This window comes from Psittacula echo (assembly GCF_963264785.1).
Source record: "Psittacula echo genome assembly, chromosome: 10".
In the NCBI taxonomy this organism is placed as follows: domain Eukaryota; kingdom Metazoa; phylum Chordata; class Aves; order Psittaciformes; family Psittacidae; genus Psittacula; species Psittacula echo.
In genome coordinates, this window is record NC_137741.1 from 13,455,964 (window position 1) to 13,600,142 (window position 144,179).

The window sequence follows — 144,179 nt, forward strand, 5'->3', positions numbered from 1 at the left end:
AGGTATGGCAAAGAAAACTGTAACTGTTCATGATTCTATCAAAGAAAACCCTTTTTGGAGTGGAAAATGTGTGTCATGGTGGTGTGCGTTATTACAGTAACTAGAATTTCCTATATCGTTTAACTCTTTCAGTTCATTTTATATACATCCAAGAAGTTGTCCTGCCATGTATTTTTTACCTCCAGACTTTCAGTGCTTCTGTCTTGGTCATTTTATCTTTCTAGAGACTCAATTTTAATTTGAGTTGCAATTTCTTACTTGCAGCTATAGTGAGAAGTATTAGTCAGCCTTACCTGGAAGAGGAATTTATTATATAAATGTCCAAGTATAGGCTGTTAAAAAAAAAAAAAACAAAAAAAAAACAAAACAAAAAAAAAAAAAAAACAAAAAAAAAAAAAAAAAAGCACACAGAAAAATAAGACATTCCCACATTTCACATTTATAGAATTAGCACTGCAGAGTTAAGACCGCTTCTATTTCAAACACATTCCACCTGCTCAGGAAGTTGCAGATAGATTAGAAATGTCTATGAAATCTGTCCACCAAGAAATTCTGTTACAGTAACATTAGCTGATTTCCATTCGACCTGAAGAGGCACAATCATTTTCTGCCTGCATTTTCCTTGCGAGATACTCAAATGAAATCTAAACACCTGAAATCTGCATTACTATGAATATATTTTTTCATTAAGCTACAGAAACTAGTTGGCACTGAAATTAGATTTCACATACAATTCATGAAGTTGTCTTTTGAGGAATCAAAAACATAAAAAACACCCAACAAGCAACCCCAATCAAACAAAACCTGCTAGCAGTTTTACACAGAGATATCTACGGTTTTAGTAAATTAAAGAATGCTGCTTCTATGACTTCATTCTAGGCCACACTTCATTTCTTTTGTCTTTCTATTCAGTTAATAATTTGATTTCCAAAGTACTAATGCATTATGACAATAACCAGGTTTCAATTTAAATGCATTCCTTAGGGTATCAAGTCAAGCAGTTTTCCGTCCTTCCTTCCTTCCTGTGGCCTTTTTGGGGAAAGTGAGGGTAACATGACAGATTTTATTGGGGTTTTTTCTGTCTTTGTCATTGTTTATTCAATTAGGGACAGATTGCATATCTTTTACAGTCATTAGCATGATAAGTCTATTGGCATTGATTGGTCTTATGGTGTAAATTGGAGGAGAAAAGGGTCTCAGTATGACTTTTATAAGGAATTTGTAAGTGATGCAGCACAGATGAGTTCAGTGGACTGGGAAAGGGAGACATCTTGAAAATAATAAGCTAGAGGTAATTTCTTATGTTACATACTGCTATTTCAAGAGTTAGCAGTGGTCAGTTATTTAAAATAAAAGAAAGGAACAAAAATACTTATCTTGGTATTACAAGTTTCTTGTTCTTTTTGTTTTTATGACTAAAAATTCTGAGGCATACTAAGGATTGGCCGTTTAATAGCTGAACAGATGAGAAACTAGAGAAACAATCCAAGTAGCCTCTTGCTGGATTATCCCTTTCCATACAGTCATGTTCTATCTAAATCTCAAAAGTGATATTTTTCTTCTTCAAAAAGTTTGGGGAAGGGACAGGCGAGAAGTCTATAATATATACAGCACCTCTTCTGTCACATCTTCATCATTTCCAGCAAGGGAGGTGACTTTTGTGTTGTCAGTTGACATTAAGCAACAAGTAGCTCTCTGGACAGCAATGAGCCTTTCTTTCTAAGAAACATCTGCTGCATGAGCAAGGCATGCAGTGGAGAGTGTGTCATATGTGCTGCCTATATCCGGTAGGCTTAGTTAAAATAAATAGTGAGATAAGATTTCTTGCTTTGATTTCTAAGTCTGCTGTTACTTTGTTCCGTCACCTTGGTCAATTCAGTTCAGTTTACCCAGTTGTAAAATGTGTTCCATAATATTTACTTGATTTACTGTGATTAAATCTTCTGTTATTAGTTTAGGTCCCCTTTGTTCTAGTTATTGTATACATTTATAAGAAATCAAAGCCTCTGCTTCAAGGAAGGTATTACCTTCATAAATAATGTAGGCGGTGGTAGTAAGAAATTCTAGAATGAATTAGGGGAAGTTGGGCAGCTGAGAACACAGCTAAACATTGTCATTTTTGCAAAGAACATTGGGAGGTGTTAGGTATTGAACCGACATCTAATAACTCATGAATAAATATTATTTGCCGTTTCTTCAGGAGGGGCTAACTTAAATTTTTTGACAGTTTGTTAAAGGATTTTCTGAAATCCTTGTGAGTTTAGAAAAATAATTATATAAACCATATATGTGTTTTATGTGAACTGTAAAAAGTAAGCCATATAAAACCAATATCTGGTAGAAGCTTTTTTAAATGTGTATTTTATCAAACTGACAAATGGAGAACTTTCTATTATTTTAAATTAAAACAACAGCCAAGTTTTCATGAATTTTAACATTAACTTTTGTGCTTTCCTCCTTTCATGTCCTCACATAATTTCTGGATTTGGTTTTAGCAGCTATGTAGATTTATTTACATGCTGTATCTGGAGTCAAATACTTCTGATTTAGCTTTTAAGTTAAAAATACATATGTTCATGACTCGTACTTGAGTCAGCCTAACAAAGCTGAGCTTTATTGGTCAGTTCTTGTGAGACAGCACTATACCAATGTTATACATATATATTTATGTATATGTGTATATATATATATGTATATATATATACATATATAATGTTATACATATATAGTTATACATAGCTTGAAGTTAACTACTAGAAGGTATGCTGCATAGAGCACTCTCCTGGATTTTTAAAAACTGTTCTAGTGTCCTGACCCAATGTCTCTTTGATATAAAATGCTGCCAACAGTAAATATAAATCACGTGTGTCCCCTGTTTTGTGAAATTATGGCAATTTTGAAATTATGCCTATTTATGATACAAGCAAAAGTGCTGCTGGCTCTAGCTTGCTACTGTAACTGTAAAACATTAAAATGATGATTAATGAGAAACATGGAATTTAGTCCTGCCCGGGATTCAAAGACCTAACAGGGAAAGGAGGCAGGAATATGTATTATAGGCTGTAGGCCTGATTGTTTTCTTGAAACTTGAATCTCTTCTGCCTGAAAACAGGTAGAAGTTGGGGAAGATCAACAGCATTTGATTGTGTGCCCTAGGAAAGAAAGGATTGCTCTGGGTGGTGCTAACGAGTGATAATTTGGATTTGGCACTGGTTTTCCTCCCCTCTCTTTTATCATCTGCCAAATTCACTTTACTTTGGCATTGTTCGGTGTGTGACCTTTTTATCTAACTTGCTTCTGGTGTTTGTTAGTTATTTTCTTTCACTACCATCATCATCTAACCTGAGTAGTTGCCACTACTTACACAAACTTCTCCAAAGGTAGGGATCATTATCCAAATCTAGGAGAAAAACTTGGCCAGCATTAAGAGCTAAATATCAGCGAGAACATTAAATGTAGACTGCAGAGTTGGTCCAACACCAGCTTTTTTCCAGTTTTTGAGCATAGTTTAGTGGTGGCCTGGAGAGCCCTCATGTCACAGGGAGACATGAGAGAAAAGAAGGAAGGGAAGACTGTTGAGAGGTTTCACTTTACTGCTCATGTTTTCAAATTCCATTCAACACATAAAGTAAGAGGTACTATTACTTATCTGTTATTAATTCTCTATGATTATCCTAGCAAGATTCCACTCTAGGCATTAATTTTAATTGCTCAATATATTTATTATTTAACAATCCTCTCTCCCCTGTAGTTTGGAAATGCAGATGAATCTGAATGACACACAAGCAAAATCTGACTGCATTTATATGACAGGTGAAGTCAAAAGAAGAAAACAGTTATGTCACTTGTGCAGAAGACCATCCAAAAAAAGTCTTCAACACTGCTAGAAGTACTCATGCCTTCATTCTGATCACATCTAAGTAACTTAATACTTCTATAGCTGGTACTTTTTGTTTTCTGTTTGTGTTCTAGTTGTGCAACAAAACTGAAAAGAGGAAAGTAACATTTGGGATGAATTTCACATCATTAAGTTGAAGTGTATCATTTCCTTAAAAAAGTTAACATGGCAAGAGATTTAAAATGTGTGTTAATTAATAGATACAAATTACTGTAATCACATCGAGATATAAATTACTGTAATCATGTCCGCTTAAATCTTTCAGTGATTATAATGCCATCATTTCAGTGTCATGTTTCTAAAGATATTAATTCTTTGTTGAGAGTATTTTTTGAATTGGTGTAACTGTATATCTGAAAGCCCATTGCTCCTGAGAGACACAGATTTCACTTTCAGTGATGAAAAACATTCATAAAGCCAAATTGCTGTAGGTGGACATGAAAATCAGTTAACTCTGAGTCCGTACTGACTTAACTACGGTAGTGCCATGCCATTGCTACCTCTTTCTTGAAAACAGTTGTGGTGAGTGCACATGGAAATGAGAATCCGAGGAGGCATCCAGTGCTAACATTGACATCTCCCAGCTTAAAAGAAAAAAGGGTGGGGGCGAAGTGAAAAAATTCCAGCAAAGATCTGATGTGTATAATACCTAGAGAGCCCTGAGGCAGTGGTATTACAAGGGGTTTAAAATCACTGATTTTTCCACTGCTGTAAGAGAGTCCTGGAATTTACCAGGGTACTCGCACAACATTAGGACCTCCATAGAGAACCATATGCTACCGTGGTAACTTAGAGTGACTTGAGAAAATTGGTCTGACAGTGAAAAGGGCTGCTATTTTCTACAAAATTGAGGGTGAACTGCTATAGTATTTAGCTCCTGCTTTTATCAAAATTAATGTGGACTTTTAAAAGCAAAAACAAAGGAGCAGAGTCTGTTTTGTAACATATTTGAGTGTCACTTTTCCTGGTGTGAGTAAGCGAGAAGCAGCTGTGTTTTGTACTGGAAGTTTCTGCTCTGTAGTCAAAGAAGGGTGGTCACAAGATACAGGTGTTTACTGTATCTGCGATTTTTTTGCCCATCTCTTTTGGACATTTTTTTTTTTTTTTTTAAAAAGGGTGTTAAAAAAATTAGTACTTTCTACGTCTAAATGATTTACACACTTCTGATTTGCTTTTAGTCAACTCCTTGATTGACTGCATCGCTGACCATCTATACTTTTAATACTTGTAACAATGCATTCCTCAGATCTTTTCCTTGCTTCCTCTTAATGACTGACCCTATTCACTGAGAAAAGAGTTAATAGCCTTTAATGGCTTAAATTTTGTGAACAACCATGTCCATGAGGAACCTCTTACACAAATAGTCCTGGTAAATTCAGCAGGATTCTTCATGTGGTAAAATTGCTCATACAAGTAAGTGTTTGAGAGCAAACAGTCAATATTCCTCTCCCACATTCCTTCTATTCCTCCATGAAAGAAAGCCAGCATATGAACATCAGAAGGCATTTTTAATCTACTGTGTCGCAAAGAAGGATTTAATCTAGACTAAACAACTGGTTTGAATATTTGCTGTAACTATTAATTATTGAGAACGTTTTGAATTTTTCTATGCATTTCCTAGCTTTTAGTTCTTCATTTAAATCATCTGTAGTGTTCCTACTTAGTGTGTTCATTTGGTATTTAACGTTTATAGTATCTATTTATTATAATTTTAAAACCTCTAGTTAGCTGCATTTTATTTAAAGTGAATTTATTACTCTAAAAAGGTTCTGGAATGAGTGTTTTATCAAGGAAGCATAAATAGTTCAAACTTGTGTCTTTCTAACAAAGCACTGCATATTTGCTTAATTATAAATGCATATTCCAAACACATATAATAGGCTGTAGTATATTTATCAAAGACAAACTGCCTATATAAAGCTGTCACTTTTGCCTGAAATGAGGTTGCTTCAAAAGTCACAATTTGCACTGCAGGTACTGATGTTATCCAATTACACTTCTTATTTATTTTATTATAATTGGTGCATTCTTGATACAGCTGTTTCATGGATACATGTTTTAATAAATTGATTAAACCACCTATTTTTCTGAACCAGTTAGACAAACTGACCACAACAGACCTTTGAGTTTCTGGAAACAAGTCTGTAAATTTTCCCATAGTGTGTTCTGGGGGTTTTGGGATTTGGTTTTTTCTCTACCTACTGCATTGTCCTTGATTCTAATGGTAAAATGAAAACTAACTGCATTTAATTTAGGCTGCTTGTGAGTCAGCTGTGTATCTGATCTACAGGTGCTGAGAAAGCTAGCTGGTTCACCCTGTAAATAGGTCTCTGCAGCACCTTCTCCCTGCATAAATGGGCAGATGGATCCTTGGTTGTTTTCCTGTGGTCACCAATGCAACAGAGGGACCCATCCGAGTGACAGATACTTACATTCATTTGGAATTTTTAATCATGGCTTAACACTTGTCAACTTCAAAATATACACTGTTGGGAAATTAGTGTCACATCATGTGATACAGGGGTTGTAAGTCTGCAAAGAAAATAGATTGTTTGATTATTGTTTTTTTTTTCCATAGCTAAGGTTAACTGTCTGGACAGCTGTGAGTCAAGCCTTCAAGACATGCTGCTTTATCTGATTGGTCTCAGTCTTGATCTGGCACATGAAAGGAAATGTGAGGAAGTTTCAAGCAGAGATCATTTTGCAAGTCCAAAGATGAGGGTAAGGTCAAGTTTGCTTGCATTTTCACAGTATCTTGTTACACCCATAAAACAAAGTGCCACGCAGACAAGATGAGGTTTAGTGTAGCAGTGGTTTTCAGCTTCAGAAGATTTACATTGCTGGAGTATTTTTCATGTTCTGTTTCCCAGCATCAAAGACAAACAGCACAGCAAAGAAAGAGCAGTTATAATTTTTTAAAGGTGACTTTTCCTTCCAGGGGACAAGCATATGGTGACTTCATCTGAGTTTTGATGTTTAACTTGCACATGTGCTGCCACTATCTCGTCGACCTGCAGGGTAACTTTAGCATTTAGTTAAGGAATAAGTTGTCATGGTTCATGTTACATTAAGTTAGCCCATAATGTTACTGTAACTGCTTTCCTGCTGTAGGAAACTACCACTTCCTCCATGCATTCAGAACTCTGGACATTACTGCAGGAATTTATCGGGTGGGAAAATACAGCTTGCTTTCTTTCTGTTCTTTATGGCTATTGTGAGCTGTGTGTGAAACTTAAGCATTTTTGCCTGCAGGGTGGAAGGAGCTCTCTTTTCCCCCATGAGACTCACCAGAAATATTTCCTGAGCTATGGATGAGCATTGTCTTACAAAGCCAGCCCTACCAACTGCCTTCCGTCTGGAGAGACTGTTCTAGTCTTGAGGCTGGCTCCTCAGATTGTAAAAATCATCTTAATATTCCACAAAGTCTTGGTGATATTTCCTAACTACTCATTTTCTTGGAAGGTTTTAGATCTGAAATGTGTGCATTGTCATGCTGCAATGCTTTACAGCTCTACGGAATCACTTTTTCTTTCGGGAGGATTGTTGGTTAGCTGTATATTTCAGTAAAACCGCAATTTAAAATTTTGTTAGCTGTTGTAACATGCAGTAAATTCTGTGGTTAAAGGAAGGGGCATGTTGAGCAAGACTTCTCACTCTCCAGTGTATAAAATGCTATTTTGTGTGTGCTGTGCACGAGGAACAGGCCTGTGCACTAATCACTGTTTCAGTGGACATGTATTTCTCAACATCTACCACAGTGAAGTATGAGTTTGGAGGGCTTTTTCCTTCAAAAATGCAAACACAGAGGAGATAAGGAGCAGAGGTTGTCATTGGTACCTCTGAGCAACTCCCGTAGGGTCACTGGGTATCAGCATTTTTGTTCTTCACATGTTCAGCTATGTGGAGACCTTGCATGTGTAGTCATGGCCAATGCTTAATATGACACAAACTGTTGGAAAGCACTTTGTTTCCTTAAGTTTTTTTTCACACTTCAGCCTTATATTTACAGCTCCATTAAATGCCAGAAAATGTATGATGCAGCTGTATGGTGAAGAATCTTTTCTTCAGGTTTTCAGATCTCTTAACCTGATATTTTAAAAAGTAAAGCTATCATCCCCCAAACTAAAAATCTGTGCATTTAAATAAATCAGCCTTCTTGCATGAAGATGTTCATTATAAATGCCATGAAAATATAAGATTATAAATTGGCTGTAGAAAATAGCTGGCATGCAAATTGTTCTATCACAATAATCACATAAATAAGCACAACGAACATGTTATATAAAGGCCAAAACAATGAACACCTTTCTGAATCGTTTTGGGATCTCTGTTCAGAAAGGTAATTACAGTGGTGCAAACTATAATGTAATAGTGAAATTAAAGTGAATGATGTTTTGCTACACAAAACTTGAAAAGAGAGAGCACTGCTCTGTTAAAAATTAGCTATGGTTTTATTTTATTGTAAATTTGCAAATTCTCCAGGGTTTTAGTCTGTTTTGGATTTGGGATGGATGATGGTGGTTCTTTTGTCTTCAGAAAAACTCCTTTTAGAATCAAAAGGGCACAGTCCTAGGATGCTCTGGTCACTTGGATGGTTGTTAGGGAGAGCTGTGCACAAGCTGGCTCCACAAATCCCCACGGTGCTCTGAGGAGAGAATAATATAAAAGGGAGCATGGCATGTCCTCATGTCTCCTTTGCTTGCCTTAATAAGAACTGGGAGGATTTCATAGGGAATTTTAATATGTGCATGTTCAGCTGCCCTACAGCAATCCATATAGAAATGCTCTCCCATTAGGTGACAGAGTACATTAAAAAGGCTCAATGTTAGGTGTTAGGGTAATCCTGGCCTAATTTTTATCACTTCCTTTGAAAGTCCCTTCATTTACAAATGCTGAGTATCTCAAAATATTTCTCTGCTTTTTTGAGTTGTTTTCATCATTTTTTCATAATACCATGAAACTATGTTTAACTTCATGTAGCGCTTTTTTCCAGGAAGAGCTGATCTCCAAATGAATTTATCCTGATCAATCTGTGTCCAATCTGTTACTGGCTTGATCAGATAGAAAGGAATGATATCAGCAAAGCTGGCATATTGCTCCTAACCCTTCCTGATGGTATATTCAATACTTGAAAATATCAAAGGTCCAAATTTAAAGGAAGATCTGCAAAATCATTGTCCCCTTTCCAAGAGACAGGGGCAATTTCTGTAATATGTAACTTCTCTCTCTAAAAAAACAGCAAAAAGTGATTTCAAACTATGTGGTTTTTATTCCCATTTAACTTCTAGGGCATGCTGTATTCCCCCTAAATACACCCCTGGCTTTAAACTTTTCATCATTATTGTTCAGGTTTTTATACATACAAGTAAAGAGTGTTTGCCTTTAAGCAGACCTGGTTTTTCTTTTTAAAACAGTCTTTCATTATTAACTTTCAAAGAGCAAATCAATCCCTCTAAGCTGCCACACTTTTTATCCTAATTATTTTTCCATTTGCTGTGAGAGTTTCTTATTCCACATCTGCGTTAATATAACTTTGGTCTTCTCCCTTTTAAAAATAATATTAATACTCGTTTATGTTCCTTGACCTTCCAGTTTTATTAAGGCATTATTGACTATTGACTCTCACCTTTGTGAATGTTTGCCTTCGAAGTTTTTAACGTTTCTGATAAACATGCACTTTTGCTGCTATCACTAGCAGGCATTAGTCATAAATTAACTACTTCAGCTCGTATTCAGCTCCCAGTTCTCCTAAAGTACCATCAAGAATCCTTCTCTCTGAGCCAGCCTTGCACCAGAGGAGCAGGGAGACCAATTTCAACATTTTAAGAGCTGCACCTCAGTATAATAATGTTTATAGCCAAGAATATCTCCTCCTTAGGTATTTTCTTACTTCTTTTTGGCTAATGGAAATCGTTTGGATATTTCTGATGGTGTATGCCCCCTGCACTGTCTGTGCAAAAATATCCAGACATTCCAAGGCAATGGTGGCATGATCCTGAAGTGTAACTGTAGTAAATTTTTGTGGGTGTTACTGCCTTTTTAGTTCTTTGTGGCAGATCATATCTTTAATCATGCAGTCAGACTCTCCTCTGTGGTTATGTCTGTAACTTGCATGAAAAAAATAGCTGTCCAGTAACATTATACATTTCAGTGTTGTACCCTTGTGACTTTGCTAATTTTGAGGTGTGATTACTGACTACAAGAAGAATCTGGTAAGACACAGGTTCTTGTATTAGTCCTCAGCTAAAAATGACATGCCTTCTGTAAGCATGATGGACTATATGAAAGACAATACTTCTCGTGTTTGATAGCCTGCATTTTTAGCTTATTCAGTCAACTGTTTAAGTTTGAAAAGCAAAGACAAAACCAAAAGCAGATAGTTTTGGAGAGAAGTGATAGCCAGTCTGTGATAGTAGCAAAGAAAACTTCAATGGTGTCATTAGTCATTTGGGACAAGTTAAAAAAATTCTGACAAAGTCTTTCCTGATAACAAAGTTTAATATTTAGGAATTCTACATATTCTGTTGGTTTTTAATTTATATTTTACATACACATGCATTTTTACCAGCTGAACAACATAAAGCTGCTTAGGTCTCCTCTCAAAGCCCATTGTACAGCATGTTCAACAGGTTTACCTCACAACCTTTTCATTCCTTTTCTCACAAGTTCACATGGGTTCCTCATGTGCTGATATTGGTGCTAATGATGTGTACATTTTTCTGAGGTTTTAGGTTAGTATTGGCACCTTCTCACTGAAACAGAGGGAGATACCTGTCTGCGAGACAACAGGTTGCAAAGATGATCTAAAAGCTGCAGAATAAGATTTCAAAGTCTTGGTCCAAGGGAGATGCTAGAGCAGTCTTGAGTCATCTGACAGGATTTGGCAAATTCTACAGAAAGACATGTTAGACTCAAATACATTTGAAAACTGGATATTAATGAGCTTTTATAGGGTTACTCTGTGGGGAGGTGCTGTACTGTATAGGCTAGTACAATCTCTGAACACAGGCTGCCTCAGAAACACAATTGTTTTGTTCTCTGATTGTTAAATTATTTTTTTTTTAGTTCTACCCAATGTAGTAATCCTTTTGCTAAAGCTACTCCCTAATTTACACATGAATGTGCCAGTCCCTTTCTGTCTCTCTGTATGAGAACAGAATTAGAAAATTCAGGTTTGTTCACTTACTTTTCAGTAGAACACAATAACAATTATTTCTTGAAGTAGATAATAAATTCTTAAAGTAGAAATAAATGGTAGGAATACTGCATTTTGATATGCAACGTTTAAAAAACTGCAAAGACTGATGGTCTCTTGTACCAAAAACTCCTTGTTATAAAATGCAATTTGAATTACTTTGTTTGGAACATTTCTAGGTACAAAGCCCATTTTTTGCCCCCTCTAGCTTACAGAGAAGTATACACAAGATAATGTAATACTTGATGGATAATTTTTTCTTACTGTGAGATGCTTCCTAAATATAAACACTGTACACATGTACACATATCATAAGCTAACAGTAAGAAATCCTAATACAATCTATACTGGACAGTCCTGTAGATTATTCAGTTATTTTAGTGCATAGAATCAAATAATTATTTTATAATTAAAAATCGATGGAAAGCTGCGTCCTAAGAAATTTATCTTAGTTAATGCATTCTCCAGTATTTTGATATATGCTACAGTTAATTCAATTAGGAGAAGGGTACTATGATTCTACACTGGCTGTGGGATAGCTTGATGTCTGTGAAGTGAAGGCTGCTACATGTACATATGTATCCTGCTGGTTTTCTAACTAATGTTCCCCATTATTTGTGCTGTACCTGACTTTTCCATTTTAGTAAAATATAAATGTATTTTTAAACAGTGGTTGCACTTGAGGTGCTTCTTTAAAGAGTTTTCTCTTAAAGGGCTTTCTGGCATCTGATTTTGCCAAGTCGTGAAAAAGCTAAATGCTTCCATTAGGCTGGTTTAGGTGAACGTGGACTTTCAGGAGGGACATTCACATGTTTCATATTCAGCTGAAAGGAAGGAACATGATGAGTAGAGCAGCGTTATAGACAAAATGCTCAGCTTATGCGTCAAAGCCAGTTGTAGCCAATAGGTGCTTCTTCAGCAGCCTTGTGCAGGACTGACTTCTGTGCAGAGCAAGGGTGAATCTTGGGGTCAGTCTTCAGTGACAACATAAGTGAATGTCCAGAAAATTAATTCACTCTATTGGTCTCTAGGTTTTTGCTTCATCTCTAGAGGAAATCCATGCAGGAAAAATCCACCAAGGGATATTTAAAAAAAAGACAACATCTGACTTGAAGTCCCTGAGCCAGAAATTGCTGGAGGCTGGGAAAGGACACCTGGGAAAGTATCACTACTCCTGTTACAGTCCTCTGCACTTATCTTCTATCACACAGGGTGATTTGAATTAACCTAGTAGAGCTGTTCTTTCTTGCACTCAGATTTATATAGATTTATTGATGTATAGTAGATATTTACATGTCCATTTTAGCTAGTATTTGTTGTAGCTCTTCCTAAATCACCTATAGAACCAATGGGAAGCAAATTATTCCTGCAGAAGGCGTTTTGGAGAAACATAGCGTGAGTTCTCTTTCTCCAGGTAATCCTCTATCTACTGATAGCAGAGGGAGATACAAGAGCTGAGCTGGTTGATACAGCTGCATAGCATTGAATGGTTCCTCCTGTCCCCAGCCTGTCCGTCACCATGGAACGTACTCCATTTTTAACTCAGACATGCACAATCTGTAGTAAGTCTTGTGTGATGGAAATTTGTGTTGTGCTGTGTCAGAATACCACAATCAGATTTAACAGAGAATAACAATCATAACACAATTACTCTGTTTCATAGCTGCAAGAAGAACGAGACATGATGTGACTTTTTTTGGGGATGTGTGTGTGTGGTTTTATCACTATTTAGCTGCAGTGTGAAATTCACTGTATCTCTCAAGCCCCCAAGGGACACCTCTTGAGCCTTCTGACTGGTTGTCAGCATGGTGGATTTGGCAGCTCAGTGTCCCTGTGAATAGCTGTCATTCTGGTGACATACCCATTTGCTGCCAGCACAGTCACAGGCAGAGAGCCCAACAGATAAAAAACATACAAAGCTTTGCCCACGCAGGGTGGGACACAGGAGGAGGACTGTGGTAGCTGGGTGAGGCTACTGCAGTTTTGAAGCACTGGTGTAAATGCTGGTGGCTGAACATGCCCCTGGAGCTGCCATGGCCCCTGGTCCCATGGGCTTCCAGCCCTGCCTGTGTTTCCTCGTTCATTTGAGACAACCAGGAGAACAAAAGACTGTTTCTAACGCATTTAACTGGGGTTTTTCCCCCTCCTTGTCTGGGATTATGCAGAACATAGCTTAAACCCTAGTGCCCTCTTCTGATCTTGAAATAGGTGTCAGTTCTCAGCACACCTGCCCCTACAGCTTCAGCTCAGCAGACAGTGGCAGCAATTGTTTAAAGTTAGGGAAGCGTTTGGGGACACAGATATTTTAATTTGTAATCAGCTTTACAGCCTTCAACGTTTATTCTGATCAGAAACAGCAGCTTAGGCAGAAATCAGTTTTTCCTATTTATAAAAACCATTTTTTTTTCCTCAGGAGCTGAAGGCTTGATGTGAAGTCCACAGAAGCAAAGGGATAAACCCTTATCAGCTCTGGCACAGCCCTTAATGCAGCAAGTTCTTTGGCCAGTAGAGTCACTAGGCACACTATTGTAAGATCTGCAAGGGACAAATACTAATTAAGGATAATTTTGTATAAAATGTTACAAATGTTACCTTTTTGGACATATTCGATATGGGAAACACTGATCAGTGATAATTCTACAATGCCTTACTTTTGGGAGGCTTTTCAATGCTTACTAAACCAAATTTAGTTTCTGTGTACGTATCTCTAGACAGATGTATGTAATGCATATTAGGTATATCTCTTACACTCAGATAGCTGCCGACTGTATGAATAAGTTCATTCATCATTTCCAGGCTGTCGCCTCTGGGCTGGAAGGCAGCAGCTGTCAAGGAGCACACAGCAGTCGCTTGGTGTATTCAGAAACTCTGCATCCAGTTTGCGTTTTAGGGTGATTCCACATAAGGGAAAGTAGAAACTGCATTATAAAATGTGTGTTTGTTTTCTAAAATCATCTTGATATATTTTGCACTCATCACGATTTAAAAAAAATCTAATAAAACGTTTGCCCTTAAGGCACTTGATATGTCCAAGATTTAGCAACATTTAGCTTTACGCTGCTAAATCTTATCACCCTAAATTTACTGCAAAATAAGGTTATGAATTAATTTTCACAGTACTGGCTTTTCTAGACTGTGGCTGTTTGCTTATGTTTTAAGCAGCTAATATCCTGCAAACTGAGAGTTGTGCAACTGCAAATAAACATTCTCTACTGACAAAAGTATTTGTTGATAATTTTAGAAGGGAATTGTTGAGAGACTGATGGGCAGATTAACACTAGAGGCCTCTCTAGCAAGAGGTTTATCAACACATTAAGCAACAAAAGGGATATTTATAGTTCTTTCCTGCAATGCTTTTTCCAGCTCTCTATTGCCATCTTGAGTCTCTTGCTGCCTTTTACAGAAAATCCAAATTGGGGCGTAACACATTCAGAGACAAAGGGAAAATAAATTTCCAGTCCTGATGACTAGAGCCCTCTCCAGTCATGAAGTATAAGAGAAACAACATTACTTAGTTTAGTTGAGATTATGTGCATTGTGACAAACTATAGCAGGAGCTGAAGTGGAATGCTGGGGCGGTGTCAGTGGAAATTTGTTATAAGGGGTGGCACAATCAGGTTCTTGGAAAGGAGCTGAGTTCAGGCCCAGTGGGGAATTCTTGGATATGTGCATCATGTGGACATCCCTGGCAATGGCTGTCAGAGAAGGTAAGAAGAGTTTAGAGCATATTTGCAGGGAAGAGAGAAATTCTAACAGCAGTGTCCTATTTGTTATGCACATGTCTTGATATCCTTCTCTTTGTCCTATAATTGCCTTTCACAAAATTCTCACCTCCTTCCAAAAATAAATAAGACAGGAGAAATCAGATATTGTGGTTTGTATGATCCTAACTACATACTAAGTAACATCTATGGATTTCAAAGTTCCTTGGGATAGATAGATGCCATAAAAAGTAGAAGCCTGAGGTCTTCCTATGTGGGCGTTTCTCCAGCACCTTGTGCTTTCTACTTCAGACTTCTTTTTATAACCTTATAACTTGTAGGAGTATTTATTATTATTATTTCTTATTCTCTCCCATTATTTCACACTTTGTGACAGTGTGTATTTCATTCAGTATTCAGAACTCAGTATTTTATGAGTAACCAGTGTCCCAGGCAGCAGGAATATGATTGTGAGATCATTGCTACTAATGGAATACTTGGTGGGGGATCTCTTCCCCTCCACTGAATGCTTGACATATACTAAAAATAAGTTGCTAAAATTTGATTCTAAAAAAATCTACTGTCTATAGCCCATTTTAGAGTTGTGGGTGTATTTGGGCATAATATTAGCAAGTACTTTCCTCTTCCAAACAGAGGATACAGTTTTGAGGCACCATTTATGCTCCTTCCTAATAAATCTCTTAGAGGTAGCTGGCACTAATGCAGTTTAAACTGTGCTATCACAGGATTAAATTAAACCCTGATGGAAACAGCCTGAGCTGGATTTTCCACCTTGCTTTCTGCTGCTGCTCTACTGCAGCAGATATTGGTCCTCTGTCTTAGCTTGGGAAACCTGAGAGTTTCTGCAGTGTGTGCCAAGCCAGTACAACCAGCTTCTAGACCCTCCTAACTGGTGCAGGGTATATGCTGTGGTAAGATACAGAAGTGCCATTCATTAATTTCCAAATGCAAGTAAAACTTTGAAGATGTTAGGCCACAGGATTATTATTCTGCAGAATAACTGGCACAAAGGGAAAATACGTGTGCTTTGTACCTGCTAAGCTGAACACATGGGTGTCTCCCAGTTCTCTGGAAACCTAGATTATCTACTACTTCATGGTTTTATACTTAGTTCTGTACTTGTGTTGCCTCTCTAGGATTTGGGTCGTTCCTCAGATACAGGTTATGTATCAACCTTAGTGTTTCTTCAAAAGGTTGGCCTAATTTATCAGATGCTGCCTTCTGCAATCGGACTGCTGGCAATGGTCTTGCAGAGAGGTATTTTGGCACACCTATCTTAGGCTCTCAGAATCTATATTGCTGATTAGGTTTAGTTGTGTTCTTGGGAATAATCTTTGGATGCTGTGTATTTGTATTTCTATTGGTGTTACCACACTGCTTTGTAGTGCTGTCTTCAACACTCTTTTTCATGTATTTCCTGTAAGTGCCATGTTAAATGATGATGGAATTCTCGGAAAAACAACACGAAATGTTTTAGTGGTGCCCACAAGTTCTGTGTATCTATTTTTCCACAGACCTGCTAGTCTCTGAGCCTAAAAATTGTTAGTAAAACATACATGTTTGAGCATATTCTCTGTTGTTGATTCTTGTTTGTGTGTTAGAAGCCCTGACCTTTTTTATTTTGGGGGAAAAAAAAAGGATAAAGAGGAAAAGAACTAATTATAGCAATTATTGTGTATTTGATTGTAGGGATAGTTGTTTAATTTAGTTGTGTTATATTCCTAAAAACTATTAGCAGTAATTCATGTGGACAAACTCTTTTACCTGCAAGTATTGAGATGCAGGAGAAATGTCTGTATAATAGAATCATAGCTCTAGTATAAAATTTGTAGGACGTGGAATAAGTAATTGCCTTTTGAGTTCACCTCAGTACATTCAAAGCATAAAGGATAATGTATAAAAATGGAGGAAAGCTACAGGGAAAACTGTCTGTGGTATTGTTCCTTGGTGGCCTTAGAGGGGTCACGAGTTGTGGAGGACAAGACAAAGATTATAGTGGAAAATTATAAAAGATGACCTGATGCCAATGTCACAAAACCAGGAGTAGCTGGAAGGTCTGTGCTTCTGACCATGTCTAAGGAGATCTCAAAGTGCTTCTTAGATGATTTTGAATATTTATAGAGATTTATGTATAAGATTTATATATCAAAAATACTTATATTTTTGAATATTTTGAATATCTATAGAGAATTCAAAATCCTGAAAATAGCTTTGCTTTTGAAAATAGGATGACTCTTTCTGATTTATTGGGGTGCATTTACCAAATAACTTCTCCCTCTTATAACTTTAGTTTCCATTTGAAGGGATAATTTATCCCCTATAGATGCTAGCAATAAACAAGACATATTACATTGTTTAGAGCCTTCCGGGCTCATCTGGATAATTCCTTCAGTAAATTCCCTCTTCATCTGGATGATTCCTCAGTAAATTCCCATGACCAAGCTGGGTTTTCAGTACATTTCTTTAAAGTCTGATCACTGGATGAGTCCCAGTAGATGTCTTAGAACAGCAAAGTTTTGGGGTGGTGAAACTGTGCATTCTTGCCTGCCAGGCAAAGTGCTGACTCTTCATTTGTGCCATGCTGTTGACAATGGCTTGCCAGGAGCCTTCTGTGATGCTCCAACCTTATGCATTCATATATATGTGTTACTGTAGAATATATGAATACAGTTTTAAACTGATACTCACTAACCCAAGGAAATGAAAAGAGCAGTCTTCCTTCTCTGAATCCTGCAATAAAATCTTTCACTGTGTTAAAATAACTCTGGTACCAGGAAAAGTCTAATCTTACTAGGATGAGGTCAAAAAGTGCTATTTTACCCTAAAGCAGGATATTTTACTCAAGCAATAGATGAAATTACTATCTGCCAATCTCTCCATTGTGACTGCTGGATGGCTTCCAAGGCTCAAGCAGGCTTGTGTAGCATTAGCTTGAGTTCTTCAGGATTCCTGTGATCTGAATAAAAGACATAACCTATAAATGCTGCTTTAGTTCTTCATTCATGGCACTGGCAGCACTATAATGAAACAAATGACAGAACACAGTGGTGTTGCATTTGCTGAGCCTTTCAGAAGGACTCAAACCAAGTGCAGTTGCCCTGGTTATAGTTTATCAGTCCCAGACTTCATCCTCTCTAGAACAGAGACACTGACAGTTGTCCTAAGTCATTAAGTAGTCTCATGATAATTTTCAAAAACCCCAAATAATTAAAAAAAACCCCCACAACATCAAAAAGTGACCAACCTCCACCCACCCTAAAAAACTACCTGGGTTGTGACTACTTTGTACATTTTAATTCCACAGGCACAAGATTCTCAGGCCCACTGTGATTCCTGAGTTTCCTACTTCACAATTAATTGAAAAGGAATATGGATTTGTATTCTTTGAATGGGAACAGCACTTCTTCAGCATTTACTTTAAGACAGACAGCATGCAGCACAAATTCTGAATAAAACTGACATCAGCTCAATGTAGTAATACTGAACAGAAAGTTTATTGAAAAGTCCCTTTTTTCCCCTCCTCCAGCACAAACCCACTGTATTACTGTACTACACAAGCTATTTGCTTTCTACTGCTTGGAAGTTTGGGCTGTTTGGAGAGTTTACAAGTGAATCTTATCCCACAGAAAATTTTTATAGCCATGTTATACTACCAAAAGATTTGAATCAACTGAGAAGGTAAATGAGAATGAACGATTGAGAATGAATTAAAATGAAGCCTCTTTCCATTGTAAATACTTACATGCTGGGCAGTGCAAAAATTTGCTTTTGGATAAGTGTTTACAGTGGAAATACCGACCATTCTTTAAGTGGTCATAATGTTCTGAATGTTGTTGCTAAACCTTAGTTACTTTTTTTTCTCTGTTTTCTGTCACACTGTATGAAGCGTCAGGTAATACACTCACAGAACACAAACCATCAACCTGCTTTGTTTAACTCACTGTGAAAAGAATGATTCATTCACTGTCCAATCACATTTCTGACTATGCTCATTTTAATAGGCTAAGTATTGTCCTAATTTCTCTGCTAATCATGAGAAACACTTTCAGTCTCAGTTCAGAGACTGTTGCTAAATTTCAAGCTGGGATTAACACAGTGGTAAGAAATCAAAACAAGTCTAAGTAATGGATTTAGAGTATTTTGCATGCACTCAGGTGAGAACAAGTAGGGTTGGTTGTTTATATGCTTAGATTAATGTGTACTCATCTCTACTTGCACCTGTAAGGCCAGGATTTTCACTGGTTAATGCAACTTTCTCAGCAAGGTTTAATTACCAGAAATAAGCACAATGACAGAAAAGTCAGTTATTGTGTAACTAAATTGGTCTTGCACTAGTTTAGAGAGATGTTTTTATGCTGGGTGAATAATTGTATGTACTTCAATTGTAGTGGCTGTACTGTAAATGGACTCGTATCTTCACTGGAATGAATCTTGGTTTTCTGAAAGTTTCCCACTTGGCAGGAGTCAGGAAAGGTAAGATTAACTTCTAGTACTGTCGTAAATTTGTTCAGCACCAATTTGCAAATTTTATCTATAAATCAAGTATTAGGTTTTGTTAGGATAATTTCCCCACACCAAGCTAAATGCTGGGAAACATTGCTCATTTTCCTTATCTAACAGAAAGCAATCCTTACTATTTATTTATGGAATTATGGATATTATTGGTTTTGACTTATTAGAAAGAAGCCTGACTAATGAAATTATAGGGAATTTTTTAGATGTGGTTCTCAAATCTGGTCATGTTTTAATTTGGACCTCCCATGAAGATAGTACCAAGAAGAAGGTTTCTGATAAATCTCAGAGCATCCTGCTAAATAAGAATTTATCTCAAAAATAATCTGTTTTCAAATATGAATAGGTAATTTCATAAAACCTTGAGTCTTTATTTCACTACAAATGGCAGTGATTGGACATGATATGATGTTCAGTTTCCTGTTGGGCTATTATTAGATGGAGAAAACCAAGCTTCCCAGACCTCCCCAGAAATGGGCTTATTCCGAAAAAGAAAAGCTGACAACAAGAATTATTAATGTCCCTAAAAGCTAACTCCTACTCTGCAGGGTAAATAGAAATAGTTCAACCATCTGCAGTAGTGTCAGTAGAGTTAAATAACTTATATAATATCTGGAGTCAAGAAGAAAAGATAATGAAATAAGTCACCCTATAGGCAATACTTTGTGACAGCTACAATATTTAGGAAAGTACATATAGACTAAACACAATTTTGATATCACTCAAGGATACCTATGAGAGAAATTGTATAACAGTGCTCCTTTAACTGTGATGAAATGCCTGGTTTGATCCCTTCTTGAAGAACCACGTCTTCATATTCCAGGATGATGCACTTGTTGCTTTTAGCATTTTATGTTCCTAGTTATGCAGTGAGAGTAGACTGACAAACAGCAAATGTCATATTCCTCCTCCTCACCCTGTAACCATAAGGTTGGGGTTAAAAGTGGGAGAGAAAAACAGGAGAGGAATAAAATAGAGCACAAGAAATTTGGCAGCATCAGAAATCTGTATGTACGATGAAGTGCTGAATGACGCATTAAGGCAAACCACCTTAATTATACATTACATGTGGTAAATTACAAGATAAAAGTATTCTAGAAACTAAATCCATTCTATATCCCTATGTTGCATTATCCTGAAGTGACCCCGGGCAGCCAAATGTTCTTGCAGTCTGTCCTTGGCTCCTTTTGCATTATACAGGTTCCCAAGCCAAATTTGCTAAGTTAAACATCTGAGCTGCAAATAAAGATCCCCAAAGCCTACTGTGCTTTCCTTGTTCTAAGACTCCCTTCACAGTATGGCCTCAATTCAAATAAGTACTTAATATGTACTTAAATCCCACTTAAATCAATGGGATTTAAACATTTGCTTAAATGCTTTGCTAAATCATGGTCTATTAAACTGTCTATGTTGGAGATCAAATTATAATTTATATTGCTGTGATTTTTTTCTGGTGTTATATATGAGACCCCAAACTACATTTCACTGTAGTCTTGCTTGAACCAAAGCTGGAACTGTTTAAAGGGAATATGTCTAAGACCTCAATTCATCATATTCAAGAAACAGATTTTAATTATTTTGGACATCAAATATTGTTAAATTTGTGTTCCTGATACAGTGAAACCAAATAAGCTCACTTAAGAGACTCAATGCTTTTCAATCACCGGCATTCTGAAGATTAATAACATGAGATTTTCAGTAATGATTGCAACCCCTGGTAAATGTGGGAACATAATTTTTACAGAAGGCAGATACATGAAAATATTTGAGGAGGAAGGGAGATTCTTTTTTCTTCTTTCACTGATTTGTTGGCAGTCTTGGCTCTCTTTCTTTTTCCCCCACAAATGCAACTAGGATTGACAAGGAAATCAGTCTTTGTAGCAGAGGAGGCAGCAAGAAAAGAAGTTGCCAAAAGGGCCATCAAGAATCCCCAAGAAATATGATGTGTAGGGAAAATATGTTAAAAATATTGCAACTGTATATACTTTAAATTTTTTAGGAGAGAGTCACATGTCCTACTATGCCTGGGATGCCCAAAGTGATTCCTCTGGCCTTATCAGTGTGTTTTTGGAAAAGAGTGAAGATGGATGGTGGGAAAGCGAGGACTCTTCTTGACTTCTCCTGTAGTGCAAGTTCTCTGCTTGTAGTGGAAATCAGCCAAAAGACAGCTCATATGTCAAGAAAGCCCAAGTTAAAGGATGAGTGGAAAATACCAGATGCTTACATTTGTCTTTGATTTTCTCAAAGCTGCTAATACTGGTTTTCTGCTTAATTAGCTAAATAAGGGATGGACTGTCCTTCTCTTTCATGTACAGATATTTCTCAGATCATGTAAGATCTGAGTTAGCCACCACTAGGGCATTGCTGTTCATGAAAGAGGAAGACCTTGATGCTGCTTTCTTAAACAACATTAACAGGAGATAATTGCTGTACAGCACATCCGATACTTCTCTCTCACAGTTCAGCTATCCTATCAGAAATGCCCCAAGACAATAATTCCTGAGACAACTCGTTGTCTGACAGTTAGTTTACATTTCTGTCCTTGGAAAAAATTACTCTCATAGGGTACATTTTCCCAATTAGGCAAGATTTATTTCTAGTCAAAGTGTTGTCTTTTTTTCACTGCTTAGTTTTCTGTTAAGCAGCTAGGCTTTTCCTAAGAGATTTCAGTATGTTGTCCATAACCCCAGGGGTACGGATGCACAAATAAATCTAACTCTCTTGGACATGAAGTGACTTTTCTGTAAGGGAACTTTTTTATGGGCATCTGTAAGTGTTCTTCAGCATTTTTATGCTTCCTGAAAGGTGAGAATAAGTCAAACATGCATTAAGGTAGTTCAAACGTGCAGAACCGTAAGACCACACAGAAAGAGCATTTAAAATAAAGAAAAGGTGAGCCTCTTAACTGAGGAAAAACTGTATGGTGTTGATCAGCTGTAGAATCAGCAAAGCAAAAATCAAACAGGTTCTGGAGAGGAGTAGGTGGGATCCACAAAGCCATCATTATTAGATATCATAAATCCATTTAAAGTACGTTTGTTCTTTGTGTCACTTGTCTAATTACAAATCCTACAACACAGTCTACTGAGTATATCTGATATGGCCTTTTCAGGCAGCAATTGTAAGTGGTCTGAACATATAGAATTTCATAGTAATTTTAATATTCTATTGTTTCCATACTTTTATAAGATATGCATGTATAGTCAGCTGTACTTATCACTTATAGAAAAATGAAACATATGCAGAATAGGTTGTAATTTAAAACAACTGGCAAAGTTATATTCAGAATATAGTTTAATAATAAATGAATACTAACATTTAAAATTCATGCATCACTATTTGGAAAAATCCTACTTCAGAATGTAAAACATGAAAAAAATAATAGAGTTCATCTCTGATTGACAATTCTTTTTATGCATTAATTGATATATATTTTTAAAGTATTTCTTACTAGGGTTTTTTATAATCTCCAGTAAGCCATTACAGGACTTCTGTGAAAGGGGGAAAATAGTAATTTGCTGAGCAGGGAAAGTAACTCTCTTCTTATACTTCATCTGATGATACAACTTCTTTATCTTTTGTGTTCACGGAGGAATCTTTCTTTTGCAACTTCCTTTGTTCCCAAGCTTGGATAAAAATTATCACTTTTTTTTTAAAATCTCAGCATATTGCAGTGTGCTTTGTTTCTCTTCAAAGGCTGATGTGTGACTTGTACATGAAAGTGTTCCATGCTTTTGTGTTATTTTTTGAAGATTTAAAGTTTCCACAAATATTTACTACTTCCCACTCTTTTCTCACAACTATGAAGTGTAGATATAAAAAGATGCCCCCTCCAATTTTCATGTTCTTTATAACAATCTGAATTAAATTAGAAGGGAAAATGCAAAAGAAATTAAATTGCAATCTGACTTTCTTTAAATGATAACTATTAGATTTAATTTAAAATTAAATATTGATAAAGTATTAATTTTTCTTGGTGGGAAATACCATTAATGGAACAGTTTCCCAGGGAAAGAGAAACAAAGTGATTAACTGTCCTTTCTACTTGAGTAATGAGATATTTCTAAAATAAATAGTTTTGCCTGGTTTAGCATTTGTCTCTTAGGTACTTATGCACAGGTCTAAGACCTCAGTGGTATGTTCTGGACCTTGTTTTGGAGTGTCTTAACTCTCTCTCTTAATTTTCACACTTTTTAGAAGGGGTAAATTGCAGCAGGCTAGAAGAGAATTTATTTCAGATTCCATAATTAGAAATAAGGGAAAAGTCACACACATGTCTAATTTCAGTGACACAATGACTGAAACTATTTTTAAATGGGAAATAATGTCCAAATATAAATTCTCATGAAAAGGTTCAGAGTTTGAAAATTAGATAATTTTAATGTAGCCTTATGGTTGTTTTTCAGTTAGAAAATTAAACTCCAGAAATGTCCCCTCAGCTAAATGAGGTTTCTGCAATGTTGAAATTAATCAATCAGCTCTTCAATAAAAGCCAAGCCTCAAATCCACAAGCATGAAACAACAGCTAGTAATGGCTATATAAATTGATTTCAGAAGGTTAAATATGCACATTCAGGGCTTAAAGAACAAAGTCTTCACGGCCTTATCCAAACCGGTATCTGTGTGACTCCCATTACTTTGCATACACTGTAATCATGAAAATTAGGGACTGGGTTTAGATGAGGCCATGAAGTTTGATTCATGCTGGAATGCTGGATCAGGGTATGTTCTTTTCTGATGAACGAGATCTGTGGAAGTCTTGATACTGAATCATTTTGTTCACTGCTGGGGGAGGAAGAGGGATATAAAAACCCTAAAGGTACTAAGTATGTGTGTGAGGGTAGAATTTTTTTGGCTGATGGCTGAGCACATTTAAAGGATAACAATAGGGTTTCTCATTAGGTCTAGATGAAAGTCAAAGTCGGTAACTGTAGCTGGCTTCCATGCTAAAGCTGTGGCTGAAGTTGGCATCAATGCTTTTGACTAAACTTTAGAAGCTGGTTTGACAAATAGGTGCATGTAAATCTGTAAGCAATCATGCCTAAAGCCTGACTGGGTAGAAATAGGTAGACTTTGGATTTAGCCAAAAGGTTGCTCCATTATAGGCATATCAAATGGATTTGAATAAGTAAAAATTCCAAATGGCAGAGAAACCTGATAAGAGCAAGATTTCAACCAAGAGAGGTCTTCTGTAGTTTTTTTTTCTGTGGGACTTTCCAAACTAATGCTGTAACTAGATACAGGGTGAAAAAGGGATCCTGGGCTGTGCTGACATTTAATATCTGTTGCAGAAGAGGTTCTCAGGCTAAAATCAATGTTATATCCTTCAGATCTCAAAAAATTACACTTAGAGTAAAGGCACATAGATCTGGACTAAAGTTTTTGTGTTACCCATGCTAAAACTGTTTCAGGTAGAATGAAATAAAATTTGGATTGCAGTGTTCGCATTAAGACAGAGCCCTTGGTTTTCATTTGTTTTGGTGGTGGTGACCTTCCTTGTCAGGACAAGGCTTCCAGGCCTAGGTGACTGGCCAAGCTTTTCACACTCAAGCTCATGTTTGGATTTATGCATATGTTCCTTGGCTGAATTAGAACTTAAGACCCACAGTCAGTGTTGAGCTAGGATGTGAAATGACCAGTGGTCAAAAAATACAAAATTAAGACTGGTAAGTGTATAGTGACCAGGCACCATGAATGTTAATAAAAGCAGCCCAAGACAGGAAAGATGAAAGGTGTAATCAAGTGTAATCAGCACAAAAAGCCTAACTGCAGAAGACAGAAATGTACTGACTTCAAATGATCTTCTAAAAAAGCTTTTATTTCAAAAAAGCAGAAAGAAAAAATAATCTGATGGTAATGATTTGAATCATATGCAGCGTATGATCACAAACTGAATGAGAAGATCAAAATTAAAAACAGGAAAGAAAAAAGTCATCTCAAAAATGGGGAATTATTTAAGTATTTTTTCAATCTTTTTTAGTGAGGTTTTGACAAATTTCACAAGCATTTGTGGTTTTGAAAGCAGCAGCATTTTGGTGCGTCCATGTGCATTCAAAATACCTTGAGCCCTCTGGTTGAGATTCCGCACCTCCAGCTATAATACTGCAGTCTCTGCAGCCATCTCGCGGGGAGTCTGTTGTGTTCACTGATGCAGAGCTAGGGAGGGATACTCATGTAGTAAGCAGCACATAGTCTTGCTGGTAAGGTCTAAACTCTAACCTTAACTTCCCAGTTACAATTAATTTTACTGGGCCAGGGTAAGCAGAGTCCTATGGCATACGTCAATGAGTAGCAATTGTAGATAGTGGTAGACAATTTCTCTGCGTTTAAATCTTGTTTCCCCTCCTCCTAATCACTATAGACTTACTATAAGAGTAAGTATGCAGAGTTTGGGGCACTGGCTACAGAGCAGCTGTAGGTTCTTTTCATGCTGAAGCTGAATCTATCATGTTATGGCACATCAACCATCAGAGCTGCTGTTGACTTTCCCAAGGAGCCTTAACAGCAGTACTGATAGGCTGAAAGGCTGAACAGTCCATTTCTGTTTCCTCTTTACATCAACTTAGATGCTTCTGTTTTCATGTTCTCTCTGATTATAGCCTTACTGTTCCCATCCTGCGAACTCAAGCAGCCAAATTTGACTTGGGGACGGTATTTCCTTTCTTTTCATAACTGCTTTACTGTCCTCCACTCAATGTCTTCTTGGCAGTTCTTTGCTCTGTGAATCAGTGAAACAAAGGATGCTCACTTCACTAGAAATAGTAATCATTTTCCTGAGCGTTTTGTGGATTCAGCTTATAGGAAAGCAGAGATTACCCAGGCTTCTTTCAAAACCAGATTTGTCCTGACAGGATCAAGTGATGGAGATTAAGCCATTCAGTTCACGACTTCTTCTCTAAAGAGTCTTAATGAGGATGCTTATCCCTGTGTCCTGCTGCTGTACTTCTGCCAGCAGTCAGCCTTTTGCCACAGCAGGTGCTGTTGTGTTCCTGTCAAAGCTTCTCTTTCTGCTTCTAGTTCTTCAGCAGCAGCAGTTCAGATCAGAAGGGCAGTCACAGGCTGTTAACCCACCCAGGTAGAAATATGTTCATAACACTGAATGCCATTTTTCTTTTAATTACTGAGAACATCCTGAAGATCTCTAACAAGCTGGCCTGCCACTACCATCCCCTCCACGTGTGAGCTGGCCTTGTTTAACCATCCACTTGGCTAGCAGGATTCCAGTCCTCAGATTTGTCTCCAAGTGACCTCGTTTCCTTGTTATCACAGGCAGTGAAGAAATGGTTTCTTGGTGATGGCTTATGTCTTTGTTCTAAATAGATACCTGCTTTATCGTGGGTAAACATCTGAACTGGAAACCAAGAGTATCTGTGCACCATTTTGGGAGAGCACAGCAGAGAGCTGCCATAAGAAGCTCATGTCCAAAGCTTTGCAAAGAGCTGAGTAGTCTGAGAAGCTGTGACCTCTGCTTCCTCCTCTGGCTTTGGTCCACCACTGAAAGGAGTTCTGTTAACTGTGCTTCAGAAACACACACACAGAAAAGGGTTTTTTAAAAAAAATACGTTTTCTTGCTGTTTGATCAGAGAATTGCATTTTTTGTAGCGCTCATTTAAATGCTCAGAGACTATTATGCCCAACAGATGATCTTGCAAGATTTAACAGCTGAACCACCTACATTTAGATAAAAAAGCAACATAAATTGATTAAGCAGTTGTCAACAGGATCTGAGATGTGGGATGAGATGCGAGAGCTAAATCAAAGCGTAATTACCAAGAGTATAATAATTATTGACATGGCTTTCTGGGTTTTGAAAGATGTTTGTTACTAAAAGAAAATCTTCAGAGATTTCAATGTTTCTTCTGTAACTTCTGTTCCCAGGAATCAATCAAGAATTTGCCCTAAACTGATAATTCATCCTCATATGTCACGTATCATTTGCTGAAACAGGGATGGTTCATGAAGTATCAGTGAAACTCACTGATAATCGATCTTTTAGATATTCTGATATGGACTTCATGGCACATTTGGAGATGACAACACGCTATTTATCAAACCAGTTTTGCAGAATAATTCCTTTCAGATTGGTTTGGTATGAATCATAGCGTCCTTAATAACTGAGCTCCAGCAACAGGTCTGATGCAACCTATTCCGCTCCAGTTCTTCCTGTTGTTGTCTGGTAGCTGATGCATTGCTATATTTCCCACTTCTATAAAACTGTATCTTGTAAACACATTCCCTACTCAGGAGACATGCTGTAGGCATTGTTTTTCTGCCTTTTCTTTCCATTACAGAATTTCTTGCTAGGTGCTGCACTGGCCAGAGTAAGATTACCATCACGAATTGGGTACCTGAGAATTTTCACCTTCTAAATGGAGATTTGTAACCCAGTGACTTGAACCTTTCCGTTTCAGGTATTCTTGGTTCCTAATTGATCTATAGTAAATCACATTATTGTTAAATGTTCCAGGAAGTTAGTGCATTTCATTGCAAATGACAGAATCTTGTTTAGTTACATACATCTCAGATTCCAGTTGTTTTGTCTCTGTCTATGTCTGTGGATGTATTCTGTTGGCTTTTTTTTCCTCAGAGAAGTACAGGTTCCTAATCACATTGTTCTGATTTCTTTGTATTAGCTCATGTTACAAATTCCAAATCCAGTTAAAACAAAATCTGATTAGTTTCTAGTTTTTAAACAGAAAAGCATGAATGTCTGGACCTGGTACTTCAAAATTTTTATTTTACATAATCTGTCTACTTTGGACGTGCAGGAGGAATAGAGTGGTCGGCATTGGGTGCATCACCCTCTCAATTTTCTTTCAAAGAGGCTTTCCATAGTAAGTAAAGAGTGGATTAAACTAATAGCCTGATAAAACAGTATTCAGAAGAATGCTTTGGCAGTCGAAATGCTGCTGTTCCCACCGTGTCATTTACCTTGTTCAAAAACTCCTATGAACAAGACTGCACTCCAAGCTTGTTTTATCATCTGGCACTTACAATTTATTGATTTTATTATTCATCATTATGAGAAGAAAGAAATTTGTCCTATGACAGAAGAAGGAGTCACATTTCTAGGAAATGTATTACTGATCTGAATCAGACTTCTCTTTTGTATCAAACCCATATAATTACTTATGAGAGCTTCACTTTTTCACTGTTTTCAGCAGATGTTGTTTCTGCAACTGTATGAATTTGCTCCAGGTCAGAAGATGTAGGACCAGATTTCAAAGAAAGCTGTAATGCATTCCCACATTTTCAGCTGCTGTATGATGGGCAATTAATTGCAGGTGGAGTTCTCATCCTATAGATATTATATTTTCAAGTTCTTATGTTTGGAATACTTGGTCCCACTAGAACATTTTCAAAATCCTTATAAAGCACAGGAAAAACAGCAGAAAATCTTTAGTAGGGTTTGAGTCAGAGCCTAAATTCCCTTCATTTAAGTTTCCTGATGATAAATATTAATAACAATAATACTCATTTCTCTAGCAATCTGCAGATATTAAGCATTTAATGTGGCATGGAATATTTATGTTATACTGAAAAAGTAGTGCTTGAAAAGTTCACCAAAGACTTAATCAAAAAGGATAAATTTAAAAATATTCTATCCTTAATTTCTGATTTTAAAATTTCTGATATTAAAAGTAAAGAAAAAGAAGAATCCTTGGTGAAAAAGTGATGCAGTCTATACATCTCAGAGAGGAAGGAAGATAATAAAAGTATTTTGCATGTTACATGGGTTCTCTTTTTTGTCCCTAATTAATTGCTCATTATTTCCTATTAACAAATCCAAAGAACTGTCTTTGAGTTTTAAATGCTGATCTGGACTTCAAATGGGGTTTTAATTGGTTTTATACTTTCAAATCAATTTCCTATGACTTTAGTGTTCTTGGGCTTATTTCAGCTTCCCAGTGCCATCTCTTATGCTGTGAAATTAAACTAGATATAGACAACTGTATGTGGAGTTGATTTTTAGCCAAAAGTGTCTTGTCATGATCGTACTGCAAGTAAGTTAGTGGAAAGAAAAAGGGGGAATAACAAAAGATGAATGGTATGAATCCATGCTATTTGAATGGGCCATATATCTGAAGTCCCAGGTTGCACCAATTACTAGTTCAAGAACTGTAATAGTGGCAGAGCTCCTAGTACAGTGGCCAAGGAAAATATTTCAAACCTTCCAAATGAAATTGTGATGGCTGTAAAGAGATACTCAGGTCAGGATATGTCCTAGTAAACGATCTACCTTTCTTCTTGTTTAGCTGACAACAACATTTGTTTTTTCCAATGTTTTGTTTTCCAAGGGCTAATCGACATTTAATTAAAGATAAAACACATTTACCAAAGCTAACTCTTGACAGCCGCAATGTACAAGGAAGCAACTTGGCCACATGGTGGAGCTTTCTGCTCTCTATGCAGGAAAATTGGTCAAAAGAACAGCCTGACTGCCAGAATCCTCCAGCAAAGAGGGAGATATCAAGTTCTGTGAGTTGTCCTAGAAACATTGTTCTTTATGGTGATTTATAATTTTATGTGTAATGAAGGGTGTGGATGGGGTTTCTTTTACTATTTTCCTCAGGTCTGGAAATTGTTTCTAATGGTGAAACTAATTACATTTAATTCAGACTAGCAAATTTCAGTTCACTTCCAGCACTCTTAGCCTACTGTCACATGCAGATGAAGGGTTCCTCAGCCTATTAATCCCTGAATGCATCGAATTCATAATACATATACATTTATTTTACAAATAAAAGCAGTATACTATCCTCACTGCGTTTCCTCACTGGACTCATTGTATGCTTTGCCTTCCTCAGCCTCATCTTGTATAGTACATGACTTGGATCACATTGAACAAAAAGGCTAAGGACCAGCAGCAGATGCAGGAACATTACTTAATAAATTGCTAATCCATCCTCATTAACGAAGAAGTCCAACCAGAATGGATGTTAAGACAAAGAGCTGTTGGCATTTGTGCAGACTTAAGAGAACATCTGTGTTCGTGATGGAAGAAGATTCACTGTGTGATAATAGAAACAAAGCCTCAAAGGAAAATCTTTTCACTTCTAGAAGTAAGACTTTCTAGAAGAACTCATTTTCACTGACTTTTTTCCCCAAATTTCTTTGGTTTCGTCATCTTTTCTTACCTATGGTTTCACATGTTATTCCTTTAGAAATGCATACTCATTATGTAAGAACTAATTAGATGATGAACCAGGACTTTCAGGGATTCTTTTCTCTCACTCACTTTTGTGTGCTTTGAATTAGAATCCCAATTTAAAGGTTTGTCTATAGGTACATATTGGACAGTCTGGAACTCGGAATTAGTTCAGTTTAATTCTTTAGGCATTTAAACCAGTTACCCAATCAAACAAATCAGTATTAGTTACAGATAAGATGATTTATGAGTATTCAGAGAATGCACTCATTTAATAAACCTACAAAGATTCAATTTCATTGGTATAATTTCTGCATTTAGGTTTCACCTTGGAAACATTTTTAAATTGTGAAAAGAACTGCATGTCTTAAAACATTGAGACAAACACATAGCTTTATAAAAACGTGTGAAAACTAAATTTTGTGGCTAGAAGAGAATTTCATGATGATGCCATAAGTAGGAAAAGATTAGAAAGGAGAGCAAAAAGGAGATGATCAGACTAATTCTGTTGTGCAATGCTAATGAAAAGCTAAATATTAATGATGGGTTGTGAGTCACGATCCTGTTATCAGACTTAAACTGCTTTGCATGAACTGAGCCTTAGAAGCTGTCTATATGCATCTTCATAGCCCATCTCAGATGAGTTAATTTAGCTAAGCCTGTGCTGCCTATTACAGGGCTTTCTCAAAACATTTCACCCACGAGGCATATAAAAAATACCAGGAGACCAATGAACACAATATACGAACTTACAAAAACCAGCATGTGTTCAGTGTGTTCTGGCAGGAAGGAGAAGATCATTACTACAGTATCTGAATCTCTACACTGCTTATGGATTTTGAGGTTTTTCTTTTAACTTTTGGTCTCAAACACTCAACCTCCACAACCTTGATGATAACATTTAATTCAGCAGCAAAATAAGGCTTATGTATTTTTTATCCTGAGGGCCTTGGAAGAAAGGACTATTTGAAATATATATTATTATTTTGTTAGTATTTACTTAATGATTATAAACTTTATTTTATATTGCTGCATTGTTTTTACAATACTTTTGCACTGAGAAGCATGCAGAGAAGCCCCCAAACCAAACAAGCAAAAATCCAAGATTCTTACCCTGTAAAAATAGGTTAAGAAACGATTTTCCCTTGAAGATGTGAACATTCTGTGCTCTTTTCTAAAAACCAGGCTATAAATGGTTAATGTAAGGGCTGTGGGTCTGATCATCCACTGAAGTCACGTGCAAAAATGTGATTTTATTCATCATTTTAGTGTTCCTTCTGTTCAGCTGAATCACATCAATTCAGAATACTCAAAAGCTTGATAGCTGTGTCTTTTCCTTTTGAGACTAAAAAGCTATTATGAGAAAATTTGTTCTGTTGAAAAATTGAGGGTGCTAATGGATTATTAAATGTCTGGGTTAACCTTACTAGAGATGTTTTCATTGGGATAACTCAATTTAATACAGTATAATAGAATTTTCTAGTATATGTTAAAGCCCAAACGGTTATGTGTAAAAGCAAAGATGAAAGTCCCTTTGAGAAATCTGCTTGAAAGCTGATTATTTGAAATTGCTGTAACCTTATAACTGCTTATTCCAATGATGAGATAATGACATAATCTAGAAGTGGGTGGCTTAGTGATATATGTTTCATTTAGAGTCTTCCTAATAGGTGACATTTATTGAAAGCTGACTCTTGAACTGTGCTCCATGCCTTGTGCTATCTATCTGCCTTGGAGCTGTTGGGCACCGTAATTACATTTTGCTTCATTTCCTGTATAATTTATGTGAAAATCCTTCCACGGTAGGAAAGTACAAAGTCCAGATAATGAGAACATGACAACATATAAGATTTAAAATGGTTGTTCAGATTGCAACTCAAACTGCCCATGACTCAGGCACTTTCAAGGTCACCCAGTATGTAGAGAGCTCAGGCAGCACAGTGTTTTTGAGAGTGTATAAAATAAAAACATTTTTCACCTTTTAATAAACATCAGTCTTGACATCATTGTTCCTAGAAATAGAAGACATGCCAAACTTTACCATGGCATTTAGCCACCAGCACACTGTCTTTCTGTGAAGAATAAGAATAGTTTAGTATCAGGACATAATGTTTTGAAGTCTCTGAAGCTTTTCCGTTTTGTTTTGCTACACTTTCAAAGTTTTCCCCTTGGCAGTTTCTTTATGGTAATAGATGTATTTTTTAACTTATGTTTCTTAATGCCAGTTGTTTGGGGTTTTTTTACCCTTTAGAAAACTCTCGTAGATAAATCATTATGCTGCCAGCTCCTCTCATCACCAGCCTGGTCTACATTATATCTAGAGATAAGCAGCTGTATTTGTTTTCTAGGCTAAGGATATTGTATATCCTCTTTAAGTACTGTTGACTCTGAGGGTTTATGGACTTCATCTAAATAGAATTTCTGAAACCTGTTCTAATACTACAAACTCTATATATGCTTGAGTGTCTTTCATTGCATTGTTACCATGTATTTCATGTGCCTAGAAACAGAAATGGGACACAAGACAACTGCCAATGAGCATGTTGGCCACTGAAAGCAACATTTGATTTTGTTTGCTTTGCCTCCTTGGTCTAAATAGAGAGAAAACTCGTTCCAAATTCCTTGTGAGAAAACTGAAGGGAGCAATTTTCCCTAGAGAAATGGATTCTGGCAAAACCTTTTAAGTCCGAGCTTGGGAAGACTAAAGGAGTTTGGGGACTGAATAAGGAAATGAGACCAGTTTAACAGAGGAAGCAGGTACATTTTCAAGGAAGGAAGGAGGGACCAGCCAGAGCTGGAAGGAAACCTCATGTAAAAGGTACAGGCTGTGAATGAACTACTGCAGGGGCCCCGTGGTCCTTTGCTCTCAGACAGTTGTTACATGGTACCTTTGACCTAAGTCTATGCTGCTGTTGAAAGGGATGAGCCCACTCAAGTCTCTGCATTCTCCTGGTTCGTTCCCAGCACCTCTCCTGTGCTCACAGCAAGGATTATGCTGCTAAATGGCAGCTGAATCAAAGAACTGATCTGCTGAAAACAAATCTGGAAAGTGGAGAGAGGCAAGGGAGTGTCAAAAGTATTATGCAGAGGTGTTTAACTCGAGTGATCATGTAACCATAGCCAGGCACACCTCGCTTTTCTAAGTACTGTGTTGATGCAACATCCTGGAGTGCAAGGGGAATGAGCATCTCTTTGCAGACAATAATTTGAATTTTTGTGTTTGGGGTTTTTCCTTGGACAAATGATTGTTGTTTGCTAAGGGGTTAACTGTTGTGTATCTAAACAACCTCCTAGGTGAATGCAGTAATAGAATTATTAACATTCTTTATGTAATGAATTAAGCTGATCTGGATTTCCTCTCCCATTTTTTGTGAACTTCTGTTTATAGAGAGGTTAGAGAATAAATGCAGGTGAACTAATATTACTATTTCAATGGTAAAGGTCCTCTAAAATTGGGATACAGCCTAAGCATTCTTCTAGAAGGGGAAATGTACAATTTTCTGAATCCCTTTAATGTGAGACATAGACAGAACTCAGGTCTTGTAATTCTTCAGTGCATGCTTTCTCAGCATTAAGATACTGGACAAAATTAGCATAATCATTTTCATATTCCTTTATATCATAGAATGGTTATAGATAGAAGGGACCTTAAAGATCATCTAGTTCCAGCTGCCATGGGTGGTAACTCTGTGTGGTGGTCAGTCATGTTGTTTTATGCTAGGCATATGGAATAAAACTCTGGGGATTTGGGCATGACATAAACATGTAGCATCTCAACTGTCATTGATCGTAGAAGATCTGATGAAGAACAAGGGCAGCCTGAAGAACTTGACCAATGCAAAATCAAGCTTTCTGAGATAAGAAGGAAGTTTAGAGGCTTGACATCTTGGTGCTCAGATGTCCCTGCCTTGGCTGAAAAAAAAATGCTGACCTGTGTAAGTTCTTCTTAGCTGAAGAACTTCGTCATAACTCATAGAATCATAGAATAGTCAGGGTTGGAAAGGACCTTAAGATCATCTAGTTCCAACCCCCCTGCCATGGGCAGGGACACCCCGCACTAAACCATGCCACCTAAGGCCTCATCCAACCTGGCCTTGAACACCGCCAGGGATGTCAGATGCATTTCAACATGACCCTAAACTCTGACTGAAGGTACGTTTTTCATGTATAGTAGAAATGGTGCAAAACAACATTCTAAGGTTTGGAGGACAATGAAAACCAGCTTGAATTGAACCAGGCCCAAACTTTCTGTACTTCAAATGTTGACAGTCCTTTACTTCCCTGCCCTGGGACAAAATAAGACAATATAATAAATCACGTGTTCCCAAAAGAACCTTAAAAGCCATTGTGCAAATTCAAGGATTTCATCTTAGTCAAAAACATAAAACCAACCCCAAGCCCTGACTATTCAGTTACTTTCTGCCACTATCAATTCCTTTAACTCTTCCTCTTTTCTTTGAAAATGTGAAATTTATTTTGTTTATTTTTTAAAAGCATTCTTAATTTTCACTGACTCTTGTGTCTGGCTTGTAACGACTCATGTAAGCCTGGAAAATAATTTGGTTACAGTGCTTTCAGAAAGGTCTCTGGTGAAATGCATATGGCTTGTAGGATCCACATCATAGTGCCGGATAGACAAAGCTGCACAAAATACAGATTCCCTTGTAGTAGGAGACACTACAGCCTATGACACGTGAAAAATAAGTTTTCTGATGGTGCCTAATTACTTTCTTGACACCTCAAAGCAGAGAGCTGCAAGTCACAGGGGCAGTGTGTCATGCAAAGCAGGGCAGTGCTGCAAGCCACGCGCATCAGCTGAACTGGTTGTAAAACCTGTTGAGGCCTGCTCTGCCCCACCATGGGTGCTTGGCTTGGCATGTTGGTGTTTCTGTTTTATCTTTAGCCCCCTTTGCCCCCCTTCTATTTGTCCTTAGCCACTCTCTTGGTTATTAGGCTTTATAATACTCTTGATAATTTTCTGAATTCAATATATTCTGTTGTGGATTGTACTGTCACAGAAATGTATCTTTTAATGGCCATGATACTCATCCAAGAATAAAAATAGTCATCTTATGATGATGTAAGATCACTTAACTGCACAGGAGGAGCTTTTTAAATGGATATTTTTTTATGTGGGATATGAATCCACAAAGAAAACTGAACTATGATGGGAGTATTCTCCTTGATCCAAGCCTGATAAATGTCAGCAAGAGTTATGAACACGCTAAAATTGAAAAGCAAAACCTACTGTATGAAATGAAACTGTCCAAACAATCTTATGAGGAGACAATGACTTAAGAGGAGTTCAGTAGATCAATTTTATTCTCAGTAAGTGAAGACAATGGCTTTGGCATTGTGACCCTGGAAATCCCATAACTGCTCTTATGTCCAGCTGCACATCTATAATATCTCTGGGGACTAAACAGGTGAACTGAGATTGTAATTTGAGAATGAAACATCTTTCTCTGAAGCCCAAATGGGTTGTCTCTTGATCTTGGTTCTTTCAGCTCTAAAAGTAATGGTCTTCAAGCTAAGAGGAGTTTCAGGGTTTTCACACAAATTTGGATGCTGTACAGCATCATTACCTAATGCTGGTTTCTATGGGGTTGAATGTTTTTAGCACTACCGATAATTAGTTCACTTAAAGATGTACAGGTCAACTTTTTGAATGTTTCCAGATACTTTTTTCCCCGTCTGTTTTACGTATTTAAGGATTGGGAGGTACAATATTCTTTTTATACACAGATGACTGAAAAACTCAGTCCTTCCAGGACTTTTTACCTTGGAATTGGGATCAGCAGTGTTGTGAATCTCCCAAGCAGGGAGATTTTGAAAAGGTCCCAGAATTTAACTTCAGTGCTGGAAAATTTAATGGGTAAAATTTAAACTGAAACTCCATGGTAATGGACACACATGGAAAATACTATTTGCCTGAATTTTCAGCAAGCAGAATACACCAACCCAGCTTTTTCCTGCATAAGTGTTTGAAAATGCAAAATGATCCTATGGATCAAATGTGAGGCTTCCTATTACGCACAGAGAGCTGCCACTATAAATTTTGCAGTAAAAGGTTAATGTCCTGTTTTACATCCAGTTAATGGTAATTGAAATCAAATCTATAACCTCTGTAGTATTCATTCAGAGTAAAACAAATCCCAGTGGGTTTCTGGATTCAATAGAGCATATTGAAATGGGCAGCTGGGTGTTCTGGTTGCTAAACTGCTTGCTGAGTTGAAAAGCAAAATGAAAATCCTCTTCGTGGTCTGAGTTAATACTTGAGTTCTTTAAAGGGGCCATTGCAGGGATCATGGGTGATGGAGGATGCCACCAACTTCAGGGATAAGCTCTCGAAGCCTGCTTTCTATTTTCTCTTATAAAGCACTCCACATCCTTCTGTCAGATGGACTCTGAATTCATAAGTCTCTTGCTGCTCATTGTTCTTTTGGTGTGTGGTAGTAACTTCATATTACGTATGTGACTCCATCACTGGCAAGATTAGAGCTATATAAGTGTCAGACTTGCATTGTCCCTTTGTTTTTTAGACTTTAGGCTTTATTCTAACAAAGGGAAACAAAAAATATCTTCCTTGTTGACATGTTAAGATATACTAGCTAATTAAATCTATGTAAATCATTAGTGTTAGTATTTTAATGGTTTTGGTATTGCTATACTACCATCATATTAAAAGATACTGCTTTATCTGTGAAAGTTAGTAATCCCTGGGAACTACCAGTGATATTAAGTCTTAATATCTCCCAGATTTCTGGGGAAGCTTCCTATAAGATATACCATATGTGCTCTGTGCTTTACTGTTGGCTACATTTTGGAAATGCAGTCGTCTTTGTCTGGTCCTTTTTTCTAATCTGAAAAGTGTCGGGTTGAGTTACACCCAATGGACTTACCCTTTCAAAACTGTAAAACCATGCAAGTAACTCTAGAGTACAAATAATCAGGCTTGTGACTAGTTAGCCCTTTAGTTCTTTAAATAAGTACAGTACAATGGACAGAACCATGTTAATGGAAAAGTAACATTTCTCAGCAAGTGGAAATATTTTAGATTAACTCAGGGCAGAAGGAAAAAGTGGCCTGTGCTATTCTCTACAGGAATATTAGCAGAGAACTTGATGTTCTTTCTTGTCAGAGGCTGCAAATAAAAGTTAACTACAACAGACCATTATTTATGTAACTGAAACTGTTGCTGCATTGTGCATAGAGCTATTAAGGAGAGAAAATACCAAGTTGGGAACAAGTAAAAACTCTCTGTAAACTCTTCATTTCTCTCCCGCATTCTGAGCATCAGATTATGGCCATAGAAACTATACGTACCAATTTTTCTTTGTCAGTTTTGCTCTTTTTTTGATAATGTAACCCAGAATACCCACAACTTCTATGATGGAGAAAGGCATTGCAAATTCACTTGACGATATGTCAAGTTTTTCAGCTGCCCTGGTCCCAGAAAAGCTTGGAGCAGCCTCTTCTCTCCTGACAACACAACACCAGTATCACACAGATGCTGATGGGAGAGGGTGGTGATGATGCTGACTACAGGAATGGTGTCAGGGGACTGTACCCCATGAATATATAACTGCTGGCAAGTGCAGCATGTCAGCTGCCCAGTACTTAATCTTGGGTTCAATGGATGGGTTAAGTCTTGAGTTGACATAACTGAGCAAAAGCTATTACTACTGTATTTTGGTTGAGACAGTCAAAACTGAAAACTAGTGTTTTGCTATCAGTTTTATCATGGACATGAATAGTCTGACTGAATTGGGAAGGTCATGCCCATATGATGCTAGTTAATGATGTAATAATATGTAAGCATGATATGATAGGCACTGAATGCATCATTCCTGTGAAATGCAGAAATGCCATCCTTATTCCTCAAGCTCCTAGCACCAGTCAATAAATTATCTTTAAAGAGATTCTGTGTTAAAGATGATTTTAGTATCAAATTAATTTTGTAACAAATAGTTCAGTAGAGCTGAAGAAATGGGAAATGACCATCAGATGGTAATTTTTTGCAGTGTTGTATCTCTAGGAATAACTGTTATTGTTATCACTAATCTAGTCAATGCTTACAGTAAATGCTAAAGATGATACAGCAATGACTGATACAGTTGATTAATGGAGTTGAATATAATTGAGATATTACAACTGCCAAGAAACAGTGAATTGCTTGGTAATCCGTTCTTGCCTGAGTAGCAGGTGTTTTGATACCTCCAAGAGAAAAGCCATAAATTTAGGTATAAGGAACACTGACGCGTTGGGTACAGGGCCCAGGAAAGCAGCATCATGATGTTCTGCCAGGGCTGTCCTCTAGGAGAGGATCTGGAAGTCCTGTGGGAGAATGGTATTGTGTTTTTCTCTGCTAGTAAAGGCCAAAATGCAAACTGTCTTACTTTACCCAAGAAGAACATTGTCTCAAGCACATGAAGCACAGATGTCAACAGTACATTGATGTTAGAAACATCACTCAGATCAGACCAGTGTGGTGGGATGGCATTTTGAGGGAATACCGCATTGAATTAAGCCCTGCAGCTGGCCCACTCTTGGACTCTGCTCCCTACCTTGCTTCTGGGCATCCCACTTAAAAGCACCCTGGCCAGGACTGCTGTGCACTGCCTCTTTAAGGTCCTCTCCACGGCTGGAGCACCAGGCACAGGCAGCAATCCTCTGCTCAGCAGGGCTCGCAGTCGCTCGCTGCTCTTTACTTAATAACATTTGGCTGCATATGAGACGTCTGAGGGCAAACTGAAGGCTTCCTTCTCGTGTGGCAGAGTTTCACCTGCCCCCATGGCAGCAGCAACGGGCTCTGCTGCAGTAAAAACTGCCAAGTCCTGCAAGAAGTATCGCACGGTGAAGCGGCACGCCAACATCTACACCTACCAGGAGCCACCCCACAGGTAAGAGGCTCTCCTCTCCTGAAGAGCAAATCTGCCTTATCTAGCACAGAAATCAGATGTTGTCTTTTTGCTTTGATTTAAACAGTGTGATTTTTGTTTTAAAACAGAAAGGAGCATGAGAAAATTCATTCTTTTCTCTGTCTTTAGATGTATTTCAAACCTTTTATTTTCACAAGAGTCATGTTCTATACTGCAGTGTAAATACTGTACATAAAACAGTGTGACTCCAATGAGTTCGGGGTATAGCAGGGTAAGAAATCTCTCAATACTTTTCCTGTGTAATTGTACATTTCCCTCAAATGTCCCCTGTGACTGAGGAGACAAGACTGTCGACTGGTGGTCAGTGGTCTGAGGAAGTATGTCCTTTGAATGTTCTTAAGAGGCATGCTTTAGTTTATGATTTATTTCTAAGTGATTAAAAAGTGTTGCTTCTTCAGCAAAATTGCAGGGAACTTTCCCAACAAGTATATAGCAATACAGTTAGAAAACTTCCTGGCTGGTGTTTGTTGCAGTACTTCAGACCCCTTCATTTTATTCAGGGGCAAACAGTCACCACAGGTTTATAGACCTAAGCCTGTGCAAGAATGAATACTGCTGCTGTTTCATATACAACACCCTGTTTCAGAAACAGAATTGCAAGAGCTGTAGCTTACCAAAGGTGGTGACAGCATCAGAAAAGATGATTTAATAATCATCCACAGAAATCTGCATCAAAGCACATGAATCTTTTTAACAGGGACAAGTAATTTGTGGTGTGGGGAGTCCCACATTCCCATCCCCTTCAGCAGGGAGCAGGAACAAAGGGTGAGCACAACCTAAGCATTTGTCCCCCCATTTTAACAGGAAAATATTTTATCATTATTACAATAAACAAAAAAAGTCCACCACCACATTGTGAATAAATGATAGTCAGCACTTTTGCTGGAAATGTTTAGACAGCACTTTGTTCTAGAAAAATATACAGAATGTCTTGCGAGCATGGTGTACAAGCTCTATGGCTGGAAAAGCTTGGAGAGAAAGACTGGGATTTGTGCTGGGGAGTAGGGATAATTTATAACTGAGCAGCAAGTGGTGAGGACGGAAAGAGGCACATCCTGGAGATGGGGAAATCATCCAAATTATTCATCAACCTTAAAACAGTAAAGTTGTGAGAGTTCCCAAGCTCGCTTCTGTTATATTGCTCTAATAGACTGGATCCTGTGCGAATCCACAGTTTGCTGGAGATCTGAAAGGGAATAATTTGTCTTGGTTTTCCTCTCATGGGGTGTGTGTTGGGCTGCCAGCAACTCAGATGAAGATATCAGTGAAGAAAAGGCTGAGAGCCATGATCCGGAGCAGGTCTTCCAGAATATCCAGTACCAGAAGGAGATTATGTCCAATATCCGCTGCCGGCCGTGGCCAATGAGGCAGAAGCTGAAAGCACTCAGGTAAAGGTGTTTGCACTAAAGCTTTCAATCTCCCTGACTATGGCAGTGCTTCCAGCCTTAGGAGAGTCTATTTCAGTGTAACCTGGAAGGGATTACGCACAGAAATGATTAAGAGCTGCTAGGAAAGCATGCTCTGAGGGAGCTCTGACAAGATCCAAGAGCTGGCTGAAGGCAGCAGCCTCGGGTTGGAAAGTCTGCAGGTGAAGTTGTCTCCTTTGCATGCCTGTGGCTCCCCTTAGACCGTGATTGTGCAGAAAAGAGAGACTGAAACCACACTTCGGCTATTAGCTATTAAAACTGTGTGAGCTATTCAGTGGTCTACGGAAAGGCTATTGGTAATGCTCAGTAATACCTTTTTAAGCTAAACCATTTCACTCTGTCCCAAAAAGGAAAAGTAGTCTCCTGTTTTAAAGGTAATTGCATGGTATGAAAGCAGAAGCTGATCAAAATCTCCAGTTAATACGTGGTAAATGGCAGTAATTATATTAATAATTCCAAATTTACAATGAAAAAGTGGGTACCAAACTCTATAGGTCACCTGCCTAAAGTGTGTCAGGTCTTTCAAAGCAAGATCTGTTTGGGGCTTGCTTTATTTTTCTTTATCATCTGACATCTTTCTCATAAGCCTCTATAAGATTCTAGGATGCCATTTTAGTCATGAGGAATCCCTAGCAGCAGTAAAGCCCCTGTGCAATCTTCAAAGCAAAGAGGGACCTTTTTCGGGCAGTCTGTGACTTGTTGCCTTTTTGCTCTTGTTGATGAGATCTTGGTGTTCACCATCCTCCTTCTGCTGAGGTCAAAGATTGCATATGACCAGATGAATACCGCACCTCTTTGCTTTTTACAAGAGCGCTACACCATATTTGCAGAAAAGCTGTTAGTATCCACATGAGATTCACCAGACCATAATGGTGATCTTTTAATTTTACTCATTTAGGTTGCACCAGAGTTTGATTCAAAAGGACAGATTAAAAAAATGGAGGAATAGAAAACTCCCTGCAGTCAAGCTTTGGAATGCTGAGTTTTCTCATTAAAAATTCTTGGTGGTTATACCGTGTCAGTAAATCCTCAACAGGAAAAGAAAAAAGCTTTGCTTGGATAAGGGTTTTATGGGGAAAAAATCCACGATTGTATTTTGACAACTTTGCTAGTTGCCACTTGCACAGAATAAGGGGCTCCATGTAATGGGATCAATATTGAATTAATTCCACCTTCTTCTTGCAGACAGGCGAAGGAGATTGTGCTGAAGTATGAAGGGAGGCTCACTAGAACAAGAGGTTACCAAGCTGCTGGGGCAGAGGTACGCCTGCTTTTTCTTAAATTACAGCTCTTTTCTATACCAACAGCCACCTGCAGATTTCATTCTTAGAAGCATATGTTTACTCTGCAGTTCTGATCTCCAACTCAGGAATTCTGTCGAAGGAGGGAAAAGCAGTTTAAAGCTGCTGCTTTCTTTTTTTTTTTTTTTTTTTCCATATTGTGAATTTATTAATTACATTCTTGCAGACTCATTTGATGTGTTGAGGGTTGGTCCTTTTATGAACACAGTATACGCTTCCTTCTCAAACCATTTACAAATACTGACGCCTGCTAGAGGGAGCGATGGGGATGGGATACCAACACCACAATGCCAGTATTCTCTGAAGAGCGATTTCACCAGACTCCGGGGCCACAGATCAATAGTTTAGTATGACAAATGTGTCTAGCTTTTAGTTGGGAAGTCAATAGCTTATGGTAAATACATTGTTAAAGAAGATTTTTGCTTGCATAATACTCAAAGAATTTGAATCTAATCTTAGCAAATCTATTTACACCACTGAAAACAGACCCTGGCCCTAATTTTTGGTAATTAATAACATCTAGGAATTTGTCCCTAATATGCAACCAGCAGAGGGGAGAGATCTTTAATCATGTAAGTAGTCAGGAATATTTTTGTCATCATAATGAGCAGACTTCTAATGACTAACTTATCGTCATTCAGGGTTGTAACAGTAAAATAGAACATCATGTGGTTTATTCATGTGAAGAAGTGAAAGGCTGCATATGTATTTGTTGTTCTGTTATGTTGGCCTGCAGCAAAGGTTTACAGTACCACTTTCCAAGCTAGGAAAGAATAATTTATCCTTGTTCTGCCTTTGCGTGTGTGGCAAATGCAGTGGAAGTAACAAATGCTGTTAAAACAAATACTGGGTTTTGCCTTTGACTTGAGTAGGATTAGGTGTTACCTAGAAAGAGAAGTGCTAAGGGTCTGCAATTTATGTCAGTACATCAGAGATTGGGCTCATTATTGATGATATGAATATGCTTATATTCCCCTTCTTATAAAACACAGAGGTTTTCATCTTGGAGTTCACAGTGAATAAAAGTTTGTATCTAAGCTAATTACCCTTGTTGTGTGTATTTGAAGATACTCAGCACAGGGATATAATTCAGCACTGCTCATTATATGTAGGGGAACTGTATTCTTTCTTCTTTCCTAGAACAAATTAGTGAATATAGCCTTTGCATCAGTACATCAGGGCTAAATTTGGCAAATGCAACAGAACAAGTTGTGTTTTGGTTTTTAATTGGAAGGGCTTCATTTTCATGTATTTTCTTAGAAAATAGCATGGTGACCAAGGAGACAAGAATTGTGGCACAGCAAAACAAGCACTATATTATCAGAATTAAGAATTCAGTGGTTGAACATGTACTAAGAACAAAATGCAACTGTAAGTGTATACATTTTTAAGTAAGTTTTTAAACTTGGAAAGATACACACTGTTCATAATTGGATAATCCATTAATGCTATTACTTATGAAAATCGACATGGAAGGTGGTTTTTTTTTTTTCCTTCTCACTTCAATTATTTTATATTTGCTTTGTATTATTTTACTTTTTCAATTAATTTTACATTTTCCATTAATGTCAGATGCCCATACTCTGGATTCTAAGAGCATAAATTACCTGTTCAGGTATGCAGTGGGTAAGAAAAGAGGTGACAGCTATCTAATTATAATTTTAACAAATACTACTCCCACATGGACACTTTTGTATGCTTCGTAAACCTCCAGTACAACTGGCACAAGCTGCTTGATTCCTTTGTCAGCCTGGTGCCCGCTGTTTTCAAATGAAAGTAACCATCCCAGCAATTTCCATGTAACTCACAGCATCTGCAATTTCTTTGTCTAATTAAAATACTTCCCTTTCATGCAATAAAATACCCACAGCACCATAAAAATTAATAAACTTTGGCCAAAGAGATTGATAATACATTCAGCAACTAAAATGTTATTTACTCTTCTTCGATTCTAGGAGATTAGATTACATCATACAATATTGACACTGCTGCTGCCTAAAATATAGGGTTGAGGGTTTTTAATATCTAGTCGTACTCAAAAAACCTTAAAGTGCACAATAGATAAATATTATTTTTGTTGATACAGTAAAATTATAGCTCTAATTCAACACATCCAAAACTGCACTCAATTTTGCACATGCAGATTTTGTTTCTTCTCCCACATGTGTATGTACAACGCACTGTCTGCAGGAAGACGCTTTCCTGCAACTGTGCAAAAAGTTGTGTTTGAATAAATACTCTAGAAAATATAACTGCAGGTTTTCTGCTGGTGTCAGCTGAGAATATAATAGTTGAATTTGCTGCTGTTGAATACAAAAACTTCCTCTTAGGCATTACGCTTCTCTAAAATTTGTAGTTAGTTGTTCATTTGTTTGTCCTAGAAATAAACTTATTTCATGTAGTTCAGTGGGATTCCCTCATAAATTATAGGGAGGTGACGTGTCTTGGCAGGACCTAACATGTATGACTTCAGCTGCCTGGAGCTGCTGCCTGGCCCTTCTCTGCAGTTCTTCCCCTCCACAGCAACCAAGGGTGACAGGGAATGGCACCTGTTGGCTTCCTTCTGTTGGTTCCTCATGGTCTTTATGTGTAAAAGATGTAGATTGGTGGCTCCTGACTGTGCTCTCAGACATGCTCCGAGATCTTAGTAATTAATGTTTGTAATACTTTTTGTGATGCAAGATGAGACATATGAGCAAAATGCTCAGAATTTGTTTGGGATTTTTTTGTTTGGTTGTTTTTTTTTTCATGCATAACTGTCATATTCTCATTTCTCTGCTTTTTGCTCAGCTTTGGAGAAAGTTTATTCGACTTGCATATAATTTTGTGGTCATTTTTATTCCCTGGGAAATGAGAATAAAGAAAATAGAAAGTAAGTATAAAGACTTAATGGTATTGTACAGCAAAGTACTTTTTAAAATGCTGAGTGTTAGAGTTTATGTTTTAATACACTGAATTAAATAATATTTGGGAGAGTTAAATGCACACTTTCAGCAGTTTTGTTTTCATTTAAAACTACTTTTTCTTCTTGGTGTTTTAAACATTACACCATTCTCATTTATGGTCTCAGTGGGGGCTAGCTTTTAAGAAGTCTAATTTGTCCTATTGTGGTTCTGAAAATGCAGTGAGATTTGGTAATAGTTTATCAGAGTCCTTGGGGCAGCATTGTCAGGCCAACATCCCTAGATCTGCCCAGGGTCAAGTGTGGTTGTAACCTGCGTCACCAGCCCTTGAGTCTTTCAGTTGAATTAAAGCAGGCCTTAACATTACATAGCAATTAGGTCACACCTCTGTGCTCCTTGCTTAAATGCTGCTGGTAATTGTGGGACTTCCCGAACAGAGTTTGTGTTGGAATTATTTTCTTCCATGACTAACATTTTCTCTACTTTGCTGTATGCCCTGTATGAATAAGAAAGATTTTCCCATTGTTTTATTATTCAAATAAGACTTAATGAATAAATGATAAGAGCTTTTACAGACTGTGTAGCTCAGATAACTGTTTTCTCTGGTTTAAGGTCATTTTGGGTCTGGAGTTGCCTCTTACTTCATCTTCCTGAGATGGCTGTTTGGAATCAATATTGTACTTACTATAATGACAGGAGCATTTGTAGTTTTACCAGAGGTAAGACCATGCTGTTAATATTTACATAAAAATGCCTACTGCTGCACTTTACTTTCCAAATTAAGCAAATGCCACACTTAAATGCATACATCAGTTTGCAATGTACAATTTAAAATGAATTATTTAAAAATGAATTCACCTGCTAAGAGGGTTTTTATCTGCCAAAGGAGAAGAGATTGTTGCTATCAGTGTTAAGAGATGATATTTTGTCAACATGGTACTAATGCTTTTACAGAATATGTTTTTATCTAATTACTAAAATGGAGAACCAAATCCTAAAAGCTGTAGTTGGTGTCAAGCACACTCAAGTCCTGTCAGTGTCATTTACAGGCAGAAAGCATAACATCCCTCTCCAGACTCTGGATTACTGTCCATCACAACTTATTTTCTAGAAGTTCTGAACAGCCACAACTTTGTTTGCTTTTGCATGCAAGTAAGGCTAGTTGTTAACTTTGTTAAATTATTCATAAACATTATTTTCCCTCACCTAATCTGTGCTTTAATAAAGGTTATCGGACAACGTTTTAGGTAAGGTAAAAAAGAAAAACTACCTCCAGGAAAAACAAAAATTAAACTGAAATAAAAAGGGTATTTACTTAATTATTTTCAATTTTTCAATTTTTTAAAAGTAGATTTAATTTTGAAATATCATTCTGAGATCAAACACTGCCATGTTTAATTTTAAAATGCTTAAAATTAACATAGCTTCCAAAGCTATTTTGTTAATGGCTTTAGTTATCTCTTTCCATTTCTCAGCCATTTCAAAGATGTCTACAGAGCACTAAATTTCCTCATTGGTAAACCACAGATAGCAAAAGAAAAACAACCCACCTGGCTTCGTGGGAGATGAATGCAGGATTGCTCATGGAGTTTCTAGTTTAGAACAAGGAGAGTCCTAATACTTGCTGTCCTGGTGGTATCATCTGTGCGAGCAGTTATTGGTGGGTTCTGCTGGGCACCAGTGGGTCAGATGGGCTCACACAGTGTCTGAGACCTCCTCTCTCTTTCCCAGCTACTGGCCGGGGCAGCGTTTGGCACCACAGACAGAAAGACCATTCCTGAGGAGCATGTTGAATCTGCTCAAGACCTGGACACCATCTGGTCACTAGGGGCAAGACTAAAACCACTCTTCATTGTTTCACTACCACTATTTTGTTGTTGTCATTAGTTACTACTCTTATTTATGGGTTCTGGTCTTTGCAGGGCTACCTCCAGTATTCTGTTTTGTTTTATGGCTACTACGGTCATGACAGGAAGATTGGCAAAGCTGGGTATCGGCTGCCTCTTGCCTACTTCCTTGTTGGAATGGCAGTGTTTGCTTACAGCTTCATCATTCTCTTAAAAAAGTAAGACTTCCCATTTATTGCTGTTAATAAGCTTGTGTGTTCAGGCAATCGTAACAGCATATTTATCCTGCTTCCTCTGTATTTATTCTGCATAGTTCTATTCATCTGCTCAAGTCTGCTAATATCAGGGAGGCAGGCTGTGTTTAATTCTAGTTTGCTCTTCATCTTGCTATCGTCTCTCTTCATTATCCCAGTCTATAACAGGAGGGTCATAAAGGAAACGATCTGTGTGCTTTGTGTTTGTATAAAGTCTGACACCCATTGAGGTCCTTTCTATTTTCTTCTTTTCTGGTAAAAATATTGCTATGACAAAAATTTACATTTTAACTATAATGCTTTCAGCATCATTATTCCCATCTATTGAAATACAAATACAAAACCCCCATGCTAGTTGTAATAAATTTTCATTATTTCAGCTGGTATGTGGCACCCCTTCAAATGTAAGCTTCGTTTCTTTGTTGTTGAAGGGCCAGGAGTAGGAGTTAGCAAAGAGAGCAAGGCTGCTAGTGCTGACCATAAATCCAGGAATGTGCATTGCTTGGAGAGGAGCAAGGTCACTCTATCCTCTCCTGATTTGCTTTCATTTCCCTCTTGGATACCTATTACCTGTCACAATGCAGTACAGGGACATTTTGAGCACTGCCTGTAACAACTCTGCTTTGATGCCAAACTTTTCCTTTTCATTTATTTTTATTCTACCTGTCTTTGTGCCAAGGGTCACCGGTATATTTGGCACTGATCTACACGCTTGCAGTTTCTGGATATGATTAGCCCTCCCCCTTCTGCCTTAGCTCACTAACTCTTCACTTAGCTGCTTACAGTTCCCTTTTTGATGCTGTCCTTTTGGATGCCCTTTCATAAGCTATTAATTTTCGTTTCATTTTTCACGCTTTGCAATATTCTGCTATCTTGCCTATCAGAGATGAGTAGATGGGTTTTCTTTCTTTTTCCCAAAGTCTGTAAAAGGGCACTGGGTTCTATTTGACAATAACACATATTTTGAGGGTGAAAACAATACAGGAAATAAACAGATTTTGTGCACGATTGCTGGTTTTGCCAAACTGCATTGTAATCACAGTAACAGTGACCTTAGTGGTGGTATCTTCCAGCTGGATCCTACCTGGAGATCGTAAAATTGAAATATGTTTAAGTCCACGCTCTGGTGAGATTTATTTGCTTTACTTGTCAGCTATAAAGAATGTACATATCAAAATGCCCTTCCACAGTGAGTCACTTCTGCATTAGAACAGAAGGGAAAGTCATGCTCTGAACCCCACCCTGTTTTATTCTCTTCAGAACACTGCCAACAATGACACAAGTTGCTGCAAACTTCTGATAGTTCTAAAGGTGTAGATATCTAAACACTGAGCTGAAACAGTGATTTCCTTCATACTGATATTCATGCATTAACAGTTGAATATTTCTTTTCCTTTTTTTTTTTTTTTTTCTTTTACAGAATGGCAAAAAACTCAAGAATGAGTTTAGCAAGTGCCTCTGATGAAAATTACACTTTTTGTTGGAGACTGTTCTGTGCTTGGGACTATTTAATAGGAAACCCCGAGGCTGCAGAGAGCAAAGCTGCTGCCATAGTTAATAGCATTAGGGTGAGCAACTGACCCTCAAATCATTCACAGCTGTTTTGTTTGTTAATCAGTAAGATATATTTCTTCTTGTTTCTTTGTATTTCCTATTCACTTACAGATCTGTTTGTCTATGGGAGGGCGGGTATCATATTTCTGTGTGATAATGTAGTCACATCACACTTGCTGACACTGTAATTCTGTCCCAGCAAGACCACTGTGTTCCTCTTTGGAAGAGCTTTATATAATACCGCTGTATGTGAGACAAGAAGTTAGATAGACAGAAGTTAGATGCAATTTCTTGAGTAATAGAATCAAATTCATGTTAACAAAGGATTTGTCAGGAAAATATACAACTTCATAACATTTATATTTTTTTTATGGAAAGCAGGTGGTTTATGCCTTAGGGATTTGTTCATAACAGGTGTAGCAGGAGAACCCCAACTCACATTTTGCAAGATGCTTTTTAAAATAGTAGTAAGCTTTATCTCTCTCTTTTACTGAGAATCATAGAATCATAGAATGGTTTGGGTTCGAAGGGACCTTAAAGATCATCGAGTTCTAACCCCCTACCACAGGCAGGGACACCTTCCATAAGATCAGGTTGCTCCAAGCCCCATCCAACCTGGCCTTGAACACTGCCAGGGATGGGGCAGCCACAGCTTCTCTAGGCGACCTGTGCCAGGGCTTCACCACCCTCACAATGAGGAACTATTTCCTAATATCTAATCTAAATCTACCTTCTTTCAGTTTGAAGCCATTACCCCTTGTCCTGTCACTACATGTCTTTGTAAAAAGACCTTCTCCAGACTGTCCAAGATTAAAGCTTGTTTATAATTTCCTGTGCATAATTTATCGTTATTTCTTCATTATTTTACCAGCTATTATTCAGACTCCTCAGAGAAGTGGTCACAGGACCAAGCATGTTCAGAGTTCAAGGAGCATATGGACAATGCTCTTAGTCATGTGGTTTAGTTTGAGTTAGTCCTGCAAGGAGCAGGGAATTGGACTAGATTTTCCTTGTAAGTCCCTTCCAACTGGAGATATTCTATGAATTCTATGATTTATTTCATCTCTCTGTAACAAATGGTATAGGGACATGTTGCAGCTCTCTCAACTTTAGAAAATTGCTTTAAACACAGATGTTTTCCATTTAGAATTTAAGAACAGCTGTGGTTGTCATCAAGAGTAATTTATTTCCCAAATTTGGTGTATTCTCATTAAGTCATTGAACAAAATTACTTCAAATTGTGTCAGGGGTAAATTAAGAAGCTATGATATTTAGTTATTTCTATGACTGAGGATAACTTTTGACAGTTCTGTATTACATTGCTGACACAGGGATCCTGCAAAAAGATGTGGCAGTGTCAGTCTCTGGTTGTACCCCATTGATAATGCATGACTGAGAGTGCACAAGTTATTTGATTACTGCGTATTAGCTTCTCAGAAATCTCCTTTGCTATTTGAGCTCACTTATCGCTCCTAAAAAGCTGTGCAGGGCAGAGAGGTATTTATCTACTTGCACTTCCAGGATGTCAAGTTTTTTATTAGTATATTTGATATCTTCTGTGAAATACATGTGCATTATTTTTGCTGAACTCTATTCAAATGATAATGCTGTTTTTCTTTCAAGGAAGCTATATTGGAAGAGCAGGAAAAGAAGAAAAGCAAAAACTTGTATGTATATAAGATCAGAGATACTTTTCAAACCTCTGTTTCAATGTAGAGAGCAGTGCTAATCTGCTTGTCTCATATTTCTAAAACCATACTAGAAAAGAATCATGGTGTCATAAGAACTACTGTGTTGGCTGTGTCTTCTCTTTATTTTTCCAGGGCAGTGACTATAAGCTTAAGAATTATTGCAAACATCCTTGTGCTTCTCTCGCTTGCTGGAAGTATTTACATTATATATTTTGTCGTGGATCGATCCCAAAAGTTAGAGCGCACCAAAAAGGAATTGACGCTTTGGGAAAAAAATGAGGTACACAGCGTGTTTATGCCACTTCTGTGTTAGAATCAGGATTAGTAATTTTAAAACTGAGATGTCTGGAATAAAGATTCCCGACTGATATTCCAGATTGATAGTTTTGTATCATAAGTACTGTTATTACAAATGTCAATAACTTTTTAAAGCATCTCTTCCAAGAAAAGCAATCACCAAAGCATGTGCATCAGCATTATTTCACTCATGGCACTACAGATGATCCACATGAAAAGCTACAAAACCGCTGCATTTTTCTGTTCTGTAGGTAAGCGTAGTTGTGTCACTGATTACAATGATTGCACCCTCTGCTTTTGAGCTTGTGGCAGCCCTGGAGATGTACCATCCAAGGACCACTCTTCGCTTCCAGCTTGCCAGGTAGGGGCATCACGTAGTGTAGAAACGATGTGAGGAGAAAGAGAGGGAGAGATGTGTTCTGGTAGAATGTTTTAGTCCAACCAAACCAGACAATGCATGAGAATTCGATGGAATAACAATGCCGATAACTTATTCTTGTTTTCAGAGTTCTTGTTCTATACCTGGGAAACCTTTACAGTTTAATCATTGCTCTCCTGGATAAAGTGGACAGTATGAGTGTCACTGTAAGTTTAACTTGATGTTTTTTGATGTGTAAAGCTAGTAGACTTTATAGATAAATAGGCATCGTAATATAGATAGTGATATAAATCAATTCTGATACAATTTGTTTGAAATTGATTAAAACATATTACAGTTTAGGGTTGTTAAGTTTAGTTTTGATTCGGAGGAAACTCCAGGAACAAACTTGCCAACAAAGTTTTCAAGCTGACAAGCAGGTATTCTTTATTGCGGCGCCGGGAGACACGGGGGATAGCTCCTCCTAACGTGTGTCTCCCCCTATTGCTCCATACACTGCCTTATATAGATGTTGGGCATACATACATATTCATGAGGTTACGTATGGATTACATAATTTTCCAGAGAGTTCCCCGCATGCGTACAAAATTGTGGTAGGGGTCTGTGAGGGTCGTTTACTTCTTCCAGCAATCTTCATCACTTCTGGCTGCCTTTGATGCATGCGCAGTAAATGCTCATACCAGCTTAATTGGATTGTTAACACCAAAGACATAATAATCCTTCTAGCTTCCTACTTATCAGTTAGTTTAACTGTAGCCCATCCTGGACACCTGCCATTCCCGGATACTCCTTATCCCTATGTCTCGTTATTCTAGACTATTTTTCTTAAAACTATGTCAACTATAACAACTTATCTTGCACAAGAATTCTCAGTGTTTTCTCTAGCTGTACTCTATTTTTCCCTCTACATATCATGTCCCTCAGTAATTTTCCACTGCTACTGTTACAAAGCCATTACACTTAGCATTACTTAAAACTAATTCTAAACACTTAGCATTACTTAAAACTAATTCTAAAAGTTTATATATTCTATTTTATGATTTTATGGCCCCCTTTGTTTCAGTTTGCAATTTTCATTTACAACTACTTGCAGGGTTTTTGGATAACTGGATCCATTTGATTGCTGATATAACATGATAAATAGATTCCTGTGCATTGCTTAACTATTAATAATTATATAAAAAAAGCCAGTCACTTAACTGCTGCTTAAAAATACACAAGGAAATGCCTCTGTGTGTACACTGTAGAAAGTGCAGACATCTGCATGTACATACAGTTGAAAAAGTAGCTTTTGGGACATTTATTATTTCAGGACTCTGATGTTAACCACAATGCAAGCAATTTTGCCACCTTCTCAACAACTAAAACTCCTTCTAAAGAAGACAATTTATCTACAACTATCCCCAATGTGCACTTTAAGAGAAATGGCATTGTCACACTGGAAGAGAGTCACACTCAAGGCATGACAGTCTCTGACTCGCTGGTTAACAGAACAGTTTCCTTAAACTCTAACACCCAGAATCCACAGGATCAGTGCTGGGAGACGTATGTTGGCCAAGTAAGTAATTGTTTTATTATGTCATCAACATATTCCTAATCCACATTTGACAAAAATATTAAAATCACTTTGTGCTGTGTTCAATTTTAGAGCTTTTCTTTATATAAATTCCAGATTTTAGTTAAGGATTGTGTAGAAAGAGTAAAGTCAATGTGAAGTTACATGGCCCTAGATCCAAACTTTGTTTTTTGTTCCATTATCTGCAATGTGTTCAGTGTTGAACAGATGTTTTTTTGGCAGTCTTTGGTCTATGTTGTCAGCTCTGTAGAGGCAGATCTCTAGAGATCCATGCAGAGCCATGTATGCATGTTCCCACAGTTAGACTGCAGAAAATCTGCAGACTTAATATGACAATTTTGCTTCCCTCTGTGTGAAGCACACAAAACGCCTTTACTTGGAGTGACTAGCAGTGGAACCAACACATTTTAACCACACAAAATTCAAAAGATGTCCTTTGATCCCAATGTGCTTTGGTCACTGTCAGTGTCTCACATCTGCTTAAGCTACTAGACTGACTGATGATAGTGTGCTTCTGACTTGCTGAGCTCCTTGTTCAAGAGTGCGCAATGTTAAAGGTCCTGTTTGATTGTCTGGAGCAGCAGATCCCCCCCGCCCCCCGGCCCCGTAGATTTATTAGCCTGATTTCTATTCCCATATGCCACTTTCCCTGTTGCAAATCATCAGGAAATTTTTAGAATCAGTATGCATGGCGTTTGTGGGGTTTTTTTGGTTGGTGTTTTTTTGGGTTTGGTTTGGTTTGTTTTTTGTTTGGTTGGGTTTTTTATTTGTTTGTGGGTTTTTGGGTTGGGTTTTTTGTTTGGGTTTTTTTGCTTTTTTTGGTGGTTTTTTTTTTTGGTGGTTTTTTTTTTTTCCCACCAGAATGGGCTAGAAATGTTTGGAAATGAACCTTTTTATTTAATTGTATGTTTTTAAAGTTCAATTAAATATAGGAAAACCCCAGGCATTTACAAGCAGTAAACAGGTCTCTTATGGCTTGATGATCCTACTGCCATTGGGGTTTGGTTTTCTACAAAAAATAAGCATTTGTCATTGTGACGCACTTAGCAAGTACATATTACAACAGTCAATGTAATAAAAAGGACTGGGTACAGTAGAAAACCCAGCCCATTTCAGTTTATGGAGATAAATTTTCAGAGCAGTCATTGAAAAGAAAGCCTGAAGCCATCATCACCAGAGTTTTATTGCTGTAAGCAATAGAAGGAACACTGGAAGTTTCATTATATTTGTTCTCTTTGCTAGATCAAAGACAAGAGAACCATCAAACTGGAAATATTTAAAGGGAAATTACTTATATTTAAATCATATTTTATCAGGATACTAAGCTTGAGCCAAAATAAAAGTACAAATGCAACAAGAACCGCATGCATTTGCTTCCAGCGTGACTCATTACCTGCAAATAATGTATTTCAGGAGATGCTAAAGCTTTCAATTATCGACATGATTTTCACGGTCGCAAGCATCCTGCTAATTGATTTTTTCCGTGGACTGTGTGTCCGATATTTAAGTGATTGCTGGTGCTGGGATCTAGAAAGCAAGTTTGTAAGTACAGTCTTTCTTTTATCAAACTAAGATACTGAAGATGAGTAGGCTCCTTCCTCGTAAATGGGACGTAGTGGGCACAGGGTAAATGCAGAGATTGGATGTTTTTCTCAAGCATGGCTGTGGTGCTAAAGTCTTTGTCTTTCTCAAAGCAAGATCACGGAGCTGTCCCAGAGTCAAAGACGAGACAGCACAGAATTGCCCCTCACATCATCTTTTCTGTATCTGTAACATCTATTCGTAGTGCAGACAGTGGTCCAAGGGACCATAACCAAAAGCATATAGCCCTTTAAGAAACTACAGCTAGTAATATCTGCTTAGCAAGAAGCTGTTGGCATGAAAGGCCGAGGACTGTTCTTTGTCCTTAACTAGACATGAAGTAAACTAGAGAGGAATTAATGCACTTACTAGTTTTTATTGTGTTCCCACTGCCTGCCAAAAGTTAGTATTTGAGCTGGACATCTCAGTCTATGAGCTGTCTTCAAACTGATTCAGTCAAATGCTTCTAATAAATGATCTGAAATAAAGATTAAGACAAGGCATTTATCCTACACTGTGCTTCTTGCAGCCAGAATACGGAGAATTCAAAATTGCAGAGAATGTACTGCATTTAGTCTACAACCAAGGAATGATCTGGTATGTAATCCAGAAAAGATTTTTTCCTTGTTGGCTGATTACCAAGTTAATCTGATGATTTCCAATGAAACCTATTTCAGTAGGATATTGGTAATGCCATCATTTATACTCTATTATAATAAGAGATCATCTGTTGATGGTGAGCTGTTGGTTTGGTTTTTTTTTTTCTATGTTCTTTCACTGTTGAAATTGCTTCTGGCAACACTGAGCACTGATATATTATTTTTCTAGGATGGGAGCTTTCTTTTCACCTTGCTTACCAGCATTCAATGTTCTCAAGTTGATTGGACTCATGTACCTGAGGAGCTGGGCTGTGTTAACGTGTAATGTACCACATCAGCAGGTTTTCAGAGCATCTCGGTTAGTCAAAATGAGAACAAAAGAATAAATCAAATGCAGGCAACAGAAATGTCTTCCATGCATCGGAGCAAAATGACAGAAGGTTTTAGCTCAGAAAGTTGGCAATCAAATTTGACAATACTGATAGTAAAGGTCTGTGGAAAAAAACAGTGAGAAACTGCAGGGTTTGTAAAGTTGTACAATATGCTTCTCCATTTTTTTTTTATCATGGTGAATATCTTAATTATTTACTCAAAATTGAAATAACTTAGTGCATCTTTAATTCTTAAGAATCACTTATTTCTCACATGTTTTGAAGATTAATCAACTTCTGCTACTGTTCTTTTTCTTCCCCAACACAACTGGGCACTGAGGTCAGGTTTTATTGAAGAGTGCCATAAAGCATTCTCTGTCTGCAGCAGTGGTATCTGGAAAACAGTGCAAATAGGATTTTGATCATTAAGAGCCTGTTTAAACTGGCTCTGTTCAGACTTTCTAATCATAGCAGAATGATTTTGATCTTTCAGAAATGTAGATCGTGAACTCGTTAGGAAGATAGAGACTTGTACCTTTCCTGTTCGCTCTGTTTTTCTCTCTGATTAGTATAATCTGAAACATGTTTTCTTGCAGATCAAATAATTTCTATTTGGCCATGTTGCTGTTCATGTTGTTCTTATGCATGTTACCAACAATTTTTGCTATTGCCCGATATAAGCCATCTTTAAGCTGTGGTCCCTTTAGGTAAGTTATAATGGATAAATGAAAAGTGCAAAGACTTTATTTCATCCTCTCACAATAAATTAATTGGGTTCAATACCCAAATTACCAATTAAAAAAAGTTGATAGGACAGTGTTCTGCTGCTGCCGATGTTTTGCCAGTTTTAGATATAATTTGGTGAATAAGTCAATATTCTGAGTGAAGCTCCATGTTTTGCTTTATATCATGGTTCAGTTATTTTATGTTTACACAGTGTAATGTGCCATTGAGCAATCTGGCACATATCACTGTCTTGTGTCTCAATTCAAGCACCCTCCAAGCCTGGTCAATGCCTTTGTGCTTTGGAAAGATTGTTAAAAAGCAAATAATTATTAAATTGCCTTCTTTTTTTTTTTTTTTTTTTTTTTCTTCTTTTCCCATTAGGGCTTTCTTAGAACTTACTTTTACATTTATTTCTTTCCCTCTTGTAGTGGACAAGAAAAAATATATGATATTGTTTCTGAAACAATTAAAAGTGATTTTCCCACATGGTTTAACACGGTGATCACTTACATCAGCAGTCCTGTGGTTGTTCTCCCCGCACTATTACTATTATTGTAAGTACTTTGGTTTCCACAGGCAGGTTAAATTGGTTGTATTAATACTGGCCTTATCTCTGGAAAGTCAAACATTGATACTGAGGAGTAAACACTGCATTATTGTCATTTTATTAAGCATGTCTGTAAAAAAAAAAAACCAAAACAAATCAACACCTTATTGACTATATGGTATATGGATCAGACAGGAATTAGAGTATGTTAAAAAGACTATCATCACATTTTGAAGAGGAATTTCTTGTTTTGGGATACTGTGTTAGAGCAAATTCCCTACATTGTGACAAGGCTTGCACTGCTGCTGGTTCCAGGAAGTTTTAAGATCCTTCTTCCCCCTTAAATGCTCCTCAGAAATTAATTTTCCATTTTCTCATGTTCAGTTTATGACTGTGAACAGGGCTCAGTCTATAATTTAAAGAGGCTACTCAGTCACCCTGATTTCTGACAAGATAAATCAATTATGAAGGTCTGCTCTTAAGTGTTAACGTAATATAACCTGCTGCAGACTTTCCAGAGTTAGTTCTTTCTTACTCTAGTTCCTAAATAATTGTTCACAGCTGGGAATTCATATTTATTTTGCGCTGTTTGAAAATCACTTTGCTTCTGCAAAGTATCATTTGTCTTGCATGTACCTTTGTATCATTTTTTGCCTGTGAACTACAGATGAATGCAGGGTTTGTCCCACCAGTGAACTTTTCAGATAAATCTAAAAGACTGAAGCACTACTTCCTACTTGCAATTTGTCCCAGCCATGTAAATATGAACATATTTACAAATTTAAGTAGATCTATTGACTGCTTCAAACTGATGGCTAAGCACACATGTAAGTGTTTGTGGTAAAAAGTCTAGCTGTAAAACTTTACCTCATCTGAAAGCCAGTGTAATCCATTATGTCAGGCCAGCATTGATCTTGGCTGTGCCAGTGTAAACAAGGTGCTATTCCAGTTGGTCAACAAAATTACACTGGTATGAGTGTCAAACTCAGCTGTAATTCTACTGTCTCTGTTCCATAACCTTGGACTGGGAAAAAGAGACGAGAAAGTATTTATCAAAATTTTCATTTTGAGCATGTCCAGATTTAAACAAAAAAAAAGCCAGAAATGCACCCAGGGTTACGTGCACAATGAAAAGACCTGCAAAAACCCGCAAAAAACATAGGCACAATTAGAACTGCTGTTTAATCTGTTTTTCAGTATCATTTCTTTTTCATGTGTGTTTGCTTGAAAGAAGGCCATATCTATTATCATGGTATAAAAGAAATGCTACAAAGCAGCAACTATAAACCTGTGTATCATTTTGCTGGCCTACAAACCCCCAAAGAGAAAACTGTCAGGAATGTTTGAAGTGACTCATAATCACCTCTTTCACTTCTAGCATGCTGATCTATTACCTACAAAGCATTGCAAGATCATTAAAATATACCAACAATCAACTGAGAATGAAGATCCAAACAGTAAGTACAGGGAAAAGCACTTTTACATGCAGTTTGGTGGGTCCTCAGTTAAGGAACTAGCCTAATTAAATCTCTAATTTTCAGTGTTTTGCAATGTAACACCAATCCTACGGTTTTTTGTCCTTACACAGCAGTGAATTTTACTCTCTAATCCATAATAATTTAGTGCTGCTTATTCTTCTGAATATATTTTAGGAAAGAACTGAAGATAAGAAAAAGGTGGTTCAGATGGCAGTAGGTAAGTCAGTGAGCTTTAGAAATGCCACTATTAATGAAGCACTTGTATTTGAAAAACATTTTGACTTCTCATACACACAGGGAAGTTCAACTACATTCTAAAAACTGTTTCCTGTAGAGTCCTCCTTTTAGATGTTTCTGAGCTCAGCTTGACGTAATCTTAGAAGCACTGAGACAAGGTGTGTAGTTTACACCTAAATTCTGCTGGGATCTTTGGACTGTGTATTTTCCTGCTTTTATCACCAACAGGGCAGAACCTGTGAGGCATCTCTGGTGATTCAAATCACGTCAGACCTTGCGTAAAGTTCAGTCTAGTAGGCAGAAGAGGAGATAGAGAATGGTCCCTATTCTTTCACCTGTGATGGTGAAATATTTCATCAGCTATGAAAAGATTTCAGACTTAATTGTCTATTGTGCCTGAGGGAATCTGAACCTGTACCTTCCACTTCTCAGATTTTAGCAATGAGAAACCAAAGGATGCCATCCCTCTAATAACTTCCAGTGTGAAAGGAACCACGTAAAAATTTGCCAAGCCAAAGACATGATTCAGTAGCATTATGGCTGGATTTTAATGCTACCGTAACACCCTTATAGCTCTCCAGCAGACACATAGATAGCAAAATACCCAATGTATAGCAATACAGTGACCAGGAGTGACTATCAAGGGCAAAAAGGTATGTGTCCTAGTTAGATTTCCTTTGTAACAGAAGCCAAATTCAGCTTCTGGCTGCGGCCACCACAGACACTGGAGCCAGCTTGCTGAATTTGGCCACCTTCATATTGGAAGTGCTGTGCATCGGGTACTAAAATGGGGCTCTGGAAAAGAGACACTGGCTTGTTACCCATTTCAAAATCCTGCAGTGCAATGCCCAGTGTCATTTTTAGTTTTCCCAGTGCTACACCTGCCACGTACCGTAGCATGCCAGTGCACCCCTTTATCACCGTGTCTCCCAGTGTGGCAGTGTTTTCTCTTTTCTGAACACAGTAGGTTCTGTCAGCAAGACTGCAGGATGAATTTAAGCCACTGCAGCTTCTAAATTTAGAGACCTTGATGGTTCCTGTAATAATTTCTGTTTTCCAGCCAGAATCCGAAATCTGGATGGGAATGACAAGAGACCAGAGCAAGAAACTGATATTAGCCAGGAGTCTTCTGTTCGGTCCTCAACTCCCCAAAAGAATGGCAGTGTCCTGAACTTTGAATCTCCCATGACCAAAGGCACCAGAATACAAACCATTTCCCAGTCTGTGCCTCAAACTGTGCCCTCAACTGATGTTGCAAGACCCATCAATGCAACTCCCACAACTTCAACCTCTTTAACACCAGCTTGCTCAGCATCAAGTGTACAGAAGCCAAGAAACGATCGTATCACAAACAGGCAAGTCTGCTTTGGTTTTGAAATGGCTTTTATTCCAGCAGCTCCGTGACCTGTGTTTATTTACAAAACAGCTGTGTATTCCAACTGTCTGGAATAGTAAAATAGCTGAAGAATTTTTTAAAAGGAGATTCATTCATGGGTACTATTCAGATTGCTGGTGACATCACCTCCTTAACTCTCCCTTAATTGAGATGGGATTATAAAACTTTTGAAACCTCAAGCAAGGATAAATATCAGGCTTCCCCTCAGGCACATAACTGAAATACTTTGTGCAGGATCCTCTTTCCATGAACAAGACAAGCACAGTAAAAGTGAAGGAACTTGGTGCAGAATGCCTGTGCAGGTCTAGCTGAATCTCCACCCTTACAATCTAGAGTTTGACTTCCAGAACAATGAATATTTATACTTTATTTATTTATTATATTAATAGATAAGTGTGTATCTCAGTATCTCCCTTCTTCTTTTTTTTTTTTTCCCTTCCCAAAGGTACCCAAGCATTGTGCATAGGAGTGCAAGTGATCTCTCTAAAACAAAGCCCTACACACTAGTGAATTTCAAAAAGCACACTGAAGATGTTCATTCTGAGCCTCTCTTCAGAAAAGGGATCCAGCAGGTAAATCCGGATGCCCTTGGGGCAGGAGCTCCGGTTTTTGTGGGATGTAGACCATATGCTACCAGGTATTTTCTTGTTAATGAAAATGAGACCCACAAAAAATCGCTGCGTTCTACCTCCCGACTCCAAAGGCACTTCAGGAAGGGGGAACCAGAAGGTATTATTGAGTTGTACCCACGAAACATCAGGAGATATGTGGTTCGAACACCACACCAGATGTATTCCCCTCATCCCAGTGAAGATGAGGAGGATGAAGAGGAACTTGGTAGAGAATTCATGAACAGATCCCATCGCCCTCGCTCACTGTCTGATCTTCGCCCAGCATCACGGTTTTACATTGGGGAACATGGTGATGGCCACATTCTTATGAGCAAAGATCTAGCCAGAGTACATTACAAATCCTGGGATGACGGTTTTGAGCTAGACCTGGATAGGCCTCCATATGCTTACAAGAAAGTGCACCTGAACTACCCTGAGCCTCGTGTGAAACCGAAATCAAAGCAAAAGCTGGAGCAGTCTCTAACAGAGTCTGATTCCATTTCCATTGAATCCAGCAGTGATCCGCAGAACAGCAGCAATGACCAGTACATTCAAGTCATTCATAGCAAGGAAAAGTATCCAAAACCTGGGACAAAACTAAACAAAAAGAAATCAAAAAACAGTGTTGACCTAAATATGTCTGAGCCTAATGAACTGGTATGCTCAAATGTCTGAGACAGGGTCCCAGCCTTTTTGTGTCTTGAATGTATGTGATCTTGTTGTAGTTGCTGTTTGACGTCTGCTAGAGTAACTATGGCATAATCTTTGCAACAACAGTGTATGTAGCCACTCAAGGTGGGAAGAGCATAGTCAGCCATGTGGTTTACTGTTGATGGTACCTTGCTTTAATACCACAACTGATAGATTCCAAAATTTGGAAGAGAAAATTACTGCAATTTATTATTCATCGCTATGCTATTAAAAACCAAACCCTCACCTACTGGAAAACTGAAAGCTATGTACTTCGGGCACTTCAAATAAAGCTGTACAGAAACATGTCACATCAGGTTCTCTTTGTCTCTTTGACACAGTCACAGCTAAAGATGCCTCCACTGCCTAAATTCAGCAGGTAAGCAGCTTCCTATTTACAGTACACCCTGATCGACCCTGCTTCAATATGATGTATCTCAAATCAGCAATAGGTTGACTACAGAGACTACTGAGTTTAAAGTCTGTTCAGTGTACTGCAGGGTTATCAGAGTTATTTGATCGTCGCGGAGCATGCCAGATTTCTAGATGAAATCCTAGATCTATTAATTTCCTGGCAAGACTCCCCAGTCCAGCCTCATTAGCCTCCCTGTGGAAAACTTTCTAGCTATGGCTCCTAAAAAAGTTGCTTCATGACTCCTAATTTACTCCTATCCTGTTTTTAACACATCATTCCAATTTTTAACCTTCTTTAGATTCTAAAGATTGTTTTGGTATTTTTGGGTTGTTTTTATTTTTCCTCCATGTCATGTGGATTACACTGGGATAAAAGAACCACTGGCCTTCAGCCAGAGCTGCAGCCTCCTTCCAGCTGGTTCCACCATGCCGTGCCATGCCACCTAAAGCTGGATGGAAGATGGGCCTCCTGCGGCGTCTCGCTGGCTTCACGCAGAGGTGTGACCGGCATGGCCGCACCAAGCCCGTCCTAAGTGGGTGAGTCCCCCTTTAGGCAAGAGAACAGCCCAGCCTTTGCCCTGGCTCCCTGCCGGTTGTGAAGGCCGGAGGCCGCTGCCTGCGGCCTGGTGGCTGCGGCTGCTCCCCGAGACGAGGACCGCTTTTACCACCTACCCGGCAGAGCCACGCTTCGGTCACCCTCGGCCCTAGCCTAGCCGACATAGCCGATCCGAGCCCCGCCGCCCTCCCCCCTCCGCTCTCCCCCCTCCGCTCTCCCCCCCTCCGCTAAGCTAACCGAACAGCGTCAGCCGAGCCGACCGGCCCGGGGTGAGGCCCCGATCCCTCAGGTGAGGAGGCGGTTCCGCCGCCATCGGCCCAGGGGGGCGGTGCGCACGGAGCCCTCATAGGAGACAGCCGAGCGGTGGCTCCGCCCTCCTGGCCATGGACTACGCGGAGCTCGCCGAGGCGGCGGCCGAGAAGATGGGGTTTTACCGGCAGGACCCCAGTGGCTGGCGGGGCTGCCGGCGTACGGTAAGCGGGCAGGGCGGTGCGGGGCGGTTGCGGAGGGGCGGGGGGCTGGCCCGGCCCGGCGGCTGAAAGCTTCCCGTTTCCGCAGAGCGAGGTTTCGGTGTCATGGAGACCCTCCGCGGAGTTTGCTGGCAATGTGTGAGTAAGCCCGCCGTCCCGCCTGTGGTTCCTGAGGTGCCGGGGTGAGAGATCGCCCCCTGCGCTGCTGCCGCGGGTGTTTGAGGCCCGGAAGGGTAGAGCAGCGAGGTTTGGATTCATTTCATCCCACCGCAGGTACAGAGGAGAGGGGATCCTGCCTGCCAGCCCTGTGGATGTCTGGGAATGTATAAAGCCGGTGGCCGGAGGGCTCAGGACCAAGTGGGACCAAAACGTGAAAGACTTTGAGGTCATCGAAGTCATCAATGATGTAAGTTCCTTAAAAACCGTGCTGGTGTGGGAGTGCAGCGTGGTGTTCAGGAGCGCTGGGCCCTGCACAGACCTTCCTGGCGTGCAGCCTGTGTTAAATTCAGGGCAGTCAAAATGCTTCCAGAAGTTGTGCAGCCTCTGTCTGGATCAGTCTGGTGATACTGGGATCAGGCATCTTTTTTCTTTTTCTTTTACTTCTCTGTAAATTGTATATATTCGCTTAACAATGGCTTATCTTTCTGAAAAGAGCTGCTAATATGTTCTTGGCTAAATACTGCAGGTATAAAATATGTAACTGTTTAACATTAAATATGCCTGCACTACACTGTTAGTTATCTCAGCTTTTCAGCATCCCTTGTGGTAGCTGGCCTTAATCAACCTGGAAGCAATGTGTTATCACTCTGGTTTTCGCCATTAACCTGACCTTCATCAGCACACCATAGTGCCTTTTAGCTGTTCCAATTTGAGTTTGTTCAACAAAGGGTGTAACAGAACCCTTTGATACGGTTTAGAAAGCGTATGTGAGAGAGTACCAGAAAATACTGGGATTTTTCTGCTGTGCTTTTGAAAGCATCAACTGACATACCTCTGTTTTGTGATTTTCAGGCTGTCTCTGTATGCAGAACCACAACCCCTTCAGCTTTCATGAGGGTTATTTCACCAAGAGAATTTGTGGATGTGGTACTGATGAAGCAATTTGAAGATGGGACAATGCTATCTGCTGGTAAGATGCTTGTGTTCACAAAGTGTTCACAATATGTTAGCAGATAACCAGCAGGTACCAGAGATCAATATAAAATAAAAAATAAGTAATGTATTGTTCCTTAGATGTTGATCTGATCAACATATTTTATCAGAAGATAAAGTATTAGTGGTCTATCTACATTGTTGTTCTTGGAGTCTGTAAGTCATCTTAATGTTCAGATAATGATGTTGGCCTGTATTTTCTTCTCTTGCTATGATTTTGAGATTGACAAGTATTTAATTTACTATAAAACTGGTGTGTGTGTTTGTGTGTGTATGGTTTTGTTGCTGTTGTTTTAAGCATTTGCAAGCTTTCTAAAAGGAGTCCCATTTTAGCCTAAATCCTGTTTTTAACTTTTTCTGCACTGCCTCTAGTTGGTGAAGCCATTGAATAAATGCACCACTCCTGTATGTTGAAATAATTGTTCTTATGAAACTAAATAGTTCTAATATTTAAAGGTCTCCCACTTGATGGAAGGGTGTTTATTTGTTTCTTCACTTTCATCCTGTTTAACTGTTACAAGTGAGTGCATTTATTGCCCCATTGTTCAGCTGTCCCATTTTCCCGTCCTGTTCAGGAATGCCTTGCCAGGAATTCATATACTTGGTAGAGTGCAGCTTCTCAGTAGTCAAGTGGCATGGCATACCTCTGTGTCATGGATTTGTTGGAAGTACTTGAATGACCTCTCAAGAAAAGCAGTGCCCTGAAACCACATGGGTTCAATAAAACTCCCTCAAAGCGTCTTAATGCTTACTTCAGAGCTCAGTAACAATTGCTTCTAAATTAAACACTTATTTGATTTTGCCATTCCATGGCCTCTTCTGACCACTTTTATGACACAGCCCCATGCTGAAAAGGTTCTACTTTCATTCTTAAAAATATTCTCGTATAGTGAGTTCACTTCTCAGCTGGTGCTTTGAGTACCAAGGACTCTTCATCATCTTCTGGGAAAATGACTCTTCTCTTGAATGCTTTTTCTTATAGCAACCAATGTGGAACACCGGCTGTGTCCTCCTAGACCAAATTTTGTGAGAGGTTTGAATTATCCCTGTGGCTGTTTCTGTATACCTCTTCCAGGGTAAGAAGAAATCTATTTGAATGTTACATATTCTAAAGCCCTTCTTACCTGTTGTGTGGTGTGTGTATATGGCCACATGTGATCTGTAGCCTCTTAGCAGTGGCATGGTTCTGTCTTCCTTTGACCGGTAATCCATTATGACTGAGTGCCCTTTTTGTTCTCTTTTTTGTCCGATGAATATTAGTCTGTCCTCATTTCCTAGAGGGAAATCTTTAATGTTATAGGATCCGTCATCACAGTAGGATTCTCACTGACCTCTTAAGCAGAGATTCAGCAGAACATACAAGTATGGCCTTAATTTTTGACAAATGGGTATCTGGTTGTTTATTATGTTGCCATAATTCATAAACAGTCATGAACCTAATTTAGGGCTTAGTTTAACTGTAATTTGACTTGTGGGGATAGCCACATTCATTGAAATTTGGAATAAATGTCTGTTATTTGCTTAAAAAAAGTATGTATAATCAGACATTATGCATATGTATATTTATATAATATTTATATTTATATAATATTATGTATAGCCAGACAATAAATAAAAAGTCATTGTAAATTTCCTAATGATCTTAAACCCCTGGCTATAAAAATCACTTTTATTGTCTTTGCAGGGAACCAGACAGGACTCAACTCCTCAGTTTCTTTCAGACTGATCTTGGTGGCTATTTTCCCCAAACGGTGGTGGATTCCTTCTTTCCAGCTAGCATCACTGGATTTTACAGTAACCTGACCAAAGCTGTTAAGCAGTTAAAAGCATGACAAGACCAATTGCTGACCTCACCAGCTGCGGGTGGGCTAAAACCTGGCAACTTGAGGGTAGAAATAGGAAGTTGGCCTACAGGACTTTCTACTAGCAAAGATATTAGGAATGGTGAAAGGGGAACAATGAACTTTAAAACCACTGTTTTCTATCTGTCTATGCAAAGCAATGCATTCTTTTCCAATACTATATCCTTTGTTTTCATAGAGAAATACCACACCAGAGGCTGGAAGAATCCTGGAGGCAGCACTGGTGGCTGTCTGCAGGGAGATAATGCACATATTGGATCTGTTCTTGGCCACACTTTGTCAGTGTCTGTGAGGAGGAGCATTGCTAAAATCCACTTAGCACTACAGCATTAGCCTGGTGTAGGTCAGCCTGTTTTATCTCTGAAGCTCCTGTGGAACAGTGGTCCTTCCCCAAAAGAAGAGGTAGTTCTTTTGCTGCTGGCACGTTTAGACCTGCTAAGATGCTTCAATGGGTCCAAGCCAACAAATGGTAAAAGACTGAACAAATTGGATTGTGTGGAGGATCCTACTTGTTTGTTCCAGCAGACTTCAGTACTAATAGTAAATATGCCTTAAGTGGTTTTTTTTTTTTCTAAATCAGAGTCTAGCAGTGCAAATCAATTTGTAGGTCAGTGGGTTGGTAAATAGACCCTGTTCTTTTCTCCCCTCTGTACCAAAACCAGTGATTTCCACAATGTTATGAAACAAACTGCACTGACATAGTGGCAGTAAATAGAGGATTAAGCACTTTACTTGCCATTTTTTAAACTGCACTTGAACATGTTTTGTTCACTTGTGGTGAGAGGTTGTAACGGGTAAATAATCTTTTCTATAGCTTTGTCTTGACAGGCCATGAGGATACTGCTTTTTTTCTAAGACTGGTTTGCCTGACAGCAGTCTTGGGAAATCAGCTCCTGATCTTGTGTCCAGTGATGGGTCTAGCTTTTGAAAATACTTACGGTGCTGGTTACGGCAGGAATGTCAGACATTACTGTATATTACGTATAATTGCAAAAGGAAAACTAATTGCCAAATTAGGAATTTAAATACAGGTTGTGATTTTAATGCTGTAAGTCAATAATTAACAAGGTTAATGTGCTCTGCTTTCTGTCCTAGTATTTACTTTAGTATAGGACATGGACTTGCACACAGTCTCCCACTGTAAATCTCACTCTATGGAATCGATTTTAAAGTGAAACAGTTTTTAGTCTCCTTTGTATACAAAGATGTAAAAACTTGTATGTGTGTGATGAAATAAATATTTTTTTGCTACGTCCTACTGTTTTTCCTGGATCATCCTTTAACATGATTCCCCACCATTGCCATCAAGGAAACCTAAGAGCCACCTAGACCTCCAGTATCTCTGAATTGAAGGGAATGAAAGGGAAAAGCCTTCACTTCCATTTACACTCCCCAGGAGCTGTGGGTAAAGGTGTTTTGGTGATAACCCTTTCCCTCCCAGCTTCTTTGCCCTTTTGTAGTCCTTATTTCCCATTGCTGCTTTCTGTACTTAAGTAACAAATTCACTGACGAGATTTGGGCCCTGATATTACAGAGGCTGGTACACATTTATCTAAATGTGCTAAAGTCATTAGGCATGAAGTGCAATATCTCAGCAAAAAGTTCAAGAAGCAGAGCTCAGGCCTCCACTTGTTATTTCTGCAAGTAAACTTTTTCAAACAGTGAGGGTTTTTCATTGCTCTGAGCAGTAAAGGTGATACGTGAGGCTCTTTCTTGGAATAAGTTAAGGATCCCTTTTCTACATGCTCAAAATTTTCTACCCAGAAGGAAGTAAGAGTCCTTAACATTTCAGCCCTCTGGCCTGCCAAACTGGAGATGGAAATGTCTTGGCAAAGCTCATCTCATAAGATCTTGGAGGATTCCCCAGTGAGACACACTGCCTGTCAAACAGCATGTGTTCACTTCTTTTGATCTTGGCAGATGCCAGGAAATGCAGAGGCATGGAAAAACTGAAGAACTTTGGACATGAAGTGAGAACATCACCTCTGGAAAAAAACGAGATCAAACCTGTCATGGTGGGTGTATATAATTTCTTAAATTGATGATACTAAATGGCTGTTTCAGGTGAGGACACCTTCAGCAGATGGCATTGAAGTAATTAAGGCACTCTGTACCATGGGTGTAACTAGTCTAGTCTTTCTTGTCACAGTTATGAAGCTGACAAAAAGTGTATTTTATGAGAAATAGCATTAGCAGCGTTGAAGAGTGCACACTTACTTTTCTGTGCAGATTCTATAATCCTATAGGATATACAGAAATCCTTTCTGTACAGTTTTCCTATATTGGTGGTATGGGCAACTGGTTAAAAAATCTTAGAATCTTTTATATGCACCTTAGGCCTTAGACTTAGTTAAGCCTAAACCAATAATGCAGATTAAGTTAAATACAAGAAATTCTACCCCCAAAAATAAATATTCAGAAAGTTTGATGTATGTACCACTTAAAAAAAAAATTATAAAAAGATTCCCTCTCACATTTCTCCTCTTTTGGTTGCTAACCAATTCATAGAAATCTTGCTTTGAGAATTGTTTGGATTGTTTTGGGGAAAACTCAATTGGGAAAGGGTTTGGAAGCGTGGAGGCAGATGGCTTGTCAAGAATGTTTTTTCAAGGATTAACATAGAGCTGACTTGTGAGGAAAGGCCAGAGCAAGTTATATGCCTAGATGCAACTAATACCTTCTGCTGTCTACCCTACTTCCCTTTCAGTTGTTGTTTCTATGACATTGTGTTTAAGTGCACAGAAAATAGTTTCTGAACTCCTACAGCTTATGGTTTGGTGAAATTAAGTAACTGAAGAAAGGTGTGGCAAATTCCCAGCTACAGGAAGGTAAAAGGCCAGGAACAATAGCCGGTGCAGCGATCTGGCTTTCAACCGGCTGGTCACTACTTCTTATCCTGATGGGGCACCTCTCACTTTGGTGAAGTAGGTCAGAGAAGAGCAAATGCGTGCACAGGACCATCTTGCCATAGACAAACATGCTGCTTCTGGTAGAATTCCATTTGCTGCTTAGACAGCACTGCCAAAATGCTCATAGCAGTGTTTGAAGCATAGGCTTGTTTCCAAGTTATTTAGTATCTCCAGAACAAACATTTGGATTCAGAACTTCTAATTCCCTAATACTCTCACTGGTACTTTTCCTTACAAAATTAACACGAAGACATTTCAAAAAATGTGTGGTTAGAAGGCCAAGACTTGCTTCTAAATGGCCTTGTTACTCTCTTCCTGTAGTCCTTGGAGACCTCTGGCCAGAGGATGGTTAGGAAAAGCTCCCCTATATTGCTCTCAGCTTCCTGCTGCACCCTTGCAATACCCTGAGACACTCCGTCCCTGCCCACCCCCTGTTTGCCTGCTGATGGCTTTCTCAACTGCTAGTAAAAAATTACCTTGATGGGTTTTGGCTGTCCTTGGATGTTCTATGGTTTAAATAGAAAAGCTGGAGTTTTCTAGGGGACACTGTCATTTTAACACAGAGAATTGCATCCCCCTTTCTCTGCCCTCTACACAGTTTGTAAGGTAGTGTTGAGATGTAGGCTTCTAGACATATTTCTTCCTCCTTGGAAGGCAAGGCAGGGAGCAAGACTTGTAAAGTAGGACTGAAAACTTAGCACAGAATGAGCTTCCAATATTTTAAGTTAATGGCTTTAAACAGGAGAGTACTATAGATGTCATATATTTTATTACAACCAGTATATTATTAATAAAGTCATTATTTTACAATTCTATACTTTAACATCTCTTTCCTAATGTTGAAATGAGGATCACGCACATCTTCTGCACATCTTAGTTTATCTCAGGCAGCTAGCTCTGTAACTGGCAGGAAGATCATGGGTACATTTCATACACACTTTTGGAGTATCTTGCTGTGCTAGCTAAATGGCTGCAAGTAATAAAATCCTTTTTTTTTTTTTTTGTTTGTCATATTGGCAGCAGTCTAATTTCCTCTTCTTACAAAGTTTTGGATGAGTTGGTGGTAACAGAGCTTGGATTCTTCCTCTTGATGACAGCTGTGATGGGCCCATCAGGTAATGCCTTGATTATATTCCATGCTTCAAAACGAGTGAGTCCTTGAATGGCAGTTGTGTGCACTTGTAACAGCTCATCCCCAGGCTGGACAGGGCTGCTTTGTTCTAATGCAGTCCCTGGAGAAAGAAAATTACTTTCCTTTAATTCTTTGTGTGGGAGAGACTTTGATGTATCTTTCACTTATTAAGGATAACCAGCATGTTTGGTATACGCCACCTGGTCTCAGCAGGCAATGAATTACTGGCACTGCACAAAATAATGCTGCATTTCCAAAAAATGTCATTTCAGGGGGTATAAATCAGCAGTCAGTTATGAACTGTACAGGTTTGCATCAGCCAAGAACCTGCTATGTACATGTTTAAGTGTATTTACCTTTAAATATCCTGTTGATGATGATGGGTTTATCTCCCTGAATAGATCCTTTCCCTCCTTCCAGGCTGAATCCTAAACCGGCAGGTGTTTTTTCTAGAGTTACACTGCAGATTGTATCTTCAGTTGCTGGAAACAAATAGAATGTTAGCAGATGGGCACTACACAGTTTGAAAAGCTAAAACATCTGTTACAAAAAATAAACTTCAGTTTTGTTTGCAAAGGCACCGTAAACTGCCAAATGAAAGAGAAAACTGTAACTTTTAATTCCTCTTTTTACTATTATAAGGCCCCCTGGGAAACTGGGGGAGAAATTTGTGTTTGAATTTGTGGCAATGGAAATACAAAGATGAAAGCTGGTGGCATTTGCTAGAATGAAAAAAACATGTTCAATGAGCAAAATTTAAGGTAGACATACTTGATGTTAGTTATGCAATTGTAATATACACTACAAAGATGCTAATGTTTGTAAAAGATGCAGTATGTAAATAAAGCCACAGATCTCTAGAGAAAATCCACAAAAAATATCTGAAGAATGTGAAAGGTTTTGCAAAAATCTGACCTTGCTGTGTTTCAGGTGTAGCCACCTGCTATCTCAAACAATAGCACATTGCTTGTTCAAACCAAAATTCTCTTTCACAAAATCTTGTAAACTGGAATCTAATAATATTAAATAATCTCTATTCACAGAGTTGTCATTATACCTTCACTTAGATGTATTACTACAGTAATAATCTTTTTATGTTTACAGAAAGCCATAGAGAGGATCACATTTGTTTATTTTACTCTAGAATTCCATTAATTCTTTCCCTTTCCAACAAAGTTACTCCAAATGTCTGATCAGGAATGTTTTATTAACCATACTGTCTTTAATCATGGTTCTCAGATTAACTCAGCTGAGCTGCATTATGAACACCTGAATTTCAGGTAATGAGTAAACATTTAGCAGGTGGGGAGCTGCAAGGCAATGCCGCTGGACTTACCAGACTCTGGTGAGGCATTGCTTGCTAATGAGGATGTACTAGAGTTGATTGAAGTATTGAGACTTTTTTCTCCATCTTTAGCTTTTCTAGTTACAACAACAGCTTGTCTGGGTTGTCGAGCCTGTCGCATGATTGCTGAAGCATCATTGTGAGTCACACCTTTAAGAGACTTTCCATTAATGGATAGTACTTCATCTCCTTTCTGAATAGTTCCTTCCTGAGATGCTAGTCCGTTGGGAAACACTTTGTGAACCTGTTGAAGAATCCAGTCACCGCACATGCACCCAAGGAAAGAGGGAAAAAAAGGACAAACCACTAAGTCAGGTAACAGTTTTCACAATGTGCATTTTGCATTTTTTGCCAGGAACAAGTTGCTTCTAGCATGTTTCAGGACTGAGGACTGAAATAATTTGTACAGAGTTCTCCTGCACACAGCCTTCCTCAAGCAGCTAGGCGATCTGTTTAGCCCATGTTATCAGATGGCCAAAGCCTTGATGTCCGTGGTATGTACCTTGCTTATGCTACTTCCTGTCCTTCTTGCTGCTCTGCTAGTGGGAGGTAGAAGGTGTGAAGGTAGTCTCTAGCCTCCAGACCCCTTAAATGACTACATGCTTATCTCATTACTCCTGACCACCCTACTTGGTCTTCTATAAACATGTGAATAAGATGTTGGTTACTTCCTGCTGAGGGCTGTGTATTGTTCTGCCTTGAATTTCAGACCTGTTGAGGAGTATGGTGCCTGAAAAACAGGACACCACTGCCAGTCAACTGGAAAGGGCAGCTCTGTGCAGTAGAGTCTTATTTTTAACCATTTAAGACCATGATTCTGACTCTATCAGTACAGCAGCCTACTTTGATTATGCCAAAAGCCAACCTCTGTAGTAGAAAACCAGTAAGTTGTGAATTTTTAGAGGGAGTTGTTGGGTTTAGAGTATTTGTAAAGACAGATGCTACTTACTGTTATCACTTTGTTTTCTAGATCAATGCCCCCTGCCAGGCTGAATCCAAGCCCGGTATCATCTTCTTTGTGCAAAATTGTAACATGGATATCATCAAATTCCTAGGTAAAGAAAGAAATTAAGTCAAAAACTTTCCAATACATCAATATGATTGGGAAATCAGCATATTTCCTTTTTGTCTGTTGTGCATTCTGTAATGAGACCTAGTGGTACAAGCATAACACTGAGATGAGTAGTATTTAATTTTGATCAAATTTATCTATCAGTTACCTAGTTTACAAAACTCTATTCTGTATCTAAAATTGTTCTGGTTTGTTAAACAAGTTATCAGTTGGATCTGGGCCATAAATTGAATTATATTAAAGAATATAGATATGTACTGTAGAAATAGAAAATAAGACTGAATCATGTTAGAGAACCTTTTCATTGAAAAAATGGGAAAAGAATTTGGCACATAACTCACATTGATACAAGTGTCAGAGCTTAAAAATTGCTTCTCGTTCTTATTTTTATTTTTTAACAATATTCTACTAATAGGTAGATTAAGCTGTCTCTGGGTTATCTCAAAGATGAGTTTGTATAGGGTAACCATTCCCATTTAACCTAGTTGCCTAAGGAAACATGGCGGTTTTGACCGCAATTTCACAATCGTGTTCAGTATGTGAGCAGCTGTAGTTGCATTTTTGATATTGTGTCTTATTTACTTCCACAATTGAATCCACTGGCCAGCTGCAACCAGGCAGAACGTATGTGCTGCTCAGGGTTTCTCCTGACAATTCCATGAAAACAAACGACTTGATATGGAAGGCTAATGTCCCATTGAGGGCAACATTGCAACATAGCTTTACTGCTAATAGGATCAAAAACATTAACATGGGAAGCTGATAAGCAACACAAATTGATACAAAACTTGGCTTTCATAAATTCTGATTGTCAAACTGCTTTTTGGTTGCAGCATACTAGCAAACCTTGGTGCAGTCAGTAAGAATTTTGTCTCCAACTTGAGAATATGTCTGCCTAGTCTTCTAACAGGCAGACATGAATTCTCTAACCATACTCCATGCAGTACGGACACAAATCAGGACTAACCTGGGAGATATGCCACTGCAGTTAGCCAAGAGGCGAACAGTGTTATCTTAGCCTCATTGGTGCATTAATGCAAATATACTGCTTTTGCACAGCTGGGAGTGTCTTATCACAGCAAGCACATAGCTGCCAGCAGAAGATGAATTATTTTCCATGTAGAGTTCTGGGTGTTGTCTACTTTTTCTTTCAGTGTAAGCAGTCTTCAAAAGTCTTTACAGTTCTGGAATGCATATGTTTAAATTTGATTTTGACTTATTCTGAGCTTTATCACAATTTTAGATTAATCCAGTAAGACTAAAGGTTGTTCAGTATCTCATAAGTGATGCATTGAGTGTCTCAGACTGGCAACCCAAATAAAAAGAAAAGTCTCAAAAATATCAATGTCTACTTCTGCATACGCTGACCTTACCTACTGAGTAAGTGTTATTCTGTTAATTGAATGCGTATTACTCTTGCTTAGTTATCTTTGAAGACTTCAAGTTTTTTGATCGAGTTAAATGTTTCTGCTGGTACATATTGAGATGACTGTTTTATTTGTTATAATATCAAGTTGTGAAGATTAACCTGGAGAATTCAATCCACAGCTTTCTGAAAATCATGCACAAAACCAAAAAGTAGATTTACCTTTAAGGTGGCTTCGTCTAGTGATTTGACTTCCTCTATCAGCTTTGCTAATTCTTCAGGGGAAAGCAGAGAGATGACAGACTGCCCTGACACACCGGATGCTTGAGGTGAGCCATGTTCCTGTTTCTCTTCCTCGTTCTCATTGTCTGCTAGGCTCACAGTATATTCTCTCAACTCGGAGAGGCTGTTGCATTGTGACAAGAATAAAAAAATGAAAGAACAAACAAAAGCATAGTACAGAGAATTTTGAAGCAGTCATCTTTTGATCTTATTACCATTTAAATGGGGTGGTAGCTCCCATAATACATATTTTAAATGCAATGTGAATGTAAATTAATCATGTTAGCATGTTAACAAAAGTAGGATACATCACATAAAAGAGTAGGAATAATCTCTTGGCTGCAGGCAAAACCAGAGTTAAATCTCCTTTATTATGGAGGTGCTAGAAATATTCCAGTTTACATAGGAGGAGGTTTAACATATACGTGTGTTTATATAGTACAAATTAAGACCAAGTGTAACAGTCATGTGAGTTATTTGATCTTTGTGCCCTAAAGTTCTTAACTTGGGCTGTGCTGTGCTATTGTGTGCTACTGCCTTAGAATGCTAATCTGTCAGTGGATCAGCACAGGTGCTCACCAATGCTGATCTGTAAATCTGATTTTTGAATATGGTATCTTACTTTAGTGAAAACCCAGTGTCCAGGTGATGGTTCTCACTTGCAGGTGAGAGGGAAGCCCCGTCACCCTCCACAGAGGACTGAGACAATGTGTCCAGACTTTCCCATGCACTGTTTCCAGAAGAGGCTGGAGACTGAGGAAGGCAAAGCAAGGATTTCATTAAAGCAGATGACACCTGGCTACTGATGGAATAGATTTTGCTGCACTTTTCATCGTATGGTGTTATCATCTCACAAGACTGGGTAGCTGTAAGTGGGAAGCTTCTTGATCTTAGGCTGTGTGATTTTGCTACCCGTACAAGGTGGGAATTTGCAATGGCTTCTGTAGCTAAGAGACCTGAGGGATTTTCAGTGTTGGCATTATTGCATTTTTCTGAGCTAGCCACAAGGACCTCTCTGGGAGAGGAAGATCTATCAAGGCTGTTTGTACCCATGACCATAGGTGACTGTTGGCTAATTTCACAATGTTGGAGAAAGGCTTGGTTTAAACAAGCTGGGGCCACTTCTGACCCTGTTGCAGTGGGAGAGTGTTCTTTCTGGACTGATGGTTTCAGGCTAAACCTTCGGTGTGTTTTTTCAGGTGACTGCGGAGCACTCAAGGATTCAAATGAGCTTATTCTTTGTTTTATTGATGATCCCCTAGGAGAGACACGGTATAAACTGGATTGCAGTTCTGTGCTGGAAATACTCTTGAGGTCAGGAGGACTTTGATCTGCCTGTGTTTTTACATCTGGATTTGCTTTCCTCAATCCTTTCAGACTTTGGCGAAACCATGCTGGCTTAGGTGCAACGGGAGGAGGGCCCTTTTTCACACTGTCATTTTCATCTGATTTTAGCACTTTTGAACCAACTATTTCGGATTCTGATTTCTTCAGAACTGTTTCTGAGCTGCTTCGATTTTGATTTTCTTTCTTTGTGTCCATGCCAGGTTGCAAATCTAAGTGTACGTTGTCTTCACTCATGGTAGGATTGAATAAGCTTTTTATGCAGTCAGAAATTTTAACCCAAGGATCTTCTGTTGTTGTATCAAGAGTATAATCTACCCGTGCTTGTCTTTTAAGTGTAGGTCTTTGTATTGATAAAAGTGGATTTCCTGTATTAGAAAAACATTGATTATAAATGAGCAGCCTTCTACTTCCCCATCCCTTCCTTATCTATGCATTGTTATTAATTCATTACATTTGAATTTCTTTCAAGCCTCCAACAGGTATCCTTTTAATTTTCTAAAATAAGCTTTTCTAAAATTCACAACTCTTGAGCTGAAAGTTCTAACTCCTGACACTGAAATTAACTGAAAAACAAGGCTCTTCCCTGCTTATATACAAGATCCCTTTTCTAAATGGCCTGCAACTTCTGAAGTTCTGGGGTGCTGACATAGGCCACAACAGTTAAAACAGAATGGTAAAGTCACAGTGATATTTGGAGCTAAGTGAAAAAGCTGATGTCACAGTTAATTATTTTAAAAAATATATATTTTTTTCTTTCCTACCTTTATAAGTATATCCTGCTGTAAAATGACTCTCCCAGTAAGATCTTTGATTAATATTTATTTAAATTTGTGCAGGCATGTCCAGTGGTATTTTTCCATTAAGTAAAAACTTAATTCTAAATTAGGAATATCTTTTACTTCATAGGTTGATTAAGCATTTTGATGTTAGACATGATAGAGCTGAATGGCAGCAAATTTTTCTTTGTGCAGTTGCACAGTTAACTGTTACCTGCTTCAGTATAAATAAAGAAAATTTTTTAGGACATCATTTTTTTTTAATGATCTGACCCATAAGTTACAGAATTTCATAATGGTTTAGATTGTAAGAGACCTCTTAATATTGTCTAGTTACCTTATCATTAAGTTTCCTTAATTATAATTAGCACAACAAAATACTAATTTATTATCACTTATTTATACCATTGCAATACTTGAGCCTTGAAACTACATAAAAAGCCATTTAGAATGCTAAAAAAACCTTTGATAGCAAATCTTCAATATAAATAATATCATCTGAAGAAATACAGTAATAGTGTACCTGTCCATTATCACCTTTTTACAATAAATCACTTATTATGCTGCTTTTGAGCTAACTTTCCTTTTTTCTATTTCCAAAGATCAAACAATAACTTTAATTTTCATCTGTTCAATCTCAAAAATTACAGATATGGGTTGAAGTCTACATTTAAAGAGAAAGGTGAAGTCAGCTCGATACCCATTTTGCAATCCAACCTAAATGCTAGGTTTAGCTGCAGAGAAAAGTTCATGGAATTAAACATACCAATGTTTGCTTTTCTTTCTTGATCTCTGCCCGCTGGAACAGCAGTTGTGCATTCAGTATCATATGATGTAGGAGAAGTGGTAAAGACACAGTGGGTTACATCAGTTTTATGTGCCTCTAGCACTGGTTCTCCAACTTCCTGCTATACAAACAGGAAACAGAAGTGTGTCAGAATGTAATTATACAAACCACACCTCATGAATTTGAAAAAAACTTGGCCATATTTTAATTTGGTTTTAATCTGAAAAGAAATATTGAACAGAAATCAAGCTTTCACTTCTGTTTGGGATTTAATCCTCATAGGACTTAATTTATTGTAGATTACTAGAATTTTGGCATGATATTTTATGGTTGCACTTGTAAATAGACTGTGAAAAATGCAATTAATATCTCAAATTTTGTAATAATAATAATAAACTAAAAGACTGCTCACTATAATTTTCAGTTTTTGCAAAACCAGCCATTCAGTAGACTTTTTTTAGTAGACTATTTCAGTAGACAAATCAGTCAAGCAAATTTCCTGTAGCTTCTCATGGAACACTCTTTCCTGGTGAAACCTTTTGCCCTTAAGCCAAAGCCAGACAAGCTAAATTGTTACTGCAGTTTCAAAGCTCTCCGTTTCTTGGTTTGGGCTGGACACATAGGGTGAGAAGATTAGTTTGAGGTTGCAGTAAGTGTAACTCTCAACATCATTAGATTTTTTTTGCAGTGTGCGACTCTCAACATCATCAACATGCTGTAGAATTACTTGATTCCTTTGTAACCAATGATACCAAATTACCATCTGCACTGCTGTGATGCTGGAAGTGCTTTCTGCTATGTAGTTAAGATTTAAGATTAATTTTCTAATAGGAACCAAACCCAAACAGGACAGAAAGTGAAGGTCTAAAAACAAATGAGATTGTCCTGAAAAAAAATCAGTAATTGAACAATTTCTTAGCTTTTCTGTAATGTAGTTGTGTTTGTTATGTAACTTTCTTATTCTAGGAAAGCTTTCTCCATCTCTTGTTTAGTAGGATCCTTCTTAAAAGTTGTCCATTGGTTCTGTTGCTGTTAGATATGTACATCAGATATTCAATAGCCAATTTGGAAGCACTATGAACATATAGTTTGATCTTACTCTTTATTGATAGCAGTTATCTTTATACTGATGCAGTTCAGAGGACAGTCAAAAATATCAAACTTTTTTGGCCATGAAAAAGCAACCTTACAGTCTACAGAACTCCCATATGAAACTGAGATATGCAGGCCTCAAACTGACTAATATGTAATGTTTGAGGAATAAAGATTAAAAAAAATAAGGTTTTCTCCTTATCATTTAGAATAACTGGGTACTGAAGGAGTAGCAAGTTGCATGCAGTGATAAGTTCAACAAGTACTTGTTTCCCTGTATTTTACTTCTTAAACAGGATTTTCTAGCAGCTTCTGACGAGTGTGTTTCTACTGCTGTCTTCTTAGTGTATGGTAAAAAAGTGACCTTACATGAGATGGTGAACTGAAACTTTCTTGGACATCAACATTATACATGGATTTCAGTCTGAGATATATCATTTTATTTTGATCTCTGCAGCTTGGGAGCTGACTTGGCTGTTTGGTGGGGTTGTTATTCTTCATTGCATTGATATCTATTCGTTCTACTGGCATATTACTAAACCCTGGGGGAAGAGGTTTCATTTTTAAACAAACCACAGCTTTGTTTCAACATGCAGATCTCTTAATCCCTCACACTCATGCAAATGTGAAACATTGTCTTTCTGTTCTATTTTAGATGAAAGGGAACTGAAATTTAGTAACAACAAATATACACTCAGTTTTTCAAATACTGGAGCTCATCAATTTAAGTGGGTTTGTTTAGTATCTGGTCTCAGGAAATGTGCGTGAGCCCCACATTACCTGCTGTACATAATGTTAGCACTTTCTTCCAATAAGAATCCACTACTGAAACAAAGAAATTGTTTCATGACTTCTCTACTTCATAAATGATTTGACTCTGTGAGTGTTGAGGTTAAGATCAACCATACCAAGCTGACCTCAGAAGCTATACAAGCTCCTCCAGTCCCAACGCAGACCACATTGCTGCTACAGTCACACGGGAACCAGAGACTGCTCGATACCACCAGTGGCACGTGTTCACAAGGACTGACAGTGAAGGAGGAACTCTTACTTGCTGCTGCTGTCATTGAGATTTTAATTCAGATTCCTTGATGTAGAAGAAAATTTCCTCCAGACTCTTCTCTGCCTTCCAACCTTAGTTTGAACATAATGTTTTGAACTAAACTGCCTTCACCAAGATACATGAATTATTTTCCAAATGGACAATAATTCTGTCCTCTTCCCCAAGTTCTCACATACGTACACACTCTCTTTCATCCGTGCCCTTCTTCCTGCCATCCTTTCCTTGCCTCACAAATGTGCAAGCACAAGAAACATTTTGCAAATTTTACTTTACCTGAACACTTGCAATAGGTGATACAGCCACATCTGACACAAGCTTTTCTTTTCTGTCCACATTACCCTGGTCATTACATGTACAGTCCTGCTTAAAATATTTCCTTGGTGGAGGTTTGGGTTTTGATGATTTAGGTTTTCGAACAAGTATCTCCGATGATTTCTTAGTGTTTTGCAAGGGTTGACCTCCTTCACTACAAGTAGGAGGGGAACTTCTCTCTGAATTATTACCAGACAACGAGTATAGCAGGCCAGGTTGTCTGGTAATTGGTACATCAATGCTATGTACTCTTGCTTTCAAGTCAGTCAGTTGGTACGCAGCATCGTTACTACATGAGGATCTAGGGTTGTAGCTGCTGTCACTGCTGGAGCGGGTCATTAGCTTCTGTGTCCTGCGGTTACAATAAGCAGCATTCCTTTCAATATGTTTTTCACATGGGTGTCTTCCATGCCAGCTCATTTCCAGCTTTTTAACACCTGTATCAGGAACATGTTCAAAATGTCCATTCAGGTACATGCAAAGTGCTCGCTTCTAAGATTCAGCTGATAAAATCTGCAGCTAAATGGCATCATTGGTTGATGCAAATGTATGATTTATACATTAAACATTTGTAGAACAAGGATTCAAGTTATGTTCTTGAACAGCAAATAACGCTACATTTTTCATATATATGTGTGTGTATACATAAATCAGCAATATAGTTTTACTGATGATGATTGTTACCTATGGTCCTTTAGAAGAAACGAGGACACTAAAAGAGTATTGTTGCAATATGTTACTGTGGGAGGATGTCATATCTGAACTGGGCAAATAGCTCTAATCACAACTGCATATGCCTTTCCTGATGAGGGGATTAACAAGCCATTTGTCCCCAGGACATCACCTGCATTGTGCAGTTCTTTGTTATAGTCCTGTCACTTACTGACAGTTGTTTGAAAAGCTTTAAGCTGAGGCTATGAATTGGAAAAGATGAGTAACAGCGAGAGGAAGCTTGCAAAGAAATTTTTGCTGGCTATCAGACACATGTGGCCTTTCCCCCTCCCTCTGGTATATATCCTCTAATGTATCTTAGGAGGCATGTTAGGAGCATTGTCCTGTGAGTTCCTTTGTTTCATTGTTCATTTCTGCTTAAGTCAGAATTACCATGTCTCAGTGAATGCACTTACTCACTTACCTTCAGTACTCCATTGATGTCTCTCCTTTCCAAATCTGTTGCTTTCCACAGCTTGAGCAACAGCTTCTTTTAGCTGTTGCTCCGACACCTAGGAAATATCATGCCATTATATTCTCATGAGATTGCTGCTGGGTGATGAGTAACATAAAAATTTATTCCTTTCACAAAAATTTCTAATACCTGGAAGTACTCTAATGGAAAAGAACAGACCTAGTTATGTCACGCATAAATTAATTTTAAAGCTAAGTGCACACTATTATATATATATATATATATATTCCAGTATCAGTGAAGTATATCTATGGATATCCTATCTGTTCTTTAGATAAAGTGGGATTTTTCAAAGATGTTCTTTTGCATATTTGACTAAAGTAGAGTTCTAGATTTACCAGTACAAGAAAATTTAATACCATATTTTTATGATAATATATGTGAAAATTTATGGTTGATAAGTTATATGCTTTTTGGTGTTAGGAAACACTTTGTAGAAAAATCTTGCAAGAATATTTCACTTCAATGTTGAATTAATTATAAATATTGGCTGGGCAAGACTTAAGTTTTAACTACTGAAAGATGGGTGCATAAGCATTTCTTTCATTTTTGGGGTTGTCTTCCCTCTTTGAAATTATTATTATTGCAAATTCTTTCCTGCATAAGAAATATACTTCAGTTTATTCCTTACATGTTCTTTCTGTAGTCTCCTTATTCACAGCACAGAAACTCATGCAGGACTGTCTCCAGTGAGCTTCAAATCTTACATGATTGTATTCAAGATACATCTCAGGTTTGTTTCTGTGCAGTGATGTTTGCAAAGAGATTAGCATCATTGTTATCAATGTTTTTTCACCTGTTTTAGATTAGCACCTACTAAACTTAGTCCTAGTTAAGCTGAGTCTTAGTTCTCAGTATGTGCTTTATTGTAAATCAGAAAGAATACAGTGTGCTACCTGTGGTTCAGGGTGTCTGCTAATAATAATCTGCACTGCACCAGTATCACAATGGCTTAGCACAGCATAAACTTCATTAAGAGTTGTATTTTGTACTGAAGCTTCATTAATTTCAATAATTTCATCTCCACACCTGAAAAGAAAAAAAGACTGAGAATGCAAACAAAACAGATCTTGTCTCACCCATGTGAAAATATACAAAAAGCAAATTCATGTGGTTGACCTTTAATTTGATCACAGATTGAATCATTATGTCTCTTTGTTCCTGTTACAGAAAATGGGATGGGAAAGAGCTGGACGTCAAGGTTTTTTTGATCTAAGTGCCTTGTTGCATGCAACCTTTGAGCTTTCTTCATGCTCAGCTATGCACAGTGTGTGTCTTTGATCTCTCTGCTGTGTGCAGCTCAGCTCCTGCTTCCACCTACATCTTCCTTCCTTCCTTTCTTTCAATTTAACACTTCACTTTTCATGTCTTTATGGTCTGCTAGTGTTATTTAGGATCAGAAAGGATGTAATGTTTCTGCTACGTATTAATAACTTGATAATAGAAAAAATCACAGTTCTTTCAGCTAAAATCTAAGTCATGTAAAGAGAAAAGAGTTACAGGGCATCTGAAGTTAAATCAGAAAAGCCTTCAATGGAAATTCTGTGTTCTGTTCCATTCTAAATATTTTCAACGTTACAATACTAGTTGGTCATAAATCCTACAAAAATGAATTTCTACAAACCCAGTAAATCTCATTTCAGCAAATCTGTATATCTATTGAGTAAGAAGGGGTAGAATTTGAGGAGCTTGCGACAGGAAAAACTAGTGCTCAAACAAGGCAGATTATGCCATATGTCTGGGTTTTTCCAGATACTTTCTCACATTTGGAAATCCCCTCCAGGAAGAATTTGATATGCTTGTCTAAGACCTTCAAAGTTAGCCCAGCCTGGAAAAGAGACTGTCATTTCATGGGGTTGCTATATACAGAAATCCCACATACCCTAAATAAGGATGCTCAAACCCTCAGAATAGCACACATGCTTTAAACCTCAAACTCACAGAAAGCACTATGACTTCCTGCCCAAATAGATCAAATGCAAAACCATAACACAGAGCAATGAAAAACCTGCGCATAAGACAGATCCTCTTTCTCATCCTACCTGAGTCTCCCATCCATATGTGCCACTGAGCCTGGTGAGAGGGTGTGAATAAAAATCCCTGAAATACACCGGAAGTGAGGGATGCTACATAACCCGATTCCAAGGCCAACACCTGGCTCTGAAAGAATTAATAATAGTAAAAAAAGACATAAGAAACAGTCAAATCAAGCCATTGGAGAGACCTTTTTTAAAACTGTCTTCAATTTAGTTACTTTTTTCTATACAAACCAGAGTCTTGTGCTCATGAATGTTTCCCATTCAATATCAGCTGTTGTTCCTACTGATATTTTTCTTTTTCTTTTTTTCTTTCTTCCTTTCTCCCCACTCCCTGATTAAAGTGAGTGCACACCAGTATTGCCTGGAGGTTCCAAGATCTGGTTTGCAATTCATTACTAGTGTGTCACAAACACAGTGCAATGCATTCTGTCATTACAGAAGAGTTCAATTGACTTTAGAAGCAGACAGAGTAGGAAAAAAAAATGAGGAAAAAAATTATCAAAAGAATTAAGGATATGTGGCTATTGTTGATACTGGCTATGTCATCTCAATCTCCTTTCTGTTTTATATAATGCAGGTTAAGATTTTTGTGAGTTTATCATCTTTGCTCTGGATAGTCACTTTAATGTCAAATCCCATGCTGCGTGTTTGGTAAGTCATACTGTTACTGCATAGAGACACTTGTTTGTTGCTTTGTTGCCATCTTTAAAAGTTTATTTAATTCTGCCAATGGTTGTTTATAAATGAAAGATGATGACAGTTGGAGAGGAGGTGAAAGAACTACAATGGTTAAGTCTTTTATTTGCTTTTAAGCCTTTTCAAAAATGGAATTAACTGCATGCATAATTATGGGTAACAGTTGCGTAATCTGCTTAATAATTGGTAGTTGTTGCCAAAAGGTTTACTTTTTCACATGCAGGATATGAATGTGACTTTAGTGCTTGAGTGGAAAAAATGAATTATTAGCTCTTGAGGACAGATGGTGTTCAAATTCCTGCTGTTGCTAGATAGTCGCTAGCACTAGCAAGCACCAAGATCTAATTTAGCCTAGTAAAAAAAAACTTAGTTCAGGAAAAGAATCAGTTTACTGAGGAAAGACATTCAGAGAGCAAATAAACAGTGTTTTGTCAATCAGTGCGTGTTTGCCAGTGCTCAGTTAATTTTAGCCCTTACCTTTGTTTAGGGTAACTTCCATTATGACCCTGTCATTGGGCTTTGTAGCATTTAATGAGAATGCTGCACTTTCTGAACTGAAAGAGCTGTTTTCTTTGGTTATGCATGTACTAGAGCTCAGTGACTGGCACAAGTGGGGTGACAGACAGCTGGAAGCAGAATGAGGTGTGCTGAAGCTTGTCCTGACTGTAAGTGTCAGAAGACCCTTTTTGGCCTGCTAGAAAGAAAAGATAATGGATGAATGAGTTGAGTTCATGTGTGTAAAGACAGAAACTGCTGAAAGGAGAGTACATGACCTTGAATTTTTGTAAAGCATCATAATGTGTTAATCCATGCATAGATTCTCCGTTCAGTTCCAGGATTTCATCACCTGTTTTTGAAGAGAAAATTGTACTATGTTATTGTTACTGTATTGTGCAGTAGGTTACATGATACATACATGTACTCAAAAGGAGTCTTGCAAATACAGTAATGGATGCAGATGTGAAAGTGACTTATGGTTCATTTCAGCTTCACTTTAATTTGCCTTTAGGTATCATTCTTTGGGAATCTGGACTGGGAAAATGGAGAGAAGAGGTATTTCCCACCTTCTTGTAGCCTTCCATCAGCAGCAGCAGCTCCACCAGGAAAGATGGTTTTGACATAGATGCCTATTGGTCCATAAATACTGTCTTTCCCTCCAACAATGCTGAAGCCCAAACCCTAATTTTTTTGAGAAAAAACAGTGTGTGAGAGCCAATTTTCAGTTCTTACGATATTTCATTTGCAGTTTCTTCTGTGCTACTTACATGTGCAGTATGGTCAATGGAGTAGTATAACCCATGAAGAAACAGTCAAACACAGGAAGGTTGTCTGAATTATTTTTTTTTTTTATGTCTTTGAACCAGTAGGTAGCCTTGAGATATTAATTTTTCTGTTCTCCTTCATTTCCTCTCCCATAAATGAGATTGATAAAAACCAGCATATCAGATCTTGATTTTACTACCAATTTCAGACACACAGATGGAGATCTCATGGAGATATCTGTATCTCACTGTCTACCAAACTGTTAATGTGTTGTAAGTTTAACCAACACCAATAGACCTTCCTAGGTAGATACTTTTCATCTACTTATTCTTTACCTAGACGGTGTTGCTAGCTAGATGTGGATGTGTTATTAGAACCTGAATACTGTGCTTCAGCAAAGAGATACTTTAGAAGGTTAAGAAGAACCAACTGAACGGTAACTTATCACTCCTGGCAACTTTGATACCTGAAGTTACTTCCCTGCACTTTGCAGATTACATGTGTGAAATGAAGTAAAACTCTGTGGTAAACCAACAGAGTCAGTCTGACCTTGCCTTGTCCTTTCATCAGTACGATGTTTGAGATTACTGAAGCCTGTGAGCCACAGGATGCATGCACTAGCTGTGCTGTACTTAGTGACTTAGATGGCCTTGAAATTGCCTGTGAACATAAAAAAAGAAAAATCATTTTAATGCAGAACCACAAATTCTTGGGCATATATTAGGACAACTTGTTTGTTTCAAATTATCTTTCTCACAGCCACATGGCATAAATAGTACCATATATTAAAGCTTAAAAAAACCTAAACAATTCTCTCTAATTTTCAGAAGCCACTTGTTATTCAGACCACTACTGCTCATTGAAATTGTCCCACAGTAACTAAGCCAGAGTGAAACTAAGAATGTTATCCCTTGAAATGGTGCAATGGTGTAGAAAGGTCTATTTACGCTCTCACTTGATTCTCCATGCCACAACTCCATTTGTGGCCATTAGGCCGCTAAACAAGTATTAGTATATCTGCCTGTAAGAAATTAACTAAGAAACAAGAAATTCTAACTCCATCTAAATAACTTTCTCTTGGGAGAAATAGAACCTGTTTTTAAGCATTTCTCCCAGAATATAACATAGCACTCACAAAAGTTCTTTGGACTGTAAACTACCCTGTGCTGCCTCTGTTGAGCCACCACATAGGCTTCTTTCTACTGCTGCAACAAGTGAAGCACATCTTTTTTGCTTGATAACCAAGGTAAGAAATTTCTCAGTGCTTTTCCTCCCTTTATTCCATAAATAGTGGATTTCCTAACTTCAGCCCCTGAGATTTGACTCATTTTAATGAAACTTTAAGGAAATATTTAATGATAACCTCCTATCTGAACATGAAATTTGGTACTGCAAACTGATTTAAGCACTGGCAAAAGTCATTTTAAAGCTAACTATGCATGAAGTTCAGCAGGGCCAGTGTTAATTGTGCTTATTACAAGTCCAAGAGGGTTCAATGCTTTTTTTTAATGCAGCAAAGTGAAACTAACAGGTGTTGAGGCATGTGGAACATCAGCCAGAATTTCAGCTTCTGCATATACGAGAAAATAAGTCTCAATTTTGATGTGAAAACAGGATTAATTGTTCAGCATGGGACTGGGAACATGGTTAAGAAAGAAATGTCTGTGCAATACCAAAATCATACTCTCCAAAAAGCATAACTCTGCCAGATGAGGTTGATTACTTATTCCTTTGTTGGGCTTCTGAATGGGCAATTGGAGGTTTTCAATTTTCTTTTGCTTCTGTGTGGGGCACTGTATTTAATATTTCTGTGTGTGGTGGGTAACAATACTGAAAACCAGGATGCTGCCAAAGAGCTTCAGCCAATGGGTGCATGTACCACATAGGACCCTCAAGCAGCAGGAAGCCCAGCATATCCCTGAGGGTCAGTGTGTCTGCACGAGTGGTGTTTGGTTGGGATGTGTGCTCAGCTTGTCACCTCCTTACCCCGTGGGAGCCCAGGAGGGACTGCTGAGGGACTGGCCGGGAAAAGGCAGGAAGCAGCAGTGAGTCCCCAGCCAAGCCTTAGGCAGGGCGGGAGGTGGCAGCTGAGCGTGAGGATCTTCACCTTCATCTCCCCACTCCAGGCTTGAGCTTGGGGACCTTCATCTATAAACACCAACACCCTCTTTACCCTGCCCATCCTCCGCTCTCTCAGACATCTGTGAATCACTCGGCATCCATCTGGAGAGCAAGAGACTGTCAGTCTGTAGCCCATATTAATGGGGTTGTTTAAGTATGTCTGATTTACTGTGGGGCAGAAAGCAGGATGCCTTGTGCAGCCAGCACGGCTGAGGGCAGTCACTATCAGCCATGAGGTGACTGTGGGGCTCGTGGTGGCGGGGCCCAAAGCTTGGGTTGGGGTTTTATCACCACAGGCACAGAGCATCTCCACAGCCAGTGGCGGGAAAACGCTCGGAAAGGGCTCTTCAGGGCTGAGCTCTGAGGCGGCTCAGGATGGCTACCACGGTGGTGTGAACCACACAGCAGGATTGACACACACTGTAAAACTGCTGGGGCAACGGGAGGGAGAAGATGATGAAGAATTGGCGTTTTTCTGGCACAGAGCCTATCCCACTCTTAGTCCTCACAGAGGACGGATGGGGTTAAAAAGTGGAGGAGGCCACGTGCGCCATCTTCCCTGACCGGGTCTGCAAGTTAGGTTTTGGCGGGAATGTGACTGCTGAGGTTGTTGAGGCATTCTAATTGGAGACAGTTTTATGTGTGTTTCAAGTGATTTCCTGTGTCACTTACTGGGGTTCTGCCTCCAGAGAAGTCCAGCTGTTGAGAAAGAGATTTGCGGCTGGTGTGGAGAGCATGGGGCTGCCGGTCTCTGAAGGGCACGGCTTTCTGGGGCATCATGCAGTCCATCTCTCCTATCCAGTACGAGTTTATGCCTGACAGACATGGGGGGGGAAGCTGGGTTATTTCTCAAGCGTCGGACATTTCTGCACATTCATTTTATCAGGTAAATGTTACTTAGAAATGTTTTTTCTCTTGTAAATCTGTCTGTGAAGGAAGTGATCTTCTCAATCCTCACTGTGAGGGTAGCCATTGATATTAAATACAGTAAAAAGCAAACATTCCCTATCAAAAAAGCACTGGCCTATTTAGAATACCGCTACATAATACATATATATAATACTATATAATACATAAAATTGGATGCTTATGCACAAAACATCTGACTGTAGGAGATTGTGAATATAAAAGCTGGTGCTTTTATGCATCAGCAATTCTTAGCTAAGGATCCCAGACTAAATTTGGACTACAGCTGCAGTTTCTTTCAACACTGCAGTACCATCACACGATAAAGTGCTGCATGCTTCCAGACTATGACAAGAGAAAAGAGTACTTCTTTGCAACTTACTGGTTGAGTTACTACGAGTCCGTTGACATGCAGCTTTACTGTGCAGAAAACCATTTTGTATTTCCAAAGGCTTTTCCTTACAGGTTGGTTTTTCCTAAAAAAAAAAAAAAAAAATGCTGAAAATTATCTAAACTTAAAAATAAAATTTCTCCTAATTTGGCTTGCATAAATTTCAGCTTGAATCAAATGCATGGAGCAAAATTAACTATTTAAAATAAACAGATATAAAAATAATAAAAAGATAATAAAAGATAATAAAGGAGAATGCAGCTCAAAATGTTGCTATAAAATGATTATAATTTGCCCAAGTAATAAGATAGAAATAGATTCAGGTCTTTATACAAAATAGACAGAAAATTAATTGGAAACCTCCCGTTGGCTCAGACAGACGAGTACTTTGATGTATGGTTAAACTGTAGCCATACTTGTTTAATATCTTGAAATAACTTGTGCTTTGTGTTTATTGGTCTCTATCACCTCAGAAAAGCCTCAGCTTTGCAGTGGGAGATAGGCGTCTAACTTTTCATTTAAAAGAGATGCTTTTTAGTCAAAATATGATCCGATTGTTTAAAAACCTGTGTGGACTAGGCTTTAGTGTTTTGCAAAGGTTCAGTCCCTTCTACTTGGAAACTCTTAATTGCTTTAGAAAATACGGCCACTAATTCTAGCATTTTAAAATTTGCAGATGAAACATTCAGGTTTTTAGAACAGTTTGAGAACAAATAAATTATCGCATCTGAATAACAGTTGATGTTGGGAATAATTTCTGGATGGGTATGGTTCCTGAAAGTCCTGCTTCTTTTGCAACATGGGGAATGCCATTGAGCCTGAGGGAATCACAGTTTAAGGAAAAACATTACTAAATACAGACAGCATATGAAAACTGAAATATAGTAGACCTCCAAATGTAAAATAGGTTTGCTCAGCAGTATTCTGTAGGGAGTAAGAAGGCCACAAGAGCAGCATCAGAGCAGGATCTATTTGTTCTACTCTATCTGGATCCAAACAAGACAAACACTTTCTTCCAGAAGCCTGACTTGGAGATACCTCAAAAGCTAACTAATGATAATTTTCCTCTTCGACAGCAGGTGGAGGCATTGTCAAGTAGCAAAATCCTACTAGGGCTTTCCAGTCCCATTCCCTTAGGGCATTCTCCAAAACAAGAAATGCAGAGAAGATAAAGAGGCATTTTGAAAACGATTTTGCAGTGTTTCTCTTGCCAAGCCAGCTAGCTTGAAAAGCCTTTGCTATTAACCCTTAATTAATTTGGTGCAGGCTTTAAATGCACAAGTCACCTGGCTGCCACTCGGGTGGCACTATGCTACAGAAGTTTAATATAGTTCATCTCTGGACACTTTGACTTTTAAAGGAGAGAAAACAAACACAAATCTTGGCAGAATACAGCAGACGTCTGGGTGAGACAGTTCACTGGTGTACTAGGAAGAGGCACACTCAGACCTGATAGCAGCTCCAGTCAGGGTTTCTTTCTCAGCCTAGGATTATAACATAGCTTTCTATGTGACCCATTTGCAGATAACAGAAAGTGCCTTTTTCTCCATGAATATAAAGATCTGGACTCTGCAATAAATCTCCTTCTGAGCTCTATCATCTTCAAAGTGGTAAATGTGTGGTAGGGGACTAACTCTGTCCAGTCATCATCCTCCAGAATTCCTCCAGAATTTGCAAGCAAAAAGCCTTTGGTGCCATCTGGTTGGGATGGGGATGAAAGGCTTGAAATGCAAGCCTGAAATGAAATGTGTCTAATCCAATGAAATGGACTCCGTGAAAGAAAGATCAAAAGGGTTTTCCATGGAAAGACTTGGTGATAATCCAGGGTTACTGACCTGCTGATGCTGCCTCCTGTTCCCCTCTCTCTGTAGCACACTCCAGTAACATTCACTGTGGGAGGTTTTTAGATCCTAGACCCACAGAACTACTTCAGTACAGTCCCTGTTGTCTGTCTTCTGGATTCATGGATCTCCCCTTAAAATCCACCTCTGTCTTTGCTCAATTTCCAAATGGAAAATTAACATTGGCAAGCTAAGTGTTTCTAAAAGGAGGGGGCATACAGCCCTTGCTAGAATTTCCCAGGGCCTTGGCCTCCATAGCCTCTGTTTATCTGGGGAAACAAAGCTATGCTGAAAGTCGCCAGAGTCTGACCACAAGAGGTTTGGGATTTTGTCAGGAAGAGCAAAACCATGTTCTTCAAATGTCTGATGCACAAATTCCGCCTCTCTCTCAAGTTAATGTCAAATCACCCTACAGCTTGTGGGAGGGGACCACAACTTTCATACTTACTTTGCTTGCCATCATGGTGTTCACCAGCCGTGTTGTTGGGTGATTGAGAGATTCAGCCTCCTTGCTGGACAGATCTCTAAGTGATTGCCCATTTAGCGCTAACAGTTCATCCCTTGGGCTCAGACATCCATCCCTTTAAAAAAAAAAAATCGAAAAAATGAGCACATTTGCATATTGTTTTACAAAGGACAGTATGGCACTATTGTGCTATGTGTCTCACTAAATGAAGAGTCAGCTGCAATCCTTCCTTTGCCTTGCGGGATGTCTTGATGTGTGATACACCCCAAACCCTGCTAGGATTTTTCCCTGTTGCTACTCTCTTCTGCTCAGTCCTCGTGATCAGTGACTGCCTTTCCACATACAGCTTACATTTCAGCAAAATATTCGTCCTCTTTTACCATCCTGCATTTACAAGTTGCTTTATTCCCTGTCAGGAACTTTGTCTTACATTGCTAGGCCGGTGACATATCCTACGTTGTCATTTAATAGGGCATCTATTTGAAAACTTGATGTTACATATAGTCTTTCATTCTTCCAGGTTTTATTTCTTAGTGTAACTGAGAAGCATTAGACCCCTGAATGTTTGCAGTTTTATTTTTCTAAAATCTTGACCTGTCTCTCCAACTGGAAGTGGTGTAAGGAATATTTCCAAACATCTCTGCCTTTCCCTGAAACTAAGCTTCAAGGCATAGCTTGTCACAGAAAGCTGGTCATGCAAAATCTGTGCAGACAAATGGCTCTCTAATGAGGCTGCTGGCTCCACATGTACTGTACCTGTTTGCTGCTGCTCCAGCAGGCACGTGGCTGCCTGTGAGGCCCTTCCAGAGAGATGCACATTTTGGGCTCCTGGAGAGCTTTATTCCTGAGCTGCAGTTCCCTGTGGTTGCACATAGCCTGCAGATGCAGCTGTCCTATTCAGAAGATGAAAGGTTGAATGAAAGAAAATGTATCAGGGATGTTAAAAGTTATTTAGTTATCTTGAACCTTTTTAAGAAATACAGAAAGTGCTCTTGTTCTTAGAACCAGATTGCCTCCAAGTAGAACAGGAACAGGCCTTTAGCACTGTGCAGTTGTGAAAGAATAATTGTGTTATTGAGTCAGTGTTTAAAAAAAGTTGTTTTCCTAAAGGCTTCAGTGGCTTCTGGCTACAAAAGGGAAGTATAGAATAGAGTGGCCCTTTATGTAGAGGGGAAGAGAACAGATAATAGACTTTTCATAGTAACTGGACAAATTTTGTCTACGTTAACTATTATAAGGGAGGAAAATAAACATGTGCCAGAAAAGGAAATACTCTGGAAAACAGAAGAGGTCTGAATGGAAAATAAGTGTATACAAAACACTAGAAGCTCCACCCCTGCTGCTGCCTTGTTAAGAGGGGGCAGGGGAGCAGAGAGGTCTGCAAAAGTGGAAGATTCTTTGTCCACTCCAGACTGGTTGAGGTTGCTGTAGTCTGTGTGTTGCATATGGAGGACTAATTACAAGCACATTTTTAACAGAGTTATGAATTGTTAACAAATGGCCATACAGAAAGAGAAATAGTGTCTTAAGTCATAGGAGTAAATAAACAAGGAATGGATTGACTGAGCACGTGAAGGACAACACATTCATCTAGGAAATACACTCCTGCAGCACATATGCATGTATGCTTAAAAATATAAAAAAGACAAAAAAAGCTGGAAAGTTAGCACACAATTTCTTTTCCATTTGTTTAGTAAATCTCCTAATTCAAGTATTAACTCATTCTGCTCCTAACTGAACCCACCTCCTCTGCCCTCGCCAGCCTCTCCATACTCCACAAAGTGAAGAGGGCTCTCAGTGTATCCTGGATCCAGGCTTGTTCCCAAGAGATTTGTATGACTGAGGTATAGATTTCTGAAGGGGAGGCAAATTTCATATGTTAGGACAGGCCACAAGACACAGCGGTGGTCAACTGTCTGTATTGCTCCCAGGTCCCCTGGTCAGAGTGGCACGAACTATTTCCAGTAATCTGTAGTCCTTTAATAGCATAAGGAAAGCTGCATAGCCACCTTCTTCACCATCAGCAGGGGTTAGAGTTCATCCAGCTCCAAGGGCTAAAATCATTATGTCCTTTGACCACAAATCAATAGGCATCACATCATACCTGACTGACAGCAAACACAAACTTTGAATTTACAGCAATGTCAATAAAGTTCATCATCTTGTGAGTTGACTGTTGAAGCCTGTTTCCCATTCTGAAGCTTGCCAGAGTAAATCTAAGTCTATGAATGAATACAGTATTTAACTTGGAGCCCTAGGCTCAATGCAGGCTGAATTCAGTAGGTAATGGATAAGGGCTATACTTGTATTGACTGACCTGCTCACTCGGTGGGTTTGTTTGCATTCCAGATTGTCTGCCATTAATGAGGAGTGTCTGAATTTTAAGAAGACTTTTCTGTTCATGTAGAGTGCTTCTAGTGAGTAATGGGTAAGTGTATAAGCATGGACAGAATTCTATCTTAAACCAGTTTGTTTGAAATCTATATTTACTTTTCACCCAAGGTAAATATCTTGGGAAATACATAATTGAAATCAGGACTACATTGTGCTCTTTTTTATCTTGTGTCACTGTTTTGAAATTTTTGGTGTGATAATAAAGATTAGAATTCTGATGTCTTAAAATCTCAGACCTTGAGAAGCAAAATATGCAAGCTACCTTTTCTGTTTGTTTACATTGGTCATTTGTTTTAGGTATCAGTAAGAAATTACAGGCCAGATTCTGTGTATATGAAGCATCCATTAAACTCAGTTTTCAGTAGGGTTATTGTAAAACATGAGAACTGTAAGATATATAGTAAAGGTAGAAATTATTTTGTTGGTTGGCTAAGTATTTTGGGATGTCAGCTGATCATGGATTGGAGTTGAGGTGAAAGAATAATTGTATTATAGAGTCAGTCTTTAAAAATATTTGTTGTTTGTTTGTTTTCTGCAGTCAAAGTTCAAATTTGGATTTGCCAACTTCTCTTGTTAGGTGTCTTTACTATTGCATACTGCTCCCTTAAAATAGCTGTGTATTCTCTCATATCCTCCAACAGTATATCTGTTCAGACATGCACACGAAAGTCTACATAGCTGTTCGCACTTCATTTTGTTCTTGATTTTAACTTAATGTTGAGCCTTTTCAGACTGTCCCCAACTCCTCTCTGTTAAGAGCACAGTCATGCTTATATCCTTCCTAAATCTTGTTCATGGTGTTTATAAAAATCCTCATAATTAATTGTTCAGAAGTTATTTGGCTTTAATCAGTTTCACAGGACATCACAAACTGTAGTGGGTTTGGCTCTGAAATTTTTCATTGCAGTACCACATAAATCCTTTGGAGAAGGCATTTGATTTTGTACAATGAGGCACAGGCCAGGCAGGAAATTAGGGATTGTATTGGGTCATATATGTGAAATAACACCAAGTAAAATCTGATATGAATATTCTTTCCCTAAGCAATAAGTTGTATGTGCTTAGTCAGAAGGAAATTAGAGGTTAAATCTGTTTTACACTACAGAAAAATCTTGGGAACAATTTTTGTTTAAATCTGTAGTCATTTTACCAAGTTGGGCTACATTTGAAATTAGCTCCATGTGTCAGCCCTTTCTGCAATTAATGTATGTGAATCATTTTAAAAAAGAATAAGTTTTTATGGGGCTGGAGGGACATGTGGCAAATATCTGTATGTTGTCAGCATCTGTGCTTTTTTTTGCACTTTTTTGGGTCCTGGATATAGATCACTACATTCACATCCAAGTTATTGCAACATGACAGAAAATTAATAAAAGCTGTTCTTTAAAAAAATAAACATTTGACCAGTTCATGTGCCAGCAGTCAATTTGCTTTGGGTTTTGTTCCTTATTATTTTTTATTTCCTGTCTCACTTCTTATTTTATGCATAGAAATACTGCTGATGGTTCCAAGAGTAAAGACAGCATTTATTTTGCATCCTCCTCCTTTTTAAAGTGTTCTGTTTGTTCTGAAAAGTGATTTATAGCTCCGAATGTAATGAATGCTGAAAATTTGCTAAAATAAAGTTGGCAGGTGGATTCTAGGTCAGCCTTGCCTTGCATGTATTAGGACATATGCTTAAACACATATTTGCTGAAAGTGAATAAAATCTCTCTGCTTATAAGGGGCTTTTGCCACCTTCAAGACTCTGAGGAAACTTGTATCTGCATTATAATATCCACTCATGGCTTTGAAAACAAGATGAAGAAAGTCTGTGGAAATGCATGATAAGCAAAATATGTCTTTAAACTGAATCTGCTTGGCTGCATGACGAAGAGCAAAGGTGGAGTTCAAGAGACTTCTTGAATGCAATTTTGTCACAGGTGAGAGTAGATTAATTTTTCATGGGTTTAGTTCTGGAAAAGTAATTTGTGCTTCCTGCCCAGCTCTCCTGCTGCCCCCCCTCTTTTTTTTTTTTTTTTTTTTTTTGGTCATGCTAAATGCAAAGCTTTTTAGGATGTTTTTCTATCTGCCATTTAAGAGATTTCTTTTCCCTTCATGTTTTCATTAGGCATTTCTAGCCTACAGTCCCATCTCAAAACATCTAATTCCAGATGTTGTTTAGAAATAAGGGTAACCATGGCATATGTGGAAAACTGAAAAGCTTTTGTGTGCTCTTAACGTAATACACAGTGGTTAGATTGTCTGAAATGAAGTAAAGTGTTATACAAGGCTAGTTCAAGTAAGGTCTTTGACTCATCTAACCAAGCATATGACAATGAGGTGATTGACTGCTGGTTTAAAAAAAAAAGAAAAAAAAAAACAAAACAAACAAACAAAAAAATCTAATAACAGTACAATAATGAATTTAAACATTTAGCTTTCTGCCCTCCTGATTGTGAAATGGCTGGGGCTTCCAAGGGGAACATTAAGAGAATACAGTCTTTGGGGATTTTCTTCAATAACCATTTTATTTCTGCATTAGTTTTAGCAGAGGAAAGTCCAGATTCTCTCTGGCATAAACTGACATGACTCCACTGACTCTGGTGATGCCTTGGTCTTTTCAAAATATTTATAGTAGATGTAATTCATTTTCCCAGCAACATATTCCCTTTGCAATTAATTAAATGGCAGAAGCTAGAAAGCCTTTGGATGATGCAAGAAGCAGGGCATGGGATTAAGGTTTTGCCCAAGGCAGATGATTCAGTGCATCAGATGTTATAGATGAACCTTTCCACCAATCGTCTGGCCTTTGGTATGTTTTTCTGGGAGTCTTTGCCCTGGCACACATTTTGCAGCACACACTGTCTTAATGTAACAGCCTCTTTCCCAACTTGCTTTGGAGATAACATGGCCCCAGTGTCACAAAAGCAAGAAGGCCAGGAAGAAAAAAGGACAGAACAAGTAGGAAAAAGGTGAAGGACACATGAAGGACACATAAGTGCAGTCTCCTTTCCTGGCTTTTTTTTTTCCCATCATGCCCTTAGGCTCATGTTAGAGATGTTATGGTCTGTTGCTGTAACACTTGTCCTGGTACCAAAGGGCCAGCTAACTGGTACTTGCATAAAAGTGAGTTAATGAAATTATATTCTGTGGTGACCAAGGGAGAAAAATGACCTTTGTCCTTCAAGCAGAGGGTTAGGGACCAAAGGAAGCAAGAATAAAGAAGTCTCTAGAACTCACTGAAACCATGCAGTCGAATCAGCTTGGATCCAAAGTTTCCGTAAAGAGTCAGCCCTTCCCTGTTATAGTGTATTCTAGATTTTACTTCAGCATTGCTACAACCCCCTCTGGCTGGTAACTCTTGGTGCTTCCCAGGGCATTGGTGGTGCAAGGAAGAGGTAATGGAATGCTGTTTGAAGCAGCTGTCAAACCCAGCAGAGACTGCTCTTCTCTGAAGGAGTTTATATTATCTAATCCTGTGTGTTCTCCCTACAACTGGCATAGTTTCAGGCTTTGTAGTGACACGAGCAGGCATGGGCATCTTCCAGTGTTTGCGGTGTCGGTGCAAAAGGTATCAGACACTGCTCACAGTGGTTTTATGTTTTGCTTTCAGGCTACATGAATATAGCTGTTTCTGTGAGAAGTAAACTATAAAAGAGATCTGCTTGTTTATACACTGACACACTGACTTTCCAGCTCTGTCCGTACCAGACTAAGCACACCACATCTTGGAAGCTAAGTGGTCCAGGAGCTGACTGAACAGATGACACCCAGGTAATTTTGAGTGCTCTAGATGCAATGAACAATAGGCAATATGAGTGAACATTGAAATACAGAAACCAAATGAATTAAAGGGCTGTTCATCTGCTGTCATAATTGGTGCCAGTACATTAGAGATGGGGGAGGGAGGGGAATCTTTGCTATTTAGACTATATAATGAGATACTTTGAAGAGGATGTATAGATTAATGGATTGGACTGAGAGATTTTTCTCAGGTGCTATCTCACAAGGCAAAGTTGTTATGTGCTCTAAGATTTTGATACAGTTTCTCTTTGCCTTGGTGTGCACATTATGTACTTCTACTGCTTGCTTGTACAATCAGCCAAGCAGAAGGAGAGAGATGGCTGGGAAGTTTATGAAATGATAGTCCTTAGAGGGAACAACTCTAGCTGCCTTCCTGCTGAGAACAGGTAGATGAATGCAATGCACATTCAAATGCACACATGCTGATGCAATGCACAGAAGATCCTAAGGACACAGAGATGACAAGAAGGAACAATGTGGCATTTGATAGGAAGTGGGTAGTAGTATGGTGATGTACTTTGCTGAAGATATGATTCCTTCAGTGCTCCTGACTTCTTCTTTCCTCACTTGCTTTAAGGTATCTCATAACAAACTGCTTTCTCTTTTCCTGTCTTTGCAATTCCACATGCTCTCTACCATCTCCATTTCATTTTCCCCAGATTGTCTCCTGTTTAATTCCATTCTCTGTACATCACAGTGGCGGCTTTTCTGTGAAAAAAAATTACTGGGAATAGGACTGCAGCAGGAAAGTGAGGTAGATATCTGTGGCAGTAGGGTAGGCTGAGGTTAAAGGAGGACATAACTGCTAAGGACTGTTACACAAGGCCCTGTGTGACCTAAAGTAGCAGTGTCTTGGCAGGTTGGGATTTGCCGTCTGGTCATCCCAATGTCTGAGGTAACTGCACAGTTCACATGGATGGAGCGCTGAGGGTTTTGCCGTGAATATAATGAACTGCTAAATAATGGTTGATGAGCTTCTATTTAAGTCTTGTCTCAACCTTATTTCCTTCCACCTGTTCTATCATCCAAATTTCAGCCTTCTGAAATTCTCTCATGTATAATAAGATCTGAGTTTCAGCTCAAAGTCTTTTCTACAGGTAGTGCAGTAAGAACAAAGTGTTTGTGGGGATTCTCTGTAGTTTAATATAGGTTGTGCTGATGCTGCAGCGCTTCCCTCAGTGGCTACAGCAACATTTTCCATTGCAGTCTGAAATGAAAGGAATTGATGTCATGATGCATAGATGCTCTCTCTTCAAAAATCCTCCTCTTAGCTCTCATTTCCTTATTGTAAATAGCACCTAGTTTCTCAGACTGTTAGTAAGGGACACAGGAATATTCTTTGGGATCCTAAAGATTTTGAAATCAGGAAAAAACACCTCTAATACATATGCATAAGTCCTGAAACACTGATTTGCTCATTGTTATGGTGAATCCCATACATAGTGTATGTCTCAGATACTTAAGCTTTGATACTTAAGCTTTTTGAACAGAAGAGAGGAATTAGTATTTGGAATACTAATGTACCAGGTTCCCCCTTAGCTCTGGAGAAGAAATGCACAAGGCACATTAAATCATGCAGCACTTTCAAACATTCTTCTCTTCTTACAGTGTGACAGCAAAAATAAAATGGTTCAATTCTGTGAGAGTTATTAGCACCTTCAGAGTCATGCTTTTAGGGCTGCAGGCGCTAGAAAGCAGAATAATAGTGGAATATCCTTAGCAACACCACAGAAAGAATGGAATCAATTTTCCTGAACAAAGACAAGTATCCTTCAGTTCTGAGTCACACATCATGAATTTCTGAAGTGTCACATGGGGAGAGCGAGTGTTCTGCTGGGACTTGAAAAATACTTGTTGACTCTTTTCTTAAAGAGAGAGGGTTTAACCTTAAACACTCTAAGGCACATGGTACAGGAAGATTTTCCTGATAGGCTCATGCCGTATGGAAGATAGAGATCATTGATTTCATACCACAGGGCAAAGCCTCAGCAACAGTGGTACAGAATAAGGTCAGTGTAGCTGTTACCAAAGTTCATCTTATTTAGCATTCTGAGATAAGACTTTTTAGAATCACACACTGACTGATCCGTGGCTCTGAAAGGCATGGAAGATTAGCAAATTGCATTTCAGAAGGTTTATATTGCTATGAGAGCTCTGGAGAGGGAATTTAATGTACCCATTTTTGACAGTGGCACGAAGCAACCCACATGCTGCTGCAACAGACTGAGTTGCTGACTAATTTATGTCATGCTCCTGAACCATCCTGTTCAGCGACACTAACAGCCTTAGAGTGGATTTATACCCTTAACAGTTGTATTTTATCTGCAATGGCATTACTTATGAGACTTGCTTTGTTCCCCAGATCTCTATTTGAGCTGCTTGCCAGCTATAAAGCAAATGGTCTAAACTTACAGTCTGCAGTAAGATACTGAGTAGTTTCATATGGATATCGATCATAACAGCTATTGGAGCCCTGCGTATTTGGAGGTATGCAAGCAAATAGATTGTGGGAGCTGACATATGCCTGAGAAGGTGCTTCAGCTTTATTAAAAGAGGGAGGACTTCACAGCAGCAGCTCCTTCTTCAGTCACTGAAGGAAATCAGCAGAGTTCATATGGACTGTTTCCAAAAGGGAGGAGGTGGTACGGTTTTGCAGGTGACTTGAGTGTGTTCTAGGACTTGGGTCAGTGTCACCTATTTATGTTTTCTGTCAGAACATAATAGAAACTTGGCTTGGTTTTGTCCTTATGCTGGGACTTTGCCAGAGGCTGAAACATCTCATATCCAGAACTCTGTACCGCTGCAGCCTTTGGATTATTGAGCTGTGTGCTGTGATCATTACCAAGAAATTCAAGGAGTAAGGGAAGATTCTGATTTTCAGTGGCACTCTGCTACTCTGTGTTTAGATGTAGAAGTCTAGTTTTAGCCAATTTATATTGAAGGTATATAAAAATAATATAAATAATATAAGAAATATTTAACAAAACAGTCAGTTCTTTCACATTAAACCACTATTCACACAGGTAAAAGCCATATAATAAGGGAGGTGTCATGAGGACCCAGACTGCTAAAAGACATGTCATACCTACAGTAAGGTCCCTTTCATGCATCACACCAATGGGCAGAGAGAAAGTAGAAAAAATAGGATATTTTCCTAATCCAGGATTGTCAGAAAACCAAGATAATTCCTGAAAAAGAACTTTCTAAAGGCATCTAAAATATATTGTTCAGATTTAAAAATTATTCAGATTCAGGTTAACATAGTTACTTCTTGATTAAAAAATAGTGTTGTAATATGAGGCTTGTAAGACTTCTTAGGTCTCTAGGAAAAAGTGTTATTTCTGGTGGTTTTAGAACCATCACTACCTCCTTCCTGAATCAAAGAGAAAGAATATCTGCCTACTGAATCTCCTGTGTCTTTCTTAGTATTACTACAATTCATACTTAAACAGCTTGTGAGACCTCCTGGCATCACTTTACAAATGTACTTTCCTATAGTGACAGTTTTATATTTTGAAGTGAATACTATATTGCAGGTAGAAAACACCAGCTGTGCTAGTCTGAATACACTGAGAGTGGCCTAGTAGGCACTGATTCCAGCAAAATGTCAGTCAGTGCACTGCAACAACACAGCGGGGAAGCTAATACATTTTCATGCTGTTTATACAGAGCAGGAGCACTGCATGCTCACAGGCTCTGAAAGAGCGAAGTACAATCTTATACTCCTGCGAAGCATGAATTAATCCATTTAGGAGCTGCTGCAGTGGGAAACATTACAATACACTGCATCAAGTTGCCTACCTTAGCGAGTAACTTTCTTCTCATGCTGTTGCAGTTCTCGTTTGCTGCTGCTTTGAACTGGACTGTGCTGGTGATCACATGTGGAGGATCAGGTGGGCTGTCTTCTCTCTCTGATGTGCATGGCACTTGCGTTCTAGGACAGCAGTCAAAGTCCTCCTGATCCCAGCTGGTAGAGATCTCAAAGGGATCAGGGTATTTCTCATCAGGACTTGACCCGTCGTCACTGGTTTTGGCATTACAAAGTATAAGTGATCTTGAAATGGAGCGAAGCTTTCTTGACTTCCTGTTCCCAGCATTGCTCTTTCGATCCATCTTCAGAGAGCTGGTGGTGCTGCTCTTTTTCCTATCATTCTCCCATTTATGAGGCATGATAGTTTCAAAAACTTGCTCTGCTTCTCTGGTGCTAAATATCCTCCAGGAAAGGAAATATAAAAAGTAAGTTGTAATATACCCCACTTTCTCCCACTTAATAACCTACACTACTGAAAAGCCCTAATGAATAAATCGAATCAACAGAGCCTTTCAGTCTGCTAACAGCCACGTGATATCTTATGACTTGCTAATTCTGTTTCTGTGCAGTGCTCTGCTAAATTCTCCTTCACCTTTTCATTCTCTTTCTGTGCTCCCCAAGCACAATGGAGTGCTTTTAATAAATGTTTTTCATGCTTCCATTGTGCTGCTTGCTTTGGGCTTCTGCTGAATTTGCATGTTGAAACCCCAAATTGAAAAGGAAGACACTTTAAAAGCATTACTCTATCATCCTAATAGTATTTGGAAAGAGGAAGCTCCTTCTGAAGTTTCATTCATGAAACAACTGCAATTCAAAAATTAATCAAAATGTTGATGTTAAGTTCTCTGCCTGGCACATCTGATTTGTAAGTGGTTTAGCAAAAGTAGATCTTAGGCATGAGAGAGTAAGGAATGTTAGGCTGCTATAAAACTCCTACCTTTGCAGACCAGACCTCACTTAAGACAGTGCATTTAACAGTAACAGAGAGATCCAGTGAAGCACTTAAGATGTGAATATCTGATTACGAATTGAAGTCTATAAAGGAATACAGCTCCAATATATCAATCGAAAAGTGTCCCATTACAAATGGTCTGTTTCAGTGTATGATTCAGCATACAAAATTAAAAGAAAATTGAAGAAATACTATTTAATCGAAATATGGCAAAAGTTGGAGCTTTTGTAAGTAATGAACATGTTAAGATAACAAAGGGGAGCTTTGTTAAACTGCTTTTTCTCTCAGAAAAAGGTTTCTGGAAATATTTTGGTCGGTATGTCTGTGCTGAAAATTCAGCAAGGGGAAGCCTACATTAATTACTTTGACTTTCTAACTCAATTTTTATTATCATGTTTATTGCGTGCACTTTCTTATTGGTTTTGCAGTTAAATAATTGATACTGTATGCTGCCATTCCAGAAGAAGTGCCTCTTGAATCTTAAGGATTTGCATAAATCAAAGATGCTGTACTTGTTATATGCGAAATTGAAAATCCACATAATTTGAAAAACACTTCTCAGGTATGCTATTGAGAGAAAAGTTTGTACATTGTGCTCCAAACTGGGTTGTTGTGTTTGGTTTGGCCTTTTCTTCTCCTGCTTCTATGCAGAATTAAGTAGGTACATAAGCACTATATACTTGAAATGCCACTGGTGATACAGAAATAAATGACAGCAGATTTTCTAAATGATTCTTACAACTACAACAATAAAGAGGGCTGCAAGTTCTGACCGAGCCAGATTCATATAATAAAGCCAAGACGACATTATAATAAATCTGCAGTATTATTTCCTACCCTACTCTCCTCCTCCTCCTCCCAGTAATGAGGAAAACAAAAACAGACAATAAACACTATGCCACTGAGTACCTGTATGAGGGAGTTTTATGGTATTGCTGGAAAGGTACACAATTCAGCGTGAATCTGAAGCCATTTGGATTTGTAAAAGAAAAAAACTTTGCACACAGCTTTTTCTGTGTGCAATGTCCTTTTTCTCCTAGGGAGAAAAGATGTTTATTTGTGCAGCCCTTTCTCACATTTTTGAATAAGTAATGCTCCTGCAGCCTTCCATCATAACGTATTTCCCATCATACCAGTCCTACTGTTGCTCTGCTCCCTGTTGTCTCTTTTCGAGATCCCTAACACTTTAGAAATTTGTGCCCTGAGTACTGGAACTCATTGGATTTCCCAGCAGGACACTATTCCAGAGCAAAGTTTAAGTCTGAAAGTATTCAGAGAACATGTCACGTTCCACAAAGCTGGTGTGTTTTCTGCCCCTCTCCTGTGTGTCTTTGGGATCTCCTCTTCTCCTGTGGGAGAGTCTAAACCCATTGGATAGGAACACTGGAACTGAAGTCACTGGGCTCCCACCTTTCCCCTCACTGGCATGAGGGAAGCTTTCAGAGTCAAACTGAGCCACCATATTCTCCATTCCCTTCAGTACATAGAATGTTGTACTTATTTGTTTTATCAGTGTCTCTTTGTACGAATAACAAGATTTGCAACCATGGCTGAATGTAGCCACTATGTGGATGGAGAACTGCCCAACAGCACAGCCACACTCCCTTCTGACACAGAGCACATGCTGAATAAAAGGACATCTGAACCCAAATGTAAGGACACAGTGGTCAGAGGGGATGGGGAAAGGTATGATATAGATGGAGCTCAGCTTTAACACATGGGCTTTGTGACTGACGTGTAATCATTTCTCTAAGATTGCTCTTCCCTCCTGCACTGTTGAGAGAACTTACTTTTCAGAGCCTCTATGTAATAATTCATTTTGAAGTACAGAGATGAAAAGTGCTATGAGTTATATTAGAATTATAATTTTGAGAACTGAAATAAGTAGTTGGTGGTGGTATAATTCAGCATCACAAGTTTACAATTCTTTGTATGCTTTTTTTTTTTGTTGATTAGTTAAAATCTGACTGACACTTATCTCTACTAATATGTAAATACTTTCAGGGTTTGGAGATTTTCTTCATTTCTTTCTTAAAAAAAAATATATCCTTTTTAAGTGTTTTGGTAAGCCTAGAGCTTTGTCTTTGATATGTATGTACCTAATTGCAATTTTTGTGTTGGGAAAACCTTGTTAATGTCCCCAGTGAATTAGGAAATGAATCTTGTAGAGCTTGATGTTGCTTTTCATGTATGTTTGAAGGTAGGTAAAAATGCAATCTGGCCCCTTAGTCCAGAATATGGAGTTCAAAAAGCAATAGGATGGCTAGGGTGACGGAAACTTCTGCAAGTACCTATCCTCAGCAACCTGGGTGGAAAAAAACAGAGGTACTTGCTAAAGGTGTCTGGAATACACATCACTTGAAAACCTGCAATAGGGATCAATGCTTCTTCTGTGATTCTGGTGATTGCTATCAGAAATGAGCCCAAGCTGCACATTCAGACCTAAACAAACTTGCCTACAGGGGTAAATTATAAGAAAAAGTGCTTTTCATTCAAGGATTTCAATGATGTGCAAGCATTAACTGCTCTTATTTCCCCAAAGAGAAAGAATTAGAAAACAGCTATTAAGCACATGGGTAAGCAGAAGACTTGATAGTTTAATGGTTAAAATACAGCTCTCTGGAGACCAGCATGCTAGAATGAAGGATGGAGAAATGCAGTAGTCCTTTCTTGCTCTGCCTAAAGCTGCTGAGCTTAAACAGGGAGCACTGCCATCAGTACTAAACACTCCAAGGGGTGCCTCTCTGACTATGCTAAGTATCTGGGATGCAGGAAACACATATAAGCACCTGTTGAAACAGTGAAGGAAACATTGCTTTAAGTGCATTCTGCCATCCCACCCCCATGCAATGCTCTTGAAGAATTTTACCTTGTGCAGAGAGAATGTCTCTCTTGCCCTGCTGCATCAACTGTTTCCTCCTCCCCACCCCCAACAGAGCTCCATCAGCTCGAAGATCAAGTTTAACCCTGAATGACTTACCTAATATCTTAAAGCAAACCAGTGGCTGAGGTGAAAATAAACGCAGTAGACTTGAAGACTTCCAGTTAAATACTTGTTCTTGCTCTTAAGTATTAGTTCACAGCCCAAGTCTTAACTAAGGCAACATCCTTTCCAGAGCTGCTTATTCAGGATTGCATAAGGGGAAGAAATATAGGAGGTACCAAAAACATAGTCTATAAGTTTTCCAATAAAAATATCCAGAAATGTTATTTTATACAGAAAACAATATTGCAAGTGCCAGAGAAGCTTTATGATTCATTTCCATCTTCCACTAAATTTAATTCAAGGTATCGATGGCATGGACAATTACTTCAAAGTCAGTTCTCCAAAACATTCATCTTTTTCTGCAGTGCACTCACTGCTTGTCATTTTCTTTTGCCATTCTTATACCTCCAGCATGCCTGATGGAAGTTGTCTGTGGTTTGTAATGCAAACCAAATGTTCCTTCTCTGTTTTTTTTTTTACTTTTTTTTCCCTCAAGCTTTATTTTTCCAGCTTTAAGTCTAAAAAGCCCTAACTCAGTCTGTCTTCTGCAAACAAAATACATGATTTGATCTCTGCCCATTTGGTTTAAATTTTTGGTTGGATGTTGAACCAAGTATTTACAAGATGCAAATACTTTGGTGTAGCTCCCAGACTGAATGCTGTTAACCAGACAGTAGGAAAGATAGAACTTGTATTGACTAGCAAGAACTAGATGAGTTTTACATTACCAAGTGCTAACAGCATGATATCTTGCATCCCACTTTAATCTAGATCTTATGATCTTTGTCAGATTCATTACTGAACAGTACTATTAGAACTGAACTATTGCAGATGTCTAGGATTTCCAGGCAGTAGGAAGAGCTAGAGATTTGGAAGTTTTCTAATAAAGAGTAAGAAACTCTTGGAAAGTTGAATCTACTGATAAAAAATAATTTAAAAAAATGAGAAATTAAAAAATACCTAATCCTAAAATAAAAATTCAAAAGGAGGAACTTACAACAGCGAGGCAGACAAACCTGACTCCTGCAGAAGGCTGTTCCTTTTCATAGGCCTGGCAAAAAAAGACAGAGTGAATAATTGAAAACACACTCTCATGGTGCCACGTGACTCAGTTTCAGTAATTCTGCTCAGTACATTGGAACGGAGCTATTGTTTCCTAATTGAAGAAAATGTCAGCAAGGATAGATAAACAAAAGCAATGGGATGCAGTATTGGGGAAACTGTTTCCAGCAGGGTCCCAGCTACCCAGAGAAGGCAAGACCATTTAGGTTGTGTCATTTGTTTTTACCCATTGCTCACTGGTCCTACGATTGATGGGGTTCGGGCATGTGAAACCTACTTGAGGGAAGGATAGGGGGCAGCCAGAATCTGTGCTAATCAAGTGCAGGATTTCCTGCTGGAGGCCGAGATGGCAAGCGTGTTTCTCGTAATTTTTAGCAGATATTTTAAGCTAGTAAGAATTTCATAGACCACTTCTGCTCCAGTAGCAAAACAAAGCAGGAGTCACTTTTGAATGCCAAGCCCTTGTATTGTTCACCATGAAGTGCCATGGACCTTTAAACCTACCAGTTCTCCCCTTTATGGGCTAGACTGCAGCTCTATGGTCCAACCTGATCAAGGACTCAGAATATTGGGTTTTTTTCCATAGAGCATCCAGGAAATAAGAACTATTTCACAGATTCCAAATTGCTTCAATTACACTTTTAATTCACTATAAAGTAAATGGTTCATGGTCTATTCTACTGCTGTGACAACTCCCCCCATGAAACACTGCTTGAGTTGCACCCACCATCAGTTGTGGAAGCAGGCAGCCACCTTTCTGCCATGTCCCTAGTCAGTCCCCAACTGTCAATCTTGAGTTCTGCTCACACTGAAAAAATCTTGCTGCAGAAACCTACTTTCTCTCAATGAATTTATGTGATAAGGTACTTAGTGAGATTGTTACCTTGAAAGAAAAAAAGATCCATAAAAGAAAGAATTGTCTCTGATAGAGTCTACTGAAATAGTGAGTCCCCTTTGGAATGTCCTCACAAACTAGATAATCCTATACTTTTCAGGAAAATGTAAACAGAAACCTGAATTTTACACCTGGCCTGTCTGGGCATGGAAATGGTCAAGAGGAAAGTGCTTAGACACCTCCTGCCATATGTGTTCTGTGGCTTGAAGGTCCTGGATGTGTTGGACTGTCACTAAACTTGCAAAAGAGAGAGAGAAATTATAAAGCATGTTTAAAATATTGCACTGATATGGTCTCATGTTTAGTGGTCCTGTGACTTGTAGATAAAACATGGACTGTGAATACAAGCATCGGCCCCATGAGAATGATGTATGTACTGAGAAAAAAAGTGAAGATGAAATATCTGCTCTGCCCAGTGTCTACAGGAGCCCTGAAACACTCTGTCCCAAAAAAAAAATTGGCTAATTTATATTTTAAGTGTTTACTAAAAGAAGAGAATTTGCCACTATTATCCCAACAATTTAGTTCTCAGGATATTAGTTCCCCAGAGGAAAACTGTCATAAAGAACAGAGTTTTAGCCTGGATCACTGGATGACAATAAACACTGAGCATTACCCAACTCCTTTAAATTCTGATCTTGTAGAAGGAACAAGACACTGAGTAGCGAACAACAGTTATCAAGTAGCTTTTCTGGAAAGGAGGAGAAGTAGGGAGCTGACTGTGTTTTGGGGAAGAATTCTTCACTGTATTTGAATGGAGACAACAGTGGCCTTGTACATAAAATGAGGTTTTATAGTGCCAGTACTGTACAAATGAAATATCAATGAGGAAGCAAAGCCACATACTGTTTGCCACTTAACTGTCTTACACTGTAGCACACACGTGTTTTTGTTTAGCAATAGAGAACTCATTCACACAAAATCTCAACAGTCCTGAGTTTTGATCCAAACTGGTTGAGCTGGAAGCTCAAAAGCATTGGAAAGGTTTTTTTTTTGTTTTTTTTTTTGTTTTTTTTTTTTTTTTTTTTTTTTTTTTTTTGTTTTTTGTTTGGTTTTTTTTTTGTTTTTTTTTCTTTTTTTTTTTGTTTTTTTGTTTTTTTGTTTTTTTGTTTTTTTTTTTTTATTTCTTCCCATTGTCACATGCTATTGCATTTCCTGACTATGGGCTGAATGCTGTAGTGCCTAAGCCACTGGGAGTTTTGTTCATTCAGAATCTGGACTTCAGCCAGGGCTAGCAGCAGAAACATAAATATCACAAGGAGAGGCAGATTATTCATGTTGTTTCACTCTAACCTTTTGCAGTTCTTTTCCATCTTCTCTGTACAGTAATTGTTCAGTGCCCAGTGGTGAACAGAAAAGCAGGGTTTTAGAAGCCATAAGGAAAAGGAGAGAGAGAACCTCTGCTGTGCCTGCCATGTTGCGTTAACTGTATGCTTTGATATTGGATACTGTGATCAATCTTCATTACTTAGCTCTAAGGTGTTGTACCAGGAAAAGGGCAATAAACACTGATCAGAGGCTGGAATTTTGTATTAGAAGATTGAAATTATGTGGACTCTCCTTTACAGAAAGGAGCTGTATAGATAAAGGTTTATGAGATATTAGGTACTATAAGGAAAATCAGCTGGGTTTCTTTACTGCCTTCTCATGTGAGGGATGGGAAAATAAGAATGCAGTAAAATGAAGAGAGTTCAAACAAATAAAAGGAAGTACTTAAAAGCTAAAGCCAAATTAATATGTGGAACAAGAATATAGCAGAAATCATGGGCACTTTGAAGTTAGCTGTTTTGCCTTTGATTTCAGTAGGACAGAGATTTCACCCAAAGACGTGAGTTGATGGAAATAATATCTGTAGTTAAAGGGAATAGTACACAGAAGGGGCAGCAACCTTGCTTCAGAATAAAAGTGAAACAGTACTGTTCACAGGTAGAGTGATACTTCTGCCATGGGATAAGGTACTAGTTACCATAAAATGGAGTAACTTTTCTGATGTCTGGAGTTAGTGTCTATTGGAGGTGAGAGAAGGAAATAGAGGAGCCACTGAATTTATTCCTTATGACAGTTACTCTTTTTTGTCTGACTAAAACCAGGATGTGTCTGGAACCATAACAGATACAGGAGCTGATCCTTCTTTTCCCCAAATTATTTTCCATATCCAAAGGTTTGGATTCTAGTGGACAAATATGCAGGCTATTCAGTACTAAATATTTTGCCTGTTGCTACTGGTGATAACCTTTTCCAAAAATGAGCATTTAAATTTAAACAGAACATTAGTACTGGGCAAAGCAAACCTGAGTAATGATGGCACTTAGCCTCAGTCCTGATCTCCACCCAGCTCCGAATATTACTTGTGTTAGTAGGAAAGCAAGCCAGTAGTTTGGAGTGTTCTAGTTTTTGTCCTTTCCTTACATTGCTCAGCAAGCTGATTAATTACTTTTGACTTTAACTCAGTCGCAAATTTCACATTTTGTCATATTCCAGACAACAGTTATGTCGCACAGGATAATCCATCTCCTCGTTGCTGCTAAGCCAGGACTGGATTAGTCATCACTGCCTTGGGTTTCGCAACTTTCACTCTGCCCTTCCATCCATCAAAACATAGCAACATGGCACGCTGAGTCACCCTATGAGCACAGTTAATCCAGTATCCTTCTCCTTCTTGCTAAAAGCAATTGCTTCAAAAGGATTACCTTGTAAAAAAATGAAAGAGGTAGTAGAGAGCTTGCTTTCAGGAAGATTTTCTTCTGAGTACCTTGTTGGTTATGGTAGGCTGGCGCTCTGAGGTTTTGTACATATTCCAAAATTGTTGGAGCTTTTTACATTATGATTGGATAGGCTTGCTACAGCTGCCTCATAATGGATAAGTATTGCATTATGTCAAATTAGGTAAATCGCTTTCTAAATCCTTTCACCACTTAGTACCTGACTTTTTTCAGGAAGCACAAAGACTTTTTTTTTTTTTTTCTTCTAAAGATAAAATGAATCCTGTGTAATGCAACTGTAATTTATCCATTTCTGGCTCCCATTAAGATTTTGATTTCAAGAGTATCCAGAGGCAATGAGTTTCATGTGTTACCTAAAAATGTACTTCCTTTTAATTGTTTTAAAATTATTGCCTCTAAGATTTGTTCCTAGTACAACAACTAGGAAAAATATCCTGACATTCAAGTCTCTATCGAATCCTTCCCTCATTGACCTCTGTACTGATGTCATCTTCTGTCTTCTACATGCTTTTATCTTTTCTTCTTCTGCCCCTCCTTTCTCTCAGCTTCATGCTGCTTTCATATGGCTGGATCTCCTCCTCCTTCTTCAGATCTGTTTTTAAAAATTCACTTCCTTTTGTGAACTTTATTACCTAACTCTTTCATAATGGTGTCCCACTCTACAGCATTCTAGACAGTTTTCCAGTGAATTGTTTTCCTGTGAGTTCATAAGAGTTCCTAGACCTTATCTTTCCAAAAACATGTCTTGCATGACATGCACTCACACTCTGATTACTAACCTTATTCTGGTGTCCTTACTTATTGCAATGCCTTAGAGATAAGCTGTAAAATATTGTTTATATAGTTCCATGGAAGAGGGTCTAATACTGAGTGTACCTCCATCAAAAAGTATTTTTACCTCATCTTGAGAACACATCCTACAACTCTATGAAGATTATGTTACTGTATACGTGCAATGCTTTTTTTGCAGAAAAAGTAGCCCATGTCACCTACATAAATATTGTGTTCAGAGCATGTGATTGAAAAATGACAGCACTATAAGTGGGAAGAGCATTGACTGTAGCCTTGGTGCAGTGTATGAGGTGCAGCAAGAATGGAACCTTTTTAACAGTGTTGTGGGTTGTGTTTGTTATTTTATTATTTTTGTACTGGGTATATAGACTACATGTAGGAGATTATCTTGGGCTTAGAGAAACATGACAGAACATTTATGTCAGCTATGAAGCTGCTAAATATCTGGTACTGAAGAAAAGGTCCATCATTTTCTTAAAAGACATTGACCAATACACAGTTTATAACTGTGCACCAGAGTAGTAAAAACATTATGTGAGCTCCCCTGTATGGTGTCATTCTAATTTAAAACAAATATTTTAAAAAGTTATGACTTTACCTCCTCTCTCCACATTTCCAGTCACATACTGTTCCTTTTTCATCTGACTTTGCATTCCTTTTGATTTATGTTCCCTTGAACTGTAGGCTGACATAAGGGGCCCTTTAGGTTGAATGAAAGGAGAATTATCAATTGCCAAAATTATGATTTATCAGGAAAAAAAGCAAAAGGAAAAGAAAAATTAACTTACTCTGCATAAAAAAATCATATGAAATTTTTCTCTGTATTTTTCATGAGTTCAGTAGAAAAGGTGCATTTGGACCTGTCTGGTTTTACATTTTATTGTGAGTCTGTGTTGGATTCTGTCATATTCATTGCTACTGCCTCCTCCTTTACTCCTTGAACAACCAGATATGAATGAATGGCAGTACTAAAGAGGTGAATGTGTTTAGTCCATCTGAGTACCAGTGGCAGAATTAGCTCCATATTTTACACTCTGGTGCAGGCACCACTTTCTACAGAAGCCTGATCTTGGTCTTACTGAACTCGGGGGTCTCTTGTCCTTTAGTATTTCACAGATAGCATGCATAGTCCTGCCTCACTTGCTGGACTTGATGGTTTGAGTGCGGTTTTGGTTTTGTTTGGGGTTTTTTTGAGGGGGTTGTTGTGGAGTTTTTGGGTTTGGGGTTTGGTTGGGTGGTTTTGTTTGCTTGTTTGTTTTCAAATAGTACTGCCAGTGATTGATGAATTATGCAGTCTCTTCTTTTGGATATCTATGCCTGAATAAGATGACTTTACCACATTGTATGTACAGTTGTCATTTCAACTTGCAAGGCTTTAGCAGTAGCTAATTCTGGTTATTTGTCATTCCTAGTGCCTGGCAGAGGCAAAGCTACTCAATACAGGCTGTTGCTTAACTGTCCACTAAGGAAGTCTTGAGGACTCTTCACATTTATGCTGCTTTACTTTATCTCTAAGGCTGTGACAGCTGGAATGAAGCCAAGTGGATGAGTTTTAATTGTGGTGTTGAAGATAACAGTACAAAGCTCTGATGGCAGCTCTCTTGCTCTTCACATCTGCAATACTGTAGCTTTTAAACACCAACTTTAGTTGGAATGCACACCACATATGTGTTGGCACATTATTTTTGACAGCAAGATGTGACTAGATTATTTTACAAATTTCTCATAAGTGAAACGGTATAATCTGTCACATAAATAGCTCCCTGGTAAGACACAAACTGCAAATGTTTTTGGTGCTTCATGAGATCTGATGAAACCCTCATAGGTGTAAATAGGTGCTGGAGTCAGCTGTAGCATCCTAAACAGTGTAGGATCTAGTGTCTTTAGAGATGACTTTTCCTCCATGTTTTGAAATCAGCCTGCAACTTCTGAGCGGTACCTAATGTTGAATAGCTCGGAGCTAGTGACTGAGAGACCTCAGCTGAGTATTCCTGATCTTGGGTTTTGTTTTTTCTACAGAATCACAGGTTTCAAGTCCAGAAGTAGTTGTAATTAGCTAGTCTAAGTGACCTGCAAAGGCAAAATTAACCTGTAATTCCTGTACTGATGGCCCCAGCTGAAGCATATGTTTTAAAATAAGCACTAAATCTGAATGGAAATGCATTATTCCACTAATCTTGAAAACTTGCTACACCCTCAGACAGATTGTTACACAGGTTAGTTGCCATTTCTTTTAAACATTGCTGTGTCCTGCTAATCATTTGCTTTATCTCTGTATTTGTCAAAAAAAGCTTGACTATTACTGCTTGGCACTTCTGCAGCACCCTTTCTGAAGATGAGGAAGGGAGACCATGGGGCGGGAGGCACCAAAGAACTTTATTTTATGGGCTAATATTTGGTTGCTTTGAGTTTTTTGTGATGACCTCAATTTAAATATTAGTTAAAATAACTGTTAGGTCCACAGTGTCTGTAGTCAGGGGCTACCAGATAGTAAGTAATTAAGCTCCATAGCATCAGGGAGTGGAAGGGATACTCTCATGCTGAAACCAGGACAAATACCTTCATCCATAAGAAATTGATATTATTCAAATGACAGGTATTATATTCATTTTGCAGCTGAAGGAGGGAATGAGTAGCTACACGATTCAATTATGTGATAGATTGCCTCCAGAGACATGGCTGTCTTGTGAATTGGCTATCTGGAAAAGGCTGTCTGGATATGCACAAAAAGCTAGTATGTCTGTGAATGTTTAAAAGATCATGTTGAGGATCTCACGATGCCATGTATTCCCATAAGCTTGGTCCTGGGCGTAGCCACTGACACGGGAGCAGAGATGTCCTCAGGGAGGTCAAATTTTCCAGCATCTTTTCCTTATTTATGCTCATTTTTGATCCAGAGAATATCTACTAATTTCTGTAGAAGAATTAATGCTATCTCCTTTTGGATTTCTGAAAAGAAACAGTCTCTTTTGGAATTTAAGTCTCAAGTGGTTGTCCAAAATCATGTTCTAAGACAACTATGACACCACCAACATAACCCAGGATTCCCTTTTTTCTTTTCTTTTCTTTTTCTTCAATATCTTTTAAAATTATTATAAACTTTGTCTTTTAATTCATGGAAATGAATCTTAAAAGACTTGACTCACACATTCAGGAGGTAAGAATACCTACACTTTCAGGGGATGCAGACAAGGACAGAGTTTTAAAGTTGGGGTGTTTTTAGTATTTCTGGCTAAAGCAAAGAACTCAAATTTATAAAATGAGCATAGGAAAAATTTTCAGATTTTGACAATATCAGTTTAAGCTCAGCATTAATCTTGGGTGATGGCATAAGTTACCTATAACTGAACCTTACCAACCACATCTAATATAAACCACTCACTATAAAGCAGTAACAGTCAGGCATGGCTCATTTTTTGGCAGAACACTGTACTGAGTCTGGAGATCTGCTTCCAGCTCTGATAGTGACCTGCTGTTCTGACTGTGGATAAGCTTACTTTCCATCACTTCTGAATCCTTGTCCTCATCAATGAAAATGGGCTATGGCTGTCACGTTTTTTCTTGGATGTGTGGGATGGAGATTTCTCTTCAAAAGTATTGTAAGATAATTAAATATCTGTTGGTTGGGTTTTTTTAATGGGACAGTAAACAAGATAATTAACAGCTACTCGTGGAAAAGAATCAGAATTTGCTGATGTCAAGTAATATTTTACCCCAAATCATCTTGTACTATGCACAATCCATTGCATACAAAGTTTATTCCATATGATAAAGCACGCAAGTTATTTTACAGTGTACAGTGTGTGTCATACTGTAATATATAGACAGCATAAATATTATAACAGCACTAGGCAAATAACAGCAGGAGATCACATCACCAGTGCTCTCTAATAGCAAAGAGCTGTAAAAGTGATGAAGAGGCCAGCATCTGTTGGGTCAATTCTTCAGCATAAATTGCAGCAATTTGGCAGCCCCCCAGCTTTACATCAGCAGTTCACTGCCACAGGCTGGTACACTGGGGGAAGAGAGGAGTGTGCTGTCCCCACCTCCACCCTGACAGCAATCCCCCTGCAGAGGAGCAACAAAAGGTGCTCCAAGAGCCCCTGTCCTATGTTTCCCAAGGGGCTGCCCAACTCAGAGCATACTAGCACCACAACAGGCGTTACACTGGCAATATAGATAATACAACATCAATATATATGTGCTATACTAGCCTGCATGTTTTTCATGTAGGCTCATACTGTATGAATCAGTTACTAATGAGGCTCATAATAAAGGGTACTTTTAAGTGAACACTGCATTAATAATGCTGGCAAGGCTTCGAGTCTACAGATGTTATTTATAGTATATGACTAAACAAATACGTATCCCCTTTGAGGCTGAGACTCTGAAGCAATTTACTGATTTCCTGTATAGGCTAGTTCATACAGAGATTCAAGTAAATATTGCATTTGGATATCCTGGTTGGAACTATGCTCTGAAACTGTAGTGGATAATCATATTAATGTTAATTTTAAAATAGTTTGGAAATATCTATGTGTGTTCAGAGGATTAGATACTACCCCTATCCAGTTCTCATGGAGAAATGCTTCTTTAAAGAAAAATTAAATATTTAAAGAATAAACCATGCAGTTACCCAGCAGAGTTGAAATGAGTACAAACATTATTATTATAACATTATAATGTTATAAAAAACAATTGTTATAAACAATTCTGGAAAAAAATGGCCTTAACAAAACCTAAAAAGAATAGCAATAAGCCCATACCCCCTCTCCTTTTCATCTGGTTTTGAAATTAATTAATTTCTCTTATTTATGAAGATTAACTGCCAGTCAGAGAGATCATGTTGATTTAAAATTGTTTTGAGTAATGAATCATTTGATTTGTGATTTTGTTTCTTTTCTGCCTGTTCTAATATTGCAGGTTTAGAAAGGCCTCCAAAACTGAAGAAAGCTACAAACTCACAAAAGACTCTGGTCCATTCTACTGGCATTTATATATGTCAGGAGAAACAGGACAAATATGCAGCAAAATGAAAGTGTCCTAAATTAAGGTATGTCCATGCAAAGCATCTTTGTGTTAAGTCATAATGCTGATTGTTACTTCAAATTTTTCATATCATTTAAAAACAAAATGATGACAGTAAATAGACAAAAACTGGTTTGTGAAACACCTCTGGTTTACCTCTCATTTGTTTACTCTTCTCTTATATTCTTAATTTAAAACATTTGAAAATTATACATGCTGACATGTAAAAAGAGATACCTGCATGATGCCTAAATAATTTGCTATAAAAATATAACTTACCATTGCCAAGTCTCTTCTTAAAAGTCCACGGTTATCATGCCTTCTTGGTTATGAACTGTGCAGCAGAGTTAATTCCCAGTGTGTTAAATACTTGACAAATAAATGCAGAGTAACTCCACAGTGTTTGAATATTAGACTGTAACTCCTAAGCATTCAAAGTGGCTACTCAGTATAACAACTTTTCCTCTGCAGAAAATGCCTTGCTATTTGCCAGCAAATCTTTAATGCTTTAGATTGGGTATTTCCAACTACCGCCCTACTTGCTAGGCAGATGTGTATAAAAGAGATGTTATTTCACTGAATCAACCACTGAGATCGTAACCCTTTTCCTGTACCACAAACAGAAATGTAAAACCTCAGACTTTCCTTCTGGACGTTTACTGACTTGTGTCTGTTGGAAGAAAGCAAAACACAACTAGTTCAAGGGCTAATATATGGAAAATGTGTTAAAATGTTTTAGATCATCTCATTGCTTCTCATTCCTGCAGTTCATTGGTTAACTGGCTCATTCTGTGTTTATGTAGTTGCATGGTATAAATACAACACCTAAACTTCTCACCAAAGTTGAAATGATTCATTTATTACTTTTCACGTCCCTCCCCCACCCCCCGCAAAAAAAAAAAAAAAAAAAAAAAAAAAAAGGAGAAAGAAAACACACAGTGCTCATTTAACCCAAGTGAGTGAAAACGCCTTTCATAAGGTCTGCAAGGGCTTTGGGAGGTTTTTCTTTGGTGAATAAAGTCTGTGTAGTTGGAGGAAGAGTTTTGTCTGAGGATGGCAGAAATCAAGCTAAAGCAAACAGACACAAGCTAGGATGCTTTTGGTGTGTGAAAATAAGATAATAGTAAAGGAGGTGCAAATATGATACATATTAGATCACTTGAGACAGATTCATTGTTTTCAGGAGTGGAGGCAGGAGAGAGGAGTTATTTTGGTGAGGGTTTGTAAGACTACTAGTTCTTTGCTCTCTGTAATTACATCACTGGTCAACATTTATTTATGTCTTTTTGTGAGGTAATTACCCCAAATAGATAATATGTAGGCTTTCCATCTTCCTGGGTTCTTATAAATATTAGTTAATTAAGTGTTATAGCCACAGTGGGGGAAAAAGCACAAGCAAAATCATGAGTGAGGGCCATACTAAGAAGTGGAAAACTGGACTGAGTAAAGACATTTCCTCTCCTCCTTTTTCTGCCCTGGAGAGAACATGGCAATGTGATAAGTCAGTATTCCGTAGGATGTGCCACCCTGATTTCTTATACTGGCTGTGGATCCCAGTAAGTGTTAGAGGGAAATACAATGGGTAACCCTTGCTCTCCTGCCTGTGTCCTAGCAATCATCTAAGTACCTCTAGCACAACTCTGATGGGATGGTGCTATTCTGCCTTCGTTCATCATCATCTCCAGATGGGTATTAGACTCAATCAAATTCTAGCCCTAACAGCTTGTTTCAGGACCACAGCTGGAATCAGCATGTCTAGACTAGCACTGATTTATTCCTGGCTCTCAGACCTATGTGCACGCTACTATTCCATATGCTTCCTGTTAGAGAGGTAATAATGCCATTTTACAGCACAACTTTAAATTTTCTTCTTTTTTTTCCCCTGCTTTTATTGTAATTAGAATTTATCTTGCTTATGTAGGAAAATGTCCTGCTCTGGAAAAGGCTGCTGCCAGTTCTGCTGGAACAAAGCAAACTTCCAGACAAAATAAAGTTCACAAAGGAAACAGTTAAATTTTCTGCCTTCACTGTCACAGAAAATGCTAAACACATTCATAAGTTCTACAAAACTGCATCAGTTCATATTTTCCCCTTCTGGTTTCACAGCCCAGAACAGCAAAAGGACCTTGTGACATCTCTAGGCTCTGACATCTCAAGAGTTTAGTAATAAAAATAACTCCTCAGCAGAAAACAACACCCCACACCCTCCCAGTGCTGAGCAAATGAGTTTCCCTTTTTCCTCACTTACCCTCAGACTAAACAATGTTAAATTTACAAATCTGACATCTATTTATAGCAAGCACTTTACCCTAGGAACCACAGAGGTTGGTGTATATCATTATCCATAATCCACAGGACAGCTTTGAATCTAGCACGTCAAATGATTAGGAGAGAAACCTTCTGCCTTAATTAATACCTAAGCAGTATATGCACTGAGGCATGCTATAACTCTAAGGCAGGGAAGGGAGAGAAGGTCCTCTGTGATAAATTAAGTTCTGATTTCAGTTTTTCTCATTTACCATGGATAGTAATTGATAATGTCAACAGCATCATGCACTTCTTGGTGGTCTGCAGAACATGAGGAAGTGGGCTGCTGTGCAGGTATTGTGGGGGAGGCAAATTAATGCATATCCAACAGTGCTGATAATCCTGACACAGACACTGAAGGAACTAAGCTAGTGACCTGTGCCTGCTGTGAGGGGAAAGTGGGTTAAAAGGCCATGTTGGGAGCAGTGGGGTAACTGGTGTGAGACTGCAGAAGCAGCAGAGGGTAGTTCAGATATGTAAGTGCAGGGCACAAGGGGAAGGAAAGAGATTAAAGGAGGAAAGATCTCAAGTTAGGGTGCTAAACTGGACTTGAGTACGTACAGAATGAATAAAAGGTGCTTGGTACAGGCATCAGCTGAGCCTAAGATGTATAAGATATGGTGCTGGATTAGGCCCTGCAGACTGGGCTTCAGGGAGAGCAGAGAAGAGGTTCAGTGAGGAACTGACCCTTTCCCTTTTTCTCTGGAGCAGCAGGGAAATGACATTCAGGCTGTGTGCTCAAAAGCAGCTCATCCACAGTCTGTATGCTACTTTTCATCCATTCATCTCAGTAGATATAGCAAAGGTCAGTGGCTCCTGCTATCCTTGTTTACAAACTGATGAGCAGAGAAGTTGTTCAGAGAAAATATTTTTACTTTGAAGGCCATCATAATTCTGACAGTCTCTAAAAATCCTTCACTTTATAGAAGTGCCCCAAATCCCTTTTAATTCCATTTTCCAGGTGATGCCTGTTTCTTTTCAGATAATGAAAGCTAAATAATCTAATCTTAAAATGAAGAACACTTTATTGATGTATTTGATAGTCTTGTTATTATTTCTAGTATTATTCTCTAATCCATCTTTCATATAGCCTGACATTTTGTTTGCTTTTTTGACCACTACTGCACACTGAGTAGAAGTTTCCATTAAGCTGTCCGCAGTAACGCCTAGATCTTTTTCTTGAGTGATTTTGCAAACCATCTTTGTATATGAATAATTCAAATTATTCCTTTCAACACACGCTACCTCACACTTACCTATGCTATATTTCTGCTGCCATCTTGTCCAGTTCCTTCCTTTAGGGTTTTGGTTTGTTTGTTTGTTTTTGTTTTTAAAGTTGTGGCTTTTCTACACAATCATAATATAATTTCCCAATTAGGATGTCTCTGCTATTGCATGCTTGCTTTCCAGATGAATAGTAAATATATGAAATTAACCCCAGTTTTGGTGTAGGTCTTGGGATCTCCGCTTCTTTGTACCCCTCCCAGCTCAAAATAACTATTAACTTGTATTGCGTACTCAGTCTGGATACTTTCTGAGTCGTATTTTTCTTAGTCCGCAGCTATTCTTTACCCTTAAACACCTTATGCCTTTTAAAATATACAGCTAGGTTATACCTCTAAAGTTATACTTTTATCCTTTATTTTAATCTCTTTAATAAAGAATTTAATGGCAATTGGCTGTTAAAATGCTGAATGGACAAAACCAGCCAGAGTAGTTATAGATAAAGCTAGCACTTACCTAGAGCAGCAGAATAGCATGAGAGAGAAAATCGTAATCTCAATGCACAAGAAGAGTCCTTTCCAGTCTCCTAAGAGTAGCATGGAGTAATTCACCAGCAGCTGAAGTCAGTAAAGCAGCTCCCAGGTGTTCTTAGCCTAACTATTGAGCCCAAGCATGTACTTCTGTTCATCCAACCTCACTTCTCCATCTCCCCCTCTCTCCTTCCTTGACTCTGGGGGGAACAGCTTGTGCTAGTCTCAAACTGCTCAAGCAAAGACAAATTAAAATAGGGGGGTTGGAGGATTCAACCTTTTCCTCCAGCTAGCCCCAGGCCACCCACCCTCACTATAGAGTTGGATGTAGCCTTGAAAATGGATGCATGTGCTAAAAAGCATCAAGGAAAGAACAGCATGCTTACTACTGAATAAAGCATTAAGCAAGCCACTCTGTGTCCAATTCTGGCATCCACTCTTTTTAGCACAGATGTTAACAAGGTGGGAAAAGTTCAGAAAACAATTATAAGAAGTCTGAGGAATGTGTTTTGCAGTAAGGGACCAAAGAATTTGTTTTATTTTCTTCCAGCAGATTCTTGCAACGTGATTTCTTTGTTGTCTGTGTATAGACAGAATTCAGAGGACTGGGATTTGAAGGCAGATATATCAGAATCAGAAATATGGTTAAATGAAAGTTCAGCATTAAGGTAATTAGAACTTTCTGTAATGTTTATTCTGCTCTATGCAACTTAACACAGCAAAGATGTACTTTCTTTTTGGGCATAGTAGCTAATCTCATTTCAACAGTTAGTACTCCCATAACCAATTTTGGGACCTGTTTCTGTTTAGTTTTTTCTTGAAAAGAGTGCCCAGCCATTCATATTTTCCATAATGTTCTTCTGGATTGGAAGAATATAATATAGTAATTGGCAAAATCAGAGAAAATAGATCCACCTCGCTAATGGTTTGTTTTCTTTACCTAAGTGAAGCTATTAATTATAACTTATTAGGTGTTGCCCTGATTGTATTCAGCATGCAAACATTACATAGATTAACTAATTTTGAGCTGTAAACACAATACACTTTCTATTCTATAATCAGTGGCTTTATTGTACCAGGATCTTTTTGCAGTTACAGGAACTATACAAGGCAAACTGTTTTTAACTGTGGCTAAGGTGGATTTTTTTGATCTCTAAAACACTCTTTCAATGAACTTTTTTAACTTTGATCATCAAAGGAGAAAAGTATCAACACAATACTTCATAGCTTGATATTGAAGACTATAACCATGGCTATATTTGTCTATTAAATTTTAACATGATCATTGCTTATTTCTGTGCTGAAAATAACCTATGTTCACCTGCAGAAGTTTAATATCATATTGCATCCTCCCAAGGGATTAGCTCTGCAAGTTTAAATGTATTTTGAAAAGCTTTAGTTGGTGTTCTTTTTTTTCCCCCTCTGTAACTTTGTTCTCATGGATATGTTTTCTGAACTCTTTAAGAACTCCTTTCTTTGCCTATCAGTTCAGTTTCAGCTTCTTTGTCCCACCCACATGAAGCTTCTTAGCCAGCAATGCTGTTCTGTTGTAGGCACAAGAACTCTAGGTGATGACTACTCTCATCATAACAGTTACACAGGAGTATTGTGCTCACTTAATTGCACTGTTCATTTGGAGACGTTGCTGCACTACCCCAGCATATTAGTAAGTTCTTTCATAGAATGGGTTCAAATACATTTGGAAAACCTTGTTATGCATTTATTCCAATTCTGACAACATCTTTCTTTACAATGTGAACCTTAGGTTACTGCAGAAAACCTAAAATTGCTATAGGTTACATGGGCTGACCAAAAAACCTTCACCACTTTTTGGCTTATACGTAACACTTCTAAAACCAAGCAGCTAATGGTTGCGTATGTAACAGGCCAAATATGTGGTATAAAATGACTTTTTCTCAATTCTTTCTGTAATGAATGAACATTCTGTTCTCAGAAATAATTGCTTAGATGAAAATGTTGCACACATCAACCATATAGTGCAAATGGTTACTCCCCAAATCCTTGTTAAGCTAATTTCATAGGAAGCAGGAATTTGTGTTGGTGTTTCTGAATGCTGGATAAAGCCTAGTGTTCAGTAGAAACCATTCACTAGTCCCAAAGTGTGATACTGTGTAAAATCAGTTAGCACTTAAGGACAAAATTCCATAACTGCCCAACACAGTACAATCACTTGATATATAGCTAGATATTAATTAGCATGGGACAGAGGAAAGTGTTGAGTTTCAAGTACTTCTGGAAGCATCAACATTTTTAGTGAGAACAATAAGCTATGTTGTATCAAGGGCTGTACATTGTAATTATTGAGATAGAAATATGGACCCCTTTAAAACAAAGCATCATTTGTGTCTGAAAAAGAAATGTGGATAAATTGATAACTTGATCAAGGTTGATAACTTTATTAATTCAACCTGTGAAATTTGGTGCCATTTGAGAGCAAATATATATATCCACAAAATACTTTTACTATCTTCCTTTAGGACAGAGTTATGTCCATTTGACAGGAAGAGACACTGATGCACAGATATGGTAAATGGGGAATGAAAAAGCATGATACATGTATGACAGAGAGCAGAATAGAATTTCATTACCTGTATTAGTGAGAAATGGAAAGAGTTTTGTCTTTGTTTGGAACAGTAATCAGAGATCCAAAGCTCAAACATAGTGCATTTTTGCCCTGCTTATTCTCTTTGCTCTTTATCTGCTATGGTCACTGATCTACAATTGTGCCATAAAACCAAAACACAGAGTTAGTTTCCACCCTTCACCTGAGCTGCTTCAATTTACCATGCACTTAAGAAGTGAGCTCAGCCCCCATTTTTGTAATTATAATCCATCATACATTTTACTTCACAATAGGAGTAAGCATGAATTTGTAATGCCATACACCTATGTGACCACTGGGTGGACTGCCGCATCCTCTGTTGTGCGTGTTGGTGCTTTCTTCAAGAACTTGCTCAGCCAGGGTTAACTGCACTAAGTATGTAAGGTTTGCAGGTTCATACTCAGACCTTCCCCTGTCCAGGCAACAAGGCAGGAAGCACTCTTTAGTTACCTTTCAATCTGCCCGTTCTGTTAGAGTTGGGTGCTGATTGATTCAACTATGCCTGCTTGGGACTCCCAAAAGTGTATTTTACCATTACCACAGCAACCTGCTCAAGTTGCTAATATTTGTTCTACCTAAGGTCTAAAAATATTTTATTGGTCATAAAAATTTTTGTACAATACAGTGACTTCTGCCAGAATTGCTGGTTTGTTCCAAAGCTGGAATTCCTATTTCAATAGGAAAGTTTTGAAAAGCAAATTTCAACTGCCACTTTGGCAGCAAGTTCACAAAATACAATAAAATAAATTAAGACATCACAGACCTTATGCCACCAAAGTTAAAAGTAATTATGAAATACAGATCACACAGTAAAGTGATCTAGGTCCTCTACTCAACCTGTGCTAGAAACCTGAATATATTCCTGACCACTTAAGATTACACTGAAGGAGCTACTTAGTTTAGGTAGTTTCAAAAGAAACCAATTAATACTTTTAGATGAGGAAAGATTGTTCTCCTGCATACGCTGAACTACATGCTATTTCTGTGTCAGCACCAAAGCACCCAGGGTATGTATGTGTATACAGTGCCAATTCACTTTTATTCCTATAGATATGTATATTTATATAGCAAAATATGCCTCTCTTCATGGTCAGTTAAATTCACTAGTTATTTGCAAGACTATAATACATCTTGGGTGTTCTGGCTAAACTGATGCTGCCAAAATTGTCAGCAAAAAGACCGGAAAAGCTGATGAACCTTAAACTTTTCCCTAAACAACTGCTCAGTTGTTTCTTCAGGATATAGTAGAGGCAGAAAGCCCAAGCAAGAAGAGTAGTAGGAAACCAGGGAGAAGGATAAAAATTGGTGCCTGATGTGAATTTCACAAACTGCTGTGTTTCATCTTTTAGAGATCCTATAACAATAATCTATGTTAATTAGCATTTTAAGAGTTTTAAGAGCTTTTTCCCATAAAGGAAAGGTAACTCAAACTTTAATTCAGTGCTTTGCTTATTTGCTAGTTTCTTGCTTTCATTTTGTTTAGGGATTTAATGTTTTCATAAATTCTACAGGTAACATTTTGAGAAACAGCTAACTGCCATTTTGAAAGAGATTTTCGTAGTCAGACTAAGATCTTCAAAGGTATGTACAACCTAATTCCTAGCAGTTCCTAATGTGAATAAGCTGCAGAAACAGCTCTTCAGTTTCTCAGGACTGGTGTCACTTTTGCAAATGGGACTTAAGTTGGTTAGGTATTTTTAACTATGACATATAATTAAATAACTAAATATATGTATAAAAGTAAACATTGTCATGTACAATTCTTATTCTCCTCTGTGGGTTTGTCAGACCCACAGGGACAGCATTGTGGCTTGTGGGCTCTTCTCCTAGCAACTCTTATTAATGTCAGAATTACTTGGGCAGCTACAGCTCCGTACCCCACACTAAGAGTTTACTGTTTGCTGCTGGTTTATGTATAGATTTCATATGTCTTTATCTCTGTTTATTTGCACTAGGTCTACATCAATTTCTTGTTATCTTAAAACCACTTTTAATAACCACTTTATGCCATTACTTACTGAACTACTTGCTGTAGTTATTCATATTTGGAAAAAAAGATGAAGATATGGTCCCTGCCCCAAGGAGCCTATAATTAAAACAAGACCAGCATTATAGGAACATATATACTAGTTGGCCTGTAACTGGATGGTCTGTTTAATTTTGTTTTGACGTACTACACGAAGCAGCATTTAACAGATGTTGGGAAATTACGTCTCTGAGCTTCTCATATAAACATACACCAGAGATGCATGTGTATGAATTAATTTCATCACTGAATGAGGGTATTAATGTCATCAGACATTTTTTAATGTTTGTGCCTATTCTACTGCACTGTGAGTCCTCCTTGCCAAAAAATACAGAAACTTCTCGAAAGCTAAGTGCTGTAGCAATGCTTTCTAGTGCTGAACTGATGATTCTCTTCTCTTGGGTAACAGACTGCCTTGTACAAGCCCAGCAATGAGAAAATTAACAAAAGTGTCAATTGTTTCATTACATACCTTTTATAACGGTTTTGACCAAAAAAAATCCCTCCCAAACCAAAATGGGGGTGTTCTTCATAGCAGATTGTACTTCTTATTGTAAGTAATGCTAACCTAGCATGCAAATCATGTAGCTGGCATTATATGGCTGTTCATATCCCTACTGAAATAGCATACATCCAGCAAGGTGACAGATCTTTCCACTCCTCCTCTTATCCAGGAGGAATGTAGTATTGAGAACTAGATTCCCTTTTACAGCTTCCAGGATGAAGTCAAAACTGCATGAAACTGTGGCTTGCCCCTCTCAAAGCTGTATACAGGCAGGTCAGGCAGAGAATGGAGATGACGCCTGAACAAAGCCTCAAATAGAATAGAAGTGTAGCTGACAAAATGACAGAGATTGCCTGATTTCCACTTGTATTCAATGTATTTTGATTTCATATCTGTATTTTTATTTTGTGGCCTCTTAGTTTAGTTTTCATGCATTAAAAAGTCATGTTTCTAAAGCAACAGCTTTGGTTTTAAAAGAACATTTCACCTCCACAATCCCCCTCAAATTACAGCAGACATGCAATGTTAATTTAGGATGAGTGGGCACAGATGTTATCAAAATCACCCTCTTACCTGCCCACTCCACCAAATTTTCCAGTGCTTGGATACTTTCTTCCACTGTTGTGTGGAATTTATTATTGTAATGTTCTCTGTGCTTTTTCTGTTTTGGTGTGTTTTGTTTTTTTTTCTCAGATGTTATATCCAGTTACCAAACCTGCCTATGGCTTCCTCCTCTGATCCATTGTCTGAGCTAAAACAATATTTCATGATAACCACAGAAAAGAAAAACAGCCTCTTAAGGATATTGATGTAATTAGGATGACAGGCCATGGACTTGTGCTGAGTGCTTGAAGAGCACTTTATAATCACAGCAAATCAGTAAGTTTGGGATAGATGGCATGGCACAGGAGAAGTGATGTGATGGGAAATATGATTATTAAAAAGAGAGGGAAGAGGAAAAGCAGATTTAAAACTGGATTTTCATTATCCAGTGTTACCAATGTGAGAGTTAACTAGTTTACTACTCAGCTTTTCTTTGCTGACTCTATGAATTCTCTGTGCCACTTCTTTACTTCAATAATGTGCTGCTAACACATGTCTGCACAGCACAACATGTGCAGATGTAAGTTTTCTCCTTGCCTCAGGCCTCTGAAAAGCTATAGTAGCACAGCAGTTAATCTTAGCTAATGCACCCTGTCTCTCAGCAAGGACTAATTGCTCAGGATCAGCTTCATGCTAACAGCTTAAGAGCTGCCTGGAATGGAGGCAAAGTGAGTTTTCTCCTCCCACAATGTACTTTGTAGAGCTATCCATATTGGGTCTCATTTGGAAAAAGCATTAAAAGGTTTCTTAATATTCGATTTTGTGTTTCATTGGTATATGGCAAAGTGGTTTGCAGACGAGGCAAGCATCACTGCTGTTATCCAAATGGCAATCTGAACTATACTCCAGAACACACTGTGTCTCTAACTGGCAGTTGCAGGATTGTTCAGATTCTGCACTAATATTCAATCACACAATTCTTCGTTTAAATCCTGTGTTAATCAATAAATGCCCACAGTGGTCAAATCAGACAGACTGTGGTGCATTCTACACCTGACTTCTTTTCTAGTTTAATACCTGCAAAATCAAAGCAGAATTTTGTCAATCTGTTGTGAAAATGTGCAGAATTATAATCTCTGTAAATTGGAGTAAGTAATAACAGTGCCTCTATAAAAACGTGCGTTGGTTGTCACATCTGTCTATGTAAAGATACATTCATATCTTTATATAGAAAGTGAAAGAAAAAGCTCCTAAAGGTAATTTCTTCAAATTATGGTTTGGTTACAAATTAATGTTCCAATTAGCTTTAAGAAGCTGACTGTACGCAATACACAATGTTCTACACTCTTCTAGCTCTCTTTGTTGCTTAACTTTATTTTCCAAAATCACCATAAAACATTAATGGCATTTCCTAGCCCAGAATTCAGGCCTGATTTAACTTGGTTGGCTTTTGTGCCTTTATTTCAGGGACTCATTTGGATTTAAACTTTTAGTGGTATTTTACATATGTAGCAATAATTGTGCTATTTAGAAAAATGTGGTGCCATCATGTGGACAATATAAAAACTGTAAAAAACAGTTTTTAAAAGCTAGGTAACAGATGAATAGCTGCATTTGATATCATAAATCAGCTGTATTATAAATATCCATTATATGGTATAAGAAGCTATGCACAAATCTGTGGATTTAAAATTATATTAGGTAAGAAAAACTGATAATGGGATCAAGAGCTGCTGATTCTATTTTCCTTATTTTCCAACAGCTTGGGAAGTTCTTTCCCATGAGCACAGACTGATCAAATCATGCACATAAGTCTCCAAGCCATTTTAATCAGCAGCAGCTTCCATTACCTACTTCTGTATCTATCTATCTGGTTTTCCTCTAAGACTTCACAAAACTTGGTTTTGTACAGCCCACATTGCTTCTGTTCCACTTAAATGCTTGCACAATCACACAACAGCTCCTATCCATGGCCAAGGCACTCTGCCCACACAGCTCTCATTCCTTCATGAATTCACAGAAAACTTTGTTTCAGCCGTGGTTTTGGTTTAAGGCCTCTTCTTGTTTCTTACATTTAACTGAGAGAAAAGAGACTTTGCCAGATTTGAAATAGCTATCCCCAACATCAATAAATGCCCACAACAGTCAAATTAGAAACACTGCAGTGCACTCATGCAGCCAAAGTTTTTCTAGTTTAATACCTACAAAACCAAGCAGAATTATGTTAATCTATTGTGAAAACGTGCAGAATTTTAGTCTCTGTAAATTGGAGTAGTAACAGTGTCTCTATAAAAACATGCATAATTAGTTACATGTCAGGTTTCATATCTTTACATAGAAACTGAAAGAAAAAGTTCCTAAAGATAATTTCTTCAATAATACCCCAACTATAACAGACCTGTGGAGGTTTGCACATGAGAATTGTGATTGAAAACCTGTCTTCTGTGATACACTCCCCTAAAGCAAACCTGCATGTCCTGCTCTGAGACCCTCTATGCCAAGTGCTAGTTAGCCAATCCTGCAGTCTGCTGATTTACTGTATATCAAACAAAGGCAAGAACTTTTAAAGCCTTGTCAGTGGGTTTGAAACAGCCTATCTGGGAATAAAGCTTGGAGACATGTTTGGACCAGTCCCTTCTTTTGTGAAAGTTTAGTGGTTTTGTGTTGGTAACACTTAAAGTTTTACTTGATCTTTATGAATATTGATGACTTTTTGAATCCGTTTTGAGATTTAGAGTAGTATTTTACTCTGAAATTCACTTACTTTGTGCTGAAAGAGCCCGCTTTTGTGGTACAGTAAGAAATGGAATATGTATACATGTGGCTTTACTAAATTGATATAATGGAATGTCATGCATTAAGATTCTCTGTGATGCTGTTTCAGCTTCCATATAAAGACAGGTAACTATGAAGTAATGACATCTGTTTTCCATGTCTTTGCATCTCATGCTGGTTGATTTTCTTGTTTAAAAAAAACATGAGCTCCAGCTGCAATTTACCATTCTTGGGCCATTTTTTTCATGTGGATTCTCCAGTGTCTAATTAGATATGAACACTGACTGCAATCTTTTTCTGACTGGATAAACTTACAGTCTCTCTTATTCTTTTTCTACTTCAGCATATATTTTCATGAGACTTGTTGGGGCTTGATTTTAACAATTTTACCTTGCTGTCAAACTTGGTAGAAGTGATTCTGAATTGAAAAATTCTGTGGGTGGGAGGCAAATGGAAAACGGTGGTGGCTGGAAAAAGCTGACAGAAGTCTCTAGTCTGTATCACTGTGCTCAAGTTCTTGATCAGTTGGCATTTAAATGTTTAGAGTACATGGCCAAACATTAAAAAAAATCAATTTATACACTTTTTAAGTTCATTTCCATAAATTGGAAGCCAATCTTGAGATAGAGACAGCTCATTTATGATTTTTTAATAATTCACAACATTGTGCTAGGCAAAGCGTGGAACAGGCTCAATAACCAACTTTCTTTCAGATGAACTTTAAATGTCGAAGTATACAATGACAGTTCATGAGTTTGATTTTCAGTGTTCTGGAAACTGTACACTCATTTTAAAAAGAGTGACACTGGTTTGGTTTTGGAAGAATTGGTTTAGTACCCTCTGAGTTGGGGGTTGGACTAGATGATTTTTGAGGTCCCTTCCAACCCTTGGGATTCTGTGAAAGCCAGTAATTTAGTGAAAATGTATTAGATTTCCTTGATTTTGACATTTTTTGCCATCAGTGAATGTGAAAATGGGAAAATGAACCCTTCCTGGTTCATGAATTTTTAACATTCTGCGTGATTTGTAAAATTCTGTTAGTTTTTGCCCACTGTATAACCATTATGGGATTGTGTAATATTACTTATGGTAGACTTTAATTTCCATTTTTAAAACAAGCATCTCTAGAATCTGAACAGATCTGAACCGAAGAGTCAGAATCTCACTGACCTCTGTTGGCTGTAGGCTAGGATTTTTTTATTTTGTCTCTTCACAAGACTCATTCTTTCTGATCCGTCCTAGTGGACGGTTGCACCTATCAATCATTGTACTATCCTCATCACTGGGATCTCCTGTAATTATTTCCCAGTAATTCTTATCTTCTTCAGCTTTATGGGTGTCCAGAAAAGTGTGACAAATTACTTCATACTCTCTTCCAAAATAAGACCTGCAAAGTCAAAGAAAAATGGGGATGGGTAGGGGCAATGAATACATGCACAAATTCAGCAAATTTGCATTACCTGTAAATTGTTCAAGGTTTTCTCAATTTTTTTTTGGCTTATTCAGAAATATTACCATCCAATTTTAGATATCAGACCCTTACAAGAAATGCAATAGCCCACTTGGTTTCCTATGAATAATTTAGGAATATGAAGTCAGGAGGAAATGACATTTTTCTAGCTTCAAAGCTAAAGCAGCCCCATCAGTGTGAGACTCTGGTACACCGACTCAGTATGTATAAGCTGGTTAAGTACTCATCACCATTTCTCTCTGACTGAGGAAAACTCTGGCTGTTTAATAGCTGTTTCAGCCTCAAAGTTTCAGACCTTATTTCATCCTCAAAAACCTGATGCAAATACTCAGTCACCTCTTGCTCTGAATTTAATACGAAACAATTGGTATACTCCTTTACAATGCTTAATAAAAATAAAATAAAACAAGAGAAACGAAAATAGGCATTCTGCATTTTTTCCATTTCATCAGCGTGTTCCTAAAGTACCTATCTTGCTTCTTACCATAATTCTTGATGTTGGCACATTGTTATGGACATCCCTGCCAGTTATAAATGATGCTTACCTTGTCCAAAAGTTCCTTGGAACAGCCAAGCTACGATTAGTTTGGCAATGAGTAATAATAATTTTGGAGTTTGCCTGGAAGAGAAAAAACCAAAACCAAGGGAATACACTTGAAAGAAATTTTTATACTGATTTTAACTGTTCTTATTCAAATCAAATGCTTTTATTTACTGTTTAGTGTAAGCTGCATCACTCAAGAGTGCTGTATATTTGTAGTGAGATATTTTACACCCTATCAGTTCTCAACACAACTGGAGTTTTTAAGCCTTCCTTCCTGCTGAGCACTTAAAAACACAACTGGAGTTCTCAACCACTCCCTTCTGCTGGGCACTTAAAAAGTAAAATGTCAAGGAAGTATTAGAGAGTCATTCCAGTGGCCTCTGCCATCAGGGTGATTCTTCTTACAGTTGATATTTGGCATATGAAAGATCCAGATGGTTTGGGGATGCAACCTAGAAGTTGACCTTTCTAATTTACCCATTTGCAAAGTTTTTTATGTGTAACAGAACTGATTTTTAGTCACTTTCTCTTACCAATACTGTGAATAAAGAATGTTGTCTTTGACAGTTACATAATTTTGACTGTATTAGTCAAATATTAGTGAGCTGATTCATGTAAATGAGTCATTGTTCAAGGCTATAGGAGAACAGTTATATTTGTGGTATTTTGCCATACTGCAACAATTCAGGAAGCCCAACAGATATGTAGAACTGAAAAATACTGCATCTGCTTAACTTATTTACAAAAGGTTAAAACCCATATTTAGAAAGGCATCCAATTATCAAAGTGCTTTGAGGGGTTTTTCATACTTTTTAAATTTAATGTGCAGAAGCTCTTAATTAATCAATGCTCCTAATATTGGAAATGGAATTTATTGCTCAGAAGTGCTGAAAAGCAGATTCCAAGTACTGCGTTCTCCCAACTTGATAATGTTGACCTTTAAAAAAATTCTGATGAGAAAAACTGAGCAAATCAGCCTCAAAATAAACACCAGAACCTCACAGTTGTATATGCAGATTCCCTGGTTAAAGAGATCGTTCCTTCCCTCTCCCCCTTCCTGAAATTACAGGTCAGAACTTACATAAAGAAAACATGTGAATGAAACTGAAAAGAGGGTAGATTTGATTAGATATTAGGAAGAAGTTCTTCCCTGTGAGGGTGGTGAGGTGCTGGCACAGGGTGTCCAGAGAAGCTGTGGCTGCCCCATCCCTGGCAGTGTTCAAGGCCAGGTTCGAGGGCGCTTGGAGCAACCTGGTCTAGTGGAAGGTGTTTCTGCCCATGGCAGGGAGTTGGAAATGAGCTTTAAGGTCCCTTCTTACCCAAACCATTTTATGAAAATGCATACAACTTGTTTCTAAGTACTCCATCTACTGTTTCAATTAAATCTTCACAACGTTTTCTACAGTTTTAATTTCTTACAGGAACTGGAAATCCTTCATGTTCAAGACGCAGCTGTGGATCCAAGAAGGCAGCTTGCCAGCGAGTCAAATAGGAAAGCTCATCTGTCAAAAATACTTGCTGAAGGTAAGATTTTTTAGCAAATCTTACAAATGATTTATGGTCACTTGCTAGATACAACTGTAAATAAAAATATATAATAAGGACAGTATAAATATAAAAGAAACAGGTCTGTAATTTAAGAAAATATTTTTCAACTCATGATTTTCTTTTGACTCCTGAAAAATCAGTCTGCCAAGCTAAAGATACACATGAAAACCGTGTAACATAGATCCTCTACTGTTGATAAACTCATTAGGTAGCTATTCTGTATGCAGACTGGTGAATAATAATTTAAAATTGAATGTACATTCCAAAGATTCTCTCTCACCAAAGTGGTTGCTGAGAGGAAAATTTTTTCAAAGTTTATTTTGAGTGCACATGTAACCCATAATGTCTTATTTGCTTCTAACTTGCTGAGGGGAACATGTTAACAATATGAATGATTAATAGAAATCTGCTCCCTCAGAATGGTGGAATATATTATATATGTTACCTCATATACCTGCTATAGATTTGTCTTCACAAGGAATGAAATCTCATTTTAGAATTATTTAAAGTAAAAAATAAAAGTCAAAGTCTCCGTCTAATGATGAATTCCTTCATGATTCACAAGCTAATTTTAATTTTCTTTCTTTCTTTTCATTTTTAAAATCTGCTTAATCCACACATTCTGTCTGACAGCCCCCTTGGCCTGCACACCTGATCTCAGGCAAGTTGCATACACTTTCTAAGTAGGTATTGCTTATCTTGATCTATTTACGATTCTGAATCTGTTCTGCAAAGCTAAGATGCTGAACCACTGTACAGCTTCATATATATAGTAATTAAATGCACACTATCAGTATATGCTACCATTACCATTAGCAGCTTTATTGTCTTACCATTTGGCCAGAAAACCCTCCTGTTGTCCCAAGACCAAAGGCTTGCCCATATTTAATTGGTTCACCCAGTGCACTTCCATCTACACTGTTAAAATCATAAAAAGGAAGAAAGAATTTATTTTAAAAATCAGCTTTACCATTTTTCTAAAAATTCTGCTCTACAGTTAGGTCTTGTTGCAACATTTCGTATGAAATTTACCTTTAAAAATAGGCAAAATATCTTAACTCAAAAGACATTTCATACATGATTTACTGGTTAAAATATTTAATAGGATAGAGACTGTATTGATCACTTTTTATGATATATTCATTAACATACAGGGTGGAAAGATAACAACCAATGAAAAACCAATAGGAATTCAGCACTGAGGCCCCCTTTAAAATATACTTAATACGAGCATCTGAAGAATCACATACTAAAAGCAGAACAGCGTGTGTTTGTGTTTGTATGTAATTTAACAGAAGTTGTTAATAATGTATATAACTGATATTCAGTAATTTGGCTCATTATATCAGCATGCATGCTGGTATATCCCTATTTCCAGAATAATCTCTGCTTTTCACAGAAACATTAAGTGCTAAGCTCACTAAGTATTTCCAGCTACAGCTGATAAACTTTTTAATGAGGGACTCAATAGCATTCAGTCAGCAGCTAAGCAAAAACATTTTGGTTGCAGTTCTAGAAGGCCTAAATTATGCTCTTAGCATCAAAATTATTTCTTGGGTCTAACCCAAAGTGTTTTGCTCAATCAGGATTATATGGGTTAGTTTGTACTGTTACGTGCTATTGTTAAATGCATGCACTCAGGCAGAATTTTCGACTGCTGAGCAGAACCGTGTTCTTCTGTTTCTTCTCCCACAAACAGCTGGAATTAAATATGTCTTTGAGAGAGGGAATATGCTGTTTAGTTAATGGGGTGGTTTTTAGGAAAACACTTTCCAGGTACAGAAAAAGTATTGACACAATTTTTCACTTCAGAGATCTTATTTGCAGAAGAGTGAATAATGATTCTAAGTCAAATTTGGACATGTTTCGTATTCTACAGCTGAAATATGACCACCTTCAAAACAGATGCAGAGTTTATCAAATGATACTGTGAACTCCATTCTGGTTTCACACCATTTCTAAGCTGGTTTAAATTTTCTTGGAATTATTCATATAGGTGGAACAGAATCAATCGTAACGCACAACCCAAGTTAAAGACTCTTAAATAAATTAATCTTCCTCAAATTCATTTGTATATTAGCAAACTTCATTACATATTTCTCAAAACAAGGTACTGAAAGCTAAAGTAGTCATCAAAAACAACAAATAAAGTTCCAAACCTTAAAATACAGAAAGTATTTCTACCAACAGGGGCCACACTCTTGATTGCACTAACTCCATGAAGGGTTTGCAATGGTAGAGGTGAAAATATGGACAGTTCATCCAGATTAACTGCCAAGGTCAGACTGCCACACACGCCACGGGGATTCTCCACCGAGGGTTTGTCGTCAGTATTCAAAAGCATAACTGTGTCTCCAAAATGAACAAATCCATCCTTAGACACTGACAGGTGTATCTAAATAGAAATATATGTAATATTTTACAGAATTATCTGAAGCTAATATCAGAAGTATTTCAGCATTCAAAATATTAATCCATAGCATTCTTAATGCATAAAGAATACTAATAATAGCTACTCCAGTCTGCGTGGAGTTATTGAGGATTGACATAATCTTAAAAAAATTACCTTCCTTAAAAGATTATCTTGAAGTCTGTTTATTCTCTGTGTTAGAAGTTCTCCTCGTTCTCTTTTACGCAGAAAATCCCTCAAGAGGTCCTGGCGGGGGGGGGGGGGGGGTAAACATGTTATCCAGCACTCACAACCTCAGATCTGAGGGGACACCGAGAGGTGAAGAGTCTGGCGAGGGGAGGGGGGCCCGGCTCCACCTCACCTCCCCCAAACACGAGTCCTCGTTCCAGTTGCCGATGAGCACCCCGGGTCTGTAGGTAGCCATGCCGCCCCCTGGGCCGTGCGGCGTCCCCCGTCGTCATGACGATCGCTGTAGCTAGCGATTGGGCCCTGGAGCGGCAGAGCCCGCCAATGAGCGGGACGGAGGGGGCCGGCCCAAGAGCAGCACGGGAGGGGTGGGTGTCCTAGGGGGATCCTCAGGGAAAAGGAAGGCAATAAAATAAATCCATGAATGTTAAAAACAGGCAGGAATGCCGACTGCCCTCCTCGGGCGTGCCTGGCGGGGCTGGGGACACTGCCGACGGCACACGCAGTCCGCAGCAAGTCTCTCCTGCAGTCTGTACACTCCAGAGTATTGACTGTTCCTCTGTAGCCCACCTGCAGAACAGTAAATTATTCAAAATTGTATCTTAAATCCCGTGAGGCTTAAATCACGTTCATTTTGGGGGCGATGGCCTTCCTCGGATGAGCATGTTTCATGCTGTAGCCAGAGGTGTGTGTATCTGAACAATAAATTCTGTGAGCCAAGGGGGAGAAGCTCTTCAGCCCCTGACAGCAAAGTGCTGGAGATAATGTTCAGGCAAGGGAAGATGTAATTATTCTTTAAATGGAGTAGAGGTAGCTATTCTTTGAATGGAATACAGGTGGTTATTCCTTGAATGGAGTAGAGGTAGTAATTCTTGAAGCAATCTGCTGTAGTGGAAGGTGTCTTTGTCTGTAGTGGGGGGGTGGAACTAGATGAGCTTTCCCTTCCAACCAAAACCATTCTGTGATTCTCTCACATTTATGCCCTCTTAGGAGTACCTGCCAGACGAATATGTAACAGGGAAAGGCCTCTGCAAGTAAAATAATACTAATAATTAAAAAATCTATTTGGATTCCTTGCAGTTTTGCCAAGTCTGGCAGGAGCTCTGCAAGAAGAGGCCTGCTATCTCATGAGGTGTTTTGGCAGAGCCTGGTACCTTCCCGCAGTGATGTGCTGAGGGTGGCGATGCAGCTGGGCCTGGAGCAACTTATCCATCTCCTCATCCTGTTTGAGGGACTGCTGAGACCCTGCCTGCACCTTCTCAGGCACCCCAATACGTGAAAGTGCTTCTGTCCAGGTCTGGTTGTGTGATGATATAGTTGCACAAATACCAGTGGAGATGCTGAAAATCAAGAATTCAAGCCAAGGTACAGTTTTAGTGTGGGACTTTATTTCCAGTCAGGTGGCCTTTTACACTCTCTGTTCGTCAAGGAGGTGCATCAGCTCAATGACACAAATGAGTTCATGACAGTAACACTACAGTATCGGTGAATATTGTGCATCATAGAATAGCTGGGATTGGAAGGGAAAGCTCATCTAGTTCCAACCCCCTGCCACAGCCAGAGACACCTTTTACTAGACCAGGTTGCTCCAAGCAACCTAGCCTTTGAACACTTCCAGGGATGGAGCATCTGCTACCTCTCTGGGCAACTTCTTCCAGTGTTTCATCACCCTCACTGTAAAAAAAAATTCTTCTATCTAGTCTATGTATTAGGTGAATGTTTTGATTACAACCATTTTGCTTCATTATTATTTCAGTTTTGGCCCTACTAGGGCAAGGCAGGCTAAGTGAATGTGTTATCTGTTTACTTTCCAGATAGCTTAAGCCAATGATTTTCAATGATGGCATAGATCCTTGCACAGAACATTTAATCCCTTTACAACTGTCATGGTTTTCTTGCAAGCTTGCTATTTAAGGTTTCAATGCTAGGCAATTTAAAAAGCTTAAAATAAAGTGAGATTTTTTTGTATAGACAGGTGGCCTGCGTGTTATCATCGGTTACTTATGGCAAAAAATTCACATGAAACCTGACTCTTTTGTGTTTGTTTCTTTTTAAACCAAAACTTAATACACAAAATGTTATTCAGCACATCCGAAATCTCTTTAGGACCAAATACAACTCATTCCTGTTCAAATATCACCACCTTGTGGTCAGTTCTGGTAAGTGACGCTTTCCGACGCCTAGCCGTGGTAGGAGCAATACTGAAGTAGTTGAATTGAAATAAGAAAGAAACTTTGCTCATTTTAACTTAACATAAGAAGCCAAACAATTTTTGGAGGCATCAGATGTGATTTGAAATCTGAATTGTTTGAATAAAAACTATATTTAATTAATTTCCTGTATTGCTAGTAATTTCTGCTTAGCACTTAAAGTTATGTTCATGCTTTTCATAGAGCTAAGGTTTCAATGAGGGTGACTATTTAATCCAATTGGTATGGAAATTATAAAGCTGATTTATCACACTTTTTTCAAAACTGCGTAATGTAATTGAACTTAATTAACTTTTACATATCTGAGTGTGCAATGTCTAAGAAGTTTCAAATCTCCTGATTTTTTTTTTTTGTTTCAAAATTAAGCCACTTTTAAATCAATATTCAGTAATATGTATTTCCTAAAACAATGTATTATACTAAGGTGCATTATTAAGAAGAAAAGTGCACTCTGTCTCTCTGTGCATGGAGCTGGTACATAGAATCCACAGAAAACTTCCGTAGTTCTGTAGAGTTATACACCATCTTTATCTAGTTGCTCATAGATTCTGATGCAAATATTATATAGAAACAGGCATCTGCACTCAAGATGTAATTGTGTGCAGAAATATCTTCGCCCATCTCTTAGCAGGATTACACTGTGACCATCCTTGTCATCTGGAAGGCTTTCATTTTTGATTGCATAGTATTCCATGAAAACAGTCAAAAAGAGCTCCCTCTAAACGTGTTTGTAAGTAAAGCATCTTTCCTGCAGGAGAGGTTACAGGCCTGTTCAACCCGGCCCAGTTTCCTTTTGAGCAGATAAAATCTATGTTTACTCCTAACAGTCGTTTGCATTACTAAATGGTGTGAAGAAAAGCTGTGCTTATGAAAGAACTGGTCTGTGTTCTGTGTGTTAACTTAGCCAGCATACAAATTGACCAGACTTAAAGGTATATGTGCTTTATTAGAAACATTAGTACTTTCCTGGTACTTTTCTGTTAAATACAGTTATAGTCAGTGTACTTTCAGAACCAACTCCCCTACTGTTCTAGAATTAAAGCTTTTTTCTCGTCCTTTTTTTATTTTTTATTTTTTTAATGAAAGATAACCAAATGGTTGAGAAGACCAAAAATAGCAGAGAGAGCTGTTTAAACCATTAGTTTACATAAAAAACTGGACTGGATAGGCTTTTAATTGCCTTAAGATTGTCAGTAATATGTGAGTTTTAAATACTTTAACATATAAATGAATAGATATGTATCAGTAGTACAAATTACCACAGTTTACTCAAATCCAGCAAAAAGGGTAAGGTCTGAGTGGATGTGAACATAAATTAAGTCCAAGAAAGAGGTATGCCATCTTTATTTAGAGGTGGTAGTAGAGAATTATGTTTTTCTGTGAGCTCTTTCACGCATGTATCTTCTTATTTCATGGTGAAAACCATTTTTACTCGTGTGACTGCTGTTTGGCAATTTATGAAATTCTATTCATATGGCAAAAAATACTAAACCAGTATTTAATCATACACAGGTTGAATGAGAACACTGTTAATACCTGCCTTTATTGCCTTGGGAGAGTATCTGGGTTTTTTCCCAAGATTTCTCTTGTTTTTCCTGTTGAAAATTATGAATGTGCCAAATTTGATTAACAATACAGACTAAATAATGCTGCACAGGAGTAAAACATGTTCTTTGGAACAATTTGTCTCCGTTCAATTTATTATTTCACACTAGCATTATTCTGACACATGCCGTGAATCAAAGCATAGTTATAATTTTTCTTTGATGTTATTAGGCTTCTGGCTATTAAAATGATTAATCTCCGTGTTAATAATATAACTACAGTTTCTTATTCTAAACAATTCCCCAAACAGTCATGTGTTTGTGTTCACAGCACAAAACAAATTAAGTAGTTTATGTGATAAGATTTAAGGATTGTTGTTTTACCAGACACCTGTACTGATGTTTCCCATTTTGACTATGAATTTCAGCGTGGAGTTTTCCTGTAAAGCTGGTTGCTGAGGAGCAATAAACCTATTCATGGTATAGTTTCTGAAAGGTAGTACCACTAAACAAACCTTTCAGTCTACATTTTACAAGAAAGGGCAGAGGGATGCTTCTGTGTTGTATTGGCAGTAAGTTTGCTGATGAAACTTTCCGCAAGTGGAAAGTTTCCTGATATCAGATCTGTTTGCAGACATGTGAAATCGCTATGGTTGCTCATTTGGTGTTTTATAACCAAAAGATTCTGCTTGAAAAACAGGGAAGGAGGAGGAATCATTTGCAATGCATCTAAGACTGCCAAACACTTGCCATTTAAAGTTTGGATTGTGTTATCCACATCTCCATGGTATTTTCATTCTACTGGTCTCTAATTTAGACTTGTACAGAGCATGCCTTTCAAGAAATGGTTGTATAATGGAATATTTTCCCTTCAAATGGAGCTGTTTCATCATGAATGATCACTCTAGCTGTTTGAATATTTTCTCCTCTGCCTGGCTGAATCTTATTCAGGAGTCAGGCTTGAAAAACCACTAGAGCTCTAAATCTATCAGAAAAGATGTCATTTCAGGAGCAGTCATTAATGAAAAGAATATAAAAATATTAAATATAACACTGTATGTTGCAAAGAGATTCATGTTAACTCTGAAGAAGCTAGAATACTTTCATTGGCAAGAAATAGCTCCGCTGAGAATTATGGTGTTTATTAGCACAAGCAGAAACATCATGAACAAAGCTATATTGCTTCTTATATTTCTCTTCACAGGACTGTGCACTGTGTATGTCTACCCTCAAGCAATTAGAAATCATTATTTTTCAGCCTATGGGGTATCTGTCCAAGCTACCATGACCAGAACAATGAAGCTGAAAAGGTCATTGGCTAGGCAAAAGGTTTATATTTAATTTGCAGTATTTAAGGTGCATGATAGGATCTCAGCTAACTTCTTTTAAGTACTGCTTGCCAGGGACCTACTTGAAGAGACTTTTGTTGTCATGTTCTACCCTACTTCAAATATATTGAGTGCATTGCATTTACTGAATGACAAAGTTCTGTCATTACCCCCAGGCACTGACACAAAATCATTGTGAGTGAGGCGTGGTCCTATTTATAACAAGTGGAAATCAGGTCATTGTCTCTCTTGTTTACTGATCTGTTTAAACTTTCGTTTCCATGAATACTCATGCTTGAGATTTTGAAATTTGCTTTCTGTTAGCAATTTTTGCATATAAAAAGCAGTAACATGATTGTAGCAAAAAAGAAAAAAAAAGCCCTAAACTCCATGACTTTAGCTGACTGATTATGGGAGTTGTTCAAGCATGCAGTGCTGCCACTGTGAACCTACTGCTCCTGAAACTGGAAAGCAACATTTTTGTATGACCTTTTGTGAACCCAGATCATTCTTTTTCTTCCCACTTCAGGGCTAACTATAGATAGTGCTAAGGATTGCTTTCACTTCCCTGTTTAGCCTTGCCCACACTGCGATTCTTATCTTCTATTGTGGATTGCGTATGTGCATCAACCATGGCCTGGTTATGTCACTTCTCTCCTTTTGGATTTTACTTCCTTGTGACAATAGTGTTAAGATGGAAAACAGTCTGTTCCCTTTGTTTTCCATGGTGGAAATATCTGCTTCAGTCTCTTGAAGCAAAGTGATAATGTTTACAAATAACACTTGAGATGCACACAAGTCCATCTTTGAACCTGTGCTGAATTTGCTTGTTAGAAGCTGTATCCCACTGGGCCCACATCAGAAGTTTATTTGTGGTAGTTAAGGTTTAGAGCTAAATAAACGTTAGAGATCAGAAAACTTTACTTTGGTTCAAATTAATCTGTATGGTACATAAAATGAACTCTTAAGAAACAGGAACAGAAAGTGACATGTATTTATACCACAAAACATTAATCAGTTAAATATTTCTGGCATAACAAAAAGGAACATAATGAGAATCTTTTGTCCTGAGGGGAAAAGAACATGAGTATTATGATTGTTTTTAAATTTTCTGCCACTATTCCACTATTTATGGTTTTGATTTGGATGACCTTACTCTGGCACTGTATTTATGTCAGACATCACGGCCTACAGAAAGTATTTTATATGTCTGAAGATTTTGGCAACTGTTCTAATTTGAGACTCTGAACATTTGGGTATTTCTTTGTTGCTTTTGGTTAGTAAACCAGTACTTTTTAGTTGGTAGGTTTTTTTGAGCTGTGGGAGAGAAATGTTATTTCAGTATAATGCTGGGGACTCAAGGAACAGACAGCGCACCAATAATGTAATAAATAATAAAATTACTAAAATGATCATTGCATTGTACAGTGTATTTGTTAGTCCGAAATGAAAAGCTAGGCTCTTCATTCTTTGAATACCTCTACTGGGAGAAATAACTTACTTGCTGAAGTAACTTTTGAGTATTGATGTGTCCTCCTGTTTGCTCTTTTCAGTGGAATGAAATGATGTAGAATCACCCATTTTTCACCAAATTTTACCTGAATCCCACTGAAAAACTGCTAGAGCTCTGAATCCCAGAAAAAATGTAATTTAAGGAGCAGTCACTAATGAAAAGTATATAGAAATATTCAGTATGTCTCCAAGGAATAACAATGTATGTTGCAAGGAGACTCATTAGTGTAAAAGCAAGGGTTGGGGCTTTTCAGAAAGGTGGTAGAATATCTGTGCACAGGAACAGTATTTTTTGCTGTGAGATGAGTGCTGGTTTGTTGGCGTGTGTATTACTCATATAGAACACTGGGCAGCTTCCACAAGAGGGTGTCTGTACTCCCTGGTAAAGGGAGCCCCTGAAAGCACCATCGGATGTTTCTGTCTCATCAGAGGTAGGGAACTCTTCACTAAGGTTCACTTCAGAATAAAATGTGTTTGAAAGATGTTATTTATATTCATTGAGAAAATTAAAGAGGAGATTTTCCTCCTCCTTCAGTAATGTCTCTGATAGCAGGAAGCTGTTTTCAATAATATATGCAGGGCTAATTAAAAGGTAAGGATTCCATATGGAGATCACCAGGCCATTATTTAAACTTTTGGGTGTCTGTCTAGGGGGGGAGGAAGTAGACATACAAAAGAATGCAGAGAGTCATTGTCATACATACAATTGGTTCATATCTTACATAGTCCCTAAGAAAATTTGTTTAAGCTTTGTAGCAGTTCCTGAGGAGTAAGTAATGTCAAATAAATGCAGAAGTTTCAGGGCCATTTAGCTTTTTAACTAGTGCTTTCAAATGGAAAGTAAAATCTCAATTACCTTTGAGCATCCTTAAGCATTAGTAGCTATAGGAAACAAGAAATTAAAGAACAAAATTAGTGATATAAAATCTAATGGGCTATATTCAATAAGAGAAAAGCTGATAGATTTTCTTTTTCAAGATACACCACTGATGTAAATGGACTTCTCTTTGCATGAGATGATAACCAAAGATGGAATACATTTGCATTTAGCTCCATTTTACATTGTCTTTTGACATAAAAACTGTTCTCTCTCTTACAGAAGTCATGTGGGGATGGAGTTCTCCATGGAGAACAATCACTAAATCCACAAAGAATTTTTTAATCTCTGTTGATCCTGGCAGCAGTTTTTGGCAAAACTTATAGCAGCAATGGTGTCTGACAGAAGACTGGCATGATTTCCCATGATGTAACAGGGTATGTAAATGATTCAGTGCAGCTAACTTTGAGATAAAAAAAATTCTGAATAGAGATGGTCATGCAGGAATGCAAATTCCAAGTCTTAAGAGTATAGATATGCAATCAGGGCAACGATTCAGGCTTTTATGTCAAAATATTAGTGAATGTCCAAAATAAGAAACATCAAAGAACTCATTAACAAAGAAGTTTCATGTAGTAATCTAGCCCACTTAGGGAAACAGAATAAATTCAGAGATGAAAAAGCTGAATTAAACTTGGGAGACTGGCTGGATCTGAACACTGGCAGTAAGGAAAGAGAAAAGTTTGCCTCAGTGGCTGGATGGACGAATAAGTAGCATTCTTGATTCCTTCAGACTCAGGGCATGAAGCAAGCATCAAATCTGACCATGGGGTTCTGGTTGATAAGGAGTGCAATAGTGTTATCATCACAGAGAGGGAAGTTTTAGAATAAATATTTTTCTTTTCCTCCTCCTGTTCTCTTTTCTTCCATTGTTCTACTCCTTTCAAATTCCATTTTATTTACTTCTGCTACCTCTCAAGTTGCTTTCTTCATCCATTTTTTTTCTTTTTTCCTAATCTTCTGTTTCACAGAATCTATGAAGGCTGCTTTGCCCCTTGAGAGTTCATTGGCACTTCCCATGAGACTCTACTGTTACAGGTATTTTTGCTGATATGAATTCCTGCAGGTACTTAAATGAGTGTCATACATATTCTCATTATTTTATCCATTATTTTTTGTAACCACTGCTCTCTTTCCCTCCTCTCTTGTGCTATTTGTTATACACTGTCTAAAATGTAGACCACAATAAAACTGAAGGATGATGCCTTAATCTGTTCTGAAAGGTATAGTGAAAATCTTGTGGTTTCTTACATATTTTTATAAATGTATCTCATTTGGGAGTGTATTTATAACATTATTTCTGTAGCAAGTGTTTTCTGCTGACTGCATCTTACACAGTATGAAGTATGAAAGTGTCTAAAAGGGAAAATGAGTTGTTGAAATTAGGAGTGGCCTTCTGCAAGTTGCAGGTGCATCCTCTGCTCAGGTGAAGTTTGACTAGGTTTTTTCACAGCAAGATTACTTACTTTCCTACTTTCAGCAGAAGTCTTTCTATTGTACAGTCTGTGCTGACTTTAAATAATGTTTTTTAAATCTGGTTTTCTTCCCCAAAAATGTTTGTGAAGTCTCGCCAACAAAAAAAAAAAAAAAAGAGAGAAAGAAAAGAAGAAAGCAAGCAAACTGAACAAACACGTATGTGAAAGGAGAAATGGCTGCAACATAGAATGTGTCTGATTCTTCTTTGTGTGTATACCCAGGAAGCACAAAACCAAGACCTGCAAAGACATTGTTAGGAATAGCTCTGGCCGTGGTAAACTTCTAGCAGAAGCTGATCAAAGTAGCAAGCTTCAGACTATAAAATCATGAGGGATTCTGTTCCCATCAGCAGGAAAATATTCTGGAAGCCTGGCAGCATCTGTTACTTCTTAATTTTTTTTGCATGTCATATTTTGTGTCATTAAGAATCCTTCAGAATTCTAGTTAAACTCAGAAACCTGGGGGACAGCGTTGTTGCTTTAATAATTTCTGAGGCTCCTGTAAAAGGTTTATATTTCCATGCCAACTTAGCATGCTTAATTTACTACCAAGGTTTGCTGTTCTCATTGTTTCCTGTATCCTGGCATGGAACAGTCCCTCATTTAATTTATCCCTTTCTTAGCCTATGTACAGCTGGTGAACTTGTAATCCTAGCAAAAGCTATCAAATTTGCCAAAAATTAAACTAGGTTTTTCTTCAAGAAGCAGTAAAGAAGATATTTAACTGCTCTATGATATCCTTCTCACTTTAATGAAAGATAAATCTAATAACAACTGCTTATAGTGCATAGCTGTGTTTACTTCAAAGCATGCTTAAGGTTATCTAGAGGAACTTCAATAGCTCAGGAAGGCAGTTATTTGTTCTTTACAGGGAGAGAAATTGAAACAGGGTGTCTGTGCTTTGCAGGTAGAGAAACTGAGGTGGGACGAGAAAGCCAAAGGCCAATCATAAACTTTGAATGTCTGAGCTCAAGGATACAGAGCCCCGGTAGGTTTTGAAGGCTCTCCAGCTAATAGAAATTCTCTGCCATCTCACTATGTTAAGTAATAAAAGCAGTCAATAATAACTCTGTAGCAAAGCCTCACATCATTCTACCATACTCAGCTGTAGTTAAAAACAACTCTTCAATTGTCTGTGAAAATATAAATATATAAACAATATTTTAATCATTCCCTCTGTTCTTCCTTTCTCACTAATAATTACTTTGCTTTAGTTCTCTGTTCGGTGTTCTTTTCTCTTTCCATAGGTCTACCCAACCTTTTCCCCTATGTGTTTCATAACGTGTCCTTCTTTATTGCATCTTCTTCTAACAATAACATACCAATGAGATGTGTAATCTTCCAGAATGAGGAAATAGTTTTTATAGCCCAAAAATTACAAGTTGGAAAATAGGGAGGAAATGTTAGGCATATTAAAATCTCCAGGAGTCTGGGGACCACAGACCAAGCTACCAGGCTCCAATGAACGTTCTCTTAGCATTTCATCCATTCGGATGTTTTCAAACTGATGTCCAGCAGCATAAAGGACCAACTCTGGATCGTCATCTTTACATTATTAGGTCAGCTCTTATAGCCATAAAAAATTTCTAGCTAGATCTTCAGCCTTCCTTACACCTGAGCTAAAAACAAGGTATTGGCTACACTGGATAATACATATTATTCCAGGAATGCACACAAAAACATGGTATTTTCTGATTTTGCTGGGAATTTTTACAGTATCTATTGAGACAGGTTGATAAATTTTGCATTTCTTGGTCAAGAATAATAAATTAATTACTTCTTTCTTACCATTTTCATTGCAGGCCTGGAAAGAGAACAGGACTTATGAGAAAAAAATATTTTAAGGGCAGTTTTCTTCCAGTATAATTCATAATCACTTAATGATTTAAGGTAGGCATTTCAGTGCAGGCTGGCTAAGTGGTACCTGGAGCTGTCCAGATTTATTGTGTTGCAGCTGGAGTAGCACTGCCTATATGATTATACCTGTCATTAGTGCAAAAAAGGCAATTCAAAGCACTGAAATTAAACACCATCATCCCTACAGTACTTTTTGTTGTCCTGTCTGTGATCCGTACTGTTTTCATCCTTGTTGCTAAAAGCTGGCTGGTAGCAGATGAAATCTTGTAGTGGTCTTACCATTCTTTTCAGCAGCGTGTTATTCTCATGTATTCCTGTGTTGTCCTAATCCCCAGCCTTTGACATGGTAGTATCCTGAATAATGTATTTGTATATTTTCTGAGAAAAGTACCAATGTGTGTTTTTTACTTCAGTACAAAAGTCTGGAGATGAAATAGGCACTGGAGGCAGAGACAGAGATGTTGTATGGACACAAAGGGCAAAGACCAGAAGTTTGGAAAGGGAAGTTGAAACCTGTAAATGAGAT

At 38.1% G+C, this 144,179-nt stretch overlaps 4 protein-coding genes across 4 annotated transcripts; 2 read left to right on the plus strand and 2 right to left on the minus strand.

Annotated features, from left to right (window-relative positions):
• Window positions 1-39,269: 39,269 nt before the first annotated feature.
• TMC3 (transmembrane channel like 3) lies at window positions 39,270-60,868 on the plus strand (the record flags this gene model as incomplete). Its single annotated transcript, XM_080626539.1, has 22 exons — window positions 39,270-39,379; window positions 40,663-40,806; window positions 42,031-42,106; window positions 44,937-45,018; window positions 45,662-45,768; window positions 46,781-46,879; window positions 46,972-47,114; window positions 48,571-48,718; window positions 50,328-50,371; window positions 50,528-50,675; window positions 50,944-51,053; window positions 51,199-51,277; window positions 52,384-52,629; window positions 54,061-54,189; window positions 54,758-54,825; window positions 55,057-55,185; window positions 55,795-55,905; window positions 56,353-56,478; window positions 57,850-57,928; window positions 58,124-58,166; window positions 59,247-59,541; window positions 60,028-60,868. The coding sequence occupies 22 exons, from the start codon at window positions 39,270-39,272 to the stop codon at window positions 60,866-60,868; spliced, it is 3,357 nt and encodes a 1,118-aa protein (XP_080482665.1).
• Window positions 60,869-62,236: 1,368 nt separating this feature from the next.
• Window positions 62,237-65,307, plus strand: STARD5 (StAR related lipid transfer domain containing 5; the record flags this gene model as incomplete). Its single annotated transcript, XM_080626595.1, has 6 exons — window positions 62,237-62,326; window positions 62,412-62,461; window positions 62,597-62,729; window positions 63,335-63,452; window positions 64,458-64,551; window positions 65,160-65,307. 6 exons carry the CDS (start codon window positions 62,237-62,239, stop codon window positions 65,305-65,307), a joined length of 633 nt encoding a protein of 210 aa, XP_080482721.1.
• A 3,448-nt stretch (window positions 65,308-68,755) lies between these two features.
• Window positions 68,756-105,195, minus strand: IL16 (interleukin 16). Its single transcript, XM_080625981.1, has 21 exons — window positions 104,656-105,195; window positions 99,711-100,122; window positions 90,486-90,622; window positions 89,736-89,844; window positions 87,414-87,507; window positions 86,798-86,940; window positions 84,554-84,664; window positions 83,806-83,920; window positions 83,515-83,588; window positions 83,219-83,432; window positions 82,049-82,166; window positions 80,903-81,035; window positions 79,956-80,043; window positions 78,782-79,257; window positions 76,333-76,471; window positions 74,066-75,155; window positions 73,384-73,567; window positions 71,673-71,774; window positions 70,715-70,967; window positions 69,735-69,860; window positions 68,756-69,478 (listed from the first exon to the last, which is right to left on the minus strand). Exons 1-21 carry the CDS (start codon window positions 104,751-104,753, stop codon window positions 69,285-69,287), a joined length of 4,410 nt encoding a protein of 1,469 aa, XP_080482107.1. The 5' UTR covers window positions 104,754-105,195; the 3' UTR covers window positions 68,756-69,284.
• A 22,693-nt stretch (window positions 105,196-127,888) lies between these two features.
• On the minus strand, window positions 127,889-133,088 carry CFAP161 (cilia and flagella associated protein 161; the record flags this gene model as incomplete). The annotated part of the gene is made up of 7 exons (XM_080626752.1): window positions 127,889-128,078; window positions 128,708-128,781; window positions 130,126-130,284; window positions 131,088-131,172; window positions 132,414-132,649; window positions 132,821-132,910; window positions 133,026-133,088. The coding sequence occupies 7 exons, from the start codon at window positions 133,086-133,088 to the stop codon at window positions 127,889-127,891; spliced, it is 897 nt and encodes a 298-aa protein (XP_080482878.1).
• Window positions 133,089-144,179: the final 11,091 nt, after the last annotated feature.

Coding starts and splice junctions, on each gene's coding strand:
- IL16 (XM_080625981.1), bottom strand. CDS start 104,753: ATGAGAGTGTGTTTTCAATTATTCACTCTGTCTTTTTTTGCCAGGCCT. Junction 83,433..83,514: donor ATGCTTTACAAAAATTCAAG/GTCATGTACTCT, acceptor TCTTTCTAGCAG/GCCAAAAAGGGTCTTCTGAC. Junction 82,167..83,218: donor GGAAGTTACCCTAAACAAAG/GTAAGGGCTAAA, acceptor TAATTCTTTCAG/AGCCAGGTGTTGGCCTTGGA.